Raw genomic sequence first — 109,172 nt, 5'->3', positions numbered from 1 at the left:
GAGATTGCTGTCAGAACTGAAAGATAGATTCTACTGCCACCCAGTGGCCGGTGATTTTCCTACTCTGGATTAATCCTACTTCTACCCTTCAGTTTGATGATGTTCATATCTGCTGGTGTAGAGTGTAACCACCATCCAGAGTAAACATTTGTTTTCCAGTCCAACAGTGAAGCTTCCAAGTTTTAACTTTTCACTAAACACATGAAACCAGATCTGAACTAGACTGCTGCGGTCTCTTGATGCACAAATGCATCAGGAGGTCTGTAGAATGTGACAGTGGCAATCTCAAGCTGTGGATCACACCGAGGAAAATCACCCAAGGAAATGATGAACTTTATTTTCATTTTAAAAATTAATTCCTTTAATTTATATGTGCAGCTAAATTCTCCTAATCTTGTCATTCAAACTTGATTTGACTGCCTCAGACTGCGGAAACAGACATTCTATTCCGAGTTCTCTCCTAGGAAGAAATAACAGAGAAAATGATTAATGGATGTGATCAAAGCCTCCTTGAAGTAAGGTAACATCCCCACCGACCCATAATTACTCAAAGTGGAGAAGAAGCATTGGGCATGGTGGGGTATTGAATTATTTTTTTTCTGAAACAATGGTTCCTTTTTTTGGTCATTATCTTACTTAGTATGCCCTCCAATATCCACAAGGGGTTTTACTTGAGAAGTTTACCTTGCTCCAGATCCCACTATCTCTATCTTTAATGCATCCCAGTGTTTATGTCATGTTTTGGTGGCTTCCAGTCCACTTTAGCTTGGAAAATCTGGAATTATCCCACTTGAAAACTTTTACTCTTTTTTCCTTCCTCAAACATTTTTTTTTATTTTTTATATAAAATCAGTTCTTGTTCCATAGTTCAAAGATCCCCACCATCGGGTTCATGCCATCTTCTTGCTGCTACCATCAGGCAAGAGGTACAGAAGCCTGAAGTCCCTCACCACCAGGTTCAAGAACAGCTACTTCCCTTCAACCATTCGGTTCTTGAACCAACCTGCACAACCCTAAATCACCACTTCAGCATAGCAACACTGATCACTTTGCACAACAATGAACTTTAAAAAAAATTTTAGTTATGTACTTTCCTGTAATAAGTGTATAATTTATGTTTATTTCATGTTTTTCTTATGAATACTGCTCATCTGATGCTATGTGCCTTTGATGCTGCTGCAAGCAAGTTTATCATTGCATCTGTACATACATGTACTTCTGCATATGATAATAAACTCAACTTTGACTTTTGATGTCAGAATCTGGTTTATTATCACTGCCATATGTTGTGAAATTTGTTGTCTTGTGGCAGCAGTATAGTGCAGGAAAAAAAGACATGAAAACTAAGTTACAAAAATAAAAGATAGTTCAAAAGGGGAATAATGAGGTAGTGTTCATGGGTTCATGGACTGTTCAGAAATCTGATGGTGGAGGGGAAGAAGCTGTTCCTGAAATGTTGAGTGTGGGTCTTCAGGCTCCTGTATCTCCTCCCTGATGATAGTAACAAAGAGGGCATGTCCTGGGTGGTGAGGGTCCTTAATAATGGATGCCACCTTCTTGAGGCACCACCTCTTTAAGATGTCCTTGATGGCAGGGAGGTTTGTGCCTGTGATGGAGCTGGCCAAGTCTACAACCCTCTTTTGACCTTGCACATTGGAGCGTCCATACTAAGCGGTGATGCAACCAGTCAGAATGCTCTCCACTGTACATTTGTAGAAATCTGCAAGTCTTTGGTGACAGACCAAATCTCCTCAAACACCTAATGAAGTAGAGCTGCTGGTGTACCTTCATGATTGCATCAATGTGTTGGGCCTCAAGATAGATCCTTTGAGATGTTGATGTCCAGGAACTTGAAGCTGCTCACCTTTTCCACCACTGACCCCTCAATGAAGACTTGTGCATGTTCTCCCAACTTCCCCTTCCTGAAGTTCACAATCAATTCCTTGGTCTTGCTGATGTTGAGTGTGAGGTTGTTGTTGCGACACCACTCAACCAGCTGATCAATCTCACCTCTGTATGCCTCCTCATCACCATTTGAGTTGTACTGAATTCAGTACACAGTTACACTGAAACAAAATGATTCAGAAATGTCTGCAACAAAAATGTTAATCAAAATGCAAAAAAAGTAAGTCGCCAGTAGTGAAATCAGCAGAGGTTTGAATTGCTATAATAGCATTGATGTGCATTATATGTTAGGACTGCTTAACCTTTAGGGGAATAAAAAATCAGGAGAGTTTGTGTGCACCAAAGCCACAACCACACATGCTGATAATTCAAAGCAGTGCAGTTCCAGGGGACTGATTAAAAAAAAAGTAAAAACTATATTGGAGAAGGAAGGTTGAAATTTTCTCATGAACTTTGAAAATCAGTGTAACATTGTTCATTGAAAAAATAATCTAAACCCCACAATGAGAAAATTGAACATCAGGAAAACTAAATCGTGACCTTGAATGCTGTTACACATTTTAAAGAGGAAATTTCTTCATCGATCTACTTCATTTTTTTTGAAAAGGTAACCTATTGAATCCACATGTGTGATGTGATGTATAGAATTTAGATTTCCAAAATGCTTTCAATACACTACAATATTATAATAATGTCAGACCTTACCAAGTCATAGGACAGGTAACAGAAGAGAAATTATGTTGATTGCAAGGTAGAAAACAGAGTAGGGGTAAGAGGTAACTGTTCCACATCTTCCTCATCCATATGATACTGAGAAAATAAATCAAGTATCAATATCCAAGGCAGATATCTAGGCCTGGGCTGCAGTGTAACAACATGGATATTTTGAGGGGTCCATGCCAATTTCTTCTAGGAACAGATTTTGTTATGTTCCATGGTCAGTTCAGGAGCTAATCACCACATTAAGGTGACACTAATCTACCAAAGAAGATAGCACTACTAAGGAATGTAAGGAGGTGAATTCCTTGGTAATGTGATCTGGAGGTAGGGGGATCAGCCATGATGGCTGGAGCATATGCAAGAGACCATCTTATATTATTATGCTCTTGATTCTGTATGATGATGATGATTGTCCACTGAATGCAAGGAAAATGCGATTCTTCAGGTGCTCTGTATCTTTGGTAATAAATTAATTTGATTTCTGGCAGTTCTTCCAAGCATTACAACCTAGTCATCAAGAGAGATCAAAAAAGGGCTTCACTGATGATCCTGAATAACTACTGATTCCAGATTTGAGGTGATTGTTGTTTGTTGATCAAGTTAGCATGGCTCAGCATGCCTTTTCTGATGCTGTGACTATATTCCATGGACAGTAAGGTTATGTGATGCATATGGTGCTGTAAAGTCTGCCAACACAAGCAGCCAGATGTTAGGATGCCTCTGCTGACTGGAACCAACACCATCTCCAAGGCACCAATCTTGCATCGAATCAAGCTTTCTGTGTGTGTGGCAAAACAAGAGGAATGCAGGGTGCCATAAAGAACTGTTCACAATTTATATTGGGCTTGCTTGTACTTAATTTGACCCGATGTCAGTAGTCGTCTTGTACCTGACCCATATTATTTTTTAAAATCCTCGATAAAAGAATATTTAAGAGTCATTTACCTTCCTTCTTGCTATTCAGATCACAGAGAAACCAGTGGGGCTTTGGATCTTGCCTGTTGAAGAATTCAGTAACGTCATAGAGTCAGTCATACAGCACAGAAACAAGCTCTTCAGCCCAACTGATCCATGCCAACCAAGTTTCCTACCTAAGCCAGCCCCATTTGCCTGCATTTGGCCCATATCCTTCTAAGCCTTTCCTATCCACGTACCTGTCCAACAACCTTTTAAGTGTCGTTAATATACCTGCCTTAACCACTTTCTCTGGCAGCTCATTCCATATACTGACCACCCTCTGGGTGAAAAAGTTGCCCCTCAGATTCCTATTAAATCTCTCCCCTCTCACCTTAAAACCTATGCCCTCCAATTCTTGATTCCCCAACCCTAGGAAAAAGTCTGTGTGCATTCCTATCTATGCCCATCATTATTTTATACAACTCTATAAGATCACCCCTCATTCTCCTACACTCTAATGGAAAAAATGTCCCAATCTACTCAGCCTCTCTCCATAATAGATGAAGTCTATTCTTTCATAGTAGATGGAGCAGACTAACAGATTTGGCTCCTTGAGGTTGAGCAAGTCTGTAAGCGTGTTCCAGATATCCATATTTCACAGCCCCCAGTAATCCCAGATTTTAATATCTGATCAATGGTTCTGATTGGAACCACAGTCAAAATGCAACATGATCTGGCCTATTGCACACACAGGCTTGCTCACGCACAGGCTTCACTAATCTTTTGTGGCTATGCAGTTTCTGGTGACTCAAAGCCTTGCTTCTATAGTCGTCCTTTGAGCAGACCATGGAGCAAACAGGCCTCTGGCTCAGCACTGTCCTGATGGCTTTCAGCAGCCTATGCTGTCAAAAGGCTGGTTTATGGTTCTTAAAGGTTTGATTATCAGATGCACTTAACATTTGGAGTTGCTTGAAATGACAGAAAAAAGCTTTAAAAGTATTTGAAATGTAATTGTAAGACACTAAACCACTTAATCAAAAACAAATATGCAATAAAATATGATGAAAGCACAAAATTTAGCTAAACATATGAGGAGCCCAGGGATGGAGAGAAAAGTCAAATGCACCCTCAGTATTCTTTCAGTCAGATCACTTCTTATGCACAACTTCTAGCATTCTGCAAGCAATTAAACTTCTGAAAAATATCAATAAGTTTCCACTTAGAGTAATTCTTTTGATACAGATTAACACTAAAATATTAATTTAGGCAGTACTGTATGAAAAAGTAAATACACATCCAAATAATGTGGAAATATTAACTGCAGGTTTTTATCTGTTTACAAAACATGAAATTGTTTAAGAATGGGGCAGCATGTCTGAACATAAAATTGCATTGGAATTAAAATGGGGTTTGAAAAACTCTCAAATTGAAATGAAGGAGTGGCTTGCAATACTTGGGGATGCATTTTCAATGACAGTAGAACTAGTTCTGTTGATCAATCACTACTTACGGAAATCACTTGATTTCCATCCCTATTGAGGGACTTTTTGTACTGACTGATCATAGTATCATAAGAGTTACTGTCTCATCCACTGATATCTTTAAGTCTTACTGTTGTCTTGCCAAGTCATGTTTACTTACTGGCAGTGTTTGCTATGTTAAAAGACCTCTCATGCAATATCCATTTAAACATAGCCCTGGACATTTATTTTCATGTTGAGTCTACCTTGATCAACCTTACATTACAAAGCCATTTGGTGGCAGTGAAGTCTTGGGTCTGAGCCTAGCACTGGGTTTTCAGACAATAACAGAAAATTCTGTGAAGCGCACATATTTTCCATTTTAAGCTAATGGAGTATGAGTACTTGTTCTCATTGCAATCTGAATTTTAAAATTTCCCTTCTTTTGATGCAGCCAGTAGAATTGGCATTGTCGACAGCAACCAGTAGAATGTGGGATACTTCCCAAAGCATCTCCGCATTTTAGCTTCTCTCCTTTAAGATATTCCATAGAAGCTGCCAGTTTCATCAAAGCTTTTTGTCACCAAACCCAATTTTACTTTCAGACAGTGCTTGAGACACAAGATCTGTGAACCCACTGATTTCAAAAAATTTTACGATTACAAAGGAAAAAAGGGTGAATTGCTCAGCAAAAAATTCCAGCCTTCTGAGTAGAGTTTTCTACTTTTCTCAATTGATCAGAGCATAAAGAGGGAAATATTGTCACAGCTGTAGAGGCTTGACCCAAAAGCGGTGCAATGGGGACGATTTAGCAGTGAATGATGACTTTAATAATAGACCACAAAATAACAAGCCACAAGGGGCTCCAAAACAGGAGGGAATAGAAACTAAACACTGCAGGCAACAAGGTAACCTTAGGCAGGGAAAGTAAAGCTAGGAGCAACTAGTTGGGACCAGCTGGTTCAATGAGTAAACAAGGACTGTGAATGAGAACTGGGGTTAAATAGGCTGCAGGTGATGAGTCTGGAACGAGTGGCAAGTGAATCCTATTAGCTGGGTGGACACTGGGAGATGCCTACATGTGCAGGCTGGGAGGTGTCCGTGGGAGTAGGCCTCATAAATATTAAGGCAATGTTTGAAAGGAACTGCAATTATGGGAGATTTTAATCTACACGTTGATTAGACAAACCAGCTAGCAAGTGTATGGTAGAAGAAGAATTTGTGGAATGCGTTAGGGATTGCTTTTCAGAACAGTACAATGCAGAGCCTACTAGTTTATGGACCATTTTACATTTAGTCTTATATAATGAGCAAGCATTATATTTTGGGATTAACGATCCCTGAGGGGGGAGTTACTACAATATAATAGAATTCCAAATGAAGTTTGAGGATAAACACCGTAAATCCATAATAGGTCTCTTCAATTTAATTAAGGGCAATCATCATTGTATGAGGGAGTTGTCTAAAGTGGACTAGGTAAACAAGCTAAGAGATAGTTCAGTAGTGGAACAGTGGCAGATATTCAAAGAGCTGGTCTATAATACTCAGCAAGAATTAATCCCAATAAAAAAAAAGGCACTATCTGTGGTTAACAAAGGAGATAAGGAGAATGTTAAATTGAAAATTAGGATATACAGGGTGGCAAGGGCTGGTGATAGACCAGAGGACTGGGAAGTTTTAGGATCCAGCAACAGAAGACTAAAAAGCTCATAAGAAGGGAGAAAATGAATTTTGAGAAAAGTTGCATGTAGTATAAAAGTACACATTAAAAGTTCCTAAGGATGTATAAATAGGAAGAGGGCAGCTAAGATAAATGTGTGGCCTCAAGAGAATGAGGCTGATTTATGAATAACAGCTAATAAAGAAATGGCAGGTATGTTGAATACATTTTTTTACAACAGTCTTCATTGCTAATATCCCTAAGATATCAGACAAGCTAATTTCAAATAACATGGTAGAACTTACAAAGTTCCTAATTACAAGGGACAAAGTATTGGAAAAACTCAGAGGGCTAAAGTGGATAAGTAACAAGGACCCAATCAACTGCACGCATAGTTTTAAAGGAAGTGGCTGCAGAAACAGTGGACTCATTGGTTGAGATTTTTTCATAACTCGCTAAACTCTGGGAGAGTGCCAGAAGACTGGAAAACAGCCAATGTGATTCCCTTGTTCAAAAAAGAAGAAAGACAGAAGGCACAGAACTAACAGGCCACTTAGTTTAACAACTATTATTTACAAGACGTGAGAGTCAATAATCAAAGAGAAAATAGCTTAGCATTTAGGATAGCTGAATATAATTAAACCGAGTCATCGTGGTTTTAGGAAAGATAAATCATGTTTGACAAATTTGCTTGAATACTTTGAGAATATAACAGGGAGAGTTGATAGAGGGGAACCTGTAGATGTAGTGTATTTAGATTTCCAAAAGGGATTTCGCAAGCGCCATATAGGAGGCTGATGCGTAAATTAGAAGTCCATGGTATTGGAGGAAGTGTGTTAGAATGGATTGAAAACTGGCTTTCTCACAAAAAAAACCAGAGAATTGGAATAAATGGAAAAACCAGAGAATTGGAATAAATGGAAAGAGGTAACTAGTTGAGTAGCTCAGGATCAGTTCTTGGCCCACAATAGTTCGCTATTTAAACTAATGACCTGGAGGAAAGAACAGGAGGTAAGGTTTCCATATTTGCCAATGATACAAAATAGGTGGAAGGGCATATTGTATTAAGGATTCTTACTGGAGGGGATTCTGAGGGACAGGACTTACTTGCATTTCGAAAAGCAAGGACTGATTAGGGATAGTCAGCATGGCTTTGCATGTGGAAAATCATGTCTCCCGAATTTGATTCAGTTTTTTGAAGAGGTGACCAAGAGTATTGACGAGGGCAGGGTCGTAGATGTTGCCTATACGGACTTCAGCAAGTCCTTTGACAAGATCCCACGTGGTTAGCGGGTCTGGAAGTTCAGATCATATGGGATTCAGGGTGAGCTAGCCAATTGGATACAAAATTGGCTTGGTGGAAGGAGGCAGAGGGTGGTAGTGCAGGGTTGATTTTCAGATTGGAGGTCTGTAACCAGCAGTGTGTCACAGAGATCTGTGCTAGCTCCACTGTTGTTCACCATCTGTATTAACAACTTGGATGAGAATGTAGTTGGCATGTATAGTAAGATTGCCAATGACAGAAAATTGGTGATATGGTGGACAATGAAGAAGGTTGTCTAAGATTACAACAGGATCTAAATCAACTGGGAAAGTGGGAAAAGGAATGGCAGGTGGGATTTATCTTGAACAAGTGTGAAGTCTTTCAGTTTGGTAAGCTAAACCAGGGCAGGACTTACAAAGTAAATGGCAGGGCCGTGAAGACCATTACAAAACAGAGAGGCCCAGTGGTACAAGTACATCATTCCCTGAAAATGGTGACACAGGTCGACAGGGTGGTGAAGAATGCATTTGACTTGCTTGCCTTCATCAGTCAGAGCACTGAGTACAAGAGTTGGGACATTATGTTACAACTTTACAAGATGTTGGTAAGACCATACCTGGACTATTGTGTGCAGTTCTGCTTGCCTAGCTATAGGATGTCATTAAGCTGGAAAGGGTGCAGAAAAGATTCGCAAGGAGACACTAAGGGGGCTGGAGAGCTTGAATTATAAGGAGAGGCTAGACAGGCTGGGACTTTTTTTCTATGGAACATAGGATGCTGAGGGATGAATTTAGAGAGGTTTTTAAACATCATGAGGGGCATAGATAAGGTGAATGGTTGCAGTCTTTTTCCCAGGGTCAGGGAGTCTTAAACTAGAGGGCATCAGTTTAAGATGAGGAGTGAATGATTTAAAGGGAACATAAGAACATAAGAAATAGGAGCAGGAGTAGGCCATCTGGCCTGTTGAGCCTGCTCCGCCATTCAATAAGATCATGGCTGATCTGGCTGTGGACTCAGCTCCACCCTCCTTCCTTTACCCACCTTTCCCTACTATGCAAAAATCTATCTAACTGTGTCTTAAATACATTTAATGAGGTAGCCTCTACTGCTTCCCTGGGCAGAGAATTCCACAGATTCACTACTCTCTGGGAAAAGCAGTTTCTCCTCATCTCCGTCCTAAATCTACTCCCCTGAATCTTGAGGCTATGTCCCCTAATTCTAGTCTCACTTACTAGTGGAAACAACCTTCCTGCCTCTATTTTATCTATCCTTTTCATAATTTTATATGTTTCTATAAGATCCCCTCTCATTCTTCTGAATTCCAGTGAGTATAGTCCCAGGCAACTCAATCTCTCCTCATAGGCTAACCCCCTCATCTCTGGAATCAACCCAGTGAACCTCCTCTGCACCCCCTCCAAAGCCAGTATATCTTTCCTCAAGTAAGGAGACCAGAACTCCACACAATACTCAAGATGTGGCCTCACCAGTACTTTGTACAATTGCAGCATAACCTCGCTTTTAAATTCAATCCCTCTGGCAATGAAGGCCAACATTCCATTTGCCTTCTTGATAACCCGTTGTACTGCAAACCGACCTTTTGTGATTCATGCACAAGCACTCCCAAGTCCCTCTGCACAACAGCATGCTGCAATCTTTCACCATTTAAATGATAATCTTATCTTCTATTTTTCCTGCCAAAGTGGATGACCTCACATTGACCAACATTGTACTCCATCTGCCAGACCCTTGCCCACTCAGTTAACCTATCTATATCTCTCTTCAGACTCTCTGCATCCTCAGCACAATTTGCTTTTACACTCAATTTAGTGTCAACAGCAAACTTAGATACACTACACTCGGTCCCCTCTTCCAAATTGTTCATGTATATCGTGAACAGTTACGGGCCCAGCACCGACCCCTGCAGTACCCTGCTCACCACAGATTGCCAACCAGAGAAATACCTATCTATCCCAACTCTCTGCCTTCTATTGGTTAACCAATCCTCTATTCATGCTAATACATTACCCCCAACTCTATCTTATGGAACCTGAGGGGCAACTTTTTCACACAGGGGGTGGTGGGCATATAGAATGAGCTACCACACGAAATAGTAGAGGCAGGTAAACTACAACATTTAAAAGACATTTGGACATGTACATGGATAGGAAAGGTTTAAAAGGATATGGGTCAAACACAGGCAAAGGGTCTAGCTCAAGTCGGCAACTTGGTCAGCATGGATGAGTTGAGCCGCACTGTCTATTTCCGTACTCAATGACTCTATGATACTGTGATTCTGCAATGGGATACAGATAGATTGAGCGAGTGGGCAACAGACTGGCAGATGGAGTTTAATATGGGGAAGTGTGAGTTCATGCATTTCAGTAAGAGAAATTGAAAGGCAGGTTATTACTTAAATGGAAAGAAAATGCAAGTGCGTGAAGTACAGAGGAATCTAGGTGTTCTGCTGCATGAACCACAAAAAGCTATCGGGCAGGTCCAACAAGTAGTTAAAAAGACAAAAGGCGTTTTGTCCTTCATCACAAAGGGACTGGACTTTAAGAATAGGGAGTTTTTGTTGCAATTGTACAAGATGTTGGTGAGGCCTCACCTGGAATATTGTGTACAGCTTTGGTCTCCTTACATAAAAAAGATATAGTAACATTGGAGGCAGTACAAAGGAGATTCACCATGCTAATTCCTGTGATGGGAGGGTTGTCCTGCCAAGAGAGACTAAATAGCCTGGGCCTGTATTCCTTAGACTTTAGAAGAATGAGGGGGTGACCTTATTCAAACATATAAGATCCTAATGGGGCTTAACAGGGTAGATGTTGGGGTGTTTTCACCAGTGGGAGAGTCTTGAACAAGGCAGCATAACTACAACATAAGGAGCCAGTGAATTAAAACTGAAGTATGTAGTTGGATCAATGGAAGTGGAGGTGGATAAATGTTTGATTGATCGAGGAAGAGAGGGGTATGGAGAAACAGCGTAGAAGTGGAGTTGAGGCCAGCATAGATCAGCCATGATCATATTAAATGGCAGGACAGGCTTGAAGGTCCTGATGGCCTACTGCTGCTCCTATTTCACTGTGTTCTTGTTTTCTTTTCTCAGTTGTAAGTGGCTGACCTCCTTGTACCCAAACAATGCCTAGCCCTAGACTTCCAAGCCAGATAAACCTTCACTCAGCATCAACTCTGTAAATCCCTTATAAAAAATTGCAGGTTGCAATAGCATCATTTTCCATCATCTAAAATCTTGTGTGCATAGACCAATCTTCCTTAAACCTTGTTGCCTAACAGCATCAATCTAGTGACACCAAGATGCACTGACTCCTTGGCTGTAGAGATCCAAACTGCACATATTTCTCAGCAAAGCCCTGCACAACTGCAGCAAGGCTTCCTTTTCCATTAAGCCAACTTCCTTTTTCCCTTCCCAAATGATTGGTTTCCTAACATATTTTCTTTCTGTACTTGTTGAATAAATATATCAAGATCCCTGTGCACATGAACACCCACTAATTTTCTCACTGTTCAAAAATTATCTCATGATAGACTTTGTCTTTGAGTCATAGAAAGATACAGGCCCCTTGGGTTGGCACCGACCATTAAGCACCCATTTTTACACTAATCCTACCTTAAGTATTTTCTTCTCACTACATTCCCAGAGATTCTACTACTCATCTTCACTCTGGGCAAATTATAGTGCCCAATTAACCTACTGACCCACATGGTTTTGGATGTGGGATGAAACTGGAGAAGCCAGAAAAAACATGCAGTCGCAGGGAGAATGTGTTGAGAGTTATTGGCTTCACAATCCTTTCAGGCAGTGAGTTCCAAGCCCCTAATGGAAATACTTTTCTAATCTCTTCTCGAAATCCTTCTACTGATTAATATAAATTTATGTCCCCCGATTAATTGACCTTTACTCCAAGGAAAATAGGTCCATTACCCAATAGAACATAGAGCAGTACAACACAGGAGTGGGCCCCTCAGCCCATGATGTCTGTGCTGAACATGATACCAAATTAATCTAAATCCCTTCCACCTGCACATGATCTGTATCCCTCCATTTCCTGCATATTCATGTACCAGTCTAAAAGCCTCTTAAATACCACTATCTTATCTGCTTCCACCACTACCCCTAGCAGCATGTTCCAGGCACCTACCATATTCTGTGTAAAAAACGTGCCCCACACATCTCCTTTAAACTTTCCCCCTCTCACCTTACAACTAGCATTTGAGATTTCTAACCTGGGAAAAAGAATCTGACTGTCTACCCTGTCTATGCCTCTCATAATTTTATAAACTTCTATCAGGTCTCCCCTCAGACTCCGATACTCCAGAGAAAGCAATCCCAGTTTGTCCAACCTCTCCTTATAGTTAGTACCCTCTCATCTAGGCCGAATCCTGATGAACTGCCTCTGTACCCTCTCCAAAGCCTCCATATCCTTTCTGTAAGGGGGCAACCAGAATTGCACACAATACTCCATGTGCAGCCTAACCAAAGTTTTATACACCTATCTAAATCTTTGCTTCCTGAATGAAATCACTCTCCAGTCTTTAATTATTTAGACTTTCAAAAGGCTTTCGGCCAGGTGACATTCAAGAGATTATTGAACAAAATTTGAGCACATGAATTTTGAGGTAATATACAGGCTTGGATTGAAGTTTGGTTAATGGACAGAGGTAACTAGATTATTTTCATTTTGCATGACTAATAGTGTCACAGGAATCTGTGCTGAGGTCCCAGTTGTTTATGATCTATATCAATAAATTTGGATGAAAGTGTCGAATAATATATTCATGTTGGTTCATGACACAAAACTGGCTTGCTGCGTGGAGGACTCAAGAGAGGCTTCCAGGGGATATAGACAGGATTAAGTGCATGGGCAGGAATGTGCCAGATAGGACGTAATGTAAGGTTATCCACTTTGGCAGAAAAATAAGAAAGAGAGAGAGTTTTTTTAAATAGTGAGAAACTCTAAACTACTCAGAGGATGTCCATGTACAGTAAACACTGAAAGGTAACATGCAGGCCACAGACAAGTGGGTATGATGGTATTTATTGCATGAGAATTAGATGAGGAGAGGTAGATACCTTGCATCAATTGTATGACGCCCTGGTGAATCTGCATCCAGAACATCCTGCTTGAGGAAGGAAACGGGTGTGTTTAGGCAGTGCAGTGAAGGTTCACTAGATTAATTGCTGGGAAGGTGGATTTGTCATAAAAGGAGAAATTAAGCAGACTATGCCTAAAGAGTGGAGGAGAATGAGATGATTTCATTGAAATGTATATGTAGCTTAAATGTATATGTAGAAATGTCTTATGTGGCTTGACAGGATAGATGAATGGTTGATGTTTCCCTCGGCTGGCTGTCTATAACCAGGAATCAATCTCAACATACGGAGTCAGCCATTCAGAACAAAAACAGGAAGAAATCTCTGAAAGTCTCTACCCAAGAGAAAGGTGGAGGTTCAGTCAGTGAGCATATTCAAGGCAGAGATGGGTAGATTTTTAGAGATTAAGACGATCAAGAGATATAGAGTTAGTGCAGGAATGTGGCACTGAGATAAAGGATCAGCCATAGCATTACTAAATGGCAGAGCAGACATGAGGAGTTGCATATCCTACTCCTACATTTATTTCCTATAGTCTTATGTTATGATTCCAAAGATGAGAGATTTTACTTATGTGGACAGGCAGAAAGTTAGGGTTGTTCTCCTTGGTTGCAAGGTGACCTTATGTAGAGGTACTTAAAATCATTACGAATTTAAAGAGAGTAGGTAGGGAGAATCTGGTCCTATTGCCAGAGGGATCAAGAACTTGATGACATAGAATGAAGGTGACTGGTAAAAGAACCAAAAATGATACAATTTTTTTAATTGCCAGGCAAATTGGAGTGGCAGTTTCTATTAGAGCATTCAAAACAAAGTTGGATGAGTATCTGAAAGGAAATAATTTGCAGGGTTATAAGGAGGGGGAGACTAACTGGATTGTTCATACGTGGAGCCAATATGGGCTGAATGACCTCCTTTCACGTTGGGTAATATTAAAGTCTTAAGCATTAGATCCATTTTGGAGATGATACAAAATGCAGACTTCAAATATCTTTCAATTTATTATTTGCATATCACAAAGGTTTGCTAAGACAATCAATGTACATTTCCTTAACTGTAAATATATAATATTCACAATTCCTCACAACTTGGTATTCAACATCAAAATACCATTAATCAGAACCTGAATATAAACATTTGATCACTTAACTCTCTGGTCAATCACAATCATATATCCCTATCTCTTACACACAAAAAAACTATAGCAGGTAGTCAATTAATAATCTGAAATCTGGGATTGATAGAATATTGTTTGACATTCATATTAAGGGATATAGGAGCAAGGTAGATAAATGATGGTAGATCGCTTATGAAAAGCAAGTTAATTAGTCTTTTTAGATAACTCTCTTGAAATGCTCACAGAATGGCTGACATCTGAGCATCCAAAGAGGAATCTTTATCCTGTCTTTGTGTCTTTGCAACTGAAGTGTATGTTGCAACAGTGAAAACTAAATTACTTCATTGAACGTATTGTCTGTGCAGTATCACAAAATGTTATTAGTAATAATAATTAATTATATTATCTGAAGAGAGCGAAACTTATAAATTATAAAAAGGCTATTTATACTCTGTCACAGTGACTCTGCTAGTTGAATTGCTGACTCGCAGTGCTAGCAACTGGGTTTATTCGTGGTTTTGGATGCTATGTGGAGTTTGCATGTTCTCCCTATGACCATGTGGGTTTCCTCTGGGTGCTCCCACATGGTTTCCTCCCACATCCCAAAGATGTGTGGGTTGGTAGGCTAATTGGCCACTGTAAATTGTTCCCGGTGTGCAGGTGTTTGGTGAGAAGGTGGGGAGAGGGGGTTTAACGAGAATGTCGGGAGAATAAAGAATGGGATTAATGTAGGATTAGTGTAAACTGGGTGGTTGATGGCTGGTGTGGACTCAATGGGTTGAAGGGCCTGTTTCTATGCTATGTGTCTCTATGACTCTAAGTCAATGTTCCCTTGTTCCTATAATCCACCATCTCCAATAACTGTCCAAGAAGCAATGGTTTCTGCATCAATTATTTTCTGTGACAAACATCCCCTTTTACACTACTGAGTCCATCAAAGTTAACAAGGTAGAAGAACTTTGGAGTATTGTGTGCATTTCTAGTTCCCCTATTATAGGAAGGATGTGGAGACTGTGAAAAGAGTGCAGAAGAGGTTTACCAGGATGCTGCCTGGATTAGAGGGTATGAGCTTTCTTTCCTTTTGCAATATTTTTATTAGTTCCACAAAGAACATACGGAGTATATGAATCAAAAAGAGGATAAAAATACTACTGAATACATTGCATTAAATCTTATTTGAAATCACAATACTCTTATATTAATAATCACATGTGATAGTTAGTTAATAATGAAAAAATTGGAATAATTTTATTATAAAAAAATCTAAACCCACTACCAAGACCAGAGCTGTTTAGTAAAAAAAAAGACAAGGAAAGACCCTTGACACATACCATATCAGCCAATATCTGTACTTTAGTCACCAGATCAAAGGTTTTGAAAATAATTCAGAAAAGGTCCCCACAGGGTTTGGAAGTCTAAGTTAGATTCAAGAATTGAACAACGGATCTTCTCTAAATTTATGTATGACATAACATCTCATAACCATTGAACGTGAGTAGGCGGAGTGACTTCCTTCCATTTAAGCAACACAGCCCTCCTGGCTATAAGGGAAATAAAAACCAGGATGTGTAGTCCAGAAGCCTCCAAAGTTATATCTTTTTCTCCAAAATAAAGCAGTCAAAGGATTAAGTTTAAAATTTATTTTAAAAAGCACAGAAAAAGTTTGAAGCACCTCTGTCCAATATTTTTTAAGACTCTGACATGTCCAAAACATGTGAATTAAAGAAGCATCTCCATTATTGCATTTGTCACAGTAAGGAGATATATCCGAATAAAAACGGGATAGTTTGTCTTTAGACAAGTGAGCTCTATGGACCACTTTAAATTGAAGGAGAGAGTGATGGGCACATAATGATGAAGTATTAACCAATTTAAGAATTTCATTCCAAGTTTCCTCAGAAATTGAAATCACAAAATAAGAAGGTTTGTTGTTTCAAGTTTATCAACTTCTTACTTTTTCACAGTTACCAACTTGCAGTTTCACAATGCCTTTCATGTGAAGATGCATAAGTTTGTAAAACTCAGCAGGCAATTTGTGAACTTTCGATGGCAACACGTTGTCATAGTAATGGTGGAAGAACTGGTTTCCATCTATGTCTTTGGAGAAGGGCCAGAATCCATACAACCGAACTTCCTCACACATCTTCAATGCTGCACTTAATATTACGAAACCACTAGAAAGACGACTCTCTTTTATACCTTCATCTATCTAGAATTTAGTCATGGACTTAATATATGAAGGACTTAAAAACACTGCCTGCTGTTTTGTTCCAAAATCTTGCAGAGTGTATAAAACTTTAAATGAAGGTGAAGTACAGAATGAATGAGAAAATGCAGGCAGCAGAATAAATGCATCTTCATATGTAGATATATGGTCCATAAACGGTTTTCTCCATAAATTAAGACTTTTAAACCTGTAAAATTAATAATATTATTTACATTAAGGTGCTGAAATTCAGGGCAACTATCAGTCTCCCAAAATAATTTTGGCAAGTGACCAGGAAAACCTGTAAGTGGTGTCAACTGATTTTGGTGATTCACACTCAGTTTTGCCACCACCAAGATGTCTTGTAAGGGAAGGAATTTCCATTCAGATACAAGTGACAGCCAAAGCTAGGATTGTGAGGGAAGCATAGTGTAGGTTCTGATCAAGGTTGTTGCTGGACAAACAAAGTCCTTGGGGGTCTATAGGTGGGATGGGGTTAGGGTTTTGGTGAGTTGGTAAATTGGTTTATTATTGTCACATGTACAGTGGAAAACTTGTCTTGCACACCGTCCATGCAGATTATTTCATTACAACAGTGCATTGTGGTAGTACAAGGTTAAACAATAATTGAATGCAGAATAAAGTGCTACGGTTACAGAGAAAACACAGAGCAGGTAGACAATAAGGTGCAAGGTCATAACAAAGCAGATTGTGAGGTCAGGAGTCCATCTAGGGGACTGTTCAATAGTCTTATAACAGCGGGATAGAAGCTGTCCTTGAGCCTGATGTGACGTGGTTTCAGGCTTTTGTGTCTTCTGCCCGATGGGAGAGGGGAGAAGAGAGAATGTCTGGGGTGGGTGGGGGTCTTTGATTATGTTGGCTGCTTTACTGAGGATGTGAGAAATGTAGACAGAGTCCATGGAGGGGAGGCTGGCTTCCATAATGTGCTGAGCTGTGTCCACAACTCTCTGCAGTTTCTTGCGGTCATGAGCAGAGCAGTTGCCATACCAAGCCCTGAAGCATCCACATAGGATGCTTTCTATGGTACATCTATAAAAATTGGTGAGGATCAAAGGGGACATGCCAAATTTCTTTAGCCTCTTGAGGAAGTAAAGGTGCTGGTGAGCTTTCTTGGTCATGGCGTCTACATGGTTGGACCAGGATAGGATATTGGTGATGTTCACTCCTAGGAACTTGAAGCTCTCAGCTCCCTTGACCTCAGAACCGTTGACATAAACAGGAGCATGTGCATCACCCCCTTTCCTGAAGTCAATGACCAGCTCTTTTGTTTCGCTGACATTGAGGGAAAGGTTGTTGTCATGACACCATGTCACTTTGCTCTTTATCTCCTTCCTGTACTCTGCCTCATTGCTATTTGAGATTTGGCCCACTATGGTACTGTCATCTGTAAACTTGTAGATGGAGTTAGAGCAGAATGTGGCCACGCAGTTGTGAGTATATAGATACTAGAGTCGGGGGCTGAGGACGCTGCCTTGTGGGGCACCAGTGTTGAGAATAATTGTGGTGGAGGTGTTGTTGCCTATCCTTACTGATTGTGGTCTGTTGGTCAGGAAGTCAAGGATCCAGTTGCAAAGGGAGGTGTTGCATCCCAAGTCCAGGAGTTTGGAGATGAGTTTGCTTGGAATTATAGTATTGAAGGCGGAGCTGTAGTCAATAAACAATAGTCTATTGTTTTTCATAAATAGTATCTGCCCAATTTAAGGCAAGGAAGGGTTCGCATTCAAGTCATGTCAATAGGTTCATGCGTGCCTGTGGAATGGGGTTTAAAAGCAAAAGTTTCTGAATCACCTACTTTGTTGCTACATGGGCAATCTGTGTATGGAGCCAGCAGGTATAGGGAATGTCCTAAATGGGATCTGAGGAGAGAGATGAGCTTCTATGTCACAGCTTCAAGTCAGTAGACTGGTCCATATTCAAGGACTCAGCATCCAACCTGAATGAGTATGCCACTGTTGTCACAAACTTCATGAGCAAGTGTGTCGAGGACTGTGTATCAATGAGGTCAATCTGGGCGTTCCCCACACAGAAACTATGGATGAACCAAGAGATCCACTCCCTCCTGAGGTCCAGGTCTGAGGTGTTCAAATCAGGTGATCCTGACCTATAAAGAAAATCTAGGTACGACCTTCCTAAAGCTCTCAGGGATGCGAAGGGACAATACCAGACCAAAACAGGGTCTCAGACCAGCTGTCAGTTGTGGCAAGGCATACATGCTATAAAGGGGCTACAAAATGAGTCGGGCCATATTGCTGGCAGCAGCGCATCCCTCCCTGATGAACTCAATGCATACTATGCATGTTTTGAACAGAAGGTCAATGAAATGACACCACCCACCCTGAGAGCCTCTGAAGCATCAGTACCCACAGTCACCATCGCAGACTTCAGATCAGCCTTCTGCAAAGTGAACCTACAGAAAGCGACTGGGCCAGATAGATTTCCCGGGGGTATTTGCAGACATCTTTAACCTCTCCCTACTCCAATCTGAGATTCCCACCTGCTTTAAGGATACCACTTTCATCCTGGTGCCAAAGGAAAATAAGGAAACGTGCCTTAGGTGGCTCTGACATCAAACGTCATGAAGGGCTTCGAGAGGCTGGTCATGGCACACATCAAGTCCAGCCTCCCAGACAACCTTGACCCACTGCAATTTGCCTACCACTGAAACAGGTCCAAGGCAGATGCCATCTCCCTGGCCCTACCCTCATCTCTGGAGGACCTGGATAACAAAGGTACCTACATCAGATTCCTATTTATTGACTATAGCTCTGCCTTCAGTACCATAACTCGAAACAAATTCATCTACGAACTCCTAGACCTAGGACTCAGCACCTCCTGTTGCAACTGGATCCTTGACTTCCTGACTAACAGACCATGATCAGTAAGAACAAGCAGCAGCACTTCCGCCATGATTATCATCAACACTGGTGTCCCGCAAGGCTGCGTTCTCAGTGGCCTACTCTACTCCCTATACACTCATGACTATGTAGCCAGATTCTACTCTAACTCCATCTACAAGTTCACAGATGATACCACCATAGTATACCGGATCTCAAACAATGATGAGATGGAGTACAGGAAGGAGATAGAGAGCTTAGTAACATGGAGTCAAGACAACAACATTTCCCTCACTGTCAGCAAAACAAAAGAGCTGGTCATTGACTTCAGGATGCAGGGCGGAGTATACACCCCTACCTGCATCAATGGTACTGAAGTGGAGATGGTTGAAAGTTTCAAATTCTTAGGTGTAAATATCACCAACAATTTGCCCTGGTCCAACCACATAGATGCTATGGCCGAGAAAAAACACCAGTGTCTCTACTTCCTCAGAAGGCTAAGAAAATTCAGTGTGTCGTCAATGACCCTCACCAATTTTTACAGATACTCATAGAAAGCTTCTATCTAGATACATCACAGCTTGGTACAGCAAATGCTCTGTCCAAGACTGAAAGAACTTGGAGAGGGTTGTGAACACAGCCCAGTCTATCATGAAAACCAGCTTCCCCTCCATTGACTCTGTCTACACTTCCTGTTGCCTTGGGAAAGCAGCCAACATAATCAAAGACCCCTCGCACCCCAGTCATTCTCTCTTCAGTTGGGCAGAAGACACAAATGCTTGAAAACTCATACCACCAGCTTCGAAGACAACTTCTATCCTGCTGTTATGAGACTTTTGTATGCAACTCTTTTATGATAAAGCTGAACTCTTGATCTCACATTCTACCTTGTCATGGCCTTTGCACCAAAGCTACCTGCACTGCACTTACTCTGTAACTATAAAACTATATTCTGCATTCTGTTATTGTTTTTCCTTTTGTACTATCCCAATGTACTGATGTTTGGAACGATATGTATGGACGGCATGCAAAACGAAGCTTTTCACTGTATCTTGGTACATGTGACAATGATAAACCAATTAAACCTATCTTTGACCTTTTAGTTTTCTCCCTTCCTCTGAATCCATTTCATTTCTTATTCCAGTGCTATTTATCTCTCACAAGTTATTTATCTTTCCCAATCCTTCTTCGAGTTTTTTCTCCTTTTCTTTTCTAACTTCCTGTGCGCACCCCTCTGCCAAATTAGTTTAAACTTGCCACATCCTCCTCCCCAGCAATGACGTACTGGGTATTGGTCCTAGTTCTACTGATGTGAAACTTGTCTGGCCAGTATAGGTGCACCCCCTCAGAACTGGTCTCAATGTCCCAGGAACCTAGAGCCTTCCTTCTATACCATTTATCTAGCAACACATTTATATCCAATTTCAATTATGTTTCTGGCCCAATGTGGAAGGCAGCATTGCTGAACTTAGTTCTGGGAAATGAGCCAGGCCAAATGGAGTAGGTATTGAGGGGTGGTGGTACAAATGTAGGAAGTCATAGTCTCATTAGGTCTGGAATAACTATGGAAAAGGATGTGGACCACAACAAGGTTAGAATAGTTAGTTGGACGAGAGCTAAGTTCTGACCCAGGTAAACTGGAGTCAAAGCTTGGCAGGCAAAATATAATTGAACAATGGGAGGCGCGTGACGTCACCCGGAAGCGCGCGGGCGATTTAAAAGTCGAAGGTTCGCCTTCAAGTTTTCTTTCCAGCGACGAGAGAGCGGAGATTGCCGGAAAATAACGAGGTTTTTTTTTCTCTTTCTAGCGTTCGGGACAGCGGCGAGTGACTGCGCACGCGCGTGACGTCACCCGGAAGCGCGCGGGCGATTTAAAAAGCAGACGAGCATATCTAGCGGGCAGCGTCGGAGCGGGCAGCTGAGTGAGAGGGAGCAGAGTGGGTTCGGCTTTGGCTCAACGGGCTTCGGCGAGAGCGGGAAAGAGGCGAGATTATAGAGAGGGGTGAGTTATTAGTTTAGTTTAGTGTTGAGCTCAGTGATATTCAGCAGTATGCATCTGGGATTAGTGTTGTGTTTGGAGTGTCAGATGTGGGGCCCCTGGGAGACGACCAGACTCCCTGATAACTACATCTGCGCAAAGTGCACCGAGATGCGGCTCCTCAAGGAACGGATTGAGAGTCTGGAGCAGCAGCTGGATGACCTTCGGTTGGTTAGGGAGAGCGAGCAGGAGATAGACAGGAGTTATAAAGATTATGTAGACAGCACCTCAGTGGCAGTCCCCCTCAAAAACCGATATCTCATTTTAGATTCGGTTGGAGAGGATGACTTCATAGAGGAAGACCTCAGCAGCCAGGACCTTGGCACCGTGTCTGATACTGTGGTCCAGCAGAGGAAGAGACATGCAGTGGTTATTGGGGATTCGATAGTAAGGGGTACGGATAGGAGATTCTGCGATAGCGATAATGAGTCTCGGATGGTGTGTTGCCTCCCTGGTGCCAGGGTACGGGATATCACAGACCGTGTCGAGAATATTCTGAGGGGGGAGGGTGAGCAGCCAGAAATCTTGGTACATGTAGGTACCAATGATGTAGGTAGGAAAAGAGAAGAGGTCCTGAAGGAGGAATACAAGGCATTAGGGAGAAGGTTGAAAAGTAGGACCTCAAGGGTAGTAATCTCAGGACTACTACCCGTGTCGCGTATCAATGACAGGAAGAATAGAAAGCTCTGGCAGTTAAATGCGTGGCTGAGTGACTGGTGCAAGGGGCAGGGCTTCAGATTCTTGGATACCTGGGACCTTTTTTGGGGGAGGCAAGACCTATTTGCTAAGGATGGGTTGCATCTAAACTCCAAAGGGTCCAATATCCTGGCGGGAATGTTTAATTTAGTTGTAGGGGAGGGTTTAAACTGATCTGGCAGGGGGATGGTAACCAGGATGCTAGGTTACAAGATGCTAAGGTGAGGGAGAAAGTGTATAGAAACGAATCCATTGAGGATGGCAAGAATGACAGGCAGGTGATAAGTCAGGATAATTTACTGAATAATAGAAGTACAACAAATCCGGATGTTAGGATACAGAATGTTAGGATCGGGGATGAGGATGTTCGGATACCGAATGTTAGGATAGGGGATGAGGTCTACACGAACATGTCTAAGATAGTAGGTAGCGAAGATAGTAAGAAGGATGGACAGGTAGAAAGTCAGGATAATCTGCTGATCAATAGAGGTACAATAAAATCAATAGCAGATACCAGTCTAAACATACTATATTTAAATGCACGTAGCATCAGGAATAAAGTAGATGACCTAGTGGCACAACTACAGGTTAATAAATATGACATCGTTGCAATCACTGAGTCGTGGCTTCATGATGGATGTGATTGGGAACTGAATGTCAAGGGGTATACAGTATATAGGAAGGATAGGAGGGTAGGCAGAGGGGGAGGTGTGGCCATGATGGTTAGTAGCGATATAAAATCAATAGAAAGGAAGGACATTGGGTCAGGGGAGGTGGAATCCTTATGGGTGGAGCTGAGAAATAGCAAGGGTAAAAGAACAATAATAGCAGTCATATATAGGCCCCCGAACAGCAGTCAGGAAGTGGACCATAAGTTGCAGATTGAGATAGAAAAAGCATGTCAGAGTGACAATGTGAAGATAATTATGGGGGATTTTAACATGAAGGTGGACTGGGAAATGCAGCAAGGCGGTAGTACTCAGGAGAGTGAGTTTGTGGAATGTCTAAGGGATGTTTTTCTGGAGCAACTTATTGAGGAGCCCACCAGGGGATCGGCTGTTTTGGATTGGGTGCTGTGTAGTGAACCCGAGGTGATTAGGGAACTAAAGGTAAAGGAACCACTGGGAACAAGTGATCACAATATGATTGAGTTTAGTTTCAAGTTTGAGAAGGAGAAGCTGATAACTGGTGTATCGATATTTCAGTGGAATAAGGGAAATTACAAAGGTATGAGAGATGAGTTGGCCCAAATTGATTGGAGGAGTAAGTTAGCTGGAGGGACGGCAGAGGAAAAATGGAAGAAATTTCTACAGGAAATAAGGACAATGCAGGACAGATATATTCCAAGAAAAAAGAAGGTTTTGAATGGAAAAAAGGCACAGATGTGGATAACGAGGGAGGTGAAGGATAAAATAAAAGCAAAAGGGGCGGCGTACAAAGTAGCAAAAATTAGTGGGAAAACAGAAGATTGGAACGATTTTAAAAATCTGCAGAGAGAAACTAAGAAGGTCATTAGGAAAGCAAAGATGAGTTACGAAAGGAAGCTGGCGGACAACATTCGGAAGGATTCTAAGAGTTTTTTTAAATACATAAGGAATAAAAGAGAGACACGGGTTGACATAGGACCAATTGATAACGGTGCAGGAGGTATTATAATGGATGATAGTGAGATGGCAAGGGAATTGAATGAATATTTTGCATCGGTCTTCACCGTGGAGGACATAAGCAATGTGCCCATTAGTCAGGAGTCTCACGAATTGGAGCTGAGTTCAATTGAGATTAATAGGGAGAAGGTGCTTGGAAAACTAAAGGGGCTTAAGGCTGATAAGTCTCCCGGACCGGATGAGGTGCATCCCCGGGTTCTGAAGGAGGTGGCTGTGGAGATAGCGGAGGCGTTGGCGATTATTTTTCAGGAATCGATAGATTCTGGCATGGTTCCGGAGGACTGGAGGGTAGCGAATGTAGTTCCGTTGTATAAGAAAGGTGGGAGGCAGCACAAAGGCAATTACAGACCTATTAGTCTGACGTCAGTGGTGGGAAAATTATTGGAGTCTATCCTCAAGGAGGAGGTTACCGAATACCTAGAGGCGCAAGGCAAGATAAGACCTAGTCAACATGGTTTTGTGAAGGGGAGGTCCTGTCTGACCAACCTATTGGAGTTTTTTGAAGAAATCACAGGTAGGGTGGATAAGGGAGAGGCGGTAGATGTTGTGTATTTAGACTTTCAAAAGGCCTTCGATAAGGTGCCTCACAAGAGACTGATTAATAAGATGAGAGGTCATGGAATTATGGGCAGGGTAGCAAAATGGGTGGAGAATTGGCTGGTTGGCAGGAAGCAAAGGGTGGAAATAAAAGGATCTCGTTCTGGTTGGTTACCGGTTACTAGTGGTGTGCCGCAGGGGTCGGTGTTGGGGCCTCTCCTTTTTACCTTGTACATCAATGATTTGGATGATGGAATAAATGGTTGTGTGGCTAAGTTTGCGGATGACACCAAGATAAGTGGAGGAGTAGGGAGCATAGAGGAAATAGAAAGAATGCAGAGGGACCTAGACAGTTTAGGAGAATGGGCAAGGAAATGGCAGATGAGATTCAATGTTGAGAAATGTGCAGTTGTACACTTTGGAAGTAGAAATAAGCGGGTAGATTATTATCTAGAAGGAGAGAAGATTGATAGTGCGGTAGTACAAAGGGACTTGGGGGTACTCATACAAGATACCTTAAAAGTTAACCACCAGGTTGGATCGGTGGTTAAGAAAGCGAATGCTATGTTGGCATTCATCTCGCGAGGTATAGTGTATAAAAGTAAGGAAGTGTTGATGAGGCTCTACGGGGCGCTAGTGAGGCCTCATTTGGAATACTGTGCGCAGTTTTGGGCCCCGCATCTTAGGAAGGATGTGCTGACGTTGGAGAGGGTTCAGAGGAGATTTACGAGAATGATTCCAGGAATGAAAGGGCTTAAGTATGATGAGCGTTTGTCGGCTCTTGGACTGTACTCGCTGGAGTACAGAAGGATGAGAGGGGACCTCGTAGCGACATTTAAAATGTTGACAGGTAAGGATAGAGTAGATGTGGCTAGGCTGTTTCCCTTGGTGGGCGTGTCCAGGACCAGAGGGCACAATCTTAGAATTAGAGGGTACAGTTTCAAGACAGAGATGAGGAGAAGTTTCTTTACCCAGAGGGTGGTGAAATTGTGGAACTCCTTGCCACGCACAGCAGTGGAGGCCAGATCAGTGGGGGTATTCAAGGAGGAGATAGACAGATATCTAAATAGTCAGGGTATCAAGGGATATGGGGATAAGGCTGGCAAATGGGATTAGAATAGTTTTTTTTTTCTCTCTTTTTTTCCCACCCCATTTCTTTTTCCCTTTTCCTTGGAGCAGACTCGATGGGCCGAATGGCCTGCTTCTGCTCCCTTATCTTGTGATCTTGTGATCTATTGAAAGTAGAGATCTTTCATTTACAATCTTGGCACATTTCCAGGGGGAACAAGTGTAAGGAAATTAAATGCAGAGTTGCTGCATGACTAAAAAGATAGAGGGTAAAATAGAGCAAATATTGAGGTTGTAACAAGCAGAACAGATGCACCCGTTAATGCGGTGTATTTAGACTTCCAAAAAGCTTTTGGTAAGGTGACATCCAAGAGATTATTGAATAAAATTTGAGCACAAGGTTTTGGGGATAATATACTGGCTTGGACTGAGGCTCGGTTAATGGACAGGGATAAATGGAACAGTTACATTTTGTGTAATTAATAAAGTGTCACATGGATCTGTGCTGAGGTCCCAGTTGTTTATGATCTATATCAATAAATTTGGATGAGTATGTCAAATAATATATTCATATTTGTTGATGACAAAAAAGGAAGTTGGGTAAGTATCTGAAAGGAAAGTATCTCTCAGTTTCATGAGAGGGTGGGAGAGGGAGATTAATGGGATTGTGAGGAGGAGTCAAGAGAGGCTTCTGGGGGATATAAACTGGATTAAGTGTATGGGCAGGAATAAGCCAGGTAGGATGTAATGCATATTATCCACATTGACAGAAAAATCAGAAAGACAGAGTATTTTGTTTTAAATACTGAGAAATTGAAAGCTAGAGTGCCCATGTACACAACACACTGAAAAGTAACATGCAAGCCACATACAAGTGGATATGATAATGTTTATTGCTAGAGAATCAGATGACAAGAGTAGGAATATCCTTCACCAATTGTGTAAAGCTCTGGTGAAACTGCATCTAGAATATCCTACTTAAGGATTGATATGGGGGTAATTAGGAAGTGCAGTGAAGGTTTGTCAGATTAATCGCAGGGAAGGTAGGTTTGTCATACAAGGAGAAATTAAGCAAACTGAGCCTATAGAGTGGAGAAAAATGAAGTGATTTATATGGCTTGACAGGATAGATGAATGAATGGCGTTTCCCTAGGCTGGCTGCCTAGAACCAGGAAAAATCTCACTACAAGAAGTCAGCTAATCGGCAAAGACAGGAAGCAATTACTTCACTCAGAAGCTCACTAATCTCTGAAGGCCTCTACTGAAGAGAGCTATGGAAGTTGTTACTGAGTATATTGAAGACAGAGATGGGTCGAGTTTTAGACATTAAGGCAATAAAGAGATACAGTGATAGCGCAGAAACATGGCACTGACATAAAAGCTTTTTTATTGCCAGGGAGTTGCAGATGCAGATACTTTCGGAACATCCAAAGGAAGTTCGATAAGTATTTGAAAGGAAATAATTTGCAGGGTTATGACGAGAGATGAACTGGATTGTTCATACGTGGAGCCAATATGAGCTGAATGACCTCCTTCCGTGTTGCAAACATTTTGCAATTCCATAATTGTCCACATAGCTCAAGTTATATTAAAGTCTTAAGGATTAGATCTATTTTGGAGATGATATAAAATACAGACTTCGAACATCATTCAATTTATTATTTGCATGTCATACAGGTTTGCTAAGACCATCAATCAATGTACATTTTCTTAGCTGTAAATTTATAATATTCACAATTCCTTACAACTTGGTGTTCAAAATCAAAATACTATTAATCAGAATCTGAATATAAGAATTTAGTTACTTAACTCTCTGGTCAATCACAACCATATATCCCTCCCTTGCACAAAGAAACCTGTAGCAGAAAGTCAATTAATGATTTAAAATCTGGGATTGATAGAATTTTGTCTGACATATATTTTAAGGGATACAGAGGCAAGGTGGATGAATGAAGTTAGCTCAGCTATGACATTAATCTTACCTCGTTCCTATGATCAACCATGTCAAATAATCATCCAAGAAGCAATGGTTTCTGCATCAACTATTTTCTGTGACAAAACAGTTCATGCTCCAGTGGTGCTCAGGGAATCTCATCCATCCCCTTATTCTTTACCAATAATAGACCATTACATTCATAAGAATTCAGGAATGAAAATCCACATGCACTGATGCATCCTGATATAACATCCCCTTTTACATCACTGAATCCATCAAAGTAAACAAAGTAGAAGAACCTCATTATCCCATTGCAGCATACCCATCACCTCAATGCATACAAAGAGAACTTTCTCCCTGAAGAACTTGCAAATTCAAGCTGTCAACAAGGTATGTCTCTCGAGACAAACTCTGATTACTAACGTCTGGGCTCACAACATAGGAAGTTCTTTCCCCAAAGATCAATAAAATTATTTGTTTAAAAAGAAACAGTTGCACCATATTTTAAAGCTGAATCACAAAAGGAGTGAAGGAAATCAGAAAATGCTGGAGATACTTAGCATTTGGAGAGAGAAAAGTAAACATGTTTTGGCTCGATCACCTTTCAACTCTGAAATGTTAACTTTGATTCTTTCTCCAGAGATGCTGCTTGAACTGCTGAGTATCTCCAATATTTTGGGGTTTTATTCCAGAATTCCAGCATCTGCAGTTATTTTGCTTTTCAATCACAAAATAAGAAGCTTTGTTGTTTCAAGTTTATCAACTTCTTACTTTTTCACAGTTCCCAACATGCAATTTCACAATGCCTTTCATGTGAAGATGCATAAGTTTGTAAAACTCAGCAGGCAATGAGTGAAATTTCTTTGGCAACACGTTGTCGTAGTAATGGTGGAAGAACTGGTTTCCATCTATGTCTTTGGAGAAGGGCCAGAATCCATATAACTGAACTTCCTCGCACATCTCCAATGCTGCACTTAATATTATGAAACCACTAGAAAGATGACTCTCTTTTATACCTTCATCTATCCAGAATTTAGTGATAGACTTAATATATGAAGGATTTAAAAATATTGCCTGCTGTTTCGCTCCAAAGTCTTGTAGAGTGTATAAAACTTTAAACGAAGGTGAAGTACAAAATGAATAAGCAAACGCAGGCAACAGAATAAATGCATTTTCATATGCAGATATATGGTCCATAAATGGTTTTCTCTTTAAGTCAAGATTTTTAAACCTGTAAAATAAATACTTAAAATAAATAATACTTATTTACATTAAGGCATTCAAATTCAGGGCAATTATCAGTCTCCCAAAATAATTTTGGCAAGTGACCAGGAGAACTTGTAAGTAAAATCACCTCAGCAATCACATACAGGTGAAATAGGAAATTGGCTTGGATATGTCTACATGCTATTTACCAGATATGCAACTACAGTAACACATAGAACCGTACAGCATAGGAACAGGCCCTTCGGCCCACAATGTTGTGCCCAACTAAACTGGTAATTAAATGCCTAACTAAACTAATCCCTTCTGCCTACACAATATCCATATCCCTCCATTCTCTGTACACTCATGTGCCTATCTAAGATCCTCTTAAATGCCTCTATCGTATTTGCCTTCACCACCACACCTGGCAGTGCATTCCAGGCACCCACCACTCTCTGCGTAAAAGATTTGCCCCACACATCTCCTTTGAACTTACTCCCTCTCATCTTAAATGCATGCCCTCTGGTATTAGACATTTTGACCCTGGGAAAAAAATACCAGCTATCTACTCTGTCTATGCCTCTCCTAATCTTATAAACCTCTATCAGGTCTCCCCTCAGCCTTTACCACTCCAGAGAAAACAACCCAAGTTTAATGTCATCACTATTCATGCAATGCCAATTTCTGCCCTGAATGGCACAAATTGGAACTTTGCATGTGATTTTGATTGTTGTTAAACAGAGTTCAATGAGCAGCACATCGCACTACTTTTTTACTTTTCCTGCTATTTAGGCATTGGGAGATGTAACTTGGCATTTTCAGAACTGACTGAAAATGCCAAGTCACATTGGTATTGACTTGTGACAATGCTCAGACCTCACCTTTAACAATCCACAGAGTATGTTACAGCTAACAGTGAGTGCTATTTCCAACATACAGCTGGTGAGGTAATCCTTCAATGGTGACCCCTCTGGCAGTACTCCATTAGTGGAGGTGTTGATATGGCAATGATTAGCCACACAGAGGGGTTAGGTATCATAGGGCAGGAGATGAAGAAATGCACATCAGTGAGTGCCTGAATTTTAGGAGACATCATATCTTACCTGGACCTCTCTGGTGAACAGCATTTACATAAGTTCAGGTTTTCACAGCTGCAATAGCTGATTCATGTCACATTCTGTATTAAGACCTCCGGCCACGGTCTCATGTGTGGACTGCACGCTTCACAGAGGTCAAAGTCATGTTGCCTCTCAACTCCCTCATCACAGGATCCTTTTCATGTAGCCACAGTGGATTATCTCCTTATCTCCCAAGCTGCTGCTCACTGCAGCATGAGAGAAGTCACCCTGGCACTGAATTTGCATAAGATTTTTTGACTTCAGTGAGGAGCAGAAGACACCTTGGGCGTTGGGATTTGACAGTATAACTGACTTCCACTAGTGTAAACAACCATTGGCTGCACCCATGTGCCCATAAGGACTTCTCCTAATGAACTAATCCTTTCCTCAACTAAAAGTGATTATTCCCTTGATGTTCCGGTGGTTGTGGATCATCATAAGATTTTCCTGATGATGAATGCCATATACAGTATCCAGGAAGCATACCTAATACATTCATCCTCAGGGAAAATGAACTGTGGTTCTGTGGTCAGCACCATCTGAAAGGATGGATCCTGGGGAGAAGGTCGATGGTTTATTTTCCTGGCTTCTGACATTAAACTACAGATATCCAACACATCACTATTCTGTCACTGGACTCAAAGTTGAGTCCAGTGGTGAAGTGAACAGTCAGACGTTTCAGTCCCTGACCTCCAGCATGTCTTGTTTTTCTGTCTTCAGAACTATTGGCTATCAGTCAGCTCAATTCATCTGAATAATTCCTTGTCAATTTTGCTTCCAATTCCATGAGCCTCAACTAGACTGATTGTGAAAGAGACTTCATTGAATACATTTTAAAAGCTTCTCTAAATAGCATCCATAGACATTCTTTTAGCACCATTTGTTATGTCTTTGAAAGAATTTATCAGACTTGGCAGGCACAAGCCATCCTTTTACAAAACCACATGGGTCATCTCTGATCTGCTGCCAATTTTAGAAGTTCTCCGTCATTCTAATCTTAATTATAAATTACAGTAACTTTACAACTAGACATCAAGCTAATTAGTTAATAATTCTCAAATTTCAATCTTTCACCTTTCTTTAAAGCAGAGTAAAATCATTTAGAACAGTCCCTGAATCCTTTGTACCCGGAGCCATGAGTTTTCTGAACCCTCTCAAGACCTTAACACCCCTAAAGTGTGGTAACCAGAATCAGATAGCAATATTCTAGCTGTGGCTCAACTAGCATTATGAACAGGTTCAATGCAACTTCACAGTTTTTGAACATATATATGATTATTTTTAGTTCTGTGCCATTTAGCCCATATTGTCTCTCCTTATTCTTTCTGCCAAAGTGTATCGTCTCACACTTCCCTTTATTAAATTCCATCTGCATTGTCTGCCTATTATTTGGAATTTTTAATCTGCACACCCCATATTGAACCCACCAATTTATGAATAAGCCATGTATGTTGGCTCTCTCTGAAGTGTTCAGTTCCTCCAACTCCAACTTTCTTAATACCAAAGTGACATGTACCATTTTCCAATATAAAAAAAATGGAGAGAACATTAAAAATTAAAGTCAGGTCACCTTCTTTCTTTAGAACCTTGAGGTGAAAACCATCTAGTCCCTGGTCTTCAGTGCCACTGTATTCTTCTTAATTATTACCCTGTCCCTACCCTGACTCAAAATTAGTTGCTTAAGAGATGTTGCTGTCCTTTTATCCACCGTAACTAATAACAGTTAAAATGTTCACTACTTTTCTTTTATAATATTGGCATAATCTGTTTGCAAGAAGCAAGCACTGCTCCTGACCATCCTTTTCTTTGTGACGTAATTGGAAAAAAAATAAATCCCTTTTCTTTTCCAATTCATTTTTGTAGTTGTGCTTTGTAATATTTACCTATTCTTTTTATTTCTCCCATTCATCTGATTCACTAGTCTATGCTTTTTACTTTAGTGTCACATTGGTCCACATCTCTGTACCTTTACCTCGCTCGTCATTCATTTTTTGACAAAACCTGGTTCTGAAACACACTAAATCATTTTACAAAGACATCACACTGTTCTACAGTGATTTAACCCATCAATAACATTGCCCAGTTTTGTCAACTCCAACAAGTTTCCATCACCATACTCATTTCCCCCCACCACACCCCTCCTTTCACCATTTCAAAAGGGATTGCTCCACTTACAACTCCCTCATCTGCTCTTCCGTCCCCAGTAACTGGTCCCATTGTCACAGCATTTTCCTGTGGAACTGCAAGAGATGCAACACCTATCCATTCACGTATTTCCTTCGCATTATCCAGGGACCCAAGCACTCTTTCCAGGTGAAGCAGCTATTCACTGACACTTCTTACAATCTAGTGTACTACATTAGGTGTTCAGAATCTGATCCACTCTACACTGGAGAAATCATGAGCATTAGCCCAGCAGTTGCACCTTACAGGGAAAGAATGTTTTATTTGGTATGTGGCAGATTCAAAATGGGAAGGGAGAGTCAGAGAGAGGATTGTGGGTGGGGGAGGGGTTCAGACAGGGAATCAGGAGAGTTGGTTCGGCTGCTGATCAGGGAGACGTATGGAGGTTGGCCGGATTACTGGAGGCAATGGTTGGGCTGATGATGGACGGTCATACTAGAGGGAGTTGGGCTCTATCAGAGGGAGAATCCAGGAATGAACAGGGTCTTTGGCTCAGTCTGGGATTTGTTGGGGGGGTTCATGGCATGCAGAAACAAATGCAGCTTGTGAAACCTATTAGATATTACCAAGCTAATGATGGGGACAAAAGAGCTTCTTAAACTCAGCTCTGCCCACTTCTTCAACAAAGAAAGAGTTACAAAGACTTACCTATAGCCTTATTACTATACTTATGTATAACTCATGGTGAATCTAATTTGACCAAAAATGGACTGAAAATCCCATCCCAAGATGCTGTGTAGAACCCAATGTCAGTGCTGGACCTTTTAGATTGTAAGCTGGAAAGGAAATCCTTGCAAACACTAGCTTGCCTTTTAGACCCCTGATATGAGACAATAGCACCAAAGTTGCATAAACAACATGGCTCCAATTAACAACATTAAGATTGCTAATACATTTAAACTTTTCTCCATGAAAACAACTTTGTTGTACAAATAGTTGGGCATTAACGTTCCTATATCAGACAAACAGACTGGGGATGGTATAATCAAAAGGGAAATTTGCATCAATTAAATTGTCATGGGTGTGATTTTTGGACTATAAATAAAAATAATTCAGAGAGAGAGAGAGGGCAACCTGCAAGGAGCTGTAGACAGTGAATCCTGAGTTGTTGCTATGCTGAGTTCTACTTAAAATTACCTACAGTTCAAGAATAAGTAATATTTGGAGTTAAAAGGTAGTGTGAAAGAGAATTACAAAGAGAATTTACCACCTGTATAGAGAGAGGGAGAGAGAGAGAAATGCTATAGTTAAGGATTAAACCTGCATAAGGTACAAAATGCAGAGATCAATTAGAGTACTGTAATTTGCAATATATTATGTCATAGCTTTGGAATTTCAAGTAATGCCTTATGTCATACCACTTGTAGTGTTTGTATTTATATATTATTAAAATCTGATGAAACATTACAAATAGACTTTTAAAAGTGTTCTCGGTTGTGCTGCACTGTGAGCCTTATCTGGTTTACCCCACCCAGATAGTTTTAGGCTGAACACAGAGAGCAAGTATAGGAGAAATTATTGATATTACTAATCAAGAAAATGTCAGGTGGTAAATGAATCACTCTAAATGAATGAAAGGGCAGGGGCACAGTCCTACTCCCAAAAGAGCTCTTCATAACACAAATCTGGCAACATAAAGAAGATGTAATGCATTATCTCACTCGCTGTCACTGATGCCAAGGATATCAAATGGAGTTTTATTTGCTGAAAGGGCATGTTTGCTCTGTCCTTAGCATACCACTGAAATGGCCATGTTTTTGTTTTGTAAGATTAACTGTGCATAAAACCAATTCATGTTTCTGTAGTGGTGTACACAGAAATAACTATCTTGAACATTTTAGAAGGAGGGTTTAAACTAGAATGGCAGCAAAAAAAAGCTAACTGTTGGCACCGGAAGCATGGAGACACTTGCGGGCTGCCCTCAGAACATTCTATGTAAAAGATGCATTTCACTGTGTGTTCCGATGTACATGTGACTAATAAAGAAACCTTATCTTAGCTCATTAAAAAGACACACCTAAAAGTATTGTGTCTCAATATACAGCTCATTTGTAGTAGAGTAGAAGAATTAACAGTTCAGATACATAAAAGTGCTATTGTTATATTACAGAGACAGCTGCAGGGTGACCAAGGATGGGAATTAAACATCCTGGGTATTCAATATTTAGGAAGATTTGGCAAAAAGAGAAAGGAAGTGGGGTGGTGCTGTGAGTTAAAGGAGCAAATCAATACAATGGTGAGCAAAGATGTCAGATTGGAAAATCATAAGACCGTAAGACATAGGAGCAGTATTGGGCCATTCGTCCCATCAATTCTGCTCTGCTATTCAATTGCGTCTTTTTTTCAACCTCATTCTCCCACCTTCTCCCGTAACCCTTAACCCCTTCACCAATCCTATTACTTTCTGCCTTAAATACACCCAATGACTTGGCCTCCACCACCCTCTGTGGCAATGAATTCCATAGATTCACTGCACTCTAGCTGAAGAAATTTCTTCTCATCTCAGTTTTAAAGGGACGTCCCTTTATTCTTTATCATGATGTGGAATCTGTATGAATCAAGCTAAGAAACACCATGGGTCAGAAAACATTGATGGGATTGTCTATAGGTCCCCAAAAGTAAGAGGTTTGGGGGATGGAATTAACCGAAAATTAGAGGTGCATACAAGGAGGATATAACTGTAATGATGAGTGTCAAACCAAATTAGCAATAAATCTGCAGAGAAGGAATTCCTGGAGTGTGTACATGAGGGAACCAACAAGAGAACATGCTATCTAGTTCAGGTAATAAGAAAGGAATAATTAACAATCTTGGTGTGTGTGGTGCTTTATGGAAGAGCAATCTAATGACAGAATTCTTCATTAAGATGAAAATTGAAATAGTAGAATCAGAAACTAGGGGTCCTGAATCTGAACGAAGGAAATGTCAAGGGTACTAGGTACAAAATAATTGATAGATTGGGAAATTTTACTAAATGGGTTGATGTGGATAGGCTATGGATAAAATTCAAAAAGTGAGTAGATAAATTACATCAACTATTTATTCTGGCATAAAAATAAGGCAGGAGAGAGGGCTCAACTGTGGCTCATGAAGGAAGTTAGGGATAGTATTAGATCTAAAGATGTCCAGAAAAAGCAACTTGCCTGGAGATGGGTGCAGTTTAGAATTCAACACAGGAGGACAAAAAGATTCTAAGGAAATACTGAGAATGAGAGAAGCTTTCAGGGAACATAAAAACTGACTGTAAAATGTTCTGTACAGATGCAAAGGGAAAAAGGTTAGGAAGGCAGATGTGGGTCCCCTGCAGTATGAATCTAGGGAAATTATAATTGAAAACAAAGAAATGGCTAAATGATTAAACACATGCTTTGGATTTGTCTTCACAAAGGAGGATACAAATAACTTTCTAGATATGTTAGGAAACTTAGGAATTAGACAGTGAGAAGAACAAAGGATAGCAGTATACTAAAGGAGTATGGTTCTAGAGAAATTCATGAAGTTAAGGGATGACAAATACCCAGGGTCTGATAATCTACATCACAAAATAACAAAGGAAGTAGGCCTGGAAATGATGGGTGTCCTAATGGTCATCTGCCAAAATTCTTCAGACTCTGGAGCAGTAACCCCATTTTTAAAAGTATAATATGGATAAATGTGACCGTTATCCACTTTGATAAGGAGATGTTGTTACCTGAATGTGATAGAGTGGACAAAGGGGAGGTGCAACAAGTCATGGATTTTTCACCAGTCACTGAAAGTGTTCAGGTGCAGCAAGCAGTTAGAAGTGCAAATGGTACAGTGGCCTTTATTGCAAGAGGATTTGGGTACAAGAGCAAGGACATCTTGCAGCAACTCTACAGAATCTACACAAGGCTACAAATGCTTTGAAGGACATGTGTATATTCTTGTACATATTATATAATAATTCTAAATGTGTGATTTAGAATCAAAGGGGGGATTGTTGAATTTGACTGTTTTAATTAGCTTTTTAACATGTATAGTGTTTAATACACCTCAAGTGGCTGCACGAGGAATGACCGCTTGCTAGCTTATTGGTTTGTCCATCAGGTGAATATGTGTTTTTTTTCATTGTTAGTTTGGCCACAAGTATCTAATAGGTTTCCTGATTGGACTATTGTTAGCCAAGGAGCATCTCTTATCTCAGGTATAAAAGGTGTTACTTTTTGTTAATCTCTCGCTTGCACTTCCTCCCCCCCCGGCCTGAGCTTTTTGTTCCCTTTGTCTTGGCTCATCAAAGCTGGTGCCATGTGCTCTGTGACTGTTTCTTTGTTTTAAACTTTCCAATAAAACTTTGTGAAGCACCATGTTGTTTTCAACTCATTCCTGGACCTCTGAAAGAACCTGTGGATTCGAAAATAACCGGATCCGACAGTCTTGACCTGAAACATTGACTGTCCATTTTTCTCCACAGATGCTGCCTGACCTGCTGAGCTCCTCCAGCATTTTGTGTGTTGCTTATGATTCAGATTATTTCATTGACATGTACACCAGGGTGCAATGCAATCCCTTGTTCGCATGAACCCATCTAATTCCTTCAGAATGCAATGATGAAGAAAAAAGTTAGGAAAGAAAAATTGCTGAAAAATCAGGAGATTGGCAGCAACATACATTTGTTTTCACTTCACAGCTCTCCTTTTCCCCGATTCCATCTTACACACGTTTCTCTTTATTTTTAGAATGCAAATAAATACAAATTGATAATCACCTGCTTATAATGATGGATGGATTGGATGTTACGACACTTGTTTTAGTTCCCACATCATCCTTATAATCAATAAGAGGGGGCAGATTACACCTGCAAACAAATATATTTTTTAAAAATTGTTTTTTTTTAAACTAATGTTGCATTGTAGTGACTCACTGACCGAACAAGCAAACCGGCTCAGTGGTTGGGTCGCGCGTCGTCGGAGCGGCGAGGCCAAAGATGGTGCTGGGCCTTTGTCTTCCCTGAGCGACGGGGAGAACCCGCGCGTGGGAAAAGTTTGATGACGTAGCGCATACGTCATTTCTGTTTTCGGTGGGCGGGAACCATTCCTCTTAAAAGGCCCGTGAAAGGCGGGAAAATAAATCAGTTTGGTTCTGCAGCTCATCGACTATTGTCTTACTTTCACATCGCAGTAGCAGCCGCTACATTGGTGACCCCGACGGTCCAAACGGATTTTGGACCCACACAATGGACAACAACGCAGCAGCCAACGCAGTGGCACTCAAGCTGCCCACCTGTTGTACGCTTCAGCCCTGCGTCTGGTTCGACCAGGCCGAAGCACAATGCCAACTTCGGCAGATCACCTCCGACTCCACAAAGTACTACCACGTGGTCAGCTTTCTGGACCAGGAGACAGCTGCCCAGGTCAGAGACTTCATCCAGTCTCCTCCGGAGGAAGGCAAGTACCCGCCTTTCAAAGACCTTCTTATTTGGACCTTCGGCCTCTCCCATCGCAAGCGCGCCGCCCGCCTGCTTCATCTCGATGGCCTGGGGGACAGATCCCCATCGGCCCTGATGAATGAGATGCTGGCCTTGGCTGAGGGACACAAGCCCTGCCTCATGTTCGAACATGCCTTCCTCAAACAACTACCCGACGACATTCACCTGCTGTTGGCCGATGCCAATTTCAGCAACCGATGTGAGGTAGCCGCCCGGGCAGATGTCCCGTGGAAGGCCAAACGCGAGAGCGGGTCATCTGTCGGCCAAACCGCCAGACCGCGAGCCCAACGCCTACCTAAACCAGTCCCAGCAACCGAGCGACCACACCCCAGAAACACAGACGACGACACTGGCGACCAGCTGTGTTTCTACCATCAGAGGTGGGGCGCAGAGGCCCATCGATGTCGCCCACCCTGCAAGTTTCAGGGAAACGCCAGGGCCAGCCGCCACTGATGGCTACAGTGGCTGGCCGCCAACACAGCCTCCTATTCGTTTGGGACAAGCAATCTGGGCGACATTTCCTCGTCGATACTGGAGTAGAGGTCAGTATTTTGCCCCCGACTGGCTGCGACACTCGTAGCAGGCAACAGGGTCCCGCACCCAAAGCCGCAAACGGCACAACGATATGGACTTTCGGTACCCATACAGTTCAATCACAATTCGGCGACAGCCGTTTTACCTGGAACTTTACCCTTGTCGCCGTCACCCAGCCACTCCTGGGAGCTGATTTCCTTTGGGCCCACAGCCTGTTAGTCGACCTGCGAGGGACGCGGCTAGTGCACTCCAGAACTTTCCAAACCTACCCCCTGGGAGAAGCCAGCCTACCAGCCCCACGTCTGGACTCCGTTTCCCTGTCTGGCAACGAGTTCACCAAGCTCCTAGCTGAGTTCCGATTGGTTTTGGCACCTTAGTTTACAAATTCGATGCCCAAACACGGGATGCGGCATCACATCATTACCACAGGGTCACCCCTTCATGCCCGAGCACGATGACTACCTCCAGATGAGCTCCATCTGGCAAAGGAGGAGTTCCGTCGCATGGAGGAGCTGGGGATCATTCGCAGGTCAGACAGCCCCTGGGCCTCCCCACTGCACATGGTCCCCAAAGCCACTAGTGGGTGGAGGCCCTGCAGCGACTACCGCAGGCTGATTGACGCCACCACCCCAGACCGCTACCCCGTCCCTCACCTCCAAGACTTTGCGGCAAACCTACACGGGGCCCACATCTTCTCCAAGGTGGACCTCGTCCGGGGGTACCACCAAATCCCGGTCCACCCTGATAACATCCCCAAAACTGCGCTTATCACTCCATTCAGCTTCTTTGATTTCCTTCGAATGCCGTTCGGCCTTAAGAACGCCACGCAGACTTTCCAGCGGCTGATGGATGCGGTAGGCCGCGACCTGAACTTCGTGTTCATTTACTTAGATGACATACTAGTCACCAGCCGTGACCACTAAGAACACCTTTCCCACCTTCGCCAACTGTACTCCCGTCTCCGTGATTTCGGCCTCACTATCAACCCGGCCAAGTGCCAATTCAGATCAATTTCCTCGGCCACAGAATCACCAGCGAAGGAGCAACACCCCTACTTGCCAAGGTAGACGCTATCCGCCATTTTGCCCATCCCAACATGGTCAAAGGCCTGCAGGAGTTCCTGGGGATGGTCAACTTTTACCATCGGTTCATCCCTGCAGCAGCCCGTATCATGCGCCCTTTGTTCTCGCTGATGTCTGGCAAGGACACCGCCTGGAAAGACGAGGCTGCGGCTGCCTTCGTTAAGGCCAAGGACGCCCTGGCAGACGCCGCGATGCTGGTACACCCTAGGACAGATGTCCCAACCGCCCTCACGGTGGACGCATCCAACACTGCGGTTGGTGGGGTACTGGAACAACTAATCGAAGGCTGTTGGCAACCCTTGGCGTTTTTCAGCAGGCACCTTAGACCACCCGAACTGAAATACAGCGCTTTTGATCGGGAACTTCTAGCGCTGTACCTGGCGGTCTGGCATTTCCGGTACTTTTTAGAAGGCAGGTCTTTCACTGCTTTCACTGACCATAAGCCTTTGTCCTTCGCCTTCTCCAAGGTCTCCGATCCCTGGTCAGCTCGTCAGCAGCGACAGATGTCCTACATTTCCGAATTCACAACGGATATCCAACATGTCTCCGGAAAGGACAATGTCATTGCTGACGCGCTTTCCAGACCGACCATCCACAGCCTGTCCCTGGGTGTAGACTACACGGCCCTGGCTGATGCACAGCAAGCCGACGACGAGCTGCCCAGCTACAGAACCACAGTCTCGGGCCTACAGCTCCAAGATTTCTTAGTTGGTCCAGGTCAGCAGACCCTCCTTTGCGACATCGCAATAGGTCAGCCCTGCCCTATAGTTCCTGAAGCCTGGTGGAAACGCGTTTTTGACTCGGTACACGGGTTGGCGCACCCGTCCATCAGATCAACTGTCCGACTGGTCGCCAGCAAGTTCATCTGGCATGGCCTGTGCAAACAGGTCAGTGAGTGGGCCAGGACTTGGCCGCACTGCCAGACATCAAAAATCCAACGACACACCGAGGTCCCGCCACAGCAGTTCGAGCCTACCAGTAGAGGTACGACCACATCCACGTCGACCTCGTTGGTCTTCTGCCAGTTTCAAGAGGAGCCCAGCACCTCCTTACCATCGTGGACCGGTTCACGAGGTGGCCAGAGGCAACCCCTGTATCCGACATCACGACTGATTCCTGTGCCCGGGCGCTGCTCACAACTTCGATCTCGCGTTTTGGTGTTCCAGCCCACATCACTTCAGACAGGGGTGCCCAGTTTACCTCCAGCCTCTGGTCTGCATTAGCGAACATGCTAGGGATGCAGCTGCACACCACCACGGCCTACCACCCTCAATCAAAGGGGTTGGTGGAACGTTTCCACCGCCATCTGAAATCAGCCCTGATGTCCCGCCTGAAAGGTCCTAACTGGGTCGACGAACTGCCTTGGGTCCTGCTCGGCATACACACTGCCCCCAAGGAAGATCTCCATGCTTCATCAGCTGAACTCGTGTACGGCGCACCCCTAGCTGTCCCAGGGGATTTCATACCCGCCCTTCGGGGCCAAGAGGAACAACCCATGGCAGTCCTGGAAAGACTGCGCGAGAGTCTTGGCAGCTTGGCACCGATTCCCACTTCGCGGCATGGTCAAACCCCATCCTGTGAGCCCAAGGAACTACAAGACTGTAGTTCGTTTTCGTTCACAGGGGCACACCCCGGGCACTGTTGCAACGACCATACAAGGGGCTGTTCCGGGTCACCAGGAATAATGGGTCCACCTTTATTTTGGACACTTGGGGCAAGGAACAGGTTTTCATGACGGACCGCCTCAAACCGGCCCATTTAGATCTACAACAACCAGTTGAGGTCCCAACACTGCGACGCAGAGGCCAACCTCCTAAGCAACGGCTAGCACAGCCCGCGAACTTTGGGGACCATATCGCCAGTTCTGGGGGGGGGGGGGGGGTGTGTAGCGACTCACCATCTGAACAAGCGAACCGGCTCGGCGGTCAGGTTGTGCGTCATTGGAGCGGCGAGGCCCAAGGTGGCGCTGGGCCTTCGTCTTCCCTGAGCGACGGGGAGAACCCGCGCGCGGGAGAAGTTTGATTATGTAGCACATATGTCATTTCCGTTTTTGGTGGGCGGGAACCATTCCTCTTAAAATGCCCGCGCAAGGTGGGAAAATAAATCAGTTTTGTTCTGCAGCTCATTGATTAGTGTCTTACTTTCACATCGCGGTAGCAGCTGCTACAGCATAATATAAACTCACCACTCCTGTGTACATCAAGAAAGACAGCAAGTTAATGGAAAAAAGATAAAAAAGCATGACTTTGCCATCAGACTAGCAAAAACAATTAATATGATAGATTAATATTTAAATTATTTGGCAATAAATTACTAAAATTTGGTAATGAAATCATCATTAACACCACATTAATCATTGGATTCACAATAGGTCTTAGAAAATTCTAGTGAGAAAGGCCTTTTTCAAACTAAAGGATAATAGGCCAATGTTTCCAGAGCACCCCAAGCCACGCTTTGGTTCTTACCTGAATACAAAGTTAGCCTGATCTACTTCTCTTCCACAGCTGCTGTTATTTAAAATTCCAGCATTTCCAACAACAGAGCAGCGCTTATATATATGTTTTTTAAATGGTACTTCCTAAAACAAAATAAGTAACATTAATTAGAATCTCTTACAATTCAAACATTTCTTAAATTTTGCAGAGAACTAAACATGCATAATCAACCTCATGGGATTATTTTACAGTATATTTAAAGGAGGTAATACCAAGGGTTGGATGTAGGAGAATGTCAGTTTTCCTATTATGTTCCAAAACTCATTTCAGAACCAAAAAGTAAACAGGACAAAAAAAATTTAATCCACAAAATATGTGAATGCAGTTTAATATGGTTGTATTTGTAACAAGCATTTTAGGATTATTAATATATCCTTTTACTCAACAAGGTGAGGTCAGAGTTGCTGCAGTGAAACAGTGCTCACAAATGAAAAGGGGTTAAATTAGAATAAAAAGCATTCATTTTTTAAAAGTAGATAAGCTTTTAAAATGGGATCCAAGGCATTCATGTACCGCTGTGAAGGGAAATTCACAGGATAACTATTTAGTAGGTTGTGCAAATATGTACACTTCTACTTGTTATGAGAGGGAAGGAGGTGCTTTGATGGGAGTTGCACAATCTGAAGCCACAACTGAATTCATTATACACATTTTACTCACCTCCCAGCTGTAGTTATCTATCAATGTTATTTCCCCGTAATTCATATTACCCACCGCTCCCTCAGTTATCTAATGCTGCTTGCACCTTCGACCAATATCTCAGACTTACTTATCTTTACAGGCAGTAAACCAGCCATGATTTCAATATTATGCAAACAGATTGCACATATGTGGGTGTATGCTTATGGGCATTAGATTCAGAATGGTTCTTCTCAAACACCAAAGGCAGAGAAAGGTTGCTGAGGTTACCAGAGCCCTCCCCCACCCCCACTCCCCCTTTTCATGCTCTGGTCTTCTTCTTTTGTTCCTCAGTTGCTTGCGGTTTAGTCAGTGGCAAGATTTTTCTCCTCCGAAAGATGGTGCCATGCTGAAAACTCCACAAGGCATTTTGACAACTCCTCTGTCGAGTACTATGGGCTCTTCCAGAGTGGTTGAGGCAAGGGAAGGATTACGTCAGGATGCTAGTGGTGTGCACCATCTCTTTTCACGTGGCAGAGTTGCTTTCATTGTCCCACATGGTGAGTGAATCACCCTTGTCACCCAGTGGTCACTCTTTGATCTGCACAACAAACAGCTACAAAATGAAAGCATCATGGCTGCAACCAGGATACCATGAACCAACCTGTGTAATGCCTAGGGCATTACACCACTTAAATGTTTTGATTCTAGTACAGGATGGAGTTGATCTGCAATGCCCGCAAAGTGATTTGTTATGTAGTCCATGGTGCTCTGCACCGTGGAATGTCAGCAGTCCTAGCAAAACCACATGGCCTCCCTTGTTGATTTTATTGCATGTTTATATGTCTGGTCCACACCATGAGTGAATAAACCTTGTCACCCAGAGGCCACTCTTTAATCTTTGATCTTCAGCTCTCTTTGAAAAGATCCTCAGATAACAACAATGAATGGCCGGCTACAGCCTGGAAACATCATAAAAGTTCATGTCACAGTAACATTGTTGCCACAGTATTCACTGTGTGTTTCGATGTACATGTGACCAATGGAGGTATCTTATCTTATCTTTTCTTATCTTGTACAGGCCAAATGTCCTCCTTCCAGTTCTGCTGTATCACTGTGATTGTATTGGACAGGCTTCATTGCCTGCTGGAACTGATAGACCACACTCTACCAGTGGCTCTCAAGGTGACTTCCAGCAGCTCAAATGTGACAGTTCAACAACTGCACTGCAGCAGTTTATGAAGCTAACTAAAGAAAAAACAATTGTCCTCAAAAATCCAAATACTTAACATTCTTAGTCAAAAGGGATAAAGAAAGAAAATGATGCTTTACTTAGTATGTGACTCAGATTCAGATTAGTTTTCTCTTGAGATGTTCACGTAAGGCTTCTTATAAAAAAAAGACAAAATATAAGAAATACTTCAATGTGACTTTAGAAAAAGGACACATTCTTTCCCTCATCTCATTCTTTACTCTGTCATAAATTATTTCAGTATTTTTCCTTACAACTCAATTAACAATTTCTGATCACTCAAGTGTTGTCCCCACCCTGGAAGGCATGGTAGTGTAGCGGTTAGCATAACACTATTACAGTGCCAATGACCAGGGTTCAATTCCGGCCACTGTCTGTAAGGAGTTTGTACGTTCTCCCCATGTCTGCGTGGGTTTCCTCCGTGTGCTCCGATTTCCTCCCACATTCCAAAGACGTACAGGTTAGGAAGTTATGTTGGCGCTGGAAGCGTGGCGACACTTGTGGGCTGCCCCCAGAACACTCAACACAAAAGATGCATTTCACTGTGTGTTTCGATGTACATGTAACTAATAAAGGTACCTTATCTTATATTCTCTCTTCTCCTCCCTCCCATTCAGCAGAAGATACAAAAGCCTGAAAGCACGCAGCACCAGGCTCAAGAACAGCTTCTATCCCACTGCTATAAGACTATTGGACAATCCCCTAGTATGATAAGATGGACTCTTGACCTCACAATCTACTTGTCATGGCCTTGCACCTTGTCTGCCTGCACTGCACTTTCTCTGTAACTGCAACACATTATTCTGCACTCTGTTATTGTTTTCCCTTGTACCACCTCAGTGCACTGATGTGATCAATGATCTGTATGGATGGCATGCAATGCAATAACAAACCAATTTATCGATGGTAGGTCCTCCACATTAAATGATTTTGCCTGAATTTTCTCATCAATCAGTATACAGACTCAGCAATCCCACAACAAATGACCTAATGTAGCTTATGCTACTCAGGGGGGTTTAAACTAGTTTAGCAGGGGAATGGGAAGCACAGTAGCAGTATAGCAGGTGGAGAGAAAAATGTAGAGGATAAATCAAGCATGTTCAGTAGGCAGAGCAGAGGCAGGGTAGGGAGCATGGGAGGGTTGGCAGGCTCAACAGATAAGCCAGATGAGCTTGCAGCATGGATCATGATCAAGATTTTAGTTATGGGGAGAGATTGGATAGGCTGGACTTCTTTTCCCTGGAGCAAAGGAGGATGAAGGGCGACCTGATAGAGGTATATATAAAAGACAGAGATAGAATATTTTTTCCCGTGGTAGGTGTATCAAAAAGAAGAGGGTATAGGTTTAAGATTAGAGGAAAGAGTTTTAAAGGGAAAGATTTTTTTTACACACAGGGAGTTGTTGATATCTGGAATTCACTGCCAGAGTAGGTGATGAAGTCTGGTACAATCATTTAAATTAAGTGGCATTTATATAAGCACTTAAATAGGCAAGGTTTAGAAGGATATAGACCTAATGTGGGCAAATGGGATTGGTGTAGATGGGCCAAAAGGTCCACATGGATGTGATGGGCTGAAGGGCCTGTTTCTGTTCTATACACCTCTATGATTCTATAAAAAGATCTAGAAATTACAAGTTTTAGCCTGACCACTTACTTGTCAATCATTTCTACTTCACATGCCAAACTTGCAGCTCCTAAAAATTTCTGTCACTAAGAATAAAAAAGTCCTTTCAAGGATTTCACCATTTCTTCGTATGACACTTCTTTCATGGGTCATGGTGCTGGGCTGAGTCACTGAGGCTCTGACTGAATATTCTGGGGCACTTGATATTTCAGAAGAATATGCAGAAAGGAAAAAGAGGTGGGGTAACTTCGTTAATGAAGGATGAGAACAATAGAGATTGTGAGGAAATGATCTTGGTTTAGAATTAGTTTGGAAGTGCAATAACGAGGAAAAAAACTTCCACTGCTGGTTGTGGTCTATAGTGCCCCTAGCAGTAGCCACACTATAAGGCAGGGTATAAATCAAAAGAATTAGAGCTTGTGTAAGGAAGGTACTGCAATAATCATGGGTGATTTTAATCTACTGATAGATTTTGGCATTGGTGTAGCCAGTATGAGCTGCTGCCTCACCACTCTACAGACCTGGGTTCAATTCTGACCTCTGGTACTGTCTTTTGAAAAACTTGTAGCTCTTAAAATTTCCTCGCTAATGATGTGTGGGTTACTAGTTTTACATAGCCACTGTAACTTTTTCCTAGTGTGTAGGTAAGTAGTCGGAATCTGAGTGAATTGATGGGATCATGAGGAAAATAAAATGGGATTAGTTTAGGTGCAGATAGGTTCCTTGATGTACAGTGCAGATTCAGTGGACTTGACAGGCCTGTTTCTGTGCTCGATGACTTGATAACTTTAAATTAAATTGAAAAAGACATTTCTGAAGACAGGGTATAGAGGATATTTGGGACTGTTGCTTCGAATAATACATGTGAAACCCAACAGGAAGCAGGTTATTTTAGACTTGATAATATGCAGTGAAACAGGATTAATTGATGATATTATAGCAAAGGATCCTCTTGGGAATTATACACAAAAAGTGCTGGAGGAACTCAGCAGGTCAGGCAGCACCCTTGGAGGGAAATAACAGTCGACGTTTTGAGCCGAGATCCTTCATCAGGACTGGAAAGGAAGAGGGCAGAAGCCAGAATAAGAAAGGTGGGGGGAGGGGGAGGAGCACACACAGGCAGGGGATAGGTGACTTCAGGTGATAGGAGTAGTCCAGGTGAGAGGGGGATGGTAGGTAGGTGGAGGAGGAGGAGAAGATGTAATAAGATGAGAGGTGATAGGTAGAAAAGGCAAAGAGCTGAAGAAGAAGGAATCCAGTAGGAGAGGGCAGTGGACCATGGAATAAAGGATGGGGAGGGGAGGAGAGGAGTATGGGCAGGTTATCAAGGCGGAGGAAGGGAGCCACAGGAATAAAGGAAGACAAAGGAGTGGAGGGGAAGAAAATGAAGGGGTGGAGTTACCAGAAGTGAGAGAAATCGATGTTGAGGCCATCAGGTTGGAGACTACAAAGGCAGAATATGAGGGTGTCGATCCTCCAACCTGCATTTAGCCTTAATGTGGCCGTAGAGGAGGCCATGGATGGACATGTGGGATGGTGGAATTGAAGTGGGGTGGCCACTGGGAGGTCTTGGCTGTTGCAGAGGGTGGAGTGAAGGTGCTCGGTGAAGCAATCACCTCTCCCCTGCCCTGCGTGTGCTCCTCTCCCCTCCCCCCCACCTTCTTATTCTGGTTTCTGACCTCTTCCCTTTCCAGTCCTGACGAAGGGTCTCGGCCCGAACGTCGATTGTTTATTTCCCTCCATGGATTGTTGCCTGACCTGCTGAGTTCCGCCAGCACTTTTTGTGTGTGTTTGCTCCAGATTCCAGCATCTGCAGAATTCTTGTGCCTCTTGGGAATTATATTGGACATTGTCTTTAGTTAAGAGTCTATTGCCTGTCATAAAGAATGTCCTGTTGATTGCTTCACATTTGTTTTTATTTGCCTTTTGAAGTGCAATTTTCAAGATTGAGAAACATGACAGGTGGAAATTGTGAACCCAGCGGACAACGTCCTCATTCTGTGAATGAATAGGTATAAAAAAATCTGCAGCTAACTGCTCAGCAGTTGATAGTAGGAAATGCAGGACAAAGTACATGAAATGGGAAGTTCTGATAAAACCTTTAGCCTTCTCTACTGTTCACTCCCCACCACTTCATTCAGTAAATTTTCTCTTCCTCCCTAGTGTTACAAATGGCTGAGTTTGATCCTACATGTGATCAGTAATAGTAAGGTGGTTCCAAAATAAAAAATGGCATTCAGCCATTAGTGTAAGAAATGAGCAGTGTACTTCATCTCTTGTAAAGCTGCAAGGGTTGCATCAGGAAGGAGATCTTGGATAAGAAAGTACAAATGCGGAGCAGTAAAACTCTGTCCTTTGAGTTTTACTCTGGAACATGTTTATTTAATGCTTGGCAAGCGGGCCTTCATTTCCTTAACAATAGTTTTCAGCATTTTTTCTAATGACAAATATTATGCTAACCAGCATACAGTTTCCTGCTTTCCAAGTTCAGCCTTTCTTATAAAGGGATGCTACCTTTGAAGTTTTCCAAACCTTCCTAGTATTAGGAACTTTGGAAGATCACAAACAATGCATCCACTATTTCTGCAACCACTTCTTTTAAGACCTAGACTTAGTATATTCTTTTGTTGATATTAATTAATCTCATTGTAAAATGGAGGTGTTATGTCCCATTCACTATGCTTACTTAGGTCTTTGGTTCAACACACCATAATCTTCCCTGATTTCTTTAGTAGTCAATTCCTTTGTGCTTACGTCAAATTGCGGGTCTCCTTCCTTGCAAAATGGTTTTGAGTTTAACAACTGAGCTGTTCATACAGCGAAATGTTAATATTCCTTACCAATCATCAAACTCTCTCTGCAAGGGTACTAGTGTATACCTTGATAATTACACCTACCTCATAGAGAACCAGATCTGGCAATGCCTCCTTCCTTGTTGGACCAGAAACCTACTGTTTTAGAAAACTAACATGAATGATAAACATAATGGATAAATTTATTTGATCTTGTCCTCACCAATCTACCTGTGGTAGATGTACCTGTTCACGATAATTTTGGTAGAAGTATTGCAAGAGACAAAGTCCCACCTTCATACCTTGGACATCCACCAATGTGTCATGTGGCATTCTAATCATCCTGAATGAGGTGAACTCAGAACGGATCTCCAGCTGAAACTTGGTATCCACTGCAGACCATGAGCCAGAGCAGAAAAGTACACTACCATATTTTGTAAACTAGTGGCCCAGTATATCCCTCACTCTGCCATAATGAACCTTGGTCCACATGAGAAATGCATTGATGGGATTAGCACCAGGCAGGGCAAACAATGAAGTGCCAGCCGAGTGAAGCTGCAACACAGGACTATATGTGTGCTCTACAGCACAAGGAGTGTGCAGAAGTAAGTAATCTCACAACGAACAGACTAGTTGAAGTTCTGCCGTCCTCAATCTGCAAACAACTAACAGGAGGGGAACGCTCTCAGATCATCCCTATCTTCAGTGATGGCAAGGCCCAGCATGTGCGTGCTGGACACAAGGCTGAAGTCAGGAGTGTGATGGAATACTTTCCATTTGCCTGGATGAGTGCAGCTTCAACAACACTCAAAAAGCTTGATGCCATACAGGACATAGCACCCCACTTGATAGGGGCCCCATCCACAACCATTTACTCACTCCACCACCAATGCACAGTGGCAGCAGTACCTTCCATCTACAGTTTGCACTGCAGCAACGCACCAAGGCTCCTTAGACAGCACCTTCCAAACCCAGGCCACCACCAGCCAGAAAGACAAGAGCAGAAAACACATGGCAACACACCACCTGAAGTTGCCCTCCAAACCACACGTCATCCTGACTTGGAAATATATCACTGTTCCTTCACCGTTGCTGGGTCAAAATCCTGGAACTCCTTCCCTAACTGCATTGTAGGTGTGAACACACCTCAAAGACTGCAGCAGTTCAAAAAGGCAGCTCACTACCACCTTTCCAAGGGCAATTGGGGATGGACTATTAAACGCTGACTCAGCTTGCAAATGAACAAAAACACAAGGTCTTTCTGTGGCAAGCTGTGGCTTGTGGGTTTCTTGTGGCCTGTGGGATACTTGTGACTTGGCACCCAGCTCTTCACAATATAAATCAACAATTTGGCTGAGGGGACCAAATATATTCTTGATAAATTAGGAAAAAAAGGCAAGTTCACATGGAATTGTGAGTGGGGAGGAAGGTGTAACCGGGCTTCAAGGAGATATTGACAAGCTGAGTGAGTGGGCAAGAACATGGCTGGTGGAATATGGAGAAATGTGAAGACATTCACTTTGGCTCACAGGACATGAAAAAAGTGACAGATTTGGAAATGGGCAGGCACGGTTGTGTAGCGGTTAGCATAACACTTTACAGCGCCAGCAACTTGGGTTCAATTCTGGCTGCTGTCTGTAAGGAGTTTGTACGTTCTCCCCATGACTGCATGGGTTTCCTCCCACATTCCAAAGATGTACAGGTTAGGAAGTTGTGGGCAAGCTATGCTGACACCGGAAGCGTGGCGACACTTGCGGGCTGCCTCCAGAACACTCTACGCAAAAAAAAAGATGCATTTCACTGTGTGTTTCGATGTACCTTGACTAATAAAGATATATTATCTTAAATTTAAAGGGACCTTGGTGTCCTTGTACACAAGTCACTAAAAGCTAATGTGGAGGTGCAGCAAACAATTATGAAAGTAAATTGTATGTTGGTCTTTATTACAAGGTGATTTGAGCACAGGACCAAAATTGTCTTATTACATTTGTCAAGGACTTTGCTGATTCCTCACCTGGAACGTTGTTTATAGTTTTGGTCACCTACCCTAAAAAAGGATATTCTTGCCGAGGGAATGCAGTCAATCTGGTTCTTAGGTTGCTGGTTGCTGTGTGAGGAGTGATTGAACAGATTAAGCCTTATTTCTCCAGAGTTTAGAAGAATGAGAGAAAATCTATTTGAAGCTTAAAATATTCTTACAGGACTTGACAGGCTGGATGCAGGGAGGATATTTCCCCTGGATGAGAAGTCAAGGATCGGGCTTAGAATAAAGGGTGGGCCATTCAGGACTGAGATGAGGAGAAATTTCTTCACTTGGTGATTGTTTTGCAATGGTCTTCCCCAGAAGGCTGTGGAGCTTCAGTCATCAACTTCATTCAAAAGAACAGATTAATGGATATGGGGATAAAGGGTGAAAATGGAGCTGATGAAGAAGATCAGTCATGATGAGTGGTGGTGCTGGCTCAGAGGGTCAAATAGCCAACTCCTGGTTCTTTGGTTATGTTTTTATGCTCTCTTGACATTCCATGGCATTTACATCACTGAATTTCCCACCATCAACATCCTACTGGTCACCCTTGACCAGATACTCACTTGGATTATCTAGCACTGGTGTCTCCCTTGCCTGCATCTATTTAAGTTGACCAGAACTTGAATTACCGAGAGCTATGCATTAGTCGTGACGAGAGATTTTACTAAGTGTAAAGAAAACCTTATTCTGTGATAAAATACCTTGAGGTTAAGAGATTACTGTAATCCTAGAGCAGTAGCTGACACTAGGATACCCTTCCCCTTTCTCTCTGTTCCTGTCTGCTACAAGCTTAACACTTGCCTACCCAAGAGGTTAATCCACAGATGATTCCAATGACAGGTAAGGACTCCTTTGCTGACCACAACTTTTTGTGGCTGAGATTTATTACTTTTAAGATAAAAGTATCCACTAACAATAGAACTAGCCACAAGCAATAGATATTGCATATTTCTCTTTGATCTAAAACTGTTTTCCACTGCCCCTAGCCTGCTGCCGTGTACAATGGCATTTCACTATTCTTTTCCTTTCCTGCCAGTAACTGTATCAGTTATTTGATACAATTATTAACATAGTAAAGTCATAATTTTGAATTACATTCCCCATAAACGCAATTCCAGTTGTTTCAAGCACCTGCTCTGTTGTTGAACAAGGATAATTGCACATTGATATGAAGTAGCATTTGTACACATGTGATAGAAGTGCAACAGAGGTTATTGCCTAAATAAAAGCTCTTAGTGTAAAGGTAACAGATGGGAAAGAACAGATGGTTGACCGGCTAGATGGACTCAGAGACTGGTAGGTCTTTCCAGGTTGGCAAGAAGTGACGGGTGGTAAGTTACAACTGTTTACAATCTATGTAAGTAGCTTAGATGAGAGGATGGAAGGCATGTTTGCTAAATTTACTCCTGACATAAAAATGGATAGAAGGAGCCTACTAACAAATACAGGTTTAGTGAATAAATATTTGGCAAATAATGTATATGAGGATCTGGGTGTCCCAGTGCTTAATTTGTAACAGACTAGAACAGGAAGAGAAAGTAATTAGGAAACCTAGCAGGATTTCATTATTTATTTCCTGGTGAATTTAATACTAAATTAGGGAGGTTATGCTTCAGTTATACAGGGCATTAGTAAGATCACATCTGGGGTATTGTGTACAATATTGTTCTCCATATTTAAGGAAGGATGTTAATGTATTTGAAGCAGTTATGGTCACTAGACTAATACTAGCAGCAGGGGAATGTTGTCTCATGAGGAAGGGTTGACCAGGCTAGGCTTGTTGTTCACGGGAATTTAGAAGTGTGAGAGGGGACATGATTGAAACATAAGGTGATATCCCATTGGGTCTTATGAGGGTAGATCTGGAAAGGATGTTTTCTCTTGTTGGAGAATCTAGAAATCACTATTTAAGTATAAGGGGTTTCTCATTTAAGACAGGGATGCATAGACATATTTTCTTTCAAAGGATTGTGCGCCTTTGAACCTCTCTTCCTCAAAAGACTGAAAGCAGAGACTATCTTTAAGACAGAGGAATATACATTCTTGATAAGCCAGAGGTGGGGGGGGGGTGGAAGATTATTATGAATAGACAAAAGTGCACAATCAGAAGAGTGATGTCCTTATTCAATTGCAGAGTGAGCTGGAAGGGTCGATGTATTCCTGATCCTAATTCATATGTTTATCCATTCATACGTTACTGCGTGGGTTTCCTCCAGGTGCTCCGGTTTCCTCCCACATTCCAAAGACGTACGGGTTAGGAAGTTGTGGGCATGCTATGTTGGCACCGGAAGCGTGGTGACACTTGCGGGCTGCTCCCAGAACACTCTACGCAAAAAGATGTATTTCTCTGTGTGTTTCGATGTACATGTGACTAATAAAGATATCTTATCTCTTATCTCAAAAACTGCCCAGCCTTATCAATTTGGGTGCAGTTAGTCAGTCTTCCTACAGGTATTCTTTAACAAGCCATATAAATGCTACAAAAGTAGGTCAGAGGCTGGGTATCCTTTGGTGGGTAGCTCACCTCCTGAAACCACAATACATTTCAACCATCTGCAAGGCACAAATCAGGAATGTGATAGGTTATTCTCCATTTAGTTGGTTGAGAACAGTTCCAATAAAACTCTTAAGAAACTTGAGATCATTTGAGACAAAGAAGCTGCTAATTGATATCCCATCCATCACCCTAAGCATTCAATTCCTCCGCTATTGTCGACTTTGAATATAGTATGCACCATCTACAAAATGCACTGCAGTTACTCACCCAGGCTACTGCAAGAGCATCTCCTAAATACACATCCAACACCACCAAGAAGCACAAGAGCTTCAGGAGTATAGAAACAACCTACATGTTTTCCTGCAAGTCACACACCAACCTGATTTGGAAATATGTACATCTTTACACCTTCACTATTACTGGATTTAAATTCTAGAACTCCATCCACAACAGCAGTTCTACAGCTGAAACTGAGCTGGAGAACTGGGACAAATGGTAGATATTAAGGGAGCTACGAGTTTGGGACATGCAATGAGAAACAAAAGGAAATTATTAGTGAATATGCAGTCAGGCTGAAGGCACTGACAAGGAAGGACAATCTTCTGTTTGGATTGGGTAGAGCAGAACTGCTTAGAGTGCAAAATGGCAAATTAGAGAATTCAGGCAAAACAATTTGAAGCCCTTGATTTCATGTGGCAGATAAAGTTTATTGTGGAGAAATTTGAGGTGATGCACTTTGGTAGGGAGAATGAGGAGAGGTAACTAGAATAAAGGATAGGGTTCTTAAAGGGATGCAGGGGCATAGGGACCTGGGGATACGGGTGCACAAGTCATTGGCTGAGCAAGGACCTGGACGCGCTGCAATTTGCTTGCCACTGCAACAGGTCTACAGTGGACACAATCTCACTGGCTCTCCACTCTGCTTTGGAGCACCTAGACAACTACAAGACATACGTCAGGCTACTGTTTTATCGATTACAGTTTGGCGTTCAACACCATATTCCCTCAATACTAAAAACCAAGCTTCAAACCCTGGGCCTCTGTACCTTCCTCTGCAACTGGATCCTCGACTTTCTTACTGAGAGACCATAGTCAATGCGGATAGGTAAGAGCATCTCCTCCTCGCTGACAAACAACACAGGCGCACCTCAAGGACGTGTGCTTAGCCCACTGCTCTACTCTCTCTGCACTCATAACTGTGTGGCTAACCATAGCTCAAACACCATCTATAAATTCACCAATGACACCACTGTTGTTGGTGGAATCTCAGATGGTGATGAGGGGGCGTACAGGAGTGAGATAGATCAGCTGGCTGAGTGGTGTCACAACAACAACCTCACACTCAACGTCAACAGGACCAAGGAACTGATTGTGGACTTCAGGAAGGGAAAGTTGGGAGAACACACACCGGTCCTCATTGAGGGGTCAGTGGTGAAAAGGGTGAGCAGCTTTAAGTTCCTGGGTGTCAACATCTTTCAGGATCTGTCCTGGGCCCAACACATTGATGCAATCACAAAGAAGGCATGCCAGCAGCTCTACTTCATTAGGAGTTTTGTATGTCACCAAAGACACTTACAAATTTCTACAGATGTACAGTGGAGAGCATTCTGACTGGTTGCATCATCACCTGGTATGGAGCCTCCAATGCGCAGGATCGCAGGAGGCTGCAGAGGGTTATACCACTCAGCCAGCTCCATCATGGGCACAACCCTCCCCACCATCGAGGACATCTTCAAGAGGTGGTGCCTCTAGAAGTTGGCATCCATCATTTAGGACCTTCACCATCTGGGACATTTTTGTTACTACCTTTTGTTACTACCATCAGGGAAGAGATGCAGAAGCCTGAAGACACACAATCAATGATTTAGCAACAGCTTTTTCCCCCTGCCATCAGATTTCTGAACGGTCCATGAACCCGTGAACACAATTCGTTATTTCTTTCCTTGCACTATTTACTTTTGTAATTTATAGATTTTTATGTCTTTTCACTGTACTGTTGCTGCAAAATCACAAGTTTCATGTCATGTAAGACAGTGATAATAAATCTGATTCTGATTCTGAAATTGGCAAGGATGGTTGGGAAAGCAAATAAGGCCTACAAAATTCTGGGCTTTATCAATGGAGGTATAGAGTCTAAAAACAGGAAAGTCATGCTAAACCTTGATAAAATACTGGTTTGACCTCAGCAGGAGTATTCTATTCTGGTCACCTCATTTCAGGAGGAATGTGGAAGCACAGGAGAGTGTCTGCAGGAGATTTCTGAGAATGGTTCCTGGGATGTGGGACTGCACTTACAAGGACAGATCAAATATTGACGGAACTGTTTCCCTCAGAGAAGATTGAGGGGAGATTTGACAGGAGTATATAAAATGTTGAGGAGTCTGTACAGAGTGGATAGTGGGAAGCTGTTCCTGTTGGTGGACGGGTCAAGAGTATAAAGAGGAAGAGAACTAAGAGTGACATGAAGAAAAACTTCTTTTTACACAGTTTGTGGTTGGAGTCTAGAATGCACTACGTACATATGTGGTGGAAGCAGGTTCCATCGTCGTCTTCATGATGGAATTAAATATGTGATTGGAAAACATGCAAGGTTATGGAGAAGGAGCCAAGGAATGGAATTAGTGAGTTGGTCTGGTAGACAGCTGGCATGGACACGATGGGCTGAATGACTTCCTTCTGCGCTTTAATGTTCTATGATTCCATGTTGGTTCATTTATCAATTACTGAACAAACTGAGGAGGTAGGTCCTTCAGAACCCAGTCTGTGCAGGTGCTTCCAAGCCACTCTTAGTGATGGATGTGGCAGAGTATATTCTGCATCCTTGCTTCTTTAGTGCTTCTTCTGTGCAGTTTAGTATGGAGGATGATTTAACAGCTGAACGAGGCAGTAGGTGCTTATCAGGAAGAGATTTCCTTGGAGCAAAATATGCAGATGCTGGAAATCTAAAATATAATAAGAGAATGCTGAAAGTACTTGGCAGGTCAGGCAGCACCAGTGTAAAGAGAAACAGAGTTAATGTTTCCAATTAAGAACCCTTGATCAGAACTGGAAAAGTGAGAAGATAACCGTTAATTATGTCTTTCTTTCCACAGATGCTGCCTGACCTACTGAGTGTTTCCAGCATTTTCTGTTTTAATTTCAGATTTTCAGCAACTGCATATTTTTGACCAAAGTGACTGTCCATGATAAGGTGCAGATCGAAATTGTCAAGGCAACAACCATTTTAAAAATTGGCAGTTAGAACAAAATAACATAGAGGCAAATTGAAATATAATATATTAAAATAAAGGCACAGGTACATCTCTAAAAAAGTTACCAGGAATTGTTAAACTCATTCTTAAGCTCCAAGGATTGTGACATTCTTAGTTGGAAGATGAGGTGCTAGTTCTCAAATTTACATTGGGCATCATTGGAACAATGTAGGAGTCACACAGTCTGCATTTGACTTCACACCAGGAACACCAAATGCAAAAGACAAAACTAGAAGAGATGCAAATGAATTGTTGTTTCACATGGAAGGACTGTTTGGATCCATGGATGGTGGGAAAGGATGAGGTAAAAGAGCAGGAGTTTCACTTCCTGCATTTGCATGGAAAAGGGCTGCGAGAAGAGGAATCATTGGTGAAATGGAAAAATGAACCAAGGAGCTGTGAAAGGAACAGTCTCTTCAGAATGCCCAGAGGACCCTCCACAGTATACAACATTTTAAAAATGTAGCACGTCTTATACAAGTGTGCATGAAAGTATTTGAATCAATAAGAATATACTGTAAATTCCTGTTAAAGTTATATTTTCATTTTTCATTTTGACTTTCTCTTAATTCATGTAGGCTTGAGCAAAACTATTACTTACCTTAGGAAGCAGATCTACAACATCTTTTGTAATTTTAAAAATTCTTTTAGGCTCTGCATTATAACTGAGGTTTGTTCCCAATGGTGCATTGTCTTGTGTGACAATAAAGTTTTTGGTTGCATTGCAGCATTTCTCCAGCTGTGAGCTGGAAGAGAAAACATTGAATCATAGCAACATACTGCACAGAAACAGGTCCTTTCGACCCACCTCACCCAAGCTGACCACGATGCCTATCCATTCACCACTCTCTGTGTGAAAAACTTACCCCTCAGATCTCAATTAAATTTCTCTCCTCCTCTAGTTCTATACCCCCCTTCCCTAGGAAAAAGACTCTATCTATACTGTCCATACCAACCATGATGCCTATCTGTGCTAATCCCATTAGGCCCATATCCCTCTACGTCTTTCCTATCTAAGTACCTGTACCAATCCAAGTACCTGTCCAAATGTCTTCTAAACATTATAATCGTCTCTGCCTCTACCACCTCCTCTGGCAGCCCGTACCAAATATTCACCACCCTTTTTCAAGAATAGTTTAAATATAGTTCAGTTATACTTCAGCAATACTAAGCTTTGTAAATTACCTCAAATTCTTGTGCTCTTCTGTGTTCTTTACCCATTTGCATTCCTGAAGTACCTTGAACAGTTTAATAAAATCATCCTCAGAAAACCTAAGAGCATAAAATCAAATAAAGGTAAAAGGAGAGCAAAATCTGTGATGTTATATACAGCATGCAAATGCAATATAAGTACATCTCCAAGGATAGATTTTGAGGCAAGGACTATTTCTGTCAAGAGTTTTGCTGATGTAATTTCTGATCGTGGGAATGAGGGACACATGTCTTTTCATCAGCCACTTCACCAGCTCACAGGTGTGAATCAGATGGATGAAGTAATGCATCAGAATAATTGTTATTTCCATACCCACTGATATTGTGAGTAGGAAGTGTCTCTTAGTCTATCTTATACTGGTTGAAGCTAGCCTGCGCCACATATAGGGGAGGAACATAGTGGCTGGAATAGGTGGCAGATTTCAGTGAGGACATCTTTAATAAAGTGCAGACATCTCACTGACTGTTCCTCACTGAGCTCCAGATGGGAAGATTGTTCCAACACCCCTGATTAGCTCATTGAGTCCACGTCGACCATCAAGCATCCATTTACACTAATCCTATACTAATCACCACTCTCTGATCAAATGAGAGTGTAACCAGACCTGCAGTAAGAGCCAACACTTAACTCAAATAATTCTAACGTCAAACAGGTCAGGTAGCTGAACTGTGAAGGACGTTTTGTGACCAAGCTTCTATCTCACCATGGCATGAGGAATCAACAGGACTTTATGAATTTTAAAAAGAAAACAGGCTGTGAGATAAGCAGAATGCAGAAGGAAATATCCATATCCAGACACAAATACAAATGGATTTTACTCAAACCAAAGGAAACAAGTGGAGTAATCAAACCACACAATGACATACATTCATTTAAATCTGTCTGCTTAAGTCTATCATCTTCACGGGAGGATCTGGTATGGAGAGTCGTGCAGTGCTGGTCTATGGAAGCAGATGAGCTCCTACGTGACTGCTTTGAGACAGTGGACTGGTCCATGTTCAAAGACTCAGCTGCCAGTCTTGATGAGTATGCCACCACCATCACAGACTTTATCAGCAAGTGTGTGGAGGACTGTGTACCAAAGAGGACAATACAGGTGTTCCCAAACAGGAAACCATGGATGAACTGGGAGATCCACTCCCTACTGAAGGAGAGAACTGCTGCACACAAATCTGGTGATCTTGATCTGTATAAGAAATCAAGGTATGACCTTCCGAAAGCTATCAGGGATGCCAAGAGGCAATACCGACTCAAAATAGAGTCCCTGACCAGCCGTCAGTTATGGCAGGGCTTACATGCCATAACAGACTACAAGACGAAGTCAGGCTGCATAGCTAACAACAGCGCATCCGTTCCTAATGAACTTAATGCATTCTATGTGCGTTTTGAACAAAAGGTAAGTGGATTGTCACTATCCACCCTGAGGGCCACCAACGCAGCTGAACTTGTGATCACAGTGGAGGACGTAAGGTCAGTCTTCCGGAGAGTGAACACAAGGAAAGCACCGGGCCCAGATGGTGTCCCTGGTCGTGTGCTCAGATCTTGTGCTGATCAGCTGGCAGAAATATTTGCGGACATACTTAACTTCTCCCTGCTTCAATCTCAGGTTCCCACCTGTTTTAAGAAGACCACTATCATCCTGGTACCGAAGAAAAGCAAGGTAACATGCCTCAATGACTACTGACCAGTGGCTCTGACATCCACCATCATGAAGTGCTTTGAGAGGTTGGTCATGGCACGCATCAACTCCAGCCTCCCAGACAACCTGGACCCACTGCAATTCACCTATCGCCGAAACAGCTTGTCACCAAACTCTGAGACCTAGGACTCAACACCTCCCTCTGTAACTGGATCCTTGACTTTCTAACAAACAGACTGCAATCAGTGAGGATAGGCAGCAATACCGCCGACAAGATTATTCTCAACACTGGTGCCCCACAAGGCTGTGTCCTCAGTCCTCTACTCTACTCCCTATACACTCATGACTGTGTGGCCAGATTTTGCTCTAACTCCATCTACAAGTTTGCAGATGATGCCACCGTTGTAGGTCATATCTCAAACAGTGATGAGTCGGAGTGCTGGAAGGAGATAGAGAGCTTAGTGGAATGGTGTCATGACAACAACCTTTCCCTCAATGTCAACAAAACTAAAGAGCTGGTGATTGACTTCAGGAAAGGGGGCGGTGTACATGCACCTGTCTACGTCAATGGTGCTGAGGTCGAGAGGGTTGGCAGCTTCAAGTTCCTGGGACTGAACATCACCAACAGCCTGTCCTGGTCAAATCATGTAGATGCCACGGCCAAGAAAGCTCACCAGCGCCTCTACTTCCTCAGGAGGCTAAAGAAATTTGGTTTGTCCCCTTTGACTCTCACCAACTTTTACCAATGCATCCTATCTGGATGTATCACGGCTTGGTACGGCAACTGCTCTGCCCAGAACCGCAAGAAACTGCAGAGAGTTGTGGACACAGCCCAGCACATCACGGACACCAGCCTCCCCTCCTTGGACTCTGTCTTTACCTCTCGTTGTCTTGGTGAAGCAGCCAGCACAACCAAAGACCCACCCAGCCGGGACATTCTCTCTTCTCTCCTCTTCCATCGGGTAGAAGATAGAGGTGCCTGAGGGCACGTACCACCAGACTGAAGGACAGCTTCTACCCCACTGTGATAAGACTATTGAACGGTTCCTTTATACAATGAGATGGACTATGACCTCACGATCTACCTTGTTGTGACCTTGCACCTTATTGCACTGCACTTTCTCTGTAGCCGTGATACTTTACTCTGTACTGTTATTGTTTTTACCTGTACTACATCAATGCACTCTGTACTAACTCAATGTAACTGCACTGTGTAATGAATTGACTTGTACGATCGGTTTGTAACACAAGCTTTAATAATAAACCAATACCAATACCTAGCAGTCTGCTGTCAGTGACATTTACAAATCTCAACAACAAGAAGCAATTATGGTTCTACCAAGTCTAAGTTCATGTCCAACAGCATTGGGAAACTTAATGCCCAAATCATAACTGGAGTGAAATTCATTCATCAGATTTCAAAATGCAGGTAAACCCAGAGCATGTTCCATCAAAATACCTTTTGGGATAACGGTCAAAACAGTAAACAGGCTGACATTTCACTGAGATGAAACAGACCACATCACTGATTTGGGAATGAGACAGAAACAGATTGTCCATAAACAATAAAGATATCAGGGGGTGATTGCATCAATCAATTTTTATGCGTGCAATTTTAGTATTATGAAAGTAGTGTTCAGGGTCAAACTTCAGTTGGTAAAGAGTAGACAGGATTGATTACCTAAAATGGGAACACATATCTCCAAGTAATTGTCAGAGTAGGTAGTATTTGAACTGCACTGCAGTTACTACCCTAGGCTACTTCCACAGCACCTCCCAACCCCATGACCTCTACTAGCAAGTGGCTTCAGGTGCAGGGAAACACCACTACCCACATGTTCCACCATTCTGATTGTGGAGTACCTTCACCAAAAAACACCACAGCACTTCCGGAAGGGAGCCCACCAACATCTTCTCGGGGTAAGTATGGATGAGAAATAAATGCTGGTCTTGCCAGCAGTAATCAGTTCCTGAAAAAGGACTAAATAAAAACAAAATGAAGTAGATTCAGAGAGGACCATGCATGTGAGTGGTGTTTGAAATTTGAAGCATGTTATTGGGAAGAGCAAATCAATACTAGTACAGTAATTTTGAGAGCAATAAGTCAGTGAAAGAATATTGCTCTGCTTTGGAGGGGTTGAGGTCAAATTTCGGATCTGCAGTGCCAGAGTGGATGTGAAGGTCACCTACTTACAAGGCTGAAGCTATGGAGGAGCTGAAAAAGATAGGTTCAATAGGAAGTAGAGCAGGGTGGGGTAAAGTGCCATATTATTTAAGTTACTGGACACACATCCAGAGTTCTGGACCACTAATCCAGAGGCATGAGTTTGAGTCCCACCATGGGAGTTGGGGAATTCAAATTCAAGAAATTAAATACATCTGGGAGATAAAGCTAGTCATCATCATGTGATTATGAAACTAATGGATTCTTATTTAAAACCCATATGATTTAGTAATGTCCTTAGGGAAGGAAATCTAGCATCCTGACTTGGTCTGGCCAGCATGTCGCTTCAGACCCAGAATATGGATGATTCTTATCTGTTCTCTCAGTTTGAGATCACCATTACCAGCGACATCTACATTCTGTGAACTCTTCTGTATTCTTGGAAAAGCAGACATGGAGAGTATTGGAGAAGGAATTGGAAAATGTAGTGCATGCAGTGCAGTTGGCAACTGAGAGGACAGGTAAGAGTCATCCACATTCTGGAATCAGAAAAATATGATACCATTTCTGGTGAATCGAGGAAATTGGTGACTGTGGATGAGAAATCACATATGGTGAGACAACAGAAACCCAGCAATCTCGTATAACACAGGAGTCTCAGCAGACTCAGTGACTACCAAATGGTGACAATTGGTGATGATGGTATAAATAGAGCAGCTGACTGCAGATCAGCATACACTCTAAAGAAATGCCTGCCATCCATGAGGCTCTAATTGTTTAAGGAGCTCTTGAAGGAGTGGGCCAAATGTATCTAGAGTTGGATGAACTGCAGGAAAAATGTATTGTGTTTGTAGAATTAGCTTTAGAGTCTCAAGCCAGACATTGTAACTACATCTACACTATAATGTTCTCTGAGAATTTTGTAAAGCTTAATGAAATTCTCTCTCACTTGCCTAGGTTCTAAACCATTGAGGTGTAGCCTAGTCAGACCAACCATCCTAGAAACCAGTTTAATGAATCTCCAGTGCACTTTCTCTACAGCAAGTATATCTGTTTTTAGGTAAGATGAGAATTGAACGTAATAATCTAGACATGATCACACCAATATCTTATGTTATTGCAGTAAGACATTATTGCTCTTGCATTAAAATCCTTTTGCAATAAAAGCCAACATACCAATTGTCTTCCTAATAGCCTGCTGCACCTGCATGTTAGCTTTCAGTGTTTTGTTTAAAATGGACAACCAGGTACATTTGAACATTAACATTTTCCAGTCTCTCAACATATAAAAAATCATATATCTTTCTCTCTTTTCCTACCAAAGTGAATAATCTCACAACTTTCCACATTGTATTCCATCTGCCACGTTGTTGCCCACTCACTCAACTTGACTATATCCTCTTGAAGCCTTTTTGCATCTTTACCACTACTCCATTCCCACTTAGTTTGGTGTCATCAGCAAATTTGGAAATGTTACATTTGGTCCCCTTAGCCAAATGGTTGAGATAGATAGTGAATAGCTGGTGACCCGGCACCAATCACTGCAGTACCCCACCAATCACAGCCCATCAATTTGAGAAAGGACATGTTTATTCTACTCTTTGCTTTCTACCTGTTAATCAACTCTCAATATACACGGGTATTTGACCCCCAATTCCATTTACTCTAACTTTATTCAGTAATTCATTTGTGGGACATTATATAAAGCCTTCTGAAAATCCAAATATACCCCATCAACTGGTTCCCCATCATCTACTCTCTTTAATTCCCATTGATTATTCAAACATGATTTCCCTTTCAGAAATTCAGGTTGACTCTGCTCAATCTTATTGTTCATTTCTAACGTGTTTTGAGACCACATCCTTTATTATAATTTTCAATAGTTTGCCAACTACTGATGTCAGGTTAACAGTTGGTAATTTCCTGTTTTCCCTCTCCCTCCTTTCTTAAACAGTAGGGTCACATTTGCTACCCTGCAACCTGCAGGAACAATTCCAAAACCTGTAGGTTTTTGGAAGATCATAACCAGAGTATCTGCCATTTTAGTAGCCACCTGGGATTTAGGTTGTCAGATCCTTGAGATTCCTCCCATCCCGCCTCATGTAAAGAATCCATTCCATTTAACCAGTTCTTGCATTTCTGTTGTATCTATTCTGTTGGCAAGGACTTCTACACAGGTACCTCTGAGATGTCTTCCTTCTTCCTTAACCATAGCTATCCCTTAGTCATTGTTGACACAAATAGGACCACGTAGCATTTGTTTAATTTTTCTGCCAGTATTTTATTCTCCTTTATAAATTATCCCACCTGTGTCTGTAAGGGGTCTCATTAGTTTTTTTTCCCCTTTATCTATACTTGTAGAAGTCCTTTCTTAATGGTGATTATTCTATTGCCTACTTTTCACAGAATCATAGAATCACAGAATCATACAGCACAGAAATGGGCCCTCTCATCCCATCTTGTCCATGCCGCTAATCCTATTTACACTACGCTAGTCCCATTTGCCCACATTAGGCCCATATCTCTCTTTGCCTTTCCTATCCAAGTACCTGTCCAAACACCTTTTAATTGTTGTAATTGTGTCTGCAAAGATCTTTCACACATATTACAGCAAAAAGCTAAAAACAGAAAAACAGTTAAAACACATCAGAACGCACCTAACCAGTTCCTATTTGGACGAGCATCTCTCAACAGGCAGCTGGAGTGGCCTGCCCTGTGTCAGTGGGGTCCTTCTTTATGCAGATTGCAGAAGTGGCACTGTCAGATCTTAACTACAAACTTCGCTCCTGGCCAAGCAAGGACAAGTCAGGTGAAAGACTGGCCAAAGAGACTGAGAAGCAATGAAGAAGAGCCAAAATAATGGCTATTTGGAGCAGGAGGAATGTGTTGTCAATGAGATGGTTGAAGGAATGAAGGATTTAAAATCGGCACAAACTCATGGCGATGGGATGTTAATTCATCACCATGACCTGTCGCCAGAATCCTTCCTAGAGTTAAAACGGACCCCCCAGATCCTCCTCAGCTCTCTTCCCCAGTCAGGTCGTGGTGCTCACAGATACAGAGGGAACGATGCAAAAAATCAAAAAGGAATAAAATAACATGAATGCTGGCTTTACCAACAATGCACAGATCACAAATAGGGATATTCAGTGCAGGGTGAATCAACCACATTTGCTTTATGGGTTGATTCTATAGCAATGAAGGAACTGGAAGCAGGAAAAAAAAAAGTAGTAGCTTGCAGAGAAATAAACCATACAGGCTCAAAAGGAAGCAAATTCCGTTAACTATCGAGGAATGGATCACAAGTGACCTTCACAATATCGTTAAACCTAGTGGAAACGAACATGCTGACGCACTTTGAAGTGTTTATGATGCATTGCTCAAAGGAAACAACATTAATTTGATTCAAGATAATATGCTTCCTCATTTTCTTTTGCCCAGCACATTGTAATGAAATTGCACTCACAAATAAGGGAGCATGAGCTCCATGGACTGATTTGGAGCTAGCTCGTTGTGACCACATAGAACATAGAACAGTACAGTGCAGGAATAGGCCCTTCAGCCCATGGTGTGTGTGCCAGCTATAATGCCAAATGAAACTAAGCCCATCTGCCTACATGATCCATAAGGCTCCATTCCCTTCATTATCACTTGTCTGTCTAAATGCCCCTTAAGCTCCAATATCATGTCTGATTCCACTATCACCCCAGGCAGCACATTCCAGGCAACTATCACTCTCTGTGTCATTAACTTGCCCTAAATTTTCCCCCTCTCCTTAAAGCTATGCCTTTTAATACTTGACGTTTCTGCCCTGGGAAAGCGATTCTGTCTATCTACCCTATTTATTCTTCTCATAATTTTATAAACTTCCATCAGGCTTCCCCTCAGCCTCTGACACTCCAGAGAAAACAATCCAAGTCTGTCCAACTTTCCTAAGAGCTAATACTGTCTAATCCAGGTAGCATCCTGGTGAACCTCCTCTGCACCCTCTCCCAAACCTCCACATACTTCCAGTAATGGGGCGACCAGAAATGAATACTCCATGTGCAGCCTAACTAAAGTTTTATACAACTGCAACATGACTTCCCAACTTTTGTACTCAGTGGCCTGACTGATAAAGGCAAGCATGCCATATGCCTTCTTTACCACCCTATCTACTTGTGTTGCCACTTTCAGGGAAATATGGACTTGGACCACAAGATCCCTCTGTACATCAATGCTCCTAAGGGTCTTGCCACTTACTGTGTATGTTCCCTTTAAGTTCAGCCTACCATGAAGGACCTTGTCAAATGCTTTACTAAAAATCCATGTACACAACATCCATTGCCCTACCTTCATCAATCACCTTTGTCACCTCAAGGGTTCTGTCTGACTTCCTAAACCTTACCTAGGCTTCCTTTCTCTTTTTGGCTTAATTTACAAAATCCCTCATCATCCTGTTGGACTAATCCCAGTCAATATTGGTGAAGTTAAAGTGACCCACTACCCTTTTGTTTTTACACCGTTCCATAATCTGTCCAGAATCTGTCCCTCTATCTCCCACTGGCTAATGGGAGGCCTATAGTATAACCCCATCTGAGTGATTACACCTTTTTTATTTTTGAGCTCTACCCATATTGCCTCAGTGGATGAGCTCCCCAGTAAGTCCTCTCTGAGTCCAGCTGTGACATTCTTCCTAATTAGTAACGTAACTCCTCCACCTCTTTTACTTCCCTCTTTATCATGTCTGAAACATTGAAAACCTGGAATATTGAGCTGCCAGACCTGTCCCTCTCTCAACCTTTGATACGATGAGCAGTATAGAGGTGAACAGGCCAACATTGAAGAAAACTTAACAGGAGGAAAAATGAGCCACACAAGCTTATCATGAATAGTGTTAAATTAGTCAAGAGTAAGACTGAGAACCCTGGAAATTTATCACTCAACATCAATGCAGCAGCCATCAGCCAGGCAGAAGTGTGACAATCAGTGAATAAAATTAGATTAGGAGGAAGCAGCAACATAACCACATGAGGCTCTGCTTAGATCTTCTAGTTTTGCTGTGCTTAGTTATGGTTTGCAGTCACGGGGGTGATAACTGAAGCCCGAACTGCTAATTGCCAGCAGGATAAGAAAGGGACAACCTTTGAACTTCTTGTTCTTACTTTGTTGAATTCTAAAATATTCCCAATCCCCAGGTTTACTGCTTTCTCTGGCAACTTTATAAGCCCTTTCATTAGCTTTAATATTAGGTTTGATTTCTGCTATAATCCATGTTTCATGACATGAAGTGGGAATGTGGGTAGAGATGAGAATGCAAACAGGCTTCCAAGAGTCATAGTCATACACCACAGAAACAGATTCAGCCCACCAATTTCATGCTGGCTATTGTATCTTTCTTTAGTAATCCAATTTGCTCACATTATGTCCTTAGCTTTCTATGTCCTGGAGATTCAAGTGTCTGTCTAGATGCCTCTTGAATGTTCTAATTAGAACAATTACAGCACAATTCAGGCCTCTTGACCCACAAAGCTGTGCCGAACATGTCCCTACGTTAGAAATTACTAGGCTTACCCATAGCCCTCTATTTTACTCAGCTCCATATACCTATCTAACAGTCTCTTGAAAGACCCTATCGTATCAGCCTCCACCACCATTTCCGGCAGCCCATTCCACGCACTCACCACTCTCTGAGTAAAAAAACTTACCCCTGACATCTCCTCTATATCTACTCCCCAGCACCTTAAACCTATAATTGTATCTGCTCTGGCAGCATGTTCCAGATATTAACCACTCTCTGTAATTCTAATAATCTGATATTCCTCAATCCGGTCACCCCTCAACCACAATGAAAAACATGATGATGCTGGAGGAACCCAGCAGGCCAGGCAGCATCCGTGGAGAAAAGCAGGTGGTCAATGTTTCGGGTCAGGACCCTTCTTCAGAACTAAAGATAGGAAAAGGGGAAGCCCAATATTAGGAGGGAAAAGCAGAGCAGTGATAGGTGGATAAAAGAGGGGAGGCGGGGTGGGCACAAGATGGTGTTAGTTAGATGCAGGTAAGAGATAGTGATGGGAAGGTGTGGGGGAGGGGGGTGTGCAGATCCACCGGGGGATGGGTCAAAGGTAAGGAGGAAAAAAGGGGGCAGAAAAAAGAGAGATAGGCTAGGAGAAGGAAGAAAAGAAGAAGCATGGTTGGGGGTGGGGGTGGGGGGTCATGGAGGGGTGCAGGGTGTGGGGGTCATGGGAGGGTGCAGGGTGTGGTGGGGGGATTACTTAAAGTGGGAGAACTCAATGTTCATGCCGTTAGGCTGCAAGGTTCCAAGATGGAACATGAGGTGCTGTTCCTCTAGTTTGTGCTTGGAATTCTGGCAGTGGAGGAGGCCGAGGACTGACATATCTGTGATGGAGTGGGAGGGGCAGTTGAAGTGACTGGCAACAGGGATCGCAGTTACGGATGGAGTTCAGGTACTCTGCAAAATGGTCACCTAGTCTGTATTTGGTCTCGCCAATGTAGAGGAGGCCACACTTGGAGCAGCGAATGCAGTAGACGATATTAAGGGAGGCGCAGGTGAATCTCTGTCTCACCTGAAAGGACTGGTTGGGTCCCTGGATGGAGGTGATGGAGGTGGTGCAGGGGCAGGTGATGCACCTTGGCGGGGTCAGTGGAAAGTTCCCGGGGTGGGAGCTGGGTGGGTGGGGGGTGCGGAGAATGATGTGATGGCTACATAGTCTGGTGGGATGAAATGTGAGGACAAGGGGGACCCTATCCCTGTTGGTTCTGGGAGGGGTGGGGGTGAGAGCAGAAGTGTGGGAAATGGCAGAGATGCAGGTGCGCGCTGTCTCAACCACAGCGGGGGGGGGGGGGGGAGCCACGGTTAGTAATGAAGTTGGACACCTCAGACGTTCTTGGAGTGGAAAGCCTCATCATGGGAGAAGATGTGGCAGAGGCGGAGAAATTGAGAAAAAGGGATAGCATCCTTGCAAGAGATAGGGTGGGAGGAGCTGTAATCGAGGTAGCTATGGGCATCAGTGGGTTTGAAGAAGATGTTGGTGGATAAGGAATCTCCAGAGGAATCCCTTTAACCTCCTTTGCTCCAGGGAAAGCAAACCCAACCTATCTGACCTCTTTGTATAACTAAAGCCCGTCAATCCAGATGTCACCCTGATGAATTTCCTCTGCACCGTCTCCAGCACAATCATATCATTCCTTTAGTGTGGTGACCAGAATTGCACATAATACTCCACATGCAGCCTAACCAACATTTTGTGAAGTTGTAACATGGCCTCCCTACCCTTATTTGACTTCCCAAAATGTACCACCTCGCACCTGTTAGGATTAAATTACATCTGCCAATACTCTGCCTAAATCTTCTGTTGATCTATATACTGCTGGAGCCTTAGACAATCTTCTTTGCTCTCTGTGACACCATTATTTTTTATATTATCCATCAATTTATTAACTCCTACATTCACACCAAGTCAATAGTATATTACTATGATGGGATTATACTACAGGCCCTCCAATAGTCAGGAGGATCTAGAGGAACAGCTTCGCAGGCAGATCATGGAAAGGTGTAAAAAGAACAGGGTATTGTCATGGGTGATTTTAACTTCCCCAATATTGACTAGGACTCCCTTAGTGCGAGGAGCTTAGATGGTCAGAATTTGTTAGGAGCATCCAGGAGAGTTTCTTGAGGGAAGGGGCAGTACTAGACCTTATACTGGGAAATAAGCCTGGCCAATGGGAAGAGTGTGCGGGTCGAGTCCTCCCACTAGGTCCCCTCCCCCCACTGGTTCCATCTGCCCACCATACCTCACTCATTTGGTTCCTCTTCATCTTGCTTTCTTATCAGATTCCATAATCTGTAGCCCTTTGTTTCCTCCACCTATCACCTCCCAGCCTCTACTGTTATCTCCATAGTTCCCTCCCCCACCTGACTCCATCTGCCAATCAACCCCTCCTTACCTGGATCCACCTATCGCTTGCTAGTTCTTGCCACACCCTGCCTCCTCTCTTCTTTATACTGGCTATCCCCCTCTACTCTTTCAATCCAAATGAACGGTCTCAACTCAAAATGTCAACCATCCATTTCCCTCCACAGATGCTACCAGACCTGCTGAGTTCCTCCAGCAGCTTGTTATTCATTAGACTTTAGAAGAATAAGAAATGAGCTCATTGGAACATAAAAATTTCCTATGAGAATTTGAGAGGACAGATACAAAAGGATCTTTCCCCTAACTGAGGGGTCGAGACCTGGGGATCACAGTTTCAAAATAAAGGGTAATCCATTTGGGATTCAATGGGTGAATCTGAGAGCAAGAAAACTTGATTAAGATAGAAGAGTCGTGATCTTGATAAATGGTGGAACAGGCTCAAGAGTTTGAATCACACTTTTTTAATGTCCTTTATGTTTAAAACAGGTAAAATACGTAAGTTTACAATTAATCTCTGTAATTACATTCATCCATTTGTAAGGCATTGTTCACTTCTATACTTTTAAAGAGGATATAACGTGGTGTGTATCTATTTTCTCTTATGATTAGTTTTAAAGCTACTGGATTGCTACTATCTTAATAGTTTCTGTTACATGAAAGTAGCTAGTAACCTAGTTTGTATTATTGCTTATTGTTCACTTGAAGACTGCCATGAATAATGATTGTGCTTACTTGATGCTCTCTGTAAATCTTTGTAAAGCACAGCTATCAAATTCGGACAGAAGCCATAATACACTACAGTTAAGGACATTGTTCAATGAATACATTTAAGTGGCTTGCAGTAGAATGGTTGAATAAGGTAAATATGGAAAGCTTTGCTTGAGAAACTGTACAGCGAAACACAAATTCTGTTGTGGGAATTTGAATTCAGACCACAAAGTGATGTTAAAATGGAAGGTGATGGTATGCTAGTTAAAGCAAGAAGCTTCAGATTCTTAAGATGTTTAGGTAACACTTCAGCCGTGAGAAAGAAACAGTCTGTTGATCGCAAGAGGCCGAAAAGATGTGGAACTTCATCCACTGCTGTAAAGTAATTATACAAATATGGTAGAGATAGAAGATAAATCCATAAGTATTCAAATGAAAGAATTGAAAGGAATTCCAAATATGCTACCTCTACAAAAAAGTTAAGAGATTATTAAATAGAGATTATGGGAGCTATTAGAAGGGTGGAACTAAACATTCTGAAGGCATTTTGTTTGCAAGAAGGGTTTTGTTAAGTTTTACATTTGCAGTTAAAATGCAAAGCTAACAGATACTAAATCAATCTTGTAGATGAATGAAGAACATTTTGTTTATCCAGCATATATTTAAACTCTGAGATTGTTACATCAGTATAAATAGGATGGGTGCATGCTGTGAGACAGACAAACTTACAGGTGAAAATTACCATGAAGTACCATTGAGGAATTGGTCAATTTTATTTTGGGCCTGTCCTGATATTTGTTTCTAATCCATTCTGTAAGCTACGTTATTGCTTCTATGAATCTCCATCTTGGTAATTTCCATGACCAGTTGCCAATTAGATGATTATTCCCATGTGGTAGAAGAGGGTTTAGGGATCCTAGATCCCATTGACGGGAAGGGGAGAGGAGGCGAAGGCACCCACACTCACGGGTATGAGTATCCCTTTGGATGGCAACCCAGAATTGTGAACCAGAACTCATCTCTACTTTGTCCCAGGAGGGTTCAAAGCCTACACCTAAAGGTGGGAACAGCATCTCTAAAATGAAAGACTTACTTCATCTTATTTCAATACAATAGCTTATTTCATATAATCAGACATGATGGATCTTAGAATAGAAAGGTTAGTTACCTTTTGGGTTTAAGTGTGAGGATTTTGGCCATCTCCACACATTCTGGTGAGTTTAGTTCCTTTTGATTGTTCCATTCCTGTTTTCTGATTCTATAATAAATAGAGTTAAAGTCTGGCTTCATGAAAATGTATGAGAAAAGAAGTTAAAAAATAAAAACACTTCGTGTAATAGTATTGTTTTTACACCTAAACCGAACTGTAAAGCAATGATTGTACCTTGCAACATGTGCCATTCACTCATTACTCATTGCTAATCTACCTTAGCTTTTGCTTAAGACTTCAACTATAAAGTCCCCAACCTTACTTGAAAATCCCTTTGTGGGTCACTCTATGTCTCTGTAGTCTCCTGCACTGCTTCAACTCTCAAAGGTAGCTGGGATCTCCAATTCAGGTCTTTTAAACATCCCACATTTAATTTCTCCCCGAATAAGTAATCACATCTTCATCTGCCAGTGCCCTAAATTCTGGAATTCCCTCCTTAGTCTTCAGCTCTTGTTCTCTCTTTCTTCTTTAAGATTCACATTAAAAGCTAAGACTTTGACTAAAATGTTGTGTATCTGCCCTAATATTTCTTTATCGTGCTAAATATAAGTTTGCGTTCAAGTTTATTGTGATAGGCATACGTACACAGGGTATAAATACAATGAAAATGAGCTTTTTGCAGCAGCAGCACAGTACAGTACAAACATGACAAATACGAGTTAACATAAACTTAAATTAACATAACTTATACATAACTTACACGGCAAAATAAACATAAACCGCCCCACTTCCCGCCTCCTCCCCATGATGAAATCTGAGGACTTTATTTTCAGTTGAACTGCCACATAGGAGATGTCCTAGTCAGTCAGCAAGAAAATGCACTTGGCCCAGAATAACTTTCCGAGGAATGATCATTCACAGCATTTATCATTTATGGATGGAGTATTTTGAGTGATTTGAAAACAGAATAATTTAAGGGATTTCTAATAGTAATGAGAGGATTGGCAATATTCATAGATGAACGTACAATGACAGTTGTTCTAAAAACCAACAAGCTGACAATGGAAATAATGTGGCGACTCACCTTACAGGTATCAAACTGCTCCCGAGATCGTGAGCGTCATCGGAGGCCCCGACCCAAGATGGCGTGGGGCCCTCCTTCTTCTCCATTGTTGGGCTAGGAAAGCCCGTGCACATGAAGGTCAGGTGACCCGTGCGTGACGTCAGCGTGGGAACTGAAGCTCGGGAAGAGTCTCGATATTAAAAGGCGCACAGCGCCCCTGTTGGGCAATCAACTTCTGACTCCAAGCAACAGACTCTGTGTCTTTATTCTATAGTAGTGTACATTGGTGACCCCAACAGGCCCAAATGTTTTTGGACCCACGATGTCTGCGCAACAAGAGGTACAGGCAGTAGCCCTTAAACTGCCCACCTTTTGGACCCTCTGGCCACGTGTCTGGTTTGACCAGGCTGAGGCCCAGTTCCAGCTTCCCCAGATCACCAGAGACAACACCAAGCACTACTATGTGGTGAGCGCCCTCGACCAAGACACTGCAGCCCAGGTCGAGGACTTCATCCAGGTGCCCCCAGAGGAGGAGAAGTATGATAAGTTCAAGACTCTCCTTGAGACTTATGGCCTTTCCCAACACGAATGGGCCTTCCGCCTCCTCCACCTCGATGGGTTGGGTGACAGACCCCCCTCTGCACTCATGAACGAGATGTTGGCCCTGGCAGACAGCCATAAACCCTGCCTGATGTTCAAGCAAGCCTTTCTAGAGCAGTTACCCGATGACATCCACCTGCTCCTGGCAGATGCCGACTTCAGCAACACCTGGAAGGTGGCTGCCTGTGCTGATGTCCTTTGGCGGGCGAAGAAGGAGAGTGGGGTGCTTGTCGAGCGCGTTGCCACGCCACATACCCAGCGGCCCAGCAGGCCAGACCCGGCAATCGACCGCACCGCACCCACCACCAGGTCTGAGACACTGACCGACACATGGTGTTTCTACCACCAGTGGTGGGGCGCAGATGCCCGTAAGTGTCGGCCACCATGCAGGTTTCCGGGAAACGCCAGGGCCAGCCGCCGCTGATGGCTATGGCGGCTGGCCACCCGGATAGCCTCTTGCATGTGTAGGACAGGCGTTCCGGCCATTGTTTCCTGGTAGATACTGGGGCTGAGGTCAGCGTCATGCCTCCCAATAGCCACGAGACTCGCAACCGTACACCAGGACCTGCCCTCAGAGCCTCCAACGGCAGCGCCATCTGGACCTTTGGTACCCGTTGGGGGCAACTCCAGTTCAGCACCAGCAACTTTACCTGGAAATTCACCCTGGCCACCATTGCGCAACCACTCCTCGGGGCAGATTTCCTTCGTGCCAACAGTCTGCTGGTTGACCTGCGGAGTAAGCATTTGGTACATGCCAGGACCTTATAAACATTCTAGTTGGGTGAGGCCAAGCTACCGGCCCCACACCTTGACTCTGTCACCATGTCGACCAACGAGTTCGCCAGGGTCCTGGCAGAGTTCCTGTCTGTACTAATGCCCCAGTTCTCCACCACTTTTCCCAAACATGGCGTCCAGCATCACATCCCCACCCAGGGCCCACCCCTCCACGCCCGTGCCCGACAGCTACCCCCAGACAAGCTCTGCCTCATGAAGGAGGAATTCAAGAAGATGGAGGAGTTGAGGATCATCCGCAGGTCGGACAGTCCATGGGCCTCTCTGCTACACATGGTCCCCAAGGCAGCCAGAGGCTGGCAACCTTGCAGCGATTACTGGCGCCTGAACGACATAACTACCCCGGACTTGTACTCCGTGCCGCATATTCAGGACTTCGCTACCAACCTGCACGGGTGGTCCATTTTTTCCAAGGTCGACTTCGTCCGTGGCTATCACCAGATCCCGATGCATCCGGACGACATTCCAAAGACGGAGCTGATCACAGCTTTCAGCCTCTTTGAATTCGTCCGGATGCCCTTTGGCCTCAAGAACGCTGCTCAGTCCTTCCAACAACTGATGGACGCGCTCGGGCGCGACCTTGACTTTGTCCTCATATACCTCGACGACATCTTGATTGCCAGCAGCAGCCGCCAGGAACATCTCACACACCTCCGCCAACTCTGTTCTCGCCTGAGGGATTTCGGCCTGACCATCAACCCAGCCAAACGCCAGTTTGGGCTTGAGACAATCGATTTCCTGGGCCACCGGATCGACAAACACGGCGCCACGCCCCTGCCTGCAAAGGTCGACGCCATCTGCCACTTCGCCAGACCCACCTCCATCAAGGGCCTGCAGGAATTCCTCAGTATGATAAACTTTTATCACCGTTTCCTACCATCCGCGGCCCGCATCATGCGCCTATTGTTTGCTCTCCTGTTGGGCGGAAGCAAGGACATTGTTTGGTCAGAGGAGGCTGACACCGCGTTCATCAAAACCAAGCAGGCCTTGGCGGATGCGGTCATGTTGGTGCATCCTCGTACGGACGTCCCGACTGCCCTCACAGTCGACACCTCCAGCACAGCGGTCGGAGGCGTTCTAGAGCAGCTCATAGAAGGGCGTTGGCAACCGCTGGCGTTCTTCAGCAGACACCTTCGACCACCAGAGCTCAAATATAGCGCCTTCGACTGCAAGCTGTTGGCGTTGTACCTGGCCATCAGACACTTCCGATACTTGTTAGAGGGCAGGCCGTTTACAGTTTTCACTGACCACAAGCTGTTGACCTTTGCTTTCAACAAGGTCTCAGATCCCTGGTCAGCATGGCAGCAGCAGCACTTGTCGTACATCTCAGAGTACACCACTGACGTCTGCCATCTGTCCGGGAAAAAGAATGTGGTCGCCAATGCACTTTCACGGCCCACCATCCAAGTTTTGTCCCGGGGGTGGATTACTGCACCTTGGCGGAGGCACAACAAATGGACATGGAGATGCCCAGCTATTGCACCACAGTCTCGGGCCTGCAACTGCAAGAGCTACTGGTAGGCCCCGGTGAGCGCACCCTGCTCTGCGATATCTCCACCGGTAAATCCCGCCCCATCATCCCAGCTGCCTGGCGTCGACGGGTGTTTGATTCCATCCACAGCCTGCCACACCCATCCATCCGGACAGTAGTCCGGATGGTGCCCGACAAGTTCATTTGGCATGGTCTGTGTAAACAGGTTTCCGAATGGGCCTGGTCCTGCACACACTGCCAAACCTCAAAAGTACAGCGGCACGTCAAGGCCCCTCTGCAGGACTTTCAACCTACCCGCCAGACGTTCAACCATATCCATGTCGACCTTGCTGGTCCCCTCCCAGTCTCCCGAGGAGGGCGTTACCTCCTCACTGTTGTCGACTGCTTTACCTGCTGGCCCAAAGCCATTCCCCTCGCAGACACCTCCACCCAGTCCTGTGCATGAGCCCTTTTGTCAACTTGGGTGGCCCGTTTCGGTGTCCCAGCCCATATCACCTCAGACAGGGGAGCTCAATTCACCTCCGGCCTGTGGTCTGCTGTCGTCGACTTGTGGGGTTCCCAGATCCGCCTCACCACCGCCTATCATCTGCAATCCAATGGGCAGGTGGAGAGGTTCCATCAACACCTGAAGTCGGCACTCATGGCCCGCCTTAAGGGGCCCAACTGGGTGGACGAACTCCCCTGGGTCCTGCTGGGGATACGTACCGCGCCAAAAGAGGACCTGCATGCCTCATCCGCGGAGATTGTCTACGGAATGCCCTTGGTTGTCCCGGGCGAGTTCCTACCAGCCCCTTGGGGGCCAGAGGAAGAACCTGCTGCAACGCTCGACCGGCTGCGCGAGCAGCTTGACAACCTGGCCCCGATACCCACCTCGTGACACGGACAGGCCCCGACCCGTATGCCGACGTCCCTCCAAGACTGTAAGTTTGTCTTTGTCAGGAGGGGCGCGCACCGAACACCGCTGCAGCGGCCATACGAAGGGCCATTCTGGGTCGTCACAAACAATGGGTCTACGTTTGTGGTGGACATTGGGGGGGCACGAGGAGGTCTTTACAATTGACCAGCTGAAGCCGGCTCATTCAGACCTGGACCAACCGGTAATCTTCAGCGAGCGCGACGCAGGGGCAGGCCACCCAAGTCATAGTTTATTTAATTCTGACTTTTGCAACGGTATCGCCAATTCTGGGAGGGGGTTATGTGGCGACTCACCTTACTTGTATCGAACTGGCTCCCGAGATCGTGAGCTTCGTCAGAGGCCCCGACCCAAGATGGCGCGGGGCCCTCCTTCTTCTCCATCGTTGGGCTAGGAAAGCCCGCACGCGGGAAGGTCAGGTGACCCGCATGTGACGTCAGCGCGGGAACTGAAGTGCGGGAAGAGTTTTGGTATTAAAAGGCGCACCGCGCCCCTGTCGGGCAATTGACTTCTGACTCCAAGCAACATACTCCATGTCTTTATTCTATAGTAGTGTAGCTAGCCGCTACAATAACATATCTGCATGCCTGCGTATAAACCATGTCCAGTAATGCAAATATACTTTAAGTCTCTTTCCGTCAAAGGGCTGCAGCAAAAGTGAGTGTGTGATTTTACGTTCAATGCTACAACTTAACACGAGAAACAGAGGCTCATCTGAACCCGATGTGCCTGTTCTGCCGGTTGATCATTTAACCAAGACATCACTCTTCTGTATTCATTCTACACCCGCTGATTTCCTGAACATTTAAAAATGTATTGATGTTCTTCTTAGGTGAATTTGTAGAACTCGTGAGAAACCCATGGGCTGCAGTCCAGGTAAACATTTCTGACAGCAGGATAACTGGCCATAGCACCAAGTGCTTCACAAAATATATTGACGTTTTAGAAAAGGTGCATAAAAAAGTTAAAGAAAAAAAACAAATAAAGAAAAAAAACAAACAGAATAAAGGTCATCCAAACAACTTGTTCACAGGAAAGTTAAATACCGACGTAGAGTGGCCAGGCCAAATAACTTTTCCTGTGAGATAACTTTAATATCTGGAAAATATTTTAAATTCTTCGCAAAGCATGTATTCAGTACCTGAAATAATTTGTCTGTTTTCTTCCCATCCAGGAGACACAGCAGAAGCAAAATAAAGAAACCAGTAAAAGAAGGAAATACAATGCCTTCGGTTCCATGGTTGGTCTTGCAAAGACCGGAGAAACACTAAATCTTAATTCTGATGTTTTGGACTTTACTCTATCATAATAGAGACAGATTCGCCCAGTGGTTCCACCCACTTCCACGTGTCTTAGCAATGAACAAATTATGGCAGAATTATGAAATACGTTCTTCCTGCACTTTATGCTGATTGTCCACTGCTGTGGGCCTGTGAACAGCCATGCGATCTGCTTCTCCACTGTAAGGTTTTGATTTTCAATAAATGCATGGGCTCAGCTCTATTGATAAGCTCTTCTCTTGTGCATTGCAAACTGTCCTGCAGGCAGATTCAGTCTGTTTCAGCAGTCTTTTACACTAAAGTTTTGTTTTGTTTCAGTTAATCATTTGTACCCAGGAGGATATTTACATGCCGTGCAGCTCATTCTGTACTCTACTTGGAATGACACCAAAAAAAACTTATATAGGTGTCTCCTCAAACTTTATCGATTCAGTGAAAATGAAAAAGCAGCAGATGCTGGAAAACTGAAATTAAAAAGGAAGGTACCGGAAGCACTCAGCAGATCAGGCAGTATCTGTGGAGAGAGAAACAGAGTTGACTTATCAGGATGAAGATCCTTTGTCAGAATTGTGAAAGACAGAAAAGGAGATATTTTTTAAATTGAAAGAAGTGCTTCCCCTAAACTCTGATTCTTAACAAGCACCTGGATTTCAGCTTCCTGTGGCACCTGTTTCCACCCTTGCTGATGATAACCATACTATATCCCACCAACGAACTTCTTCATATTGTCTCCTCTCCTTTCTTTACTCACCAGCCAATATCTTCAACAATGTAACCAACTCTGAAATACCTTGTGTTTTCCCTGCGAGCATTCACCCACATAATTTGCTCTACATACACAAGCTCGTCACTTCTAGTTCAATTCTTTTACTCTTTTTTACTTATTCTTCAATTCTTTTACTCTTTTCTTACCTATTTTGCCTTAAGGATAATTCTGGGTATTCTCTTGTTAGCACATTGCCCTTCATTTACCAACTTTGCTTTGGTTGGTAGCACTCTTATCTCTGGGTCAGAAGGCTTCAGCTTTAAGAAACGCTCCTGAGATTCGAGCCAAAAATCCGGCTTTAGCAATGAATCTCTATTGCCTATAGAAATAGATCCTTCTCATCTATTATGTCTTTCCAAGTTCTGCCAGCTATTGCCCAGCTGTCCTCTGCTACCAGTCATCCTCTGATGTCCAGCTTTTGCAGTGAATCCATTGCATTTGCACTGGGGATTCTGCTCTCACATCCTGCACCACCAAAATCTGCAAACCCATTGTAAATGTTGCAATGAGGATTCTTTGTCACACAGTGGGGAAGAAAGGAAAAACATGCAAGAACCTTTATTAATTATTTGAGGTTTGTACAAGTGATTAGTTTGGGAATGAGAAATGTTTGCCTTCTGGAGCTGCAAATGGGTCTTTGCCATGTGTCTCAGTCTGCATCATTCCAATCAGGCTATTAGTTTGCTCCATTGCCTGGCTACAGGGAAGCTTCAGGCCATAAAAATAAGCTTTCCAGATTTAGCTGTGGTAATGTAAGTTGAGGGATGTCTGTGTGTGCCAAGCACAGGTGGCTGGCCAAGTCTACAGCTTTGATGGAAGCCTAAGGACTGATTACACCTCATAACTAGTTGATACCTCTGTGCCTGGGATATGCCTTCCTCTATTTGCTTTGTCCAACACATAATGATAGTGTAGGGAGAAAGTAGCCATTGAGATCAACGCCAGGAGTGAAGCCACAGTGATGTAAGTACAGTGCAGCAATATGTTCAATTATCTTGCATGCATGGTCAAGAGCAGTGAATGCACCTTCAAATTGACAGCTGCATCACTAGACTTGCACAAATGTTATCATCTGCATCACTTACCTAACAAGAAATTTTATATATCCTATCTAATATCCATTTGTTCCATCACAACCAAAGCATGGTAAACCAGTCACCCACATACATTGCAATAACCTCTCTATGTTCCCCTTCTTCTAGGAGAAGATGCTATATAATCACTGCCTCTATCATTAATGCACCAATGCTACAAGATTCATTGCAATGATTTTTTCCGCCAGTACTTCCCCTGACCTTTACCACCTAGAAGGACATGGATATGGGTACATGGAAATAATTACAACCACCAACCCGCTAAAATTTCCTCTCCAGATCACACATCATCATGACTGGTATATAGATTTCAATTTTTTTTAACAGCACTCAGGCCATATCCTGGAATTCCCACTGATGGTATTTTCATTACACAAGCAACAGCAGCATTCAGAAAAATTCTCAATATCAATAATAGCTGACTGTAAATGTAAGCAGAAAACAAATATGAGTTAATATACAATTACTGAAAACATTTCAACTAAGCTATCAGTGTCGAAAAAACTGAGACATGGCACTGAGAATCCCACTGTGGCCACAACTGGAAGTTAGGCATGAAAATACACCCAAAGTCAAGTCATGATCTCCTTAAAATGTGCCTTTACAGAAAAGAGCAGAATTCAAGAGAAATCTGTGTGAACAACTTACATGGCAGAGAATACAGTGTTGACTGAGTACAAGTTCTTCAGGTGCAAAAGATAGGAATTTGGTGAGCAAAAGAATTTTGTTATGCTGAGGGAGAGGTCCTGCTTGGTATTTGATAAAACTGTATTAAATTAATAAGACAATAATTGTTATTCAGTCAATTAAATTAGTAAAACTGGTAAATAGAGGCATAACAGGGAACCTTGGTCCCGTAGAATTTACTGCATATCTTGTGCCCGGTATTGAAACCCAGGATGCCTCTTACATCCTGGAAAACCACATGTGGAGGAATTCCTGTCAAATGGAAGAGCTGAAAGTGAAGATTCAGGCTTTGAACCATACCTGGTGTCACTACAGTGCATTCAAGAGATAGAACATTTTATGGATAGCATGTTTTAATAGATTAGCAGACAACAGCTTTATCATTTGCTGGTAGAGAGGGAATGGGTGACCACCAAGAAATCAGAAGGATAGCCAAGTTGTTCCAGATAATAGCAAAAGATATAACTGCAGTGAAAACCAGTTTACTAGACAGGAGAAAAGCTGATTTTTTGTAACTGAAAATAGATCCCAGACAGATAACTAGGGAACAATATGGCAAACTGTAGCGGTTGCTACCGCGGAATAAAACAAGACTCTACTCGGAGGATTGCCAAACAGAACTGGTTTATTTTCCCGCCTTGCGCGGGCCCTTTAAGGGAGAATGTTCCCGCCCAAAACAACCGGCAATGACCTAAGTCCTACGTCATCAGGACTTTCCCGCGCGCGGGTTCTCCCCGTCGCTTGGAAAGACGAGGCCCATCGCCATCTTGGGCCTCGTCGCTCCGACGCCGCGCGACCCGACTGCCGAGCCGGTTCGCCCGACTAGACGGTGAGTCGCCACAAAACCCAGATATAGAAAAACAGTGAGATACATTTAAAATGTAGTCAACAGATTGCAGGAAGAAGATTTTCTGTTTAAAGGAATGGACAAAAAGAAAAATTGAAAATGAAGTAGGAGGCTTTCATTAAGTGCGTAGATAGCAGAGGATAAAATAAAATATGAAGGGATTAGATTCATAGAGTCATGCAGCACAGGGAAGTTTCTTTAGCCCACCATGTCTGTGCCAACCATTGAGTACCCATCCGTACTAGTTCCATTTATTAGTACTTGGTTGATAGTCTTCTATGCTTTGGCAATTCAGGTGCTCAACCAGTACCTGCCTCCACCACTATCAGACATACGTTCCACGTTAAAGCCATCCTCTGGTTGAAAAAGATTCTTCGTCAGATCCCCTCTAAACCTTCTCCTCAGGACCTTAAACCTATGTCCATTAGTTTATATTCCTCAGTTCTAGGGAATAGTTTTTTACTATCTGTATTTCTATGCCCTCCATAAAATGTCCATCAGACCCCTTCTCAGCCTCCTCTGTTCCAAAGAAAATAAAGACAGCCTAGCAAGCTTTTCCTCATAACTGAAATGCTCCACCCAGGCAACATCCTGGGGTTTAACATAGTTAGGCATCATGGTCAGCATACTCCGAGGAACTTGCAAAGGTTGATTGGGAAAGGCTGTTTGCAAGTAAAGGGACGTCTGGCAAATGGGAGGTTTTTAAAAATGAGATACGGAGAGTTCAGGGATAGCATATTTCTGTGAGAGTGAAGGGCAAGTTTGGCAGGATTAGGGAACTGGTATTGTTATTGGTTTTGATTTATTATTGTCACATTACCAAGATAAAATGAAAAGCTTTTGTCTGCAAGGCATCCAGGCAGATCATTTCCATATATATATATGGTGTAACCAAGCCACATATGCACTGATTATATCAGTCTTAACATTCGTCATAGTTGATAAGTGTTAGGCTGTTTTGTAATCAGAACAGAGTAGTTTCCTTCAAGGAACTATTCATCTGCATTAAACCAGTTTTAAAATAATCCATGTTAAATTGCATAATTCCAGTGAGAATTACTGAGGCTTTTAAAATGTCACAATATTTCCTGAAGTAGGTGTGGTGGAACAATGAAGAATTGTTTCCTTAAAGATTTATAGCAAATGTTAATCTGTTCGGAACAGTTGGATTGACAAACCATGACATTCAGGAAGAGTATAAATAGATCAAAAATTTGTTTGAACACTTAATTGCTGGGAGTAGGATGGGATTAATGGCACAATTAACAGATAGCAGTGTCACACCAGGTCAGATTATCTAACCAAAAAGCTAATAGTACAAGAAAAAGCAGACAATTGGAAGGAGAAAGGAGAAAGGAGTGCACGAGAGGGAAATGGATAGCATAAAAGGAAAAGGAGTTGTAAAGAAAGGGAATTGTGAGAAAAAGAGGGATAAAGAAAGAGATAAAGTGTAGGACAGCAAAAAGAGGGAGAACATCGTGAAGAGGCCAGGATGTTTACATTAACTGCAGGGAGCTGGTTGTCAGTGAAAATCGCCCACATCTAGTGGTGGAAAGTAGGAAAACTGTTTTTAATTACTGCTGCATTTCTTCTACAGGTACAGCCATGAAAAAATATTTGCATACTCAGCTTTTCTTTTGAATGTCAATCCACAACTGGAATGCTATGTTTCAGAAACAAACTGACATTTTAAAACAAACATTAATTTTTAAGACAGGTAACTTCACCCATTTTGATGTTAAGTGTAAGGACAAGCTTTAGCCATGGGGTGAGGTACTGGAAGATTGGAGGGTGGCTAAGGTTGTGCCTTTAAGAATCTGATTTTACCATGGTGAAAGACATGAAGACTTGGGTACTAGGAATAGTAAATGGGGATGTCTTGGGGAAAGTCCGCATTACAGTAGAGGTGGCACTGGATGTCTTAAAATTTATGAAGGTAGACAAATCTCCAGGGCCTGACCAGGTTTATCCAAGAACACAGTGGGAGGCTAGAGAAAAAATTGTGGGACCCCTGGCTAAGATATTTGCACCATTGTTAGCCACGGGTGAAGTGCCGGTAGACTGGAGGGTAACGAATATTGTGCCTTTATAAGGGCGGCTGTTGCGGAAAAGTATCACATGGACTCGGTAGGCATCTGCTTCAGAAATATTTATTGTAGCATGATATCATGGAGAGCTCAGACTCCTAAAAGTGGAGTTAGGGTTAGCCTTTATGGCCGCCTGGCCAGCACAGGCATTCCCCTGGGAAATCTCATCTATTGCATTGGTATGAGCTTCACACTTAATCTTAGCTAATTGCTTAGGCAACTGAATTGCTTCAAGTAAGTTCAACATTATGGAATATTTAATGGTCTTTCCCTCTGATGTAATGAAACCACTATTCTTCCATATTTGGCCAAAATCGATATTCTTCCATATTTGAACAACGCCAAAGGCATAGTGTGAGTCCGTGTAGATGTTGGCTGCCTGATCCCTAGCCAGAATACAGGCCCATGTGAGTACTAAGAGCTCGGCTGTCTGTGCTGAAGTCCCCAGGGGTAGTGCATATGCTTCCACTGTTTGGTATAATGCATCTATGGCATACCCTGCCAGGAGCAGATCATCCCTTGGCCTATGCTAAGACCCAACTGTGAAAAGGATCATTCACTTGGAGGGAAGTGGAATGCTGTACTACTGCAAGGCAGTCATGTTCGTTCTCTTCCATGGGCTCTGGGTGAGCACTCCAGTGGCGAACCCTCCTTTTTCACGAACGTGCAACTGGAATGGGCACTCAAAATTGGGAAGGCCCGATGCTGGGGCTGTCATTACTGCCATTTTGAGAGCCTGGAAAGCATCATCTTGCTCAGGAATCCACTCCACTTGTGTGGGTTTATCCTTAGCAGTGGCAGCCCGGAGGGCAGCATCATGTAGACGGTAATCGTGTATTCACTGCTGACAGTAGCCAACCATTCCCAGAAAGGAAAGAATTTCCTTTTTTTTTTGTTTTAGGCGGTGGTATTCGCAGGATGGCTTGTATTCGGTTCGGCCCCATCTCTCGTACTCCAGCCATCAAAGAGAAACCAGGGTACTGCACCTGTGGCTGGCAGAATTGTAGCTTAGACTTTGACACTCTGTGCCCGTGGCCAGCTAAAAACTGGAGCAAAATTATCGAGTCCTTCATGCATTCTGATAGGCTAGAGCAGTAGTTTTCAACCTTTTACATGCTGCAGCCCCCCAGAACATGTCCTTGTTAGAAGGCGGACCCCCAAAGCCCACAAAATCAAACAATCGATAATTCATGCATACAACACTTAAATTACTGCACATAGGCCCTATTGAAATAGTGACTATTTCGATCACCGATAACTACCAGCAGTGTCTTTCAGTGTTCAGTTCAATGTGAAAGTTGTGCCTGTTTTTCACTGCAGAGTTTGTCCAAACGTGGTGGTATGTGTGACAAACATACACGTATGTCATCCTCAATATTCAGTCTTGATCTGTATTTGGTTTTCATGGCAGTGACTGCAGAAAATGCTATTTTGCACAAGTAAGTGGCTGCAAATGGTAACAGAACATTGACAGCTTTGCTGGACAGCAGTGGATACTCCTGGGAACATGCTATCCAGAGCGACAACAGTGACATTCGGTTGAACTGCAAGCGCAAAGTCCTGTCAGATGACAGTTCAGCCAATTCTTCTTGTTCACGTCCAGTTAAATCAGTAAGCATGCATTCAAATGGACTTCAAATCCAATCGAACATGCTCATGTCATTGTCGCCGAAATACTCATGGAAATAATGTGACAGCTGTTGAATATGATTCAAAACGGTGCTCGCAATGGCCTCTGTCTTAGTCTCGTTCACTGTCAGAAAGTCATCCAGCAATGGAAACATATCATAGCTTGCTCGCATCTTCCCTTCCAGATACGGAGTTTTTTCTGGAAGGCATTGATTTTGTCATGCGTTTTTAGAACATTTGAGCCGGGTCCTTGCAATGATAGATTTAAGCTGTTCAAAATGTTGAAAATATCTGCAAGATAAGCTAATCTGGCAACCCACGTCTCATCTGTCAAGAACTGTGCCAATGATCCGTTATGCTCATTTAGAAAAATGAACAGTTCATCTCGCACTTCATATACATGCTGCACAACGCAGCCTCGTGACAGCCACCTGACTTCTGTATGTAGCAACAAATGCTTGTGCTCGGCTTCCATTTCATGACATATGTTTTCAAACAAACAATGATCAAGTGGCCTGGCTTTGATAAAGTTAACGATTTTAATGCATGTGGAAAACACATCCGCAAGATTTTCATCCATATCCTTTGCAGCCAAAGCCTCATGGTGAATCATGCAGTGGGTTTCTGCTACATGTGGAGCTACTTCTTTCACTCATGTGACTAGACCCGACTTCGTCCCGTCATTGCAGCAGCACCATCTGTGATTACTCCAATACACTGTGTCCACGCCAATGCCGATTGTACAAAAAAAGTGTCAAGCACACGGAAAAAGTTCTTCACCGGTTGTACGCCCTGGGAGCGCCTTGCAAAACAGAAAGTCTTCCAAAGCCTCTCCTTCCCAGCAATATCGAACATAAACCAACAGCTGCGCAGCACTGGCAACATCAGTACTTTCATCGAGCTGAATCGCAAATCTGAGTTGCTGAAGACGTGCTATCAGCTGGCTCTGTATATCTTCCGCCATATAGCCAATTCTTCTGTTTACTGTGTTATCAGACAGTGGAATGGCTTTCAGTTTTTGACTGGATTCTTTTCCCAGTACAACTTCGCACATATCTACTGCTGCAAGCTGTATAAGCTCTTCTCCAATTGTGTGAGGCTTTCTGGAACGTGCTATTTGTAATGCTACCAAATATGACGCGTGAAGAGCTTTCTCATTTACAGTGGCGCAGGCTGTCATTTTGCCTTTCTGCTTGAGGTACAGCTCCTTTTGCTGCTCAAAATATTCTTCGGCTTACTGGCAATATCTGGATGCACTGCTGTTAAATGGTGCTTCAATTTCGCTGGTTCCATTGCATCGTTGGACAGTGTTTGCAAACACACAACACAGAGAGGTTGGTCTGCATTTGTCCCCACTGCGATGAAGCCATATGAAATGTATTCTGGATTGTACTTGCATTGTTTTCTCTTTCGGTCACCCTTATCCCCTTCGTCATCAGAATCTTTCGGTTTCTGGTCAGCTTTTCTCTTCAGAAATATATCCATACTCAGTAATACACTCTGGACAGTTTAATTACTATTACTGATAAACAAAATTATCAAAACTAAGCTAAAATTTACACGCTTGTGCACTTTTCGTTTAACAGTGACGTCACTTTGGCGTAAATGCACAGTAAGTAAGCAATATTATTAAGGCACACCAACAACGTCACTCAGTCTCGCTAACACTACAGTGCACAACAGAATAGTAGTGAGTAGTGAACACTACTGACTACTCTGACTACACAAATCGAATATTAAGCAGCAGCTTAGCAGAAGGGAACACCGTCTAAGTCTCTAAGATTGTCACCTATAACAGATAGAATAGATATGGCCGATTTTCTGAATAGTGGAAAACTGGAGCAAGCAAGTAAGCTGCATCTTTGTAACAGGTCGCTTTTCCATTTTTTTCTTGGCTTGCTCACGGACCACCTGGCAACCCGCTGTGGACCCCCAGGGATCCGCGGACCACAGGTTGAAAACCTCTGGGCTAGAGGACACTACTAGGAGGTCATCAGCATACTGTAGCAGAGTGGAGTTCCCTCCTAATTGGCATTCATCCAAGTTGTGCTTAACTGCTGCTGCGTACATGGTAGGACTTTCAGTGTACCCCTGGGGCAATCCAGTCCAAGTGTATTGCTGTCCCCTGTACGTAAAGGCGAACAGATATTGGCTTTCCGATTGGAGGGTGATGGAGAAAAAGGCGGAACACAGGTCAACTACAGTACATACTGCAGCATCGGCAGGAAGAGACGAGAGAATCACGTTGACATCAGGCATCACTGGAGCTATTGGAATCATAATATTGTTAACTGCTCTCAGGTCTTGCACAAAATGCCACTCATTGTGTCGTCCAACTTTAGGTATGGGAAGTATAGGTGTTTTACAGAGGCTAATAGTGGGTTTAAGAATCCCTTGTTGGAGCAATGAATCTATCACCTGGGCTATGCCTTCTTCTGCTTCGGGGGCCAGTCGGTATTGTCTAATACATGGCAAGACAGTATTTTTCTTTAGTGTAACACAATGGTCCTTTGCAGTGAGTACCTGGCCCACATGCACCTTGTGCAAGTCCCATAATTTTTCGTCTACCCCCTCTAATGCCAAGGGTTCTGCTAGACCTGGCGCCTCGGGTGGCTGCTGTCTCTGGAACTTTGCCAGATAGGAGGACGATAAATAAGAAATTACGGACAGGTATACTTGTCCCTCTTCTGGCCTGAACCACTCTAGGTCTTTAATTTGATCTATAGTTGTCACTGATTGCAATCATTTTATCATTAGACCTATCTGCTTCTCATGATAGGGCGGGTGTATAGCGATGGTCAAATGAGGTATGGAATCTGTCCTCTGGCGAAATAGGAGCCTCTGTTCTGCGGTTAAGTTTACTGGAATACCCAGCCCCTCCTTTCTGAAATAAAGATAGGGTTGCGGGTATATTTCACTCCCTTCAGAAGCGGATGCCCTCTTCCTGTACTCTGGGTCATCTTCTGTAGTACACCAGAATTATGTGTCTTACAGAGGCCCTCTTCTTTAGGGCCTGCCTCAAATGAATCAGCACTTCATGGAAGGGGTTACTCTTCAATTGCCAGCAGTATAGCACAGGCCCTGGGACGGTTTCGGGTTCAGTGAGCAGGGAAGTCAGCTGATGTGCACAGGGGAAGGGCACTTCCATATACACGCCCTGAGGGGTATAGTAAATAGTGGCTCCCAACTTGCAAAGAGCTTGGTATCCAAATAGAGGCAGGGGAGTGGACTCGGAAACTATTAGGGACTCTTCTATTCTGCTATCACCGAGGGACAGCGTAATTTCTTCCGATAAAGGCTCAGTCAGGGGAATACCAGCCACTCCCATAGTTACTATCTTTCACTGACTAAGGGGTAATCTCAGGGAGGGGGTACAGAGGGTATCAACCAAGGCTCGCAGGTGAGTGTCTCCTATCCTGGGGGTTACCATGGGTTGCGTTTCGGAGTCTTAGGAAAGTGACATAACTGCTCCCTGTACCACCACCTTCCCCGGGCCCCCCATTCTTGTGGGAAAGGGTTACCATAAGAGAAGGAAGTCACTCCTCCCTTAGTTTGCTCAGCCTGTCTTGCGGGTTCCCTACAGGGGCGCATCGACACTCCCGGACCCAATGCCCCTTCCTTCCACATTTCCTACATATATCCTGAGACCTATCCCTTCCCTGACCTTGAGTCTGGCTCCTCTTCCAATTTCTCCTGCCCTGCTCCTGCGGGTAAAATTTGCAGTCATGTCATAGTCTGCCAATTTAGGTTTCTCATTTTAAAGGCCTGTGCCTGCTGGGGCAACATGCAATTGAGCAACGTTTGAACAGCCAGTGGCCCATTTTCTTCCAAAGGGACCCTGGCATATTCCTCCCAGGTGTTCCGGAATTGGGCTATAAAATCAGGGGCTCTTTCATCCTTCTTTTGTAGGCATCTCCCAAATCCCCATGTCTCTGGCTAGCTCTCACAATGACTTTTTTTACCCAGTTTTTTTTAGCCAATGCTCTGAAGGTTCATTTCCCTGATGGACGAGAGTATCATCTGTTCACCAATCACCATTTTCCCCTGGCAGGACTTGGAGTGTGTCCTTCAGGGTGGCCCAAGACCTCCCATGTGCACATCTCAGTAATGTTCTCAGGTCTCTCGGAAGGGGCTTATAGATTTCACACATTCTCTCCAGCCAACTAAGAAATGCGGCTGGTCTTTTTTATTGGGTTGGGGGCTTCCGCCACCATTGCTTGTGCATCTGAGGGGTCCAAGGCTTAAGTATTGTAACATCCCCTATCATAATCTCTGAGGCCATTTGCACTGCAGTAGAGGTTGAGTCAGCTGACGCCTGTCGGGCCCTTTTTCTAGTCCTCATCCTCCTATCTACCCCTTCTTCCCAATTAGGGCCGCCATTCCTGTTTGCTATTTCATCCCACCAGGTCTGTATAAGAAGAATCTTAAAACTTCCTCCATATGGCCAATCTCCCCACGACCAGCCATACAGCTCGCTGCTGAAAATTACAGCATACCGGTTATCACCTGTTTCCCGAATTACCGTATCTGCTGGTGACCCCGGAGGCACAAGAGGATCTCTTACTTTCTGCCGAGCCTTCTTCACAGTTTTCATTCTTTTCTCCATATTCTTACTTACTTTCAAGGTCTCTTGTGGTCTTACTCGTTGGGGCAAGGCTGCAGGAGCAGCTGACGCCATTCGACTGTTGGCACCTCCCATTGTCTAAAAAAGACACAGTTACGCTGTGTACTCAATTAATTCCCCCAAAAGCCTATTTACAGCGCTCACCAGTGCTTTTCAGATTTCCTCAGCAGACCCTCCGATCCTTAATCAATGGTAGCTACCTCCGGCCGTCCCCCTTTTAGCTAGGACACCGATCTACCCCCCTTTCAGCTAGGGCACTTTGTTTCTTCTCTTGGGACACCCCACCCCACCTTTCAGCTAGGGCTCCCGTTGCACACAAAAAAAGGCAGTCCCCATTTCAGCTAGGACGCCTCTGGCCGTCCCCATTTCAGCTAGGACGCCAATACCCTTTTCCGCTCTGGTTCTTTTCTCGGGGATCCTGCCAGTGCCCCTCCAGTTCCCCCCCAACTTGGAAGGTGTTAGGACACTAAGAGGATCCCATCCTCATTGCAAATTGTTGTGGAAAAGTATCACACTGACTCGATAGGCATCTGCTTCAGAAATCTTTATTGTAGCATGATATCATGGAGAGCTCAGACTCCTAAAAGCGGAGTTCCGCAGCTCTGCCTGACCAAGAGATTACAACCTTTATTTATATTACAAGAGTACGTGACTACAAGCATCCAAGCACAAATAGCAGAAGTGAATAGCAAAAATAAATAGCAGAAGTGAGCCACCATCGTTTCAGCCTTAGTCTCGCGCTCTTGAGGAACAAAATATAATTAGATTGCTGCATCCTGCATGGTGGACAAGACACAAAACATTACCATACATCACATTTCTCCCACAGCGGCAAAGAAAAACCTGGGAACTATAGGCCAGTAAGTCTAACATCCATAGTAGTAGGTTACTGGAGAGGATTCTGAGGGATAAGACAGGGGTTGATTAGGTGTTGTAAGCATTGCTTTCTGCATGGGAGATCACATCTTACAAACTTGATTGAATGAGTTTTTTGATGAGGTGACCACAAAAGTTGATGAGGGCAGGGTAGTAGATGTGGTTTATATGGACTTTAGTGAGGCCTTTGATAAGGTTCCACATGGTAGACTGCTCTGGAAGGTTAGATCGCATGGAATCCAGGGAGGGTGTTGTAGAACAGAGAGACCTTGGAGTTCAAGTACATGGTTCCCTGAAAGTGGAGTTACAGGTGAAGAAGGAATTTGGCACACTGGCCTTCATAAGTCAGAGCAATGAGTATAAAAGTTGGGAGGTCATGGTGCGGTTATACAGGACGCTTTCCGTGCTTACGTGTGCGTGTGGGTGTCTTTGGAGAGGGAGCATGTGGTCTCCGCGGGCACCCTGGTTGAGTTATGTGCTCAGTGGGCCCCTCAGGGGATCACATGTGTCGTGGACGGTACGAACGCGATTCTTTGAAGTGTTGCGTGTTGCATTAGCAGGTGTAGTGTTGCGTGTGTGTTTCGTTAGTATTAGTGTGCATTATGTACTGTAGTTATGTAGTTGCTTAGTTTCTTCTTTTCTGTATTAATTGTAGTGTATTGACACTGGTTGTCCTTTTTCTAGTGCGCTTAGCTAATAAACATTTATAATAAAAAAAATGTACAGGACGCTGGTGAGGGTGCACTTGGAGTATTGTGTTCGGTATTGGACACCCTGCTATAGGAAAGATGTCACTAAACTGGAAATAATACAGAAAAGATTTACAAAGGTGTTGCCAGGGAGTAAGGGACTGAGTTATAGGGAGAGGTTGAACAGGCTAGAACTTTATTCCTTGGAGCGTAGGAGACTGAGAGGTGATCTTATTGAGGTGTATAAAATCATAAGGGCACAGTTAGGGTGACTATACTCAGTCAATATTTCTCTGTTTTTACCGTGGAGAAAGACATGAAGACTTTGGGATGAGGAAAAGTAAATGGGGATGTCTTGGGGAAGTCCCATTACAGTAGAGGAGGTGCCGGATGTCTTAAAAGGTATGAAGGTAGACAAATCTCCAAGAACTGATCGGGTATATCCAAGAACACTGTGGGAGGCTAGAGAAGAAATTGCGGGAACCCTGGCTGAGAAATTTGCATCATCGTTACCCACGGGTGAGGTGCTGGTAGACTGGAGGGTAATGAATGTTGTGTCTTTATTTAAGAAAGGCGGCAAAGAAAAACCTGGGAACTATAGGCCAGTAAATCTAACATCTGTGGTAGGTAAGTTATTGGAGAGGATTCTGAGGGATAAGATATACATACATTTGGAAAGACAGGGGTTCATCAGGGGTAATCAGCATGGCTTTGTGTATGGGAGATCATATCTTATGAATTTGATTGTTTTTTTTGATGAGGTGATGAAGAAAATTGATGAGGGCAGGGCGGTAGATGTGGTTTATTTAGACTTCAGTCAGGCCTTTGATAAGGTTCCACATGGCAGGCTGCTCTGGAGAGTTAGATCACATGGAATCGAGGGAGAGATGGCTAATAGGTTACACAATTGGCTTGAAGGTAGGAAGCAGAGGGTGATGGTGAAAGGTTGTTTCTCGGACTGGAGGCCCGTGACTAGTGGTGTGCCTTGGGGGTCAGTGCTGGGGCCATTGTTGTTTGTCATCTATGTCAATGATTTGGATAAGAATGTACAAGGCATGGTTAGTAAGTTTGCAGATGACACTAAAGTAGGTGGTATAGTGGACAATGAAGAAGATTACCAAAAATTACAGGGGGATCTTGATCAGCTGAGTAAGTGGGCTGAGGAATGGCAAATGGTGTTTAATTTGGATAAGTGTGAGGTATCGCATTTTGAAAAGTCAAATCCAGGTAGGAGTTTCACAGTGAATGGCAGGGCCCTGGGGAGTGTTGTAGAACAGAGGGACCTTGGAGTACAAGTATATGGTTTACTGAAAGTGGAGTCACAGATAGACAGGGTGGTGAAGAAGGATTTTGGCATGCTGGTCTTCATAAGACAGAGCATTGAGTATAAAAGTTGGAAGGTCATGGTATGGTTGTACAGGGCGCTGGTGAGGCTGCACTTGGAGTATTGTGTTCAGTTTTGTTCACCTGTATTGGTATTGGTTTATTATTGTCACTTGTACCAAGGTACAGCGAAAAGCTTGTCTTACAAACCAATCGTACAGGTCAATTCATTACACAGTGCCGTTACATTGAGTTAGTACAGAGTGCATTGATGTAGTATAAGTAAAAACAATAACAGTACAGAGTAAAGTGTCACAGCTACAGAGAAAGTGCAGTGCAATAAGGTGCAAGGTCACATTGATGTAGTACAAGTAAAAAAAACAGTAGCAGTACAGAGTAAAGTATCACAGCTACAGAGGAAGTGCAGTGCAATAAGGTGCAAGGTCACAACAAGGGAGATCGTGAGGTCATAGTCCATCTCATTGTATAAAGGAACCGTTCAACAGTCTTATCACAGTGGGGAAGAAGCTGTCCTTCAGTCTGGTGGTACGTGCCTTGTATCTTCTACCCGATAGAAGAGGAGAGAAGAGAGAATGTCCCGGGTGGGTGGGTCTCTGATTATGCTGGCTGCTTCACCAAGACATCGAGAGGTAAAGACAGAGTCCAAGGAGGGGAGGCTGGTGTCTGTGATGCGCTGGGCTGTGTCCACAACTCTCTGCAGTTTCTTGCTGTCCTTGGCAGAGCAGTTGCCGTACCAAGCTATGATACATCCAGATCGGATGCTTTCTATGGTGTATCAGTAAAAGTTGGTGAGAGTCAAAGGGGACAAACCAAATTTCTTTACCCTCCTGAGGAAGTAGAGGCACTGGTGAGCCTTCTTTGCCTTGGCATCTACGTGATTTGACCAGGACAGGCTGCTGGTGACGTTCACTCCCCGGAACTTGAAGCTCTCAACCCTCTCGACCTCAGCACCATTGATGTAGACAGGTGCATGTACACCGCCCCCTTTCCTGAAGTCAATGACCAGCTGTTTTGTTTTGTTGACATTGAGGGAAAGGTTGTTGTCATGACACTATTCCACTAAGCTCTCTATCTCCTTCCTGTACTCCGACTCATCGCTGTTTTAGATACGGCCTACAACGGTGGTATCATCTGCAAACTTGTAGATGGAGTTAGAGCAGAATCTGGCCACACGGTCGTGAGTGTATAGGGAGTAGAGTAGAGGGCTGAGGACGCAGCCTTGTGGGGCACCAGTGTTGAGACTAATCGTGCCAGAGGTATTGCTGCCTATCCTCACTGATTGCGGTCTGTTTGTTAGAAAGTCAAGAATCCAGTTACAGAGGGAGGTGTTGAGTCCTAGGTCTCGGAGTTTGATGACAAGATTGCTTGGGATTATTGTATTGATGGCAGAGCTGTAATCAATAAACAATAGTCTAATGTAGGTGTCTTTACTGTCCAGATACTCCAGAGCTGAGTGTAGGGCCAGGGAGATGGCATCCGCTGTAGACCTGTTTCGGCGATAGGAGAATTGCAATGGGTCCAGGTTGTCTGGGAGGCTGGAGCTGATGCATGCCATGACCAACCTCTCAAAGCACTTCATGATGGTGGATGTCAGAGCCACTGGTCGGTAGTCATTGAGGCATATTACCTTGCTTTTCTTTGGTACTGGGATGATAGTGGTCTTCTTAAAACAGGAGGGAACCTGAAATTGAAACAGAGAGAGGTTGAATATGTCCACAAATACTTCTGCCAGCTGATCAGCACAAGATCTGAGCACGCAGCCCTGGACACCATCTGGGCCAGGTGCTTTCCTTGGTTTCACTCTCCGGAAGACTGATCTTGCGTCCTCCACTGTGATCACAGGTTCAGCTGCGTTGGTGGCTGTCAGGGTGGATGGTGACAATCCACTTCCCTTTTGTTCAAAATGTGCATAGAATGCATTAACTTAATCAGGAAGGGATGCGCTGTTGTTAGCTATGCAGCCTGACTTCATCTTGTAGACTGTTATGGCATGTAAGCCCTGTTTTAGGAAAGCTGTTATTAAACATTAGGAAAGATGTTATTAAACTGGAAAGAGTGCAGAGAAAGATTTACAAGAAATCTGCCAGGACTTGAGGGACTGAGTTATAGGGAGAGGTTGGACAGTCTGGGACTTTATTCCTTAGAGTGTAGGAGACTGAGAGGTGATCTTATAGAGGTGTACAAAATCATGAGGGGCAGAGATATGGTGAATGCACTCAGTCATTTTCCCGCAAAGTTGGGGTATCAAGAACTGCTGAAGATCCTTCATTAATCCCTGCCTTTCCAAGTGTAGGTTACAATAGTTCCTCAATATTTTCTCTCCCAAATAACTCACTGGTAATGACATTAGACTTAGAGGCCTGTAACTATGTGGCTTCTCTCTACTTCCTTATTGAATAAAGTGTCCTCCACTCATCTAGCACTTTATGTCTGGCCAGTGAAGATTTAAAAATCTCTGTCAAAACCATAGCAATCTCCTGCCTTGCCTCCCATAACAGCCTTAGATACATCTCATCAGACCCTTCTTAGTGAATAAAGATGAGAAATATACATTAAAGATCTCTACTATGTTCTATAGTTCCATGGAGAGATTGCCACTAAAGGATCTTACCCAATCACTAATTAGCCCCTTGCATTTAATAGACTTGTAAAATGCTTTAAGATTTTACTCAATCATGTCTGCCAGTGATACTTTGTGACCCCTCTGTGTCCTTCTAATTTCTTTTTGAAGTAACCTCTTACACTCTCTGTATTCCTTATGGACCTCCCACATATTCAGTTCTCTATACCTGTCAAATGCTTCTTTTCTCTTTACCCAACCCTTGATATTTCTTGATATTTTGGGGTTCTTTGGACTTGTGTTTATCTTTCATCCTTTATGGGAGCATATTGGATTTTGTATGCAGCCAATACTGTAGCCACTACACACTGGTGATGGAGGGAATGCCTGTTTAAGGTGGTGAATGGGGTGCCAATCAAGTGGGCTGCTTTATCCTAGATGTTGTTGAGCTTCTTGTGTGTTATTAGAACTGAACTCATCCAGGCAAGTGGAGAGAGTTCCCTCACACTGTAAGACACTGAAAAATAGTCATACCTCAAACTAACCAGGCTACTTTATAAAGGGAAGGCTTTTGATGCCAAGGAACACAGAGCCTGACTATTGTCAGAGCACTGCTCATAGAACAGTACAGCACAGGAACAGGCCCTTCGGCTAAAGGTGTCTGCAGCGACCATAATGCCAACCTAAATTTTAAGAAATCTCTTTTTATTATGATGTAACTGCGTGATAGTCTCCTGGACACAGCATGTAATGCCACATGAGTTTCTTGATCTTGGAAGCAAAAATATAGGAAGGTTTACTTCTAGCGTAGAGAGTTTCCATGATGTTTGGCTCTATGACTCTAGTGTCCTTCCAAGCATGTACAAACACAAGTTAATCTTCATACTGCAGCTTGACTATTGAAGTTGGTTGACCATAGTTCTGGATACCAGTGATGTATGTCGTACCATTTTCCATTAGTACCGAGGATTAGCTCTACACTGTAAGAAACTTGTTGGATGTGAGTTGCAGGACCATGACAACAAAGATTGAACAAAATATCGGTGTAATTGCATAGCCTTGCTTGACTGAGTCTTCACTGAGATTAGCTCAGGGTGTGGGCCCATTGTATAGTGTCCCCACTTAACTGCCAACATGAAGCAAACATAATGTGGATCTGATTTCCACAGTAAGTCAAGCTTGAGCCAAATAAGATCCATGGTGAGGCCCTGGAAAACATGGAACTATTTCCATACCTCTCAGTGAAAGGAGACATTGATCATAAAATTTACCATTGCCTTCAGTGCAGCAGAGGAAAAGGATTTTGAAAATCAGGACCTCAGTTGAGGCATAAACCTTATGGTTAACAGGGCAGCAGTTATCCCTGTCTCCCAAATGCTTCTGAGTCTTGGGCTATCCACCAAAGGCACCTCAAAGCATGGAGAGATACCACCAACTCTATCTCTGCAAAATCATCCAACTCCTTTGGCAGGATTAGTGAATCAATATCAATGACCTCTCTGGGTCAACACGTCCAGCAGTGAGACCCTGATTACACTCAGTGAGCTCCATTGTACAGTCATGTCATTCCCAATCCTGACACCAGTCTCCCAAAATAGAGTATTCTAAAGCCTGTCCCAGGAAGAGATTATCAGATGAGCGGAGGAAAAAATTCAAGGATATGCTCAAAGCTTCCTTGATAAAATGCAACATTCCCACTGACTCCTGTTAACCCTTGGCCCAAGACCACTTTGGAACACTCAAGAGGGCACTGAGGACTTTGAGACTCTGCATCAGGGAGCACAGATAAACTCTGCTTAAATCCCAGAATCTGCAGTCTCTTGTGTCTCCAGCTCTGCAGAAATGTTGGACGGAGAGCTTCACCTGTCAAATTACTCATCTGCCCTTCAGAGCACTTACACCAGCTGGGCATTATCTGCAGTCCCACATTGCCCTCGTCTTTGAATTCAGAGAATAGGAGTGGAAGCAAGTCATCCTCAACCCTGAAGGACTATGTGCAAATAAGTAATTCAACTCCATTTAGTGATCAGTTAACATTTGTTAGCTGATAGCAAGATCAGCTAACATAAAATATCTTTGTCAGTCACATGTATATTGAAACACAGAGTGAAATACATCTGCTGCGTAGAGCGTTCTGGGGGCAGCCCGCAAGTGTCGCCACGCTTCCGGTGCCAACATAGCATGCCCACAACTTCCTAACCCGTACATCTTTGGAATGTGGGAGGAAACCAGAGCACCCGGAGGAAACTCACACAGACACGGGAAGAACGTACAAACTCCTTACAGACAGTGGCTGGAATTGAACCTGGGTCGCTGGCGCTGTAAAGCGTTATGCTAACTGCTATACTACCGTGTGTTAATCAAAGAAGAATCCTTGACATCATAAACTTTTATTTGATGAAGTCGCCTTATTGTTAGTTTGAAGTATGACTTTTTTCTCCAGTAGAGAGAACATCCTCCACTTTTCTGGATGAGTCCAACTCCAATGACAATCAAGAAGTTCAAAACCATCAGGACAAAGCAGCCCACTTGATTGGCACCACATTCACCACCTTAAACAGGCATTCCCTTCACCACCAGTGTGTAGTTACTTCAGTACATACCACGTTCATAATGCATTACAGTTACTCTCCCAGGCCACTCTGACAGTAACTCCTGAACTTGTGACCTCAACCGCCAAAAAGAACAAGTCAGTAGGTGCACAGGAAGACCACCACAGAAGCAGGTCCTTAGACCCACCATGTCCGTGCTGACAATCAACCACCTCCCCATACTAATCCCAGTTACCAGCACTTGATCTGTAGCCTTCTATGCCTTCCATTCTTGGCAATTCAAGTGCTATCTTAAGTGTTGAGAGAGGCTCTGCCTCCACCACCCACTCAAAGTGTGTTCCACATTCCATCCACCCTCTGGGTAAAGAAGTTCTTTCTTAGGTCCCCTCTAAACTTCTTACTCCAGATATTAAACCGATGCCCTCTGATTGTATATTCTTCTGTTATGGGGGAAAGTTTCCTACCATCTATGTTTGCTTTGCACCTCAACCTTGCGTGCCTCTGTTAACATAGATCATAGAACAGTACAGTACAGGGACAGAGCCTTCAGCCCACGATATCTGCACCAGCCATGATGCAAATTTAAATCAATCCCATCTTCCTGCAAGTGTCCCTCCATTCTCTGCCTGTTCGGGTGCCTCTCTAAATGCCTCATGAACATTGCTATCATACCTGCTTCTATCACTTCACCTGGCAGCACATTCCAGGCACCTACTACTCTACGTAAAAAGCTTATCTTGTAAATCTCCTTTAAACATTCCCTTTCTCACCTTAAAGCTATGCCTTCTAGTATTGAGGGCATAGGTTTAAAGTGAGAAGGGTTTTTTCACCCTAGGAAAAAGACATTATATATATACACACACACTTCCATTATATTGCCCCTCAGCCTCCGACACTCCAGAGAAAACAATCCAACTTTGTATAACCTCTCTTGTTAGCTAATACTCTAATCCAGGCAACATCCTAGTGAACCTCTTCTGCACCCTCTCCAAAGCATCCACATTCTTCCTGCAATCCTGTGACCCCAACTGACACAAAACTCCAAGTGTCCCCTGACCAAAGTTTTATACAGCTGCGACACGACTTCCTGACTTATATACTTAGTTCGCCATCAATGAATGCAAGCATGCCATATGTCTTCTTTACCACCCTATCGACTTGTGTTGCCACTTTCAGGGAGCTACAGACTTGTTCCCCCAAGATCCCTCTGTATATAATAATACTTACAAGGGTCCTGCCATTTACTGTATACTTTCCTCTTGCATTTGACTTCACAAGATCACAAGGGATCACAAGACAAGGGAGCAGAAGTAGGCCATTCGGCCCATCGAGTCTGCTCCAAAGAAAAGGGGAAAAAGAAAAAGAAAAAAGAAATGAGAAATGGGGAGGGGGAGTCTGCTCCATGAGCAGAAAAAAAACTACTCTAACCCCAATTTCTGGCCTTATCCCCATATTCCTTGATACTTTGACTAATTAGATATCTATCTATCTCCTCCTTAAATGCCTCCAATGATCTGGCCTCCACTGCTGTACATGGCAAGGAATTCCATAAATTCACTACCCTCTGGCTGAAGAAATTTCTCCTCATCTCAGTTTTAAACCTGTACCCTCTAATTCTAAGATTGTGCCCTCTGGTCCTGGACTCACCCACCAAGGTAAACAGCCTAGCCACATCTACTCTGTCCAGTCCTTTCAACATTTTAAATGCTTCTATGAGGTCCCCTCTCATTCTTCTGTGCTCCAGTGAGTACAGTCCAAGAGCCGACAAACGCTCATCATACGTAAGCCCTTTCATTCTGGGAATCATCCTCGTAAATCTCCTCTGAACCCTCTCCAACATCAGCACATCCTTCCCCAAGATATGGGGCCCAAAACTGTACACAGTATTCCAAATGAGGCCTCACTAGTGCCCCATAGAGCTTCATCAACACTTCCTTACTTTTATACACTTTACCTCTCAAAATGAATGCCAACACAACATTCGCTTTCCTTACCGCCGATCTGACCTGGTTGTTAACCTTTAGGGTATCCTGCACGAGTACCCCCAAGTCCCTTTGTACTTCTGTACTTTGAATTTTCTCCCCTTCTAGATAATAACCTGCCCGTTTATTCCTGTTTCCAAAGTGTACAACTGCACATTTCTCAACATTGAATCTCATCTGCCATTTCCTTGCCCATTCTCCTAAACTACCTAGGTCTCTCTGCAACCTTCCTGTCTCCTCAATACTCCCTACTCCTCCACCTATCTTGGTGTCATCTGCAAACTTAGCCACAAAACCATTTACTCCATCATCCAAATCGTTAATGTACAGAGTAAAAAGAAGTGGCCCCAATACCGACGCCTGCGGAACACCAGTAGTAACCGGTAGCCAACCAGAACAGGATCCTTTTATTCCCACCTTTGCTTTCTGCCAACCAGCCAACGCTCCACCCGTTCTGTTATCCTACCTGTAATTCCATGACCTCTCATCTTATTAATCAGCCTCTTGTGCGGCACCTTGTCGAAGGCCTTTTGAAAGTCTAAACACACAACATCTACTGCCTCTCCCTTATCCACCCTACCTGAGATTTCCTCAAAAAACTCCAATAGGTTCGTCAGGTTGGATCTTCCCTTCATGAAATCATGTTGGTTTGGACCTACCTTGCCTTGCACCTCTAGGTATTCCATAACCTCATCCTTGAGGATCAATTCTAATAACTTTCCCACCACCGATGTCAGACTAATAGGTCTGTAATTTCCTTTATGCTGCCTCCTACTTCCTAAAGAGCAACACCTAATACTTATCTGGATTAAAATTCATCTGCCATTTCTCTGCCCATATTTCCAACTGATCTATACTCTGCTGTTGCCTTTGAAACCTTTCATCACTATCCATGACTCCATCGACTTTTGTTTCATCTGTAAACTTACTAATAAACCCACCTGCACCGAGGTCCCAGCACTGATCCCTGCCGAACACCACTGGTCACAGACCTCCAGTCAGAATAACACCCCTCCATGATTACCCACTGTCTTCTATAGCCAAACCAGTTTTGAATCAAAGTCAGTGTGGATTCCATGGCTCTTAATCTTCTGGTTCAGCCTAATAGGAGGGACCTTGTTGAATGCATTTGGTTTCCCCTCAGCCTCCTCCGCTTCATGGAAAACAAACCCAGTGTCTCCATATAACTGAAATGCTCCACCTCAAGCAAAATCCCAGTGAATCCCCTCTGCATCCTCTCTCGTACAATCATGTCCAATTATGGGACTATATGTAACAAGAAGGCATGAAATAAAGCAAATTTGTTTCTAAATCAGATTTAGTGCTGTGACTTAGTTTTAATTTGCTATCCGAATTTCTGTCAAGTGTGCCAAATTCCTGATAAGTTGGAAAATTGGACAGGGAAAACAGAGATAAAATATTTGAATAAGACTTATCATTCGTTCTTGGAATCTGTTCTACAACTCTTCTAGATGGGCAACTTACCACAAGTCCATTACTTGTCACCACTTTGCAAAACACATTGAGTCCACAAGGCTATCCCTTACCCCTGGCACTTTCCCCTGCAGCTGCAGGAGGCGTAATTCTTGTCCTTACACCTTCTCCCTCACCAACATCCAGGGACCCGAACAGCCCTTCCAGGAGAGGCAAAGGTTCAGCTGCACCTCCTCCAACCTTGTCTACTACATTTAGTGCTCCCGATGTGGCCTGCTCTACATCAGCAAGACTAAGAGCAGACAGGGTGACTGTTTCGCAGAGCGCCTACTCTCAGTCTGCAAATGGCTATCCCGAGCTCCCAGTTGCATGCAATCTCTATTCCCTTTCCCATTCCCACACTGACCTGTCCATCCTCAGCCTTCTCTACTGTCAGGGTGAGGCCCAAGCAAACTGAAGGAACAGCACCTCATATTCTACCTGGGTGGTCTACAACCCAATGGCATGAACATTGAGGTTTCCAATTTTAGGAAACCCTCCCCTCTGGTGGGTTCTTTTCCCTTCCAATCTTCTGCTGGTCACCTTTCCCTCAACCACCAACCCCCCCCCCCCCCCACTGGCTGCCCAGCCCCCCCGATCACTCCCCTTCGTTCCCCTCCCCCTTCTGGTTCCATCCACCCACTACACACAAACAGTTCAACTTGCTGGTTCACCTCACCTTCCCCCCCCCCCTTATCTGGTTTGGTTCCAACTGCCATTCACCTCTCCCCTAATGGTTCCCATTCTCACTTCTGTTACTTAGAGTCCAGCACTGGTAGCCCTTTGTGTTCCTGCTCATCTCCCTCCAGCAGCTGTCTCCAACCGTCACCCTCCCCTCTTCCCACCTTGCTCCATCTGCTTCTTAATATTTTTCCCTCCCTCTCTCTTTGTCTGCCTCCATCCATCATTCACTTGCCACTGTCTCCCAACTTCATCCCTGCTCCCCTCCCCAACCTGAAACTACTTTACACCCCTCCTCAGTCCACCAATCACCTTTTTCACTACACCCCTTCCCTTCTTTATACCGGCCATCTTGCCTCTCCAGTCTCAGACTGGATGCAGGGTTCAGACCTGAAATGTTGACAGTTCCTTTCCTCCCACAGATGCTGTTCGACCCGTCGAGTTCCTCCAGCGGATTGTTTGTCGCTAAGGAATCAAGGGATATGGTATTGGTGAAGGAGAGTGGTACTGAGGGAAAAGTTTGACTATGATCTTATTGAAAGGTGAAGCAGTCACAGGGGTAGTTAACCTAGTCCTTTTTTAATGTCTTATTCTATATTGCTGAACAAATGAAATAGTTTGCCTGTAACATGCGGATCTTGAAAGTTCACTGAATGCATTGCAGTGGAAATTAGACACTTGCTTTAAAGGTTTTAAGACTTTAGAATATAGTACAAACATAGAATAGTACAGCACTGGAAAGACTATTCGGCCCACAATGTTGTGCCGATCTTGATGCCAATTTACACTAAATGTCCTCCTTCTGTTATTCATCCATATCTCTCCCTTCCCTTCAGATTCATGCGTCTATCTAAAAGCCTCTTAAACTCTACCAAACTGCCTGCTTCCACTACTACCCCTGGTAACCCATTCCAGCCACCTCCACTCTCTGTGTAAAAAACTTGCCCCTCACATCACCTTTAAACTTCACCTAACATCCCCCCCCCCCCACTCCCCCCCCAACCTTAAAAGCATGTCCTCTTGGATTTGACGTTTCTACCCTGGGGAACAGCTTCTGACTGTCTACCCTACCTATGCCTCTCATAATTTTAAAAGCCTCTGTCAGGTCTCCCCTGAGCCTCTGATGCTCTAAGGAGAACAACCCAGGTTCGTCCAACCTGTCCTTAGAGCTCACACTCTCTAATCCAGACAGCATCCTGGTAAATTTCTTCTGCACCTTTTCTACAGTCTCCATATCCTTCCTATAATGGGGTGAGCAGAACTGCAGACAATACTCCAAGTGTGGTCTGACTAAACTTTTATATAGCTGCTGTATAACTTCCTTATTCTTATATTCAACACCCCTACTAATGAAGGAAAGCATTTCATATGCTTTCTTTGTCATCTTATGCACTTATGTAACCACTTTCAGTGAACTATGGACCTGGACCTCAAGATCCCTCGGTAACTCAGTGCTTTAAGGGGCCTACCATTAACTGTATACTTTCTCCTTTCATTTCACCTCCCAAAGTGCAACATCTCACACTTACCCAGATTAAACTTCATCTGCCATTTCTCTGCCCATATCTGTAATTGATTGATATCCCACTGTATTCTTTGATAGTCCTTCATGCTGTCCACAGCTCCACCAATCTTGGTGTCATCTGCAGACTTGCTAATCCACCCATCTACATTTTCATCCAAATCATTGATATATATCACCAACAGAGATCCCAGCACTGATCCTTGCAGAACACCACTGGTCACAATCCTCCAGCCAGAATAACAGCCTTCCACCCCTACTATCTTCTATGGGCTAGTCAGTTCCAAATCCAACCTTACAATTTACCCTAGACTCATGCATCTTTATCTTCTGAATCAACTTACTATGAGGGACCTTGTCAAATGCCTTACTAATGTCCATGTAGATAACATCCACTGCCTTACCATCAAAGCACCTTTGTCACTTCCTCAAAAAACTCAGTCAAGTTTGTAAGACATGACCTGCCTCGCACAAAGCCATGCAGACTGTTCCTAAGCAGGCCATGCCTTTCCAAATGTGCATAAGCCCTATTCCTCGGTATCCTCTCCAATAGCTTCTCTACCACTGACGTGAAGCTCACTGGCCTATAATTACCTGGATTATACCCGTTGACCCTTCTTGAAAAAAGGCACAACATTTGCTGCTCTCCAGTCCACTTGCTTTGACTCCAAGCACAAATTCCCTCCTTTATCCTTGAGTGGACCTACCCTCTCCTTAGTTATCCTCTCTTTCATAATACAAGTATAAAATGCCTTGGGATTATCCCTGACCCTGCTTGCCAAGGACATTTCATGGCCCCTTTTGGTCTTCCTAATCGCCTGCTTGAGTACTTTGCTGCTATCTTTACCTTGCACAAGGGCCCAGTCTGATTTTAGCTTCCTAAACCTCGTGTATGCTTCCTTTTTCTTCTTGACTAAATTTAGGACCTCTCGGGTCATCCAAGGTCCCCGCACTTTACCATCCTTGTCCTTACTCCTTACTGGAACATGCCAATCCTGAACTCTGATCAGCTGGTCTTTAAACAACTCCCACATACCAAATGTGGATGTGTCCAACAGCAGCTGCTCCCAATCAAAGCCCCTTCACTCCTGTCTTATCTTGTTGTAATTTGCCCTCTCCCTATTTAGTACCTTCTCACAACATCCAATTTTATCCCTCCTCATAACTATCTTACAACGTAATGAATTGTGGTCACTATTCCCAAAATGTTCACCCACTATCAGGTCTGTCACCTGGCCTGGCTCAGGCTGTTTACTTTGTTTTCTGTCAGTGGAAGACATGCCCAGCCTGTCTTCTTCAAAAGCCTGAACGCATGTTCCACCAGACTCAAGGACGTTGTTAGAAGACTATTGAACAGACCTCTTGGTATTGGTATTGCTTTAGTATTGTCACTTGTACTGAGGTACAGTGAAAAACTTGTCTTGCATACCAATCGTACAGGTCAATTCATTACACAGTGCAGTTACATTGAGTTAGTACAGAGTGCATTGATGTAGTATAAGTAAAAACAATAACAGTACAGAGTAAAGTGTCACAGCTACAGAGAAAGTGCAGTGCAATAAGGTGCAAGGTCACAACAAGGTAGATTGTGAAGTCATAGTCCATCTCATTGTATAAGGGAACTGTTCAACAGTCTTATCACAGTGGAGTAGAAGCTGTCCTTAAGTCTGGTGGTATGTGCCCTCAGGCACCTCTATCTTCTACCCGATGGAAGAGGAGAGATGAGAGAATGTCCCAGGTGGGTGGGGTCTTTGATTATGCTGGCTGCTTGGCCAAGACAACGAGAGGTAAAGACAGAGTCCAAGAAGGGGATGCTGGTGTCCGTAATGCGCTGGGCTGTGTCCACAACTCTCTGCAGTTTCTTGCGGTCCTGGGCAGAGCAGTTGCCGTACCAAGCCATGATACATCCAGATAGAATGCTTTCTATGGTGCATTGGTATAAGTTGGTGAGAGTCAAAGGGGACAAACCAAATTTCTTTAGCCACCTAAGGAAGTAGAGGCACTGGTGAGCTTTCTTGGCCGTGGCATCTACGTCATTTGACCAGGACAGGCTGTTGGTGATGTTCACTCCCAGGAACTTGAAGCTCTCAACCCTCTCGACCTCAGCACCATTGATGTAGACAAGTGCATGTACACCGCCCCCTTTCCTGAAGTCAATGACCAGCTGTTTTGTTTTGTTGACATTGAGGGAAAGGTTGTTGTCAGGACACCATTCCACTAAGCTCTCTATCTCCTTCCTGTACTCCGACTCATCACTGTTTGAGATACAGCCTACAACGGTGGTATCATCTGCAAACTTGTAGATGGAGTTAGAGCAAAATCTGGCCACACAATCATGAGTGTATAGGGAGTAGAGTAGAGGGCTGAGGACACAGCCTTGTGGGGCACCAGTGTTGAGAATAATCTTGTCGGCGGTATTGCTGCCTATCCTCACTGATTGCAGTCTATTTGTTAGAAGGTCAAGGATCCAGTTACAGAGGGAGGTGTTGAGTCCTAGGTCTCGGAGTTTGGTGACAAGCTTGCTTGGGATTATTGTATTGAAGGCAGAGCTGTAGTCAATAAACAATAGTCTAACGTAGGTGTCTTTACTGTCCAGATGCTCCAGAGCTGAGTGTAGGACCAGGGAGATGGCATCCGCTGTAGAGCTGTTTTGGCGATAGGTGAATTGCAGTGGGTCCAGGTTGTCTGGGCGGCTGGAGCTGATGCATGCCATGACCAACCTCTCAAAGCACTTCATGATGGTGGATGTCAGAGCCACTGGTCGGTAGTCATTGAGGCATGTTACCTTGCTTTTCTTTGATACCAGGATGATCGTGGTCTTCTTAAAAAAGGTGGGAACCTGAGATTGAAGCAGGGAGACGTTAAGTATGTCCACAAATACTTCTGCCAGCTGATCAGCACAAGATCTGAGCACATGACCAGGGACACCATCTGGGCCAGGTGCTTTCCCCTTGTTCACTCGAGGTATGACTAGTTAGGCTAGTATGATGTATGACTAGTTAGACTCTTGACCTTGCAATCTATTTTGTCATGGCCTTGCACCTTATCATCTGCTTGCAATGTAGTTTCTCTGTAACTGCAACACTAAATATTGCATTCTGTTATTGCTTTCTCCTCGTACTACCTCAATGCACTAATGTGATGAAATGATCTGTATGAATGGCATGAAAGATAAAGTTTTACACTGTACTTTGGTACCTGATAATAATAATAATCCAATTCTTTTGTCTATCTTTTCACTCTAACTGCTCCCACTCATTCATTGCCCAGATAACCCTGTTTACAGTTTATCCTCATGATAACTCAGGTTTCATTCCATCAGAAACACACCTCCCCCACCTTTCCTGCAGTCTTATAAGCTTCTTTATCTCCTTCCCAGTTATGAGAAAAGGTCTTGCACCTGAAACAATAACCATTTCTCTTCCCAAAGATGAAGCCTGACTTGTTAAGTATTGCCAACATTTCTCTTTTTATTTAGTTTTCCAGCATCCGCAGTTGTTTAGAACACAGAACAGTACAGTATTGGATAGGCCATTCGGCCACGATGTTGTGCCGATCTTAATGCCAATTTATACTAGATGTCCTACTCCCGTGTATCATCCAAATCCCTCCATTCCCTTCATATTCTTGTGACTATCTGAAAGCCTCTTAAACATCACTGAACTGCCTGCTTTCACTACTAACACTGGCAGTACATTCCAGGCACCTACTGCTCTCTGCATAATAAACTTGCCCCTTATGTCACCTTTAAACATCCCCCCTTTAACCTTAAAAGCATGTCCTTGGTATTTGACATTTCTACCCTCGGGAACAGATTCTGACTGTCTACCCTATCTGTGCCTCTCATAACTTTAAAAACCTTTATCAGGTCCCCCCCCTCAGTCTCTGACGCTCTAGGGAGAACAACCCAAGTTTGTCCACCCTTTCCTTAATTTCTAACCCAGGCAGTATCCTGGTAAACCTCTTCTGCACCCTTTCCACAGTCTCCACATCCTTCCTATAATGGGATGACCAGAATTGCACACAATACTCCAAGTGCGGTCTTACTAAAGTTTTATACAGCTGCAGCATGACTTCCTTACTCTTATGCTCAACAGCCCTAGCAATGAAGGCAAGCGTGCCATATGCCTTCTTTATTACCTTATCCACTTACATAGCCACTTACAGTGAACTATGAACTTGGACCCCAAGATCCCTCTGTACTTCAATGTTATTAAGGGGCCTACCATTAACTGTATACTTCCTCCTTTCATTTGACCTCCTAAAGTGCAACACCTCAAAAATTACCTGGATTAAACTCCATCTGCCACTTCTCTGCCCATATCTGTAATTGATCAATATCCTACTGTATTCTTTGATAGTCCTTTACACTGTCCACAGCTCCACCAATCTTGGTGTAATCTGCAAACTTGCGAATCCACCCATCTACATTTTCATCTAAGTCATTGACAATATATCACAAACAGGGATCCCAGCAATGATCCTTGTGGAACACTATTGGTCACAGACCTCCAGCCAGAATAACAGCCTTCCACCCCTACTCTGTCTTCTATGGGCAAGCTACTTCTGAATCCATACTTGCAATTCACCCTGGATCTCATGCATCTTTATCTTCTGAATCAACCTACCATGAGGCACCTTATGAAATGCCTTACTGAAGTCCATGTAGACAATGTCCACTGCTTTACCTTCATCAAGCACCTTTGTCACTTCCTCAAAAAACTTGTTCGTAAGGCATGACCTTCCCCGCACAAAGTTATGCTGACTGTCCCGAAGCAGGTCATGCCTTCTAAAATGCACATAAATCCATCCTTTAGTATCCACTCCAATGGCTTCCCTACCACCGATGTGAGGCTCTCTGGCCCATAATTAACTGGATTATCCCCATTTCCCTTCTTGAACAAAGGCATAACATTTGCTACTGTTCATTCCTCCAGGACCTCACCTGTTGCTAGTGAGGACACAAAGATCTTTGTCAAAGCCCCAGCAATCTCCTCACTTGCTTCTTTCAATATTCTGGGAGATATGCCATCATAGCCTGGGGATTTATCCACCTTAATGCTTTTCAGAAGACCCAGCACTACTTCCTCCTTAATCTCAAAATGTCCCAGTACATTAGCATGCCCCACTCTGTTTTCATGATCCTCCAAATCTTTCTCCTCGGTAAATACCAATGAGAAATACTCATTTAGTACCTTAGCCACTTGCTCTGACTCCAAGCACAAGTTTCCTCCTTTATCCTTGACTGGATCTACCCTCTCCTTAGTTATCCTTCTTTTTCTTAACACAAGTGTAAATGCCTTGGGATTCTCCTTGATCCTGCTTGCCAAGGACATTTTGTGGCCCCTTTTGGTCTTCCTAATCACATGCTTGAGCACTTTCCTGCTATCTTTACCTTCCACAAGGACCCAATCCAATTTTAGCTTCCTGAACCTTATGTATACTTCCTTTTCCTTCCTGACTAAATTTCAGACCTCTTAGGTCATCTAAGGTTCCCTTACTGTACCATCCTTGTCCTTACTCCTTACTAGAGCATGCCAATCCTGAACTCTGATCAGCTGGTCCTTAAACAACTCCCACATGTCAGATATGAACTTGTTCAACAGCAACTGCTTCCAATCAACACCTCTTAGCTCCTGTCTTTTCCTGTGATAATTTGTCCTCCACCAATTTAGTACCTTCCCACAAGATTCAATTTTATCCCTCCTCATAACCATCGTAAAACATAGTGAGTTGTGATCACTATCCCCAAAATGTTCACCCACTATCAGGTCTGTCAATTGGCCTGACTCATTTCCCAGAACCAGATCCAGTACGTTCTCTCCTCAAGTTGGACTCTCCACATACGGTTTCAAGAACCCTCTTGGATGAACTGAAGAAATCCTGTCCCAGCTAAGCTTCTTGTATTAAGGAAGATCCAATCAATCCTGGGGAAGTTGAAGTCCCCCACTATTACAACCCTGTTATTTCTGCACCTTTCCATAATCTATCCACATAGCTGTTCCTCCATCTCTCGGTGGCTATTGGGGGGCCTATAGTCTGATCCCATCAGCGTAATTGCACCTTTCTTATTTTTGAGCAAACTGCCTCTGTGGATGAGCCCTCCAGTATGTCCCCTCTGAGTACTGCTGTGACATGCTCCCTTATCAGCAGTGCAACCCCTAAACCCCTTTTAACCCCTCTCTGTCATGTCTAAAACAACAAAACCCAGGACGTTGGGCTCCCAGTCCTGTCCCTCAGGCATGCAGTCTCTGTAAATGGCAACAACATTGTAATTCCATGAACTGATCCAAGCTCTAAGTTTATCCTCCTTACCCATAATAGTGCTAACATTGAAATAAACACATTTCAACACATCAGTCCCACCACGTTTATTAGCCTTCCCCTTGTTGTCCTTCTTTTCATTCTTACTTATCATGCCATTTCTCTTGCCCTCAACCCTACCATCTGTTGCCCTGTTGCTGTGGTTCCCATCTCCCTGCCACTCTAGTTTAAACCCTCCCGAGTAGAAGTAGCAAACTTCCTGGTGAGGATATTGGTTCTCCTCCAGTTCAGATGCAAACTGTCTTGTTTGTACAGGTCCCACCTGCCCTGGAAGAGAGCCCAGTGATCCATAAATCTGAAGCCCTCCCTCCTGCACCAGCTTAGCCACGTATTGAACTGTGCTATGCATCTATTTCTCACCTCACTAGCAGGTGGCACAGGTAGTAATCCTGAGGTTACAACCCTGGAAGTCCTGCTTTTTTAACTTCCTGCCTAGCTCCCTAAAATTACTTTGCAGGACCTCAGCCCTGCTCCTGCCTATGTCATTGATACCTATATGGACCACAACCTCTGGCTGTGCACCCTTCCCTCTCAGAATGTCCTGTACCCACTGCAAGATATCCTTGACCCTAGCACCAGTGAGGCACCACACCATCCTGGAGTCTCAGTTGCAGCCACACAAACAGCTACCTGTGCTCCTTTCCATCAAGTACCCTATCACAATCACTCTGTCTGACAGCACCCTTCCCTTCTTTGCCCTAGAGCCGGGCACTGTGCCACTGACTCGGCTACTGCTGCTGGCCTCTGAAAGGTCATCACCCCCAACAGCATTCAAAGAGGTAGAACCGTTACTGAGGGGAATGACCACAGGGAAACACCAATTGTCTGCCGACTCCCTTTACTTCTCCTGGTGGTCATCCATCCATCTGCAGCCTGAACCTCAGGTGTGACCACCTCAATAAAACTCTTATCTATGATGTCGTCAGCATCCCAGATGATCCTGAGTACATCCAACTGCACCTCCAGTTCCTTGACCTGGTCTTCAGGAGCTGCAGCTGGGTGCACTTCCCACAGATGTAGTCATCCGGGAGACGGTGAGGTTCCCTGACTTCCCACATCTTGCAGGAGGAGCATTCCACTGCCCTGACTGCCATTTTGTCTACACTAAGTCAAAGGTCATGGATTAACAGGAAAATACAAACCTCACCTCCTCCTCACCTGTGCCTGCTCACCAAAGCCTCAGAAATCCCACTCCTACACTGGCCACTCTCACAGTGGCCACTCCGCCTGAGCGTT

At 43.5% G+C, this 109,172-nt stretch overlaps 1 protein-coding gene across 1 annotated transcript; it reads right to left on the bottom strand.

The window, feature by feature from the left end:
- Positions 1 to 378: 378 nt before the first annotated feature.
- LOC127570529 (alpha-2,8-sialyltransferase 8F-like) lies at positions 379 to 76,162 on the bottom strand. Its single transcript, XM_052016182.1, has 7 exons — positions 76,061 to 76,162; positions 70,078 to 70,167; positions 56,455 to 56,541; positions 55,871 to 56,015; positions 41,175 to 41,287; positions 36,374 to 36,463; positions 379 to 460 (listed from the first exon to the last, which is right to left on the bottom strand). Exons 1-7 carry the CDS (start codon positions 76,156 to 76,158, stop codon positions 379 to 381), a joined length of 705 nt encoding a protein of 234 aa, XP_051872142.1. The 5' UTR covers positions 76,159 to 76,162.
- Positions 76,163 to 109,172: the final 33,010 nt, after the last annotated feature.

The sequence above is a fragment of the Pristis pectinata genome, chromosome 5 (assembly GCF_009764475.1).
Source record: "Pristis pectinata isolate sPriPec2 chromosome 5, sPriPec2.1.pri, whole genome shotgun sequence".
Classification (NCBI taxonomy): Eukaryota; Metazoa; Chordata; class Chondrichthyes; order Rhinopristiformes; family Pristidae; genus Pristis; species Pristis pectinata.
The sequence above is the reverse complement of the archived record's forward strand: the minus strand, read 5'-3'. Positions and strand labels throughout refer to the sequence as shown.

Coding starts and splice junctions, on each gene's coding strand:
- LOC127570529 (XM_052016182.1), bottom strand. CDS start 76,158: ATGGAACCGAAGGCATTGTATTTCCTTCTTTTACTGGTTTCTTTATTT. Junction 56,016..56,454: donor GAAGAGCACAAGAATTTGAG/GTAATTTACAAA, acceptor TTTCTCTTCCAG/CTCACAGCTGGAGAAATGCT. Junction 36,464..41,174: donor CAGGCTAACTTTGTATTCAG/GTAAGAACCAAA, acceptor ATTTGTTTGCAG/GTGTAATCTGCCCCCTCTTA.